This window comes from Callithrix jacchus, chromosome 13 (genome assembly GCF_049354715.1).
Source record: "Callithrix jacchus isolate 240 chromosome 13, calJac240_pri, whole genome shotgun sequence".
Classification (NCBI taxonomy): domain Eukaryota; kingdom Metazoa; phylum Chordata; class Mammalia; order Primates; family Cebidae; genus Callithrix; species Callithrix jacchus.
The window spans coordinates 32,453,656-32,597,834 of record NC_133514.1 but is presented as its reverse complement, the minus strand read 5'-3'; positions in this window follow the sequence as shown (position 1 = coordinate 32,597,834).

The window sequence follows — 144,179 nt, the reverse complement described above, 5'->3', positions numbered from 1 at the left end:
ACCAGGAAGAGTCTCTGGTGTGGAATGAAAGTGTTCTTGCTTCAAGGAGGGAAGGGGCAGGTTGGGTTTGATATGCCTCACAGGGTGCATATACATACAGGGTACATATTACTCAGGAGAATCATACATATTCAGCAGGTTTTGGAAAAAAGCCATACGTATGTCCAAGTGGAGCCGAGCACATGTGCAATGGATAAACATATATGTGATATACAACTCATGTTCACTTTGGGCAGGGTTTTAGTACTAAAATCAGATGGAATTTGGCTGTTTATGTCAAAATGTTGTAGAACTTTTTCCTTAATTCAGCTAAGAGCCAGGTTCTTGTCACACAGCCATCAGAGATTAGGCTTGTAGACACTTTGAAGGGTGAGAAAAAATGAAATTTATTGGGACAAAAAGGAAATAGGGGAAACAGGAACCCTCCCCAAGGCCAGAGTCCTGCTAGCATGCTTCCCACATGCCCCAGATGAAATCCTAGGTTCCACCCAGGAAGAGAGGGGCCAGGCTCCTCCCCGCTGCAAAGGGGCACACTTCCCAAGATTCCACCCTGTGAGCATTCTTCCCAGTGCGCCGGTCCATGGGAAGTTCTGCCGGGGAGCCCTTCCTACCTGGCTGTCTCGAAAAGGTGAATTACAGGACACAAAGACAGTTTGTGCACAACCTCTATATCTGGCTGAAGCTGGCTTAAGGTCTACAGTTGCTTATCAGGAAAGAATGTTTGTAAGGCTGGTCCTCTGTCCAATCAGAGTTGGAGTGGTCTGGGTTGTAAATCAGAGTTAGGAGGAGCCTGATAGCTCCTGTTTTTAGGGAATTTAGCAAGAGTGTGGGTTTTTTCTTGAAGACTTAAGAACTTAGAAATTTGCCATATCAGCCGATCTCTGAACCTTGACCTTTATCAACTAAGATGGACCCTAAGGTTAAGAAAACAAAAGTTACCTTAACCTTAGGGTCCATCTCAGTTGATAAAGGAGCATCTATTAAATAATATTTTGGTCTCTCAGATCACACTGTACAGATCTCTACTACCTGAACAGCCCATCTAAAAGATCCAGGCCTTCCCACCCACCAAACTACTCTCTACTCTTTTTTCCTGCTCCATTCTTAGTAGCATTGATCATTCTCTACAACATTACATAGCTTTTTATTTATTATCAACATCCCATGCTACAATGTGAGCTTCATGAGCACAGAGACTTTTATTTTCTCCTGGAAGACCCCTTAGAAACAAAAACAATATCAGTTAAATAATTTAGTGGATAAACCTTGTGTTTCACCATATTTAAGGGGCACTCTAAACTGCATGTAGTCGGATTATATTTTTTCATCCAATGAAAGAATCTTTATTGACAGCATGTTTAATCAATTGAGATTTGTTGCATTATTGATAAATTCTGATTCATTTCTACCATCTTATTTTATTTTTTAATCATGTAATTCCTTTCCTTTTTTCTGTTTCCTTAACATTTTGCATGTATTAAACTTGAAAACTTTCTTTGTTTTCCCCCACTTCTTTGGATATTTAAAGTCTCTGGTTAATTTTTTTCCTTTTAGATTTTATTCTTTTAAAGTCTTTTTTAATATGACAAAAAAATACATGATTATTTTATTAAATAATATAATGTAGCCTGATTGCAGTGACACACATCTAAAATACAAGCATTTTGGGTGGTCAAGATGAGTAGATCACTTGAGTTCAGGAATTCAAGACCAGTCTGGACAACCTGGCAAAACCCTGTCTCTATGAAACAATAAGAAGAAGAATGTAATACAATACAAAGACATGGTGGGAAGCAGAATTCTGAGATGTCCCCAGATCCCCAACTCCTGATTAATCACTCCCGTGGGCATGGATAGGACCTGTAACCATGAAGGGTTAGTCACTCCCTTGATTAGGTTGTGTAAGTGACAAAGATAGTAGGATATAAAAGTCTGTCTTGGCCAACTGGAGAAAGATCATCCTGCCTGCTCAGAAAAGGAAGCTGCCAAGTTTTGAGAAATCCACACAAAACTTTCTCTAGGATCTGAGAAAAGCCTCAGAGAGCTCAGAGTAAACTTCAGCCCATATCCAGCAAGAAAATGGAAAATTCAATTCTATAAGCACAAGCAATTAAATTCTGCCAATCTGGATGAACTTGGAAGAAAATCCTGAGCTCTGGGTAAGAAAGCAGCAGAATAACACCCTGATTTTGGCCTTCTGAGGCCCTGAGCAGAGAGTCAAGATAGGCCACGTCCAGGCTTCTGAACTACAGAACTGTGAGCTAATAAAGGGGTGTTGTTTTAAGCTACTAAATCTGCAGGAGCTTGTTACACAACTATAATAACTAATACAGCTGTCTACATAGGTTTTGGCCTGAGCAAATGGATGGATGGAGTGAAGATTAGCCAAGTTGGGGAAGAGTGCAGGAGATGGTCTGGTATACATTTTCTCTAACAGAGGAGATAAAAGGGAACTTTAGGAGAGATGACATAAAATCCACATGGAACTGGAGGGGACAATGAAGAACAATCAAGTCTCTATTGTAGAATTCTACCCATAAAAGCTTTCAGAAAGACTGTTGTCTAAGTCTTTCTTCACTGCTTCACTCAAAAATTGATTCCCAACTAAATAATGGATGTATTCTCTCAAGAAAATGGAAATATACTTAAGTGGAATATAGAATTGATGCTGCCTTTTCTGTAATCCTGAAGCAAATATACTTCTCCTTCCACTGAATTCGTTTCCTCTAATATGCTCTCAGGAAGGATCTTTTTGTATTTTAGAAAATCTAAGCTTGTTGTACACAGCTAATACTTGATGCGGCCAACCTAATATTGGCCAAAGGAGAAATGCTTTCTATCAGTGGTCTCAGAATCATCTACAGGTTCAAACAGTGGCTTTCTCATCCTGACAGACACACATCTACGCTCCTATAACCTTCCTGAAATGACAGATCACTACTCCTACCCAAAATATATTGAAAATATCCTTCACTATCCATTTACAGCCATCAAAAGGCAGCTACTCATCTGGTATTGTGTAATATAGAATTTAATCTTGCTCAAAGAAAGGTATGGCCTTTGTCCTTGGATCCTGGGAGACAGTCTCTAAGCCCTTAGAATGTTCTGCCCGATAGGAGTGTCTTAATTCACCCAGGTGTCTTGGGCCATCCCAGATCATCTATCGATGTGATTTATGGTAGAAGTTTTGGGTTACACAGTATCAGCTCTGTCTCCAGAGGGGCTGGAGATTGAGTTAGCCAACCATTCTATGTGTCTGAAACCCAATTGAAAACTCTAGTCACCCAGCTCAGTGTTAAGTAGTGCCGTGTGACAACACACATAGTTGGCAATACTAAGTGAGTATTGTTACACATCATTCCAGGTGGAGTTTACACTGGGTGAGGACAACTGGAAGCTCAGTGTTTTGAATTCTCCTATTCTCTGCCCCATGCATCTCTTCCTTTGGCTGATTTTGATATATATGTATTTTTTGCTGCAATAAACTGTAAACATGAGGATAATCACTATTAGTGAGTTCTGTGAGTGAGTCTAGCCAATTATCAAGCCCAAGAGTGGTCTTATAGACACTCATTCTTGCAGTTGGTGTCAGAAGGGAAGGAGGTCTTGGGAACCCAAAACTTGAAGTTGGTGTCAGAAGTGATTTTGTGGACTATTTTCCTATCTCTGCAAGTATGAAAATATAAACCACAAATTATAAGCAGAGAAAACTTTTTATAAGGAAAAGTAAATGAATAATGTTACCTGAGAATACTCCCTTGGGAGGAGTTCAAAAACTCTCGTTATTTTTATTTAGAACTAATTTTGTAAAGAAGCCAGGCTTTGACTAAGCCTGTAAAAACATTTGACTCAATGTTTGTATACAGTGAATTTTTATAACACTTTTTTATTTCTAAAAACTGAAATGCATACAATAGTAAATAATAGATGAATTAACGAGGATGTAAACAACACCTTCTGAAGCCAGATATGTGACCGGATTGTCTCAATTTCTGAAGTCCAGCTATCTGAGACACAACGCTGTATTTTGACTAGCTTTCTTCTTAACTTTAAGAAGAAAACAACCCGTGACACATCATATATGCAAAAGAACAATTTGCGTGGATCTTTTTGCTCTTCCTGTCAATTTTCCTAGTATGGTCTCCACTTCCAGTCGTTATATACCCAGAGAAGAGCATTTGTTCTGAATATTTTTAAAAAGTAGAATAAAACACCACAAGTAAAGATGCTTTCTGGGGTTTTCTAACTCTGAGGATGATTCTAACGTCACTCAATAACCATCTTCAAAGATTCAAGCAGGGTTGAAATGTTATGGTGAGTAGAGACAAATGGGGAGCGCTGCTGAACTAAACCCACAGGCTTGGTATAAAGGTGAACCTCTCCGTGTTGTCAATGTACAGTGAGATCTCAAACTCACATGATGAAAGTCTTTGATGTTCCTTTTTATGTTTCAAAACAATCAAAGGCCTAGCGCAAGAAAGGGTGCCTTGCATGAGTCAGGAGAAAAGATATGAGAAATGTGAAGAAACAATCTCAAAAGACGGAGGGGGGAAGGCAAAAATCAATGTTAACCTTGTAGTTACTTTCATTTCTGTCAGTTCTACTTCACTCTCCAACTTACTTTCTGACAGCCAAAGAAAAGGTGAAAATACTGTTTTAGCAATCCGTAAATAGTGTGTGGGGAAATTGTAGGTTTAATTAAGAAACAATACTGTGATCACAAGTATTAGTTTTTTTAACTATTCATGGTGCCAACTGAACTCCTGGTATGAAGGAGAAGTCCATACATAACAATGTATCTGTGAAAGCAGAACAAATGTTAGTAAAAATATATAGATCTTATTTAAACCATACTATTATTTTTACTAATGATATAAACTAGATTGGATTTTGCAAATTGTTTTCCTTTATGAATATGTTTAAATTTCACTGTGATATCTAGGTTTTAATAAAATAAAAACAGGAAACTAGGTAATGAGATATGAATGAGTTATCAAATTAAGTGATTCCAACCCAACTTCCTTCTTTTTTTGTTTGTTTTGTTTTGTTTTTTGAGAAAAAGTCTTGCTCTGTTGCCCAGCTTGCAGTGCAGTAGCAAGATCTCAGCTCACTGCAGCCTCAACCTCCCAGCCTCAAGCAATCCTTCTGCCTCACTTTTAGCCTCCTGAGTAGCTGAGACCACAGGCATGTGCCACCACACCCAGCTAACATTTTAGATTTTTAGCAGAGATTAGGTCTCACTACCTTGTCCGGGCTGGTCTTGAACTCTAGAGCTCAAGAGATCTACTCACTTCAGCCTTCCTGAGTGCTGGGATTACAGGCGTGAGCCACTGCACCCAGCCTCCTCTTGACTTTCCAATAGCATTTTCAGCCACCATATACAGGTATTTATTTGACCCTTTAACCCTGTCAAGTGAAAATCTCAGTGAGGTCCCGGGGTCTCAGGAAAAAACATACAGCAAGTTCACAGACTAATTCTTTAAGTCTAGGGAACATGAGGTGTCAGAATACATGGCAAAAATACAGAATTCAAGTAGATACTGCCCAAGAGGAAAAAACAATAAGAACTGATAGCCTTGAGAAATAAAGTGATCAGGAACAGATAAATCTGGGCTAAAAATGAATAGAGAATTTTTGGTTAAAATTTTAATGCTAACCACATTTCTTACTAAATACTGAGATAGATACACTTTTGGTAGAAGTATAGACTAATATTTTCTGGAGGGCAACATTGCATATTCCATCAGAAATTTAAAATAAAATGAAAGGTTCAGAGCAAGAAAGGGAGCCTTGCATAAGTCAGGTTCCAGAGTTTCTGCTTCTAGGAATTTTTCTAAAGAAATATTAGAGTAGCCTGGCACAGTGGTTCAAGCCTGTGATTCCACACTTCAGGAGGCTAAGGTGAGAGGATTGCTTGATCCCAGGAGTTCTGGACCAGCCTAGGCAACACAGGGAAATCCCATCTCTACAATTTTTTTTTAATTAGCCAGGCATAGTGGTGCACACCTGTGGCCCCACCTACTGAGGAGTCTTAGGTGAGAGGATCGCTTGAGCCCAGGAGGTCACAGCCGCAGGGAGTGGTGATTGTACCACTTCACTTCGGTCGGGATGACAGAGAGAGACTGTCTCAAAAAAAGAAAAGAAATAATTACAGTGCTTTTCTAATTATTACCAGAAGGTACTCTGGATCCACTCAAAAGAAACTTACAAACAAATCTAATTCTAAAAAGAATAATATAAGGATGTATATAGCAATGGCATTATTCAAGTGAAATATTAGGAAAACATAATGCCGTAAAAGGAGATATAGGCCAAGTACAATAGGGTACTTAGATGATTGAATACGTTGGAGCAAAATGGTAATACAGTTGTAAGAGGATATTTAAATGCACGCAAACACATTCACAATACAGCCAGTGAACAAAAGCAAGTGTTGGCTGGGCACGGTGGCTCACACCTGTAATCCTAGCACTTGTGGGAGGCCAAGGTAAGCAGATCATGAGGTCAGGAGGTCAAGACCAGCCTGATCAATATGGCAAAACCCCGTCTCTACTAAAAAATACAAAAATTAGCTGGGTGTGGTGGTGCATGCCTGTAATCTCAGCTACTCAGGAGACTGTTCAAGCAGGAAAATTGCTTGAACCTGAGAGGCGGACACTGCAGTGAGCAGAGATCGTGCCACTGTACTCCAACCAGCCTGGGCAACAGAGCGAGACTCTATCTCAAAAAAAACCAGCAAGTGTTTAGTAGAAGAGTGTTGTTCTTGAGAGCTCAGACTTTCCAACCAGACCAGCTAAGTTCAAATCCTCCATGCTTACTGGCAATGTAGCTTTGAGAAAGTTTATAGTTCCATGGTAGTAAAAGGGGATAATAGTAGAACTGACTTCATCGGGTTGTTTGGAAGACTAAATGATACAATGCATGTACAGTGGTTAGGTAAGTATCCAATACATAGTAAGGGCTCAATTAATGTTGACTGCCATTCTTATCAAAAATATCACCAGGCAAGAGTTTTGTTACAAGAGGGATGGGGAATTGGCAGAGGTAAATTACAATGTGAGCGTGCATCCAGTGAAATATTCTGTTTCCGTTAGAATGTCTTTGTTTGCAAGTACAGAAAACTTAACTCAAATGGCTTTAAACAATAAAGATGGAAAAATGACTATGTAACATCAAAAAGCTAAAGGTAGCATACATTTCAGGGTTAGGTAATGCCATGATTTGATTCAATGGAATGGAAGCTTCAGGTATTTTTGTATCTCTAGCTCGTAGAAGAGTGTCTGATGCACAGTAGATATTAAATAAATATTTTTGTATAAATTAACGTAGGATCCCATTTTCTACTTAAACGTCCTTCTACCTACTGTCCTGGTGTCAAACTTGCTGAAGCAATATTAGATGTAACATCTTTGGACTACACTATCCAGAAAGAGAGAAAGGGAGAGTCTTATTTCCTAACTCTCAAAGAAGAGCAATAAATGTATCCTCTGAATGAAAAGATGAAGACCTGTGATTATAGGGCATACAAGGTGTCACAAAGTTTTATAGCAGATTTATTCACAGTGTCAAAGATCTGGACTTGTTGATTGAATTATTTCATGTAGTCAAATTCAGCAATGTTAGCTGACAAACAGGTAATCACTGAGAATTCCACTAAGAATAGGAAGAAATTAATTTTCTGTCTTAACTATATATTTGAAAAAAGGCTCAGTCATCCTCCAAAAGGACAAAGGTGTTACAAAGCATATCATTCACACAGACTCTAAGAAGATAATGAATATAGATAATTTCTTCTTATCTTAAAAAAAATCGAATAGAAAAATGAATTTTAAAATACCTCTTGAAAATAATGCACTAATGACCAAGTGTGATGGCTCATGCCTGTAATCCCAGCACTTTTGGAAGCCAAAGTGGGAGAACTGTTTGAGGCCGAGAGTTAAAGACCAGCTTAGACAACATAATGAGACCCCATCTCTAACAAAACAAAAAAAAATTAATTAGCTGGGCCTGATGGTGAGTGCCTGTAGTCCTAGTACTCAGCAGGCTAGGGAGGAAGGATCACTTAAGCCCAGGAGTTTGAGGTTACAGTGAGTTATGATTGCACCACTGCATTCTAGCCTAGGTGACAGAGTGAAACCCTGACCCTGTCTCAAAAAATAAAAATTAAAAAAGAAAATACTGCAATATGATTTGCTTCTAGTCATGATGATATACTAATACCAGGCTAGGCTTCCTACCATAAACATCTAGAAATCTAGACAAAATATATGTAACAACTATTTTTAGCCATTGAACAACAGGCAATATAGGAGTAATCAGGCAAAGAATGGCTTCTAGGAAAAAACACAGGGAAGCTGGAAGCTGAACAACTTCCTAAGGCAGCACAGGAAGTATCTGAGTTCCGACAACCTAGAATGGAGACGTACCACTGAACATTTGGAACAGTCATAGAGAGACCCTCAAACATCCACACCTTCAGAGTAAGGCTTGATAGCTATGGAGTGAAGGTACTCTGGATCCACTCAAAAGAAACTTACAAACAAATCTCAAAAGTATGAAAATGATCCAGAAAATAAATTAACCTCCTGACACAGAAAAACTCCAAAATCTTTAAAGGAAGGGAGAAAAAAATCCAGATACTCAGAAACGTCCAGCATTCAAATGAAGATTATGCCACATACTAAAGGCAGAAAAATGTCTCTGATATCCAAGAGAAATATCAGTTAATTGGAATGGACAAAGAAAACACGGAAATGATTGAATTCGCAAGCAGGGTCTTTATAACAGTTACTGTAAGTATATACAAGGATATATAGTCACATATAGTTAAACATACACAAGAAGAAAAGGAGGCTGATACATAAATGTTCATGGCAGTTTAATTCATGATGGTTGCAACTAGAAACAACCCAAGAGTCCAATCAACAGGAGAATTGTCTTGGACAGCTCAGACTGATAAAACAAAATATTATAGATTGAGTGACAAAAACATAGACATTTATGGAGGCAGGAAAGTCCAAGATCAGGATGCCAGCATGGTCAGGTTTTTGACAAGGGTCCTCTTCCTGACTTGCAGACAACCACAGTGCATGTTTCGGGGGTATGGGCATTGGAGAGAAAGAGGTTGAAAGTGCTCTGCTCCCTTCCTGCACACTAAACCTCACCATGGAGGCCCCATCCTCTTCATCTCATCTAAACCTAATCACCTCCCAAAGGCCTCCAAACACCATCATAATGGGGATTAGGAATTAAGCTATAAATTTTGTACAGACAAATTTTGTACAGACAAAATTTATAGCTTAATTATTCCATTCAGTCCATACAAGAATGGATACACACAGTATGTTATATTTATACAATGGGATATTACTAAGTGACAAAAAGAAGCAAACTACTGATAAGCATAACAATACTAATGAATTTTAATAATGTTAAGCTTAGAAAAAGAAGCTAGGAAGAAAAGTACATACCAGACGGTTCTGATTTTATGAAGTTGTTGAACAGCCAAAACTAATCTATAATGACAGAAATCATATCCGTAGTTGCATGAGAATGATGTTGGGGCCACTGACTACAAAAAAAGTATAGAAAAGTTTTTGGAAGGTAGAAATATTTCTTATCTTGATTGCGGTGGTGAATATACGGATATATACAAAGATCATTGAAATGTTCATTTAAAATGGGTATATATTAATAAATGTAAATGATACCTCACTAAGGTTGATTTTTAAAATACTGCAATGAAAATAAGGAGAGATCATCTTAAAAATGTACAAGGATAACAAAATCTGAAAACGATTTGCTAAAGAAAGGAGAAATTTCCATTAGTTTGCGATGCTTATTAGAAAGCATGAAGTCTATGAAACAGCAACAGAAAGCCAAGATAGAGAAGAAAGAAAAAAAAAACTAAGAATAAAAGACTAATATGCATAGAAAAGAGAGAAAGAGATTCAAGGTAGGATCATTTTAGGAAAGATAAAATCACAATTGTAGGATTTAAATGCAAATTGATTCAATGAAGCATAAGATTAAATTTAGTAAAATCTAATCAAACAGAAATAACTTGATAAAATTTTCAAAATGCAGTTTAAAAAAATCCCAAAGCAACCAAAATAATGGACGGTGAAGATTACTATTAAGAATAAAGGAGGCCCGGCGCGGTGGCTCACGCCTGTAATCCAAGCACTTTGGGAGGCCGAGGCGGGTGGATCATGAGGTCAAGAGATCGAGACCATCTTGGCTAACATGGTGAAACCCCGTCTCTACTAAAAATACAAAAATTAGCTGGGCGTGGTGGCGCACGCCTGTGGTCCCAGCTACTCGGGAGGCTGAGGCAGGAGAATTGCTTGAACCCAGGAGGCGGAGGTTGCAGTGAGCTGAGATCACGCCACTGCACTCCAGCCTGGCGCCTGGCGACAGAGCGAGACTCTGTCTTAAAAAAAAGAATAAAGGAAACGGATTGAACCTAAGAGTATCAGGTATTCTCAGGAAGGCACTAGAACTAGAGAAGAAGCAAATGTCTAGAGCTTAGTGTAAAGAGTCAAACTGTCAAGAAAGCTTAGTGTAAAGAGTTTATCACAAACACCTCAAAATCACTGAAAGATAACCCACATAAACACATATCCTGGAAAAAATTAAACAGTATTTTCACTAAAAAGCCATTAAACATCCAGGTTTTTTTTTAAGTTTAACAATGAAATAAATAAAAATCAGACTCTTGTCAAACTAAAAATGCTAAAAAAAAAAAAAAAAAGGCAAAAAAAAATACATTTGTGGTTTTAAGGAAAAATATTATGTCCTCCAAATTCTGAAATCAGCTAAATGGCAAATTATGCATGAATAAACAGAAAGATATTTCAAAATATGTACTACACAAAGATTCTTTACCTTCTAGGGAGAATGTATTACTTGTCCAAAGACCAGACCAGGCGCGATGGCTCACGCCTGTAATCCCAACACTTTGGGAGGCCGAGGCGGGCGGATCACGAGGTCAAGCGATCGAGACCATGGCCAACATGATGAAACCTCGTCTCTACTAAAAAAACAGAAAAAAAAAAATTGCTGGGCGTAGTAGTGCACATCTGTAGTCCCAGCTACTCGGGAGGCTGAGGCAAGAGAATTGCTTGAACCCGGGTGGCAGAGGTTGCAGTGAGCTGATATCACGCCACTGCACTCCAGCCTGGCGCCTGACAATGGAGCAAGACTCTGTCTTAAAAAAAAAAAAAAAAAAAGTGCTCCCATCTAGAGCTAGAAAAGTCAGAGGAAATAGAAAAATTTTCTTTTTGAAAAAGACAATTGTTGCTAAGGCAACAAGAACAAAATGGACTAATACTTCATACGGAAAGAAACAGAGAGCAGAACCAGCCTCTGCAGTTGCTTTTCTCTCGGGGATGTTGATGAATTTGAATATGGGCAAGAAGCTAAGAGTCTAGGGCAAAATCCAGGGCAACAGCTGGAAGAGGGCTGCAGCAAGAGTAAAAGGAATCAGAAGAGTTTTAGTGGAGCATTAAAAGGTTTCCAGCACTAGGCAGATTTTTTTCCCCAAAACATGTATTGAAAACTGGAACCCATATGTGGCAAAAGGCAAAACCACAAATGGGAAGACTCTGCAAAACAAAACAGCTCTATTGACAGTCTCACATGACTAAGATTAGACTTTGATACCCATAAAAAAGAGCATTCCCAAAACATACTAACATTCTAGATAAAACTACACAAGGCCAGTCTTCAGCCAGAGGTCATCCCTCATACAGCCATGATTCAGCATAGTTCCTTACTGAAGTAAGCCAACTGACCACCACTCTGCCAAGCGGGGGAAGTGAGCCTTCTCAGGCATCTAGAGTTTCTATATTTTTTAAATAAACTATGTCCGGAATTTATTCAAATATTCCTTCACATGTCAAAAAACAAGAAAAGAAAAAATATGACCAATAGAAACAGACCCATAGGTGACCCCAATTTTAGATGTAACTAACAAACCTGTTAAAGTAACGAACATGTTTAAAAAACATGTTAATAATAATTAATGTTCAATTAATATGAAAATGAAGAATGTGCACAAAAGAGTTGAAAGGCTAGGTAATTTCATCAGTATATTCGAAATGATGAAAACAGGATAAAATAGAAATTCCAGAACTAAAAAACAAACTAAATATAAAATTAAGAACTAGTTGGGTTCAATAACACATTAGACATAGCATCCATCACCTGGAAAATAGGTAGCAGAAAACAATCAAACTAAAGCAGAGAGAGGAAAAAAAATAATTGAAATGACAGAAAAAGTATTAGAGACAGGTAGGATTCAGGGAGAAGATCTAATAAACAAGTAAGTGAAGTTCCAGAAGAAAAAGAGAAGGAAAATGGGCTGAGAGACCGATTTGAACAACTACTGGCAAAGGGTTTCTCAAACTGATAAAAATACTTTTGATCATTCATAACTTCCTGACAAATGGACCTTTTGTCACTATAAAGTCCCTCTCTTTGTCTCTAGTAACTTTTTTTGTTTTAAAGTCTATTTTGTCTGCTATTAGTACAGCTCTTATACTTTCTAATGGTTGCCATTTGTATAATGTTTCCCCTTTTTTTTTGCTTTCATTTGTTTTGTTTTGTTTTGTTTTGTTTTGTTTTGTTTTGTTTTGAGACACAGTCTTACTCCGTCGCCAGGCACCAGGCTGGAGTGCAGTGGCACAATTTCGGCTCACTGCAACCTTGGCCTCCCGGGTTAAAGCAGTTTTCCTGCCTTAGCCTCCCGAGTAGCTGGGACCACAGGCACACACCACCACACCCAGCTAATTTTTGTATTTTTAGTAGAGACAGGGTTTCACCATGTGGGCCAGGATGGTCTCGATCTCTTGACCTCATGATCCGCCCACCTCAGCCTCCCAAAGTGCTGGGATTACAGGCTTGAGCCACTGCGCCCGGCCTTGCTTTCATTCGATTTGTGTTTTTGAATCAAAGGTATTTCCTTTAGATAGCATACAATTGGATCTTATTTTTTATCCAGTCTGATCATTTGTGCATTTCAATTGTATATTCTATTCACATTAACATTATGTATAGATTTACATTCACCATTACACTTATTTTCTATGAATTTTATATATTTGTATTCCTCTAATCCTTTCTTACTGCTTTCTTTTGTATTGAGTAAATATTTTCTATGAATGCATTTAAATTTCTTTGATAATTTTTTACTTTTGAGTCATTTTGTTAATGTCTTTTGTAGGACCTACCGACACATCTTAACTTATCAGAATCAACTTCAGATTGATACCATTTTAATTCCAGTGGAATACAGAAATGTTATTCCTATATAGCTTTATTCCCTTTTCCTGCTTATTACAGTGTTATTGTTGTACACCTGGCAATATTACAAACCCAATAATACTTCCTTACAATTCTTTCTTTATATGATTTTAGGTCTTTTTAAAGAGCAGAGAGAATAAAAGAGAACAAATATATATTTGTAGTTTTTGTTGTATTAATCTTCCTATTTATTATTTCTGGTTTCCTTGATTTGTACTTTGATCAAGTAACCATCTGAAATCATTTTCCTAGCATAGCATTGCTCCCACTCGCCTACTTGTGCTGTTATTGACAAATATAACACATTCCTATATGTTATAGGCTAAGTAATACATTATCCACATTTTTTTTAACAATTGCTCTTTAAGTTAGGTAAGATAAAAAAAGGGAACAATTATACATTTATTCTGTAATTTAACTCATTTTTTTTTTTTTTTTTTTTTACTGATTCTCTTAGTGCATGTGTGTGTGTGTGTACAGATTCAAAATATTTGGAGAATTCTATACCTTCAACCCTCAATTTCCAGTAAGCCTTTCTGCCAGCCAAAAAACCCTGATTCCCAGTGTGATGTAACTCTACATATGTCATTTTATAAATGAAAGAATTCCCTGTATCAGTGTCCCTAAACCTTTAATAAGAAGCATATCTAAACATGCCCCAGGGACGCTATTACAAAATCAAAATCAAGCCCAGGAGGAACTTAACACACACAGGCATGTACACACACAAGCACACATGCACACACACTGCAGGGCCTCCCTTGTTTATGCTGGCAAAACATAGGGTGAATATATATGGGAATGGATTCAGATAGTGTTGGACAAGGAGGGGAAAAGACATCACATAAGACCATATTTACTGATACAGACTTCACTACTGACACTCTGTATTCTTTGTAACAGCTTGAGCAGTTCCCTATGGAACAGGGAGACCAGCAGAACATGATGCAGTGAAATTGTTTCATTGATTTTAAAGAATATGGGAAGATCTGAGGGTGACAGAGGCCACACGGGGCACATAAACACCAGAGGCATGGTCATAACATTAGGACACAAGATCAAAGGAATAACCTGGTGAAGATGTCTGGTATTGAGAGAATTAAAGCAGACTATTGAAACTTAAGGAGTGTTTAACTTCAATTTCCACCTATTCTAGAGGGCCCTCAGAAGGGACCCAAAGGGAGAGAATATTTGTATAAAACATAAATACCCAGTGCAGGATGCTTTTAATAATCAGGTAGACAAAATGACCTTCTCTATTGTCAGCCAAGCCCCTCTTCCCTAGCTAACACATCTGCTGTTTGCTCAAGTTCCCTGTTAAAAGACCAATCTGGAGCCCCCAAAATAATACCATGCCTTTGGGGGATAGCTACCTAGCAGCCAGCTATCTAGCACAAGGTTAATTGCATTGGCAACCTTCCTTCCTGATAAAGGTGCCATTTATCTTTACTTATTATTTGGACTTCAATATGCTTTCCTTTTCAACTATGCTTCTACAAGTGCAATGATTACTGAACACCTTATATATAGTCATGACAGGCATAGTGCCCCCAAAGGAAATTGTTTCTGACCTAGGAACTCACTTTACAGTGATAAGAAAAAAATGAATAAACCAGCTACTAGTTTTATTATGTATCCTATCTTCGAAAAGCAGCTGGAGCTGGACTTATAGAACATGACAATGAGCTGTGGAAAAATGAGTCACTCCAGCAAAGAGATAGGTCAGATTGCCACCCTGAAGGATTCTAGGTATGTTATGTTTTTTCTACAGTCAAGAATATGGGTCCAGAAAACAATGAAGCAGAAGGGGTGTGATACCTCTAAGAATTAAACCTGATAATATATTTATAAAAAAGTTTACATTCTTATAGCTGTCACCCACTAGTTTTGAAGTTTTGTTTGCAAGGAAGGAGGTAACCATCCAAGTGAATTACCACCAGACTCTCTGTATTCCCTTTGCTATTGGGTGAACAGATAAAAAATGCAGTGTTACAGGATTGCCTAGTAATTGACATGAATTATAAAAAAAGGAAATAAGGTTGCTCTTTCTCCAAAAAGAAAAATATGATTGACTCTTTTTTTTTTTTTTTTTTTTTTTTGAGACAGAGTCTCACTCTGTCACCAGGCGCCAGGCTGGAGTGCAGTGGCACAATCTCAGCTCACTGCAACCTCCGCCTCCCAGGTTCAGGCAATTCTCCTGCCTCAGCCTCCTGAGTAGGTGGGACTACAGGAGCACACCACCACGCCCAGCTATTTTTTTCTTTTTTTGTATTTTTAGTAGGGACGGGGTTTCACCATGTTGGTCAGGATGGTCTCGATCTCTTGACCTTGTGATCCACCTGCCTCAGCTTCCCAAAGTGCTGGGATTACAGGCTTGAGACACTGAGCCCGGCCTAGACCCTTTCTTAACATGTTCAATGATGAGTTTTGACTGAATGACTACTGAAGTCCCATAGAGGCAAAATTAGCTATGTTTCAGGGTTGTCCTGAAACTGAGCAAAGAATTAGACTGGGAGAGATCCCAGTTCACTGAAATACGGCTGAAGACAAGGGGGTATCATTCTATTCACAGCTATCTGGTACAACATTGTATCCACCAGCCGTATGTGGCTATTTAAATCCAAATGTAAATTAATTACAATTCAATACAATTAAAATATTAGTTTCTCATTTCACCAGCCACATTTTGAGTGTTTACTGGCCACATGTGGCTTGAACAGTGCAGGTACAAACCATTTGCATCATTACAAGAACTTTCACTGGGCAGCATGGCTCTGCAACCACATAACCTATGGAAGCAATGAGGGCCATGACTTCTCTTCACACTTCCTTCCTTCTATGAAGATATTTTAACCAATTTCCCTCTTTTTCCCTCTCTTTTTAACCCCTGTATTGTATATAGCAGGGGTCCCCAACCCCTGGGCCACAGACTGATACCAGTCCAGGGCCTGTTAGGAACTGGGCTGCAAAGCAGGAGGTGAGTGGTGGACTAGTGAGCCAAGCTTCATCTGTATTTACAGCCTCTCCCCATCACCGACATTACTGCCTGAGCCCTGCCTTCTGTCAGATCAGCAGCAGCATTAGATGCTCATAGGAGAACGAACCCTACTGTGAACTGCACATGCAAGGGATCCAGGTGGAGAGCTCCTTATGAGGATCTAATGCCTGATGATCTGTCACTATTTCTCATCGCCCCCAGATGGGACCATCTAGTTGCAGGAAAACAAGCTCAGGACTCCTACTGTTTCTACATTATGGTGAGTTGTATAATTATTTCATTATATGTTACAACAAAATAATAATAGAAATAAAGCACACAGTAAATGTAATAAACTTGAATCCCCTCCCACCCGCATTCATGGAAAAACTGTCTTCCACAAAACTGGTCCCTGCTACCAAAAAGACTGGGGACCACTGGTATATAACGTTTATGAGAGGTATTTCACTTTCCAGTTTTGTCATCATTTATAAAATGTTGAGAAGAGATTATGATAAAATTAGAGGAGGAATAAATATTGGGCAGAGATCTTGGACTTGGGGAAAGATCCAAGAAAGAACTTGCCACGCTGTCAAGCTGAGAAGCCAGAAGCTGGCCCTCTCAAACCCCTTTCAGCTCTGCCATGGGCTGGAGGCTTAAGCTGAGCCCATCACGTGCTCTTATTTGGGACATTCATGTGAAATAAATGATCTCAGTAGCAGAGACTCTTCAGAAGTCTGGCAGTGGCAGCTGTGGAGGTCGGTGTCCAGAGCAGGAGTGGGGAAGGTGGTTGAGGAAGTGTCTGGTAGCTGCGTCCAGGGAACACAAAGACCACAGAGGAACAGAGGCAATCAGAGACCTGCCGTACCTGGGGTGGCCAAGCCGGCCCTGCCATGCAGCCACCAGTGGCTTCTCCCATGTAAAACCTTCCTTCCTATCAATTCTGTGAACATCTCCTTATCCTTCTGGTGTACCAGTTGGTGCTATCACTTAGTTTTTAGCATGGTGGTACATTTATTTTTAATTATTTATTAAGAAACAAGATTCCTTTTTCCTTAATCTAGCCAGAGCCAGTTTCTATTGTTTGCAAGTAGGAATTTTGATGTACATTTTAATTTTATTTTATTTAATAATAGATGAAGTATCATTTTCCAAAAACCAAAAGACTAAAATTTTAAGAGGAATATTTACCTGTCAGAACACTGGCAAAGGTAAAAGCAAATAAAGCGTCTTACACACAATAAAAGACGTAAATCCAGAAAACTACAAGAAATCATAAAACCTAAAAAAATAAAACAAGATAACAAAGACCAGGCCAAGCGTATTAGCTATGATAATACATTTAAGTTATTTCAACTCCCCATATAAAAGAAGATTTTAAAAATCTAGGCATATGCCATTTAAGCTTAAAGAGACACATTAAAATGAGAAATGTTTTGAAAGAATAAGCAAAGGCCTATCAGACAAATGAAATTTTAAAAACAGAAAAGATGGCCCCTTTGATTTCAAACGAAACTTAATTTAAGGCAAAAAATGGTTTCCTTAGAAAAGAAGGTCATTTTATATTCATGAAAGGTAAAATATACACAAAATTTATAATAGCCATGAACCTTTATGCTTTATGTAAAAGCATGAAATTATGTAAAACAAATAGGATTGCCATGAGAGATTGTAAACCATCTCTTTCCACATTTTATAGATCTATTAGCAGAGAAAGAAAAATGGAGATAGAACTAGGAAATGGAATAAATTTGGTAGTATGATCACAGATGTGTCCATCCATTCCTCTTCAAATCCATGCAAATAACAAGAAAAATAAATAATTAAACATAAAAGTACCACCGTGCTGAAAAGTGATAGCTCCAATCAATGCACCAGAAATTTTAAATAATCTTGGCAAAGGGTACATCACTAAGCGGAGAGTGATGGGGGGAAAATGGAAAGTGAAATTTCAGCCTAAAACAACTAAAAATAAAAATAAAAACAAACATGGAAGTAAAAGCAATTCTAAGTACTTCAAGTTCACTTATTAAGGTTAAGAGATACAAAAGAAGGAAAGGCTATTGGTCAAGCAAGAAGATGATTAATTAAAGAACTGTGTCACAAAGGCTGCATAGGCAGCCCCATTCCTTCCTATCGGCTTATTACGGTGAGCAGCAGATAAAGAAGGCTTCTGCCCTATGATAAACTCCAGAAACTTTTCCTACATTTTCAGGAAAGATCTGTCTGAGACCATTTCCTAGCACTGTAGTTAGAAATCTTGGCTGTAAATTAAAATCAACTAGAAAATGTAGAAAAATGCCAGTGTCCAGGCTGCTCCAAACCAAATAAATTAAGATCTTGGCATAGGGATGGAGGTAAGACCAAGGCTTCAATAGTTTCTCAAGCTTCCCAGGTGATTGCAATGAGCAAACAAAGTTTAGAGTCATAGGCTTTGTAGAAATGTTGGAGCTGAAAACAGTAGAGCAAAGACCGAAGTATTGCTCAACTTCCACGTGGACAACAAAGGAACAAAAATATTGAAAGGGAAGAGAGGCTCTGGCTTTAGTCCCTAAGTAAAAGCAAGAATCACAGCTCTCAGAAGGGGGAGATTTGACCCCTAGAACTCAGGGATAACTAGTGTAAGAAAAGCCTGTCAATGAGAACAATTCCAGCTTCACAATCCCCAAGAGCGATTTACTCCCAGAAGATTATGGTCTCACACAACCTACTTTGCAACCATCCGCACCTCCTGCTAGACCTCCTGAGACAGGGTTCTCAGACCACCAAGAGGCAAAAGGAGAATCTCCAATAAAAATATGGACAACCAAACAAGAATCACACAACATTTGAGGAAAATTAATACCCACAAAAGACAGGAGCCAAACTCAACAAATAGCCTAGAAGACAAAGGAAAAGAAAGTTTTAAAATAAGAACAGTTAATACCCTCAGAGAAAGAAGAAAAGACTTCTATAAAAATATGACAAATGAAGATCTTAGAAATTAGACATATGGTTATATTTAAAAACTCAACTGGTAACTTAAGGGAAAAATGGAGAGGTTAAAATCAAATTAAACTAAAGAATTCTTAATAAAACATTAAAAATCACAAAAGGTGGAAAATATGAGATAAATCTTCAGTTGCACAAAAAATAGATCCACGAGTTCTACAATAGCAGAAAAGAAATATAATACAGATATAAAATTGTATGTGTGTTTATGTCTGCATCTACGTGTGTGTGAGATGTGTATTATATTTACACACAGAGAATTCTATATGTGTGTGTATTATGTTTATAGGGAGTTCTCTGTGCATGTGTGGGTGTTTGGGTAGACACACAGGAGAACTTCCAGAACTGAAAAAAGACCCACATCTTCAGAATTAAATGCTTACTAAGTATCAAATGGTAGGAAAGAACAAGACTGCTCTCTTAAAAAGTTGGTGCAGCTCAGAACTACACAGATAAACAAGAGAACTTAAAAGTTTCTAGGGAGAAATTTCAAGGCTATCTAAAGGAATATTCTTATCTTGATTTGACATTAGCAACACTGAATGTGATGAGGCCGTGGAGCAGTATCTTCAAGTTCTGAAGAAATAATATCCTAATAGGTAATGACATACAATAAACATATATGAGTAAAGTGTATAGTATGTTAATAGATGACAAGTAGCAAAGAAATAAGAAGAAATAGAGCAAGAGAAGGGAAATTTGGAAATGCAAGGAGGTAAAACAGAGGGCCGGTTACAGCATCAGAAAGGGTGGTCAAGGAAGAAATCATTGAGAAGGCAAGGTTTGGGCAGACGTTTGAAGGACGTGTGAATATATACATATATATATATATATATATATATTAATGAGCACTAAAAGAAAAATAATAGCAGAGAACAATGGTGAGTTTGAGAATTTGGAGGCTTATCAAAGGACAAGAAGGCAATATTGCACAATTGCAAGCTTTATTGGGCAGGATAGCAGAAAAAGGAAAGTCCCTCACAGCAGAAGACTTTCCAGACACCCAGAAGAAGCAGCGGGCAAGGGAAATCCCAGGGGAGATGGGGATTGGTGAGGTAGTACATGCATCCAGGTGATATTGCTCAGAAGCAATACAGGGAGTCTCTGGGTCAGAGAGCTCCAAAGGGCTACAGCAGTTTGTAGTCTTTTATAGCTACAAGGTTTATCTTCTCTGTGGCTAGCAGATGTTAAATGCAATTGTGCAGAGGATGCAAAGCCGGTGAGCTGAGTGGCTGAAAATATGCTTATTTGGGCTACCTTTAAGCAACTGGCTGTGAAAGAATTTGTTTGGCTCTGGCCAGTTCTGAGCTAACCGTCCTATCATGCTGTGAATAAGCAAACAATGTAGGAGCCAATATACGGGGGCCATCTTTCGCTCATTTCTGTAACAAATATTCCTTTCAAAGTCTTACATTATGAAACTTGAAGCATATGATACTACCCAGTAATCTAGAACCAAACAAAATGGATCGTACTCATATATGAGATATATAAATCCATGATCATAGAAAAGAAACACTATACCTCAGAAACAGCTTTTTCTTCATATTCCTGTAATAACTTTACACATGTCCATGTATTAGTTTGTATGGCTCTGCATTTTAACTACAGCTTTTGTTTCCGTGTCTCTACTTCCTACAATACAGTTAGCTCTTTAAAAACAGCAACTTTTTCTAACTCTTCTTAGTGCCCCGAGTATCTAGAATGAGTTTCTGGTACATAATGAATACCCAATCAAGATTTCTTAAGGGTGAATAAAGGAAAATAAATAATTATATGATTTCCTCAAGCCCTGACTTGACCGCTACACAATCTATACATGTAACAAAATTGCATTTGTACCCCAACATTTAAACAATTTTTTTAATGAACAGAATTTTAGCATCTCCAACTCCACAAAGAAATCAAGAATAATTCTATTGTAATCCATATTTACTTTGAGGCTATATATCCACTTTTAGCTTTATTGTTCTAACATATCAAAACAATCTTGATTCATACGTCAAACCCATGAATAAACTAGAAATTCAACCATATTTTTAAAACCAAATTTAATTATTGAGAAATATTCATCAATTCCATCCCAGTTATTTTGGTGGATGGCTGAATCCCCATAATATTAGTTTATCATTTAAAATAACCTGGGTTGCAATTTTAAAAGTACTCACTAAAAATGGTTTAAATATTGAAAATTTATGACCTCACACAAGTAAGAGTCTAAAGGCAAGTGGCTCAAGTTTGTCTAACTGCTCAACATACCTGGGCTCCAGTTATGCTTCCCTATGATGCTTTTGCTTTTCTTTCGGGATACAAGATGACAGGCACACTTCTGAGCCTCATGTCCTAATACAATAACACCCAATGGCAGAAAGGGAGGTAGAATTTTTCCACGGGTCTCTCTCTTTGTTAGGGCAAAACTAGTTCTCCCAGAAGGCCCCCTTATGTCTTGTTGGTTAGAACCTGGTGCTGTTTCTACTCAATCACCCATAAGAGAAAACTGACTTCTTCTGTTGAAAAGTTGGTGGGGCCAGACACGGTGGCTCAAATCTGTAATCCCAGCATTTTGGGAGGCCAAAGGGGGAGAATCACTTGAGCCCAGGAGTTCAAGACCAGCCTGCGCAATATAGCAAGATCTTGTCTCTACAAAAAGTAGAAAAAGTTAACCAGGCATGGTGGCTCATTCCTGTAGTCCCAGCAGTTTGGGAAGCCAAAGTGGAAGGATCACTTGAGCCCAGGAGTTTAAGACCAGTCTGGGCAATATAGCAGGATCTCATCTCTACAAAAAGTAGAAAAACTTAGCCAGGCATGGTGGCTTATGCCTGCAGTCCGAGCTACACAGGAGGCCAAATTGGGAGGATCATATGAATCCAGGAAGTGAGGCTTCAGTGAGCTATCACTGTACCACAGCACACCAGCCTGGGTAACAGAGCGGGACTCTGATTCAAAAAAAAAAAAATGGAGAAAAGAATTAGTGGATTCAGTTCTACAAAGATGCTATAAGCGCACTCCACCCTACTGCCCTCACAAATTATAGCAAAAATCCATGGACAGAATTAGTAAATAACAGCAGGCATATTTGGGAGGAAAATCAAATCCTGAAAGTAACCCAGTGGGCAGTGAATTTTCTGACATCTTTTCATTCCATATCTTCCAGCTTAGACTGCAGCGCAATGCAAATCCAGGAACTGCACAGCAATTGTGGGAAGAAAAAGTTCCCAGAGAGATCCACTCTTTCTAATCAGAAAACCTAAAAGAAGGGTCCCTGTGGGATGGAGAATGTGGGGGCAAATCCTCACTTTTTTTCCTGTTTTTATTCTCCCTGCCCCACACTGAAGCAAGTCCCAGTCATGAAGCTGCATTCTCAAGGCAACACAGGCAGACACAGCACTGGGCGCACAGCAATACTGAGCATGAAACTGAAAGAAAGTACTTCTCTCTGACCCAAGTAACTAAGCAAAGAGGTCCCCGGGGTCCTGTTTTCTCCTAAAAGATTTATATTCTTACAGCGACTATTTAGAGCTATGAGTCAATTGAGTTAATTTTTGGCACGAGGAATAAAGTTGAGGTTGCATCTTTCTTTTTGCATGACAGATCGTTCCAACACCATGTGTTGAAAAGATCATCCTCTCTCCATTGAATTACTTTACACTTTTACCAAAAATCAAATTATCGCATTTGTGGAAGTCTATTTCTGGAGAATCTCTTCTGTTCCATTCATCTATGCATCTATCCCATTGCCTTGATTACTGATGCTTTATAGTAAGTCTTAAAATCTAGTAATGAGATTCCTCTAACTGTATTCTTTTTCTAAGTTGTTTTAGCTATTATAGTTCCATTGCTTTTGCATATAAACTTTAAAATCAGCTTGTCTTTGTTTACAAGAAAAAAATTCACTGGGATTTTGATTGCTGTTGCATTAAATCTATAGATGAGTTGAGGGAGAACTGACATCTTCGCTATGTTGAGTCTTCCAATCCATGAATACCATGTGTCGCTTCATTTGTCTTCTTTGATTTCTTTCATCACATTTTGTGGGTTTCAGCATACAGATCTTCTGCATGTTTTCTTATACCTAAGTATTTCATTTTTTGGAGCTGTAGTAAATGATATCCTTTTCAAATTGTGATTTCCTATGGATTGCTACTGGTTTATGAAAAAACATTTGGTTTGGGGTGTTGGCCTGTGTCCTGCAATTTTAATAAACCTACTTTTCATTCTAGGAGCTTTTTTATAAATTCCTAGATTTTATAAATGTTCACATTTTCTGTAAATAGGGGATGTATCTTTTTCTTCTTCCAACCTCTATGCCTTTTATTTCTTCTTATTGCTTCAGTGAACTGATTAAGACATCTTGTACTGTAAATTATAGGAGTTGGGAGAGTGGGATTTCTGCTTTGTTCTTGATTTTAGAGAGTAAGAATTCAGTCTTTCATCACTAAATATGATGTTAGCTGTACAGTTTTTTTTTTTATATGCCATTTATCAGGCCAAGGAAGTTCCTTCTTGTAGTAGTTTGCCGAGACTTTTCATCATGAATGGCTGGTGAATTTTTCAAATGCTTTTTCTGCATCTGTCAATATGATCGAGTGGCTTTTCTTCTTTACATCATTCAGTTACATCGACTGAATTTTTCTTTTTTTTTTTTTGAGATGGAGTCTCGCTCTGTTGGCCAGACTGGCATGCGGTAGCATAATCTCTGCTCACTCCAACCTCCACTTCCTGGGTTCAAGCAATTCTCTTGCCTCAGCCTCCTGAGTAGCTGGGATTACAGCCACATGCCACCATACCTGGCTAATATTTTTGTATTTTAGTAGAGACAGACTTGCACCATGTTGGTCATGCCAGTCTCAAACTCCTGACCTCGTGTCCCACCAGCCTCGGCCTCCCAAAGACTAAATTTTAGTATTGAACCAGAATAAGCCTCACTTCACTGTGCCCAGGATAAGCCTCAACACACGGTGCAGTATTTTACTGTTTTTTGTTTATGTTTTTGTTTTTGTTTTGAGACAGAGTCTCACTCTGTCACTGAAGGGCAGTGGTGCAATCTCAGCTCACAACCTCTGTCTCCCAAGTTCAAGTGATTCTCCTGCCTCAGCTTCCCAGGTAGCTGGGGTTACAGCACACATTACCACACCCAGCTAATTTTTGTATTTTTAGTAAAGACGGGGTTTCACCATGTTGGTCAGACTGGTCTCAACTCCCGGCCTCAAACAATCTGCCCACCTCGGCCTCCCAAAGTGCTGAGATTACAGGCATGAGCCACTGTACCTAGCTTAGTAGTTTTTAACTTTATTACTATATTCAACTTGCCAATATAGTAGTCTCCTCTTATTCGTGGTCTCACTTTCTACAGTTTCAGTTATCTGTGGTCAACCATGGTCTGGAAATATTAAATACAGTATTCCACAAAGAAACAATTCATGTGTTTTAAACTGCACCCCACTCTGGATAGTGTGCTAAAATCTCACACTGCCTGGCTCTGCCCCACTGCGGACGTGAATCCTCCCTTTGTCCAGGGGATCCAGGTGTCTGCACCCCTCACCTGTCAGTCACTTAGGAGTTGTCTTGTTTATCAGACCAACTGTCATAGTATTTGGTACTGTGACACTTGTTTTCAAGTCAGTCTCATTTTATTTTGCAATGGCCCTAGAGCACAAAAGCAGTGATGCTGGCCATTGAGATCTGCCAAGAAAGAAGCCATGAGTGCCTCCTTTAAGTGAAAAGGTGAAAGTGCTTGACTTAACATGGAAAGAAAAGAAAAACTGTACGCTGAAATTACTAAGATCCATGATGAAAACGAATTTTCCATCTGTGACTTTATCTGCTGTGAAGAAGGAAAAAGAAATTCATGTACAGTGTATATAGGGTTTGGTATCATCCGCAGTATCAGGAATCCACTAAGGGTCCTGAAAAATATCCCCCACCAATAAATGTATTTTGATGAGGGTAGATATGTCTATGAGCAATAATGACATAAAAGAAAAATTTTTCTTTTATCATGTCTTTGATTTGGTTTTAAGGTAATTCAGGTTTCATTAAATGAGCTTTATGTGGTTATTTAAATTATTCAATTAAAATCCACCATCTTGCTAGCTGTTTTATATTTGTTCTATCCTTTAGTTTCTGCTCGCCTTTTCAGCCTCCTCTTTTGTTAATTGAGTGTATTTTATTATTCCGATTTATCATCATTATTTTTTATTGGTTGTCCTAGGTTTTAAAATACACATCTTTAATTAACAAGAGTCTACCTTCGAATAACATTGTTTCTTGTGCTATGTCAGGACATCACAATAGGTAGTCCCAATTCCTCCCTCCCATTAATTGTACCATTGCTTTCATACCCTCTACTTTTATATGTGCTGTAAATACACAATACAGTGTTACTGATTTTGCTTTAGATGTTACCTTTTAGAGCAGATTTTCTAAACCTCAATAATGTTAATATTGTGAACTGGAGAATGCTGTTTGATTGAGTCTGGCCCATGTTTAGAAGGATGTTTAGTAGTATCCTAGACCTTTACCCACTAGACATTAGTAACACCACCCTAGCTGTGACAATCAAAAATGTCCCCAGACATTGCCAGTGTTCCTAGGGGGAAGAATGGTCATGGAAAGGGTTTTCCCTGGGTTGAGAACTATTGCTTTAGAGTGATTAAGAATTTTTAGATAATAAATTTAACTTTGGCTTTATTGTTTCATTTTCATCCCTTGTTACACCTATACCTAGGCAACTATAGCTAATATTTATTACAGTGTGAAAGAATTATACAAAGTAAGAGAACTAAATAAGGAAAAACATAGGGGTCTGAAGGTATAGCTTTTGAGGAAGAACTCTTCTCTTGTTATATCCTTGAATTAGAACACAAAACACTAAATAGAAATGGTTGAGGGAGTGCCGGGTACAGTGGCTCACACCTGTAATCCCAGCACTTTGGGAGGCCAAAGCAGGTAGATCACTTGGGGTCAAGAGTTTGAGACTAGCCTGGCCAACATGGTGAAATCCCAACTCTACTAAAAATATAAAAATTAGCCAGGCGTGATGGCATGTGCCTGTAATTCCAGCTATTCAGGATGCTGTGGCACAAGAATTGCTTGAACCCTGGAGGCAGAGGTTGGAGTGAGCTGAGATCACACTACTGTACTCCAGCCTAGGAGACAGAGTGAGACTTTGTCGAAGGAAGGAAGGAAGGAAGGAAGGAAGGAAGGAAGGAAGGAAGGAAGGAAGGAAGGAAGGAGGGAGGGAGGGAGGGAGGGAGGGAGGGAGGGAGGGAGGGAGGGAGGGAGGGAGGGGAGGGAGGGAGGGAGGGAGGGAAAGGGCTCTAGGTGAGACAACTTTAGGGTAGTTCATATCTAAAAGAATGAAATTTATTTCTTCATATATGTCTACATTGCAGTCTGTTATCTTATTTTTCTGCCTGAAGAACATCTTTTAACATTTCTTGTACAGTAGGTCTGCTGCAAATGAATTCTCACAATTTTTGTGTGTCTGAGAAAATCTTTATTTACCTTGAGTTTTTAAAGGTATTTTTCACAAGGTATAGAATTTTTGGTGAACAATATTTTTCTTTTAGCACTTTAGAGTTGTTACGCCATTGTCTTTTGGCTTGTATAGTTTCTGACAAAAAGTTTACTCTAATTCTTTGCACCACTGTACCTTTGTTTCTCTTTACATAACATTTTATTTTCTCTACCATTAAGATTTTATCTTTGTTTTTTGGTTTCAGTAGCTTCAGTATGCTGTGTCACAGCATGTGTATGAAGGGAAAGGAGTGAGTGGTTTTGTTTTTTCATTCTTGCTGTTCTGAGACTCCTGGATCTATGGTTTGGTTTGTGTCATTAATTTTTGAAAATTCCCAGCCATTATTTCTACAAATATTATTTTCTGAACTGTTTCCTTTTCTTCTCCTCCTTGGATTCCAATCACACATATGTTGGGAAGCTTGATATTGTCCAACAGCTCTTGGATCTAACAGGAAGTTATGATGTTGGTAATACAGTTTGAACTCCTCATCCTCACCTACAACTATACGGTAGCAAGTATAGCTAACGTTTATTAAAGCATAAAATAATTATTATACAGAATAAAGAAAGGAATAATGTAGGAGACTGAGGGCATGGTTTTTGAGAAAGGACTCTTCTCTCTTTATGTCCTTGAATGACAAACACAAAACACTAAACAGAAAAGCTTGAGGGAAAGAGCTCCAGGTGAGACCACTTTGGGGTAGTCAATGTCTCACTCCTGATTTCTTAGAAAGCAGAGCCTGAAAAAAAGAATAAAGGGGCTGACCTTTAGTTGCAAAAGGAAAGGCTGGAAGATTGATGGTGAGAGGAGAAAGGAGTAACACAAGGGCCAGGAAGCAACCATCTCTGCTCAGCTATCAGGACATCTCAAGAAAATGTGCGAAGTGAAATCTCACCTCGGAGTAGTCCTCAGAAGGAAGAAGGAAGAGAGGATGCCTGTCTTTCATTTTCTTTTCATCAAGTTTTACATGCAGGGCGCTAATCACTCTCCTCACACTTCTGGGTTGTGTCATTTAATCTCAGGTGCCACTTAAAAAATCAGGTCCTAAACTTCAGAATGTGGCCTTTCACCCACATCCAGAAGGAGACAGGCTACTCAGCATAGCTATTAAACAAACTATAAAGAGAAAGGCAGGTGGAAGGCAATCTGAGAAGGGAGACATGGTTTGTATCCAGTGTTGTCTGCTCAAAGTTTGCCTTGGCTCCACCGCTGATGGCTGCTGTCTTGGCTGACCTGTTTGGTTATTACTGCATCCTCTCAACCCGTTACTGACTCAAGCTGACCTTGTAATATCTCTCCTCTAGACCTAGTGTGATGCTGTCTTGCACCAACCTCCAGTTAGAAGCAACCTATCATCTGCTACTTATTTTTTCAAGGCACTTAAAGTTGTTTATGCTGGCCAGCCAAGTTTTCTAGGAGTAATGTTCCTGTGTCCAGACAAGTAAAAAATATCTAGATTTCTATTCTGAATATTTGGGTTATACACATAATTAGACAAACATTAATTGAGCATCTACTCTCCACCAGGAACCACTCTGCATTGTAAACAATGCAGAAGAAACAGATTTCTTTTATCTCCAAGACCCCTTCTATCTCATTTCTGCTGTTTACATTTGCTCCATTTTATTGCTCCTGAGCAGGTCCAAAAGAAAAGGAGGAAATGGAAGTAAGATTCATTTCAAAGCAACAGACAGCTTTTAGGATAGTTCCAAAGAAAGATGTCAACAATGCAGTTGAAACCGGTCTCTAAATTACTGCTGTTTCATTAACCCTATCTCCCATCACCAAAAGGAAACAGAAAAACAGAAAGTAGACTGCTGCACTTTGATGAAAAAGCACTTGTACAAATAATCTGAATAAACGTTATCTCCACTTTAGTGTAGAAATTATGTTAGATCCAGGACTGAACAAGCAGCTAATCTCTTGATAAATCTTTAGAGAAAATAGGGTTTAAAATGTAGCTGGTTGAGCGCATCAGGAAGAATAGCTAATGGATGCTGGGCTAAATACCTAGGTGATGGGATTATTTGTGCAGCAAACCACCATAGCACATGTTTACCTATGTCACAAACATGCACATCCTGCACATGTATCCCTGAGCTTATAATAAAGGTTGAAGGAAAAAATTAATTAAATAAAATGCATCCGTGTAGAGGGCAGCCATGGAAACTTTTGACTGTGGTTCTGCCCCTCCTTTATCTTGAGCTCTCCAAGGTTCTGACCTGCCTCTCAACCAACAACCATGTGTGTGTGTGGGTGTGGGTGTGTGTGTGGGGGGGTCCTTCTAAAAGAGTTTTTTTTTTAATTGATTTGTAGGATGAAATCAATCAGTCCATTCCCTGGCTTATAGTTAATAAAATCTTCTGACTACTAAAAGAAATTTTAAACTGAATAAAATGTAGCTGGTTATTATTTGATTATTCCCATCACTTGCCTTGGTAGTGAAATGGGGAAAATTCCCTTGGCCCTTCACATGGTGTGCCACAGGGAGAGTAGCTCGCTTCTCTGATGCCCCACTACTCAAACCTCGAGGGGAAGCATGCGGATGGGCAGTTTGTGGGGCTCCGACCCCACAGCAGCATCTAGGGGTGAATGTTTACAGCTCCTGAAGCCCCAACGGGCATGTGTTACAGTGTGCTATTCCAGTTTAGCTGTCTGCAGGCAGCACGTGTTAGTCAGCTCAACTAGACCTTCTGCCTTATCGCAAGGACAGAGGGCTTTCTGAATCCCAGGGTTCTTGCCTTCATGTACCAGGATAATCAGATCACATGTGGGCTTGGAGAATGAGTGTAAAGTTTGTTAGTGAGTGGAAGTAGTTCTCAGCAGATGAGGTGTCAGAAGGGAGATGGAGTAGGAAAGTGGTTTCTCCCTGGAGTTGGCCACTCAGCAGTCGAGCTCTCCTTCCACTGCCTCAGCTGAACTCTACCTCGTTCTGCTGGTCGATGATCTGCTGGCCTGCTGGCATCTGTCAGTGTGCTCTTATGCCAGAGCAATCCTCTTGATTTCCAGCCACTTGTGTCTCCTGCTGTTGTGTTCCTCTCAACATCCAGTTGCTGTGTGTGTGCCTGCTAGGGTATCGGGAGATTTTATAGGCACAGGATGGGGCCTGGTGGGCCAGGGTGGTCTTGGGAAATGCAACATTTGGGCACAAAAACAGAAAATCCTGCCCTCACCTAGGTCCATGGCACAGGTCCAGGGGTAGAGCTGTAGCCAAGGGACCACGTTCTTCCCTTCCCAGCACTTCCCTCCCCCACTCCCATATCAGTAGGTAGTATCAAACCACCTAGATGAATGAGTTATGTAGTTAGTCACCAGATTCTCTAGCTATGGAAATAGAACTTGATGCTGAAAAGGGTTGTTTTTATTTTGTTTTCTGTGAAGTCATAAATATCTAAGATGTCTAGATTGTTTTCAGTCTAGTTGTCTAAATGCCTTTCAAATATCCATTTAACAATAGTGATTCACTTGTAAGAGTATTTTGAAGTGGAGGAGCTTGAAAGTAGTGAGACTACATGTCAAATTAAGATGGCAGGTTGCTTGCAGTTCCTGACGTTCTTGCTCACAAGTTGTCCAAGAAGGTTAAAAATAAAAAGCACTACATCAAAAACTAAGAATATCAATCTGTGATTTCCCACACTCTGAGAAAGAGTTATGTCCAGACTTCTAAGTGAGTAATGAGACCAGCAAAACAGATGGTTATCTATGTGATGATGCATAACGTAAATAGTTAAAAATAAAGACCCCAAAATCTTGCACTGGGTGAATGACATGCTCTTGGAACACACAAAGAGCAAAAATCAATACCAAGAAGACTGTGTAAGTTTGCTGGTCTGGAGACATACAGACATAAAGAGTGTTTAGAGTTAGAATGTACAGGGTCATGATGTGGAGCACTCCACTACTCTCATGGAAGTCAAATCGGTATCCCTAGAAAGAGCCCACAATCAACTGAAAACTGGGAATCAGGGAACACAGAAGTTAACAGTTTGAAAAAGTAAATTGGGAAGTTGTAAATATATGAGGCAGTCAATAAAAGAAGGAAAAGCTCCTCAGAAAGGTTCTTATGCTTGTAGTTCCCTACCATGAACTCTAAGAGAGGAGGCAGCTTGCCTGGTGGGTAAATGTTTTTCCAAAATATGGAAAGTTTAGCATCACCATGAACCTACTGATGGAAGAGTTCTCCCATGCAGGATTTAAAGGTGATGGAACCAGAACAATTGGCATGTATTGACTGGTATGCTAACAAAGCTGAAACCATGAAACATTTTGCTTCTTTCTTTTTTTTTCCTTTTTTTGTTGGCTGTTTTCTCTGCCCATCCCGTTCTACCGACAATAGAAAATATCAGCTATGGTCTCTGACTGGTCACATTTAGAAAGGTTACAGATCGGTATTGTCAACTTTGTTGTTTTGTGGCACATTTTTTGAAGGCTATAATTTTTGGCACTCAAAAAATACTAACGGTCAACAAGCCATGAATAATTATAACACAAATACTATTAGAGAATAGCAGCATCTCATACTCTTTGGAAGCATCTAGTTATTGCACTGTCCATGAGTTCACTCTTCTATACCATGCTACTTTTAAAAATAACCTGTATAGCCAGAACCACATTGTCAGAAGGCAAAGCCCTCACCTGTTCCACTGAATGCTTAATTCTTCTTTGACACCAGTGAATATGGTGCCACCTTTTATGCCCCTTAGTTCCAGTTTGGAGCTCCTACTTTACAGCCTATTGTATGTTCTGCTTAGCTCAGTGTTTCATGCAACAAACTTTCAAGATATATTCACGGTTACAGCAAAAATAAGTCAGATGCTCATGGTACAACAGTGTAATGCAGCACATGGCTTAAGAATGCCTGTTGTAAGTTCATGCATTTTGCTCAAACAGAAACAAGGGTTGGGCCCAGCAAAAAAATTAAAAAGGAGAGAGAGACAAACTTGGGGTGGTTGGTGGGTATGAGGAGCTCTAGGCATTATGCAAAAGTGCTCCTTTTCTAGGGCACTTCCTAAAGGATTCATCTTTCCATAATGTTGGCCAGAAATCAGAACTAAAGAAGACTGGGCTGATATTCTATATGGGTATTTGAATCTAAAGCTTTAGCCTAATAGCAGGGAGAGCTTCTTTGAAAACCTGCAAGAACACTGGGTGCTGATTGAGAATGTGGGGATTCAGGATTCAAGTCAGCAATCCTCTGTATTTCCACGTTGTGAAAATAACTAGTATAATCCAGAAAAACTGCCAACTTAAATCCTTTGTGATGAAAATGCATGGTTTATATTCATAATAATTTTCTATATAGAGGAAAAATATACATAGAAAATTATTCATTTATTTATATTTCAAAAATAATAATCACAACATCTAAAACCCCTCAAACCCAAGGCCTTGACATAAAGGGTTAGTGAGAGGAGAGGTGGGCCGCATACTTCATCTAGCACAGGTAGAACTGAAGAGAGATCATTTCCTTCTTGACTTGATACACAGGAAAAACACAGCTTTTAAAATCCATTTGAAAAATTAAAAGTTAAAAACTAGGGAATTAAGACCAGATATATATTTTCTAAATAATATAAGATACAAATACAGATAATTTATGGTCCAGATAGCCAAAACATTGAAGATGAGGAAGTAAAAAAGTATTTTTTTGGACAAGGGGAAAAGCTTACTATTTAAAGCATGTTGAAAGAAGATTAAAAAAAACCTCTATAGTATGACTCAAATTTCATTTTAAAAATTATGTTGTTTATGGAAGTATATATGCATATATTTATATACACATATGTGTCTGGAAGAAAAGAAACCGTTAGTCTCCAATTGGCGTAATTAAGGATAAGTTTAATTTTTTTCCTATTGTCTAGTAAAAGTATGCATTGCATATATAATTCAAAAAATGACTGTAAAGCTTTTAAATTACAAAGACTAGGGTCAGAAATAGTATTCAAAGGATATTGGGTAAGTGTTCTTCTCTCTGGTGAACTAGAATGAATACAGATTTGGTGTTATGGACTGAAGGTCTGTGTCCTCTCAAAATTCCTATGTTGAAACACTGATCCCCAATGGGATGGCTTCTGGGAGTTAAGTATGGTTAGATGAGTTCATGATGGGATTAGAGCCCTTGTAAGAAGAGATCTCTCCACCGTGTGAGCACACAGCTAGAAGGCAGACACCTGCAAGCCAAGAGGAGGCCCCTCACCAGAACCTGATGATGCTGGCAGCTGAATCCCAGACTTCCCAGTGTCCAGAGCTGGGACAGGTAAATATCTGCTGTTTAAACCACCTGGTCTTTGGTATTCTGTTATGGCAGCCTGTGCTGATGACTAAGATCCTTGACATCAGACATATTGCCACTAACCACCTGTGTGAACTTCAGATTTTACTAACTTCATCTGAAAACTTCAGCAGTAGACACCATGGTCTCTAAGATCAACTCTATTTGAACAGCTGGACTTCTAATTATCCACTGGAAACAGATGTGTCCAATGGTGCCCAGAGTCAAGCTCTAAGGGAAATGAAATTTGCCCCACTGCACTGACATTTGCTAGAACCATGGGTTGTCTACGAGCCTCTCACCTTGGGGCTTGCTATACCTCTCTCTTTGCTACTTTGCCTATAGGTTGGATGAGCTACTCACAGGTAGCAATCAGCAGTGCACTGACTATTTTCCAGAATGTAGCTTATAATGGGGTCAGTATGGTTTCCCTCAGATGAAGATATGGCTCTATTTTAACAAAAACAAATCTATTCTATAGATCAATGTAAACAGAATTTACTTTAAAACCACAGGTCATAGATGAACTGAGATGTCCTGCCATGTGGTTATAAAGCAATGAAAGAGCTTTTGAGTAATTCAGCCACTGGACTGAAGAGGCTCCTCCAGGACCCTCTGCTTTAGAGGACCCCACACAGAACAAATGCCAGGACACCAGGTCACTGTTGTTTTGCTTTATTTTGTGGGTTTAGTCTTATTTTTAAAAAGTGTTTTTGGAAGATTCAGTAATTTATTAAGCAAAAAGAGTTTATAGGAAAGGGACATGGGATACACTTGGACCCGCAGACCAGAGTGTGCTGGACTAAGAGCTGATGAGTGGGTGTGGGGATCAGGGAGACACAGAAGAGCAAGGAATTGCAGCCCGTGCTTTGGGACCAGCCACTCCAGATGGCTCTGAAGTGTGTGTCTGGACAGGACTATTCCCAACATGACCAAGTTTTCTCCCTCCCCTTTACTAAGGAGGCATGCTGTGTGAAAGGTGCTTAAAACTGTCTGGAAGTTCTTAATCAGAAAATTGAGATGAGGAGAAGGGGAACCTACTCAAGGAGCACCCTGGCTCCTCGAGTGCTTGACCGAGTCAGTTTCCAATCCCAGATCTGCGAATGTCCAGTCCTCACCTGCATGGGTGACCATGCAGACTGACAAGCAGCAAGGCTAGTCCAGAGGGAGTCCAAGGACATCTGAGAGGAGTCCCTGCCAGGCCCAGGGTGGGAATACAGTTTGGGGACACAGGCCTTTCTTAGTTAATAACTTTGACACATTTAGACATATGGTATATGAGACTCTACCTACACTCTTGGTTTAGGCTTAGGTCCCACAAATGTTAGGGTGGGCCTGGTTTTATACACAGCTTATAGAAACATCTACTTTCTTTATAATTGTATTATAATGCCTAGTATTATAATGCTTAGTAGCTTGATGATAAGAGCTTGAGCTGTGTAGATCTATAAGCTCCACCTCAAATCACACCCTGGGAAACAGTATTCTTCTATCAATTACAAGATGCAGCTGAGGTAGACAGATCTCTGTGCACACGCTAGAAAAGCTGACCTCCACGATCCATGCCACGTCAGAAGGGCAATCTGAGAAAATTTCTTTCCCTCAATATTTCCTCCAACCTGTGGAAGAGTATTTTCTGTCAATCCATCTTCATATTTCTGTCATAGGTATTATAGCTCCCTTTGGCAAAGTGGCCTTTAAAAGCCACATAAAAGATAATTTGTGAGAGTTTCATGTTTACTTCTTTGATGGGGGAAATTTATAAGGACTCAAACTGGGACAACAAAAATGGTTGTTTTTATATCAAGTCATGCATTATCTGGGCTTCTATGTCATGACTGGTGTGAGGGACCCTGCACGGGGAGACACATGGCCTCAGTCCTAATATTGGCTGTGTGATCTCAGACTGACTAGGTTACCTTTAGTGCCAGTTAGTCAACCCATTTCAGACTCAGTTTCTTCAGCTATAAAGTGGAAATAATAATATACTTTCTATCTACAACACAAGGCAGAAATATGAGTTAAATAATGTTATGAAAGTGAGGGCTTATTTTATCAAAAGTGGTATACAGTGCTTGGACAATTAGAATTATGTGTGCAGATTTATTACTACATATACCAGTGAAGTCCAAAAAAAACTTTCTATGGCAATAGAAATGTTCTATATATGTGCTAACATAGAATCCATTAACCACAGGTTGCTAATGAGCAATTAAAATGTGACTGATACATTTGAGAAACTGAATTTATATTTTCTTTTATATGACCTAATTTTAATAGCTGTATTTAGCTAGTGGCTGCTATATTAGATAGCACAGATGTATACCAGACGACACTTATTGTATGGGTCTGCTTAGCACCTGTCCTATATTTCTCTGATGACAGAACTCAGGTTCCATATGAAGGAATTATCTCTCATTCATTGAGTGAAGACTTTGTAGGAATGTCATTCATTGCTCTAGCCCAGTGAACATGGGTCCTTAATGAGTCTAGAGGCCCTCTGCCAAGATTTTGAATTTTTAGCGATATTTTTCAGAAACAGGAAAAAAATAGATTGGAGATGATTCAACCCAGAAAGGGTTGTACCTCTGAGACTCTTTTTTTTTTTTTTTTTTTTTTGAGAAAGAGTCTCATTCTGTCACCAGGTGCCAGGCTGGAGTGCAGTGGTGCAATCTCAGCTCACTGCAACCTCTGCCACCCAGGTAAAAGCAATTCTCCTGCCTCAGCCTCTTGAGTAGCTGGGACTACAGGCACTCGCCCCACGTCCAGCTAATTTTTGTATTTTTAGTAGAGACGGGGTTTCACCATGTTGGCCAGGATGGTCTCGATCTTTTGACCTCATGATCTGCCCACCTAGGCCTCCCAAAGTGCTGGAATTACAGGCGTGAGCCACCATGCCTGGCCTGAGACTCTTAATTCATATTCCCATTACCTGGATCTCTTGGACTTCCCTAGTTCCCATGCCTCTCAAATCCCAGTTCTTCAATAATTGCTTCTCTGTAGGCCACTCACATTGTGTCTATCAAATTTGTTCCCATTGCTTACAACCAAATAGCCTAATCGATATGTATGACAATATAATAAGAAAATATTGGCAGTTCCAAAGCAGAGGTCACATGAATGCATAGAGCATGTTTCACAGGTCTTCCAAGATTCTTTGAGGGCAAGAAATATCTAGACTTATTCTACTGTGTGTCTAAATGGAACTTTAACATGCTAGTTTATCTTTGAATCTGAAAAATACTCATAGAGAATAAATGTTTAGAGAAGCTGGTGGGAGTGATCCATGCCCAGGTTACTCCAGATCTTCCAGCTGGCCAGGAATTGGTTAGAAATCAAACCCCTGTAAACAATGTTTTCCTCAGGGTGAGATGGAGCAGACACCCTCCATAGGGCCCCTATAGAAGTCAAAAATAGTATTTTAACTCACATCCTTGAGTTGTTTTGCAGAAACCAGACCCCTACCAAGTAACAAATGCTGTCTGCTGGCATGTAGACCTCAGATAAGGGAGAACTGAGGACTAAACGCTGCCATTCTTTGTTCTAATTTCATCCTGAGGGACTGGTGGAAGTCACACCTACAGGCCAGAGCTAGTATTTTTTGCTGATCCCAAACTTTTAGACAAAGCTGTGCCTCCTTAACCAATTGCAAATCAGAAAATCCCTGAATCCATTTATGACTTGTGGAGTGCCACCTTTTCAGGTCAAGCCAATGTATAGTCTCCATGTATTGATTTATGACTTTGCCTGTAACCTCTGCCTCCCTACCTTTAAAAATGCCTGTAAGCCATGGAGGAGTTTGGGTCCTAAGTATGAGCTGCCCAATTCCCCTTGCTTGGCACTTTGCAGTAAATGCCCCACTTTCAAAGTGCTTGGCTTTGCTGTGCTGGGCAAAACCAAGTCCTGTTTGTTAACAATCTCACGTAAAGTAAAAACATAAATTCTTAAAAAGGTACACAAGGCCCTGTAGTTGGGAATCTGGCTTAGTTTACTAATCTGCAATTTTCTCTCTGGATCCAAGCCCTCCTACTCGCACTGGGATTGTGCTGCTCCAGCAACATAAGCCTCCTTTGATGCTTCCCAACTTTGCCAGGCATGTTCCTGCCTCAGGAAACAGAGACCCTCTGTAGATTCCCACATAAATTAAAAATAATATCTTATTTCACGTCCCTGAGTTGTTTTGCAGAAACCCAGACCTCCACCGAATAATAAATGCTGTCTGCTGGCATGTAGACCTCAGATAAGGGAGAACTGAGGACTGAACCCTGCCATTCTTTGTTCTGATTTCATCCTGGGGGTTGCTGGAAGAAGTCACACCCACAGGCCAGAGCCTCAGGGTCTTGTACCTGCTGTTCCTCCACCTTGAGTGCTCCTCCCTAGGTACCCTCAGAGTTCCCACCCACCCTCCCCACTTCAGTCCTCCTTACCTAGAAGGAGTGGCTCTTCCTTGCCCAGCCCACTTACATTTTATTTTTTTTTCGGGAATGAGTCTTACTTTGTCACTCAGGCTGAGTGTGGTGGCGCAATCTCGCTCATTGCAACCTCTGCGTCCTGGGTTCAAGCCATTCTCCTGCCTCAGCCTCCCTAGTAGCTGGGATTACAGGTGCGCGCCATCACACCTAGCTAGTTTTTTGTATTTTTAATAGAGACAGGGTTTCACCATGTTGGCCAGGCTGGTCTCAAACTCCTAGGCTCAAGTGATCCACTTGCCTTGGCCTCCCAAAGTGCTTGGATTACAGGCATGAGCCACAGCACCCAGCCCCACTTAAGATTTTAACACTCTCCCCCAGCCCACACCTCCTAGTCCTGGTTTCTGCTGTTTTTCTTCTTAGCACTCATGATCATCAACCATTCTGTAAACTTACTCATCTCACTAATGATCAGTCTACTTCCAACTGGAATATAAACTTCGTGAGGACACAGAACTTAGTGATTTTTATTCACTGCTCTATTACCTTCAACTTAGAGCAGACTCCTGCACATAAGTCATGCTCAATAATTATACTCTCAATGAGCCAACCTTTTTAAATCTATAGATGTTTATTTTCTGTTCCTATTTTCCTCCTTCTCTATGCTTGTCTCTATATTTTTCTCTTTAGCAGCCTCTGGCCACTTTGGATGGATTGCCTAGTTGTAAACTACTTTAGATTACAATAAATATTTTTATATTTGTTCTTACTGTGTAAAAATAATGCAAAACTATGAATGTTATGTATTAATATCATTTGAGTCCCTTTTAGGTCCTAGGCCCTACTCTAAGTGTAAGGCTATGGCTGTCACTGTTGATACCACAGCCTCCTGTCACTTTGACCCAGATAAGTTTACCTGCTGGCTGGTATAGACAATTCCTGGGCTTTAAATAGCATCCTACCTCTGTGTAGCTCCTGGGTCTCTCTTCTCAGTCACTGGGCTTTATCTGACACCAAGAGAACTCCCTGCTACACTGTTATAACCAGAAGTGTGGGGGTTAATGCCACTTGAGGCACACTTCACCCCATTAGAGAAGAAAATAATTGGACAAATATCCCAGCTTCCATGTCCTTTCATGATATACACAGTTTTCTGAGGGCCCCACAGGGATTGAGCCCAACTGCCCGTGGTGGTAACCCACTGACGAGTAGACCCTTACTGGCTTCTCTCTCTCTTCTGACCCGCATTACCATTTCCTCACTTGTAGTTCTTGGCATCATCTCCCAACTGAAGCACCTACACTGCGTCCTGATCTCACATTTTTCGGTGTAGAGAAGGAGGAAGATAAAACCTGGGAGTTTCCTGCACTTGGTTGGACTGGAAGATCCATAGATCCTAAGAAATTCCTGAGCCTCTGTCACTGAGCAGAGATCTCATATTTCCTGCACAGGAAGCATGAGAAGTTACCTCTCCTGTCCTGAGAGGTAACTGATTGTCAGCACTGGGGAGATTGCCTGGGGCACCTGCAGCAAATTTACCAAGTACTTAATGCAGCTGTACTCTCAACTAAACGGGAATTATGAACAAGGAAGAAAAACCTTAAATGCATCATTGACTTTCAGGTAGCTGTCCTTACATGCAGTGGTACTCAAGGTAACTGTGATGTTCCATGTGGCCTTCCACCCTGTTGTCCTTGACACCAGCAGTCTCGCCTCTACTCCTGTCTCTTGCTTCTCTTCCTTCTCCTCTCATTTTTTTTTTACTTAGCCTCTAGAAAAGTAAAATCAAGGGATGACAGAATTGAGAATCTCTAGCTTTCCACGGCTGCAGAGGATCTGACCCCTAAATGGACTTGACCATGATTCCTGACTGGGGTTAAGTACACGTCAGCTTAGGAGAGGAAAGAACAACCACATCATTCAAAGCACATTTGAGTGGAGTTTGCCAGAAATGACATAATCACTGGGCAACGTTAACTTCAGCACCCATATCCACAGCTGCTACTATCTGCAAAAACGCAGTTAAGACTGATTTATTATCATGTCACAGATCATAAATCCAAATTGCAATTCACATAAAGGGAAGAAGCTATCTTACTTGTCATCTCGATGGAAAGTTGCTTTTGCTTAGGATTTATTCTTTTATCTTTTTTGGTCCCCTGACACTGAATAGGTGAGGACACAGGTTTTGGCATTGCTTTTTTGATTGTTCAGTCTCTTTTGACTTTTTGTTCTTGTTTTTTCCATTTATGCTTTAGGTTAATTCATTGTGAGGTAGCAAAACAGGGGAGAGTTTCAATGTTCGATGCATCAGGTATCTAAGCTCTGATTCAAAGAGGCCTTCTGATGAGTAGTTTTCAAACAATGATCTGAGAGCCCTGAATCTCTGATGGGGCATCTCCTGCCACTGGGAACTGGGAAGGGGCAGTATGAAGCAGCAGAATTCTCGGTGCCCATGGCTGCTTCACTTCACCAATCCTATTGATCTATCAGTTCCACAAAGAAATCTGTCACAGAAAAAAGTAATAATCCCATGGCTAACGTTAAATTTGATTAACAGTGTGTCTTCATATCCTACAAACTCCTGTGTTACATGTATCTAATTGTTTTCATACTTCACAAGGATTGTGTTCGTTACCTAAGGGAAGTGGGCATTTGTTGGTAGTTTTTACTGTTTCAGGTTAGTAGCTTTGCTGTGAAACCATCTCCTCCTTCCATTTTCAGGAAATTCTTTCACTGTCATGCTTCATGATCAAATAAGCTTTGCTTCTGAAATGCAACAGAGGAACAAGATTTTTCTTACGTAGGATTAACTCCCTGGGAGTCAGCTTTGGATGGGAGTTGGGAAGCTGCTTAGTTCTTTCAGTACCACAGCCTTCTCTTAGGAATTTAGAATTACAATATGTGCAAGTGCCCTGAAGCTCATAGTTTAAGCTTCTAAAAGTGACTGTATTACTGCAAAATCTCAAAACACAAATCCTATCTTGAATTTGTTTTAAAAAACACAATGAATGACACATATTTTTAACTAGAGTTAACTCGGTCATGAGGTCTCTAGCACTTAGCTTATTAAAAAAACATAACAGCAGAGACATGAGTGACTGTAGTATAGATGGGTCATGCTGCACTAATGTACCGAACAAAACTCAAAACCTCTGTGGCTTAACACAGCCAAGGTTTATTTCTCACTTATTCAGTTCTGATGCAGGATGAGTGACTCTCCAGGGCAGCTGTCCCTATCTTTCTGTCTGCCCTTCAAGAAACGCTGCTCATTACCACTTGTCAAGTCTTTGCGGCCAAGTGGACCATGTGACCCCAGATTCTTGTAAGTCTCCTCCAAGAAAAAATTTTAAACTCTTTAAATAAGAGTCTGAGCAGCATGAATACCAGCTGCTGCAGTGCTACTGTTTTATATTATTTATGATTGCTATTATTATTATCAGAATTTATAGCAATCATTAGCCAACAGCCACTCTGACACTCTCAGCCAGCAATCTGTCATTCTTCTCCTTGGTTGAAGGGACTGGAAAGGACATGAGGAGTTACGGAGCACCCAAAGCTCTGTGTAGTCTGTGGTTGGGATGATGCAATCCTCCTCCCAGAGAGCTTAGTGAGACCTTGATAATGGAAAAGAGAGAGAGCAAAGAGGAGCAAGAGCGCATGAAGGAGATCCGACACTCTGTCAAAAGTCCAGAAGCAAAAGCATCAGAGATGAAAGGGCAGGTCACATGAGACCCAGGGCCCAAGAATTTGAGAGGTTTATTGCATCCTGAGCAGCATTAAAGAGTGCCTTTATTCACGATAAACAACAAAAATGAATATGCCGAAAAGGTTTCTTTTCCCCAAGGCCAGAAGCAACTCTAGCTCCTTGATCCTGATTAAGTATTCCTAGCACACCATCACACTTGCCCTGTGACTCATAAACTAATAAAAGGAAGACCTCAACTGGTCAAGAACATAACCGCATAAAGTCAAAAGCCATCCATGTCACACACTGTAATTAACTTCCCAGGTTAATTTTAATGATTAATTTATGGGAAATATTCTTTGGGAATATAGATGCTTTGGTCCTTACCTGAATCACTTACAATCTTCCTCTTAGCCCTAATGCCAATGAAATAAAAAATACAGTAAGTTAATTGCCATTCCCAGGTTGTGATGACTGTGATATTAATATGAGTACAACCTCTTACATTTGAAGAGTGAATTTTTATCTTTTTCAAAGTGCTTATAATCCATCATCTCATTTGATTTTTATGAGAACTCTCTACAATGGGACATCATATTTTATTTTCAGGACTATGAGGTGGCTCCCTGAGGAGACGGGTAATGGCTTGGTAAGCTATAAATCTCCAGTGCTAGCAAAACAGCTGACAAAAAGTAAGCACCCAAAAAATGTTTACACACAAGATTAACAAATACATGAATGAATAATTGTTGTTCCTATTTGAAAGATGAGAAATCTGAAATCAAAGAAAGTGTTATTTACTTAGGGACATAATGCTACTTGGGGACAGAACCAGGATAATGTCTCCTAACCTTGTGTTCTTTTCACTCATGCAAATCTCATGTAGAAATACTGCTTTTTATATGTAAGAGGAAAGAAGGAAACATGATAAAAAAAAATGCACACAGCAGAGACAATCTAATCTCCTAATGAAAGACATTATTCTATTATTTTTTTCAGTCTTACTTCCATCAGCCGATATGGTATAAGGGCTAACTACACATCGACTCTACATTTTCATAGTTGTAACTAATGTTTTAATATACTCGTAGGAAACTGGTGAAGAAATTGCCATGACCAGACTCACAGGTAGTGTCCTGAGGCTTCTAAGGAAACTGACTTTGGTTAAAGGAGTATAGAGGAGTCAGGCTGAGAGAGAGAAAGAAAGAGACAAAGACAAAGTCAGGGACAGAGACAGGGAGTGGGGAGATGAAGGGAAGGGTACAGAGGGGAGATAGGGAGGGGAAAGGGGAAAAGAAGGAGAGAGAAGGGGAAGGGGGAGAGGGAGGGGGAAGGAGAGGGAAGGGGGAAAAGGAGAGGGATGGGGAAGGAGAGGGAGAGGGAAGGAGGGGGAGGGAGGGAAAGGAGATGGGAGGAAGAATCCAATAGGCTTGTTCTGGGCTTACACCTCTAGCATTCAGTGGCCAGGGGCATGTGGGACCCCCAGTGCTTACCCTCAGCAAGTTTCAGTGGCATCACCTCTTGATAAACCAGAGCCACCTCCCAGTACATTACCCCATGGGCAGTTTTAGAGTAAGCTCCATAGTTTTAGAGGCATCTCCCTGGGAATGACTTCTCCATGTCCACCAAAGCATAGCTTCCCAGCACAGCACCTCCCTACAGAGAGCATCCCCCAGCTCCATAGAGGGCAGCCTCCCAGTAACTTTTTCCAGAATGTCATCTGAGAAAATGTATCTTTCATCCAACAGGCCACACCCACACCCTCTCCAATGAGGTCTGGATGCAGATGGGAGGTTGAAAGTGGACTTTGATGACTGTGGGGTTTTCCTTTCCTTGGGTGTTCTGCCTCAGTCCTAGGGGTAGTAGCTGTTCATTATATCTGCTATTCCTATATTCCTTGGAGTTCTCTTGGCCTCTTAGTAGGCAATCTCTTATTATAATTAATCTTTTTTCAATTTTTAATTTTTGTGGCTACATAGTGTAAGGCCGGTTGCCTTGCCAGGAGTCAAACGAACACATTCATCACTCTTTGTGCCTGATAACTGTGTCATCACCCGAGCTCATTATCTGGCCTAGCCACATGGCTTCCCCTACACCCACCTCTGCATACCATACCCAAGCCCACACTCAGCACTAAATTATACATCCAACCTCCAGCCTGCTGTTAAAAAACCCTGCAGAAAAATTTTTTAAAGAAGCCCCACCATATTCTGCCTGACAACAACCTGCCCCGTACACCCCTGGCAGGCCCACTTACCCAAGGACCCGCCCACCTACCAATGGCAGCTAGTTTCCTGTACTTCCTACTTTAACTCCATATACTTCCTGCTCCTCAAGAGCCAATAGAAATGCCTTCTCTTTGTTTCACCAATAGCCAATCAATTGCCTGCCCTCCCCATAAAGCCCCACACCCTGAACAGCCAGGCATGACTTCTCTGGCCCCACCCTGGACCACAGAACCTCACCCGGGAGCTGAATAAATTAGCTTCTCACTTCCTTATACTTGCCTCAGTGCAAGCTGCATATCCAGACAGATCTCTGTTGCCCACAGAATGGGGAAATTCCCAGGTGTAGGAAAGACAAGGAATGCCAGCACAGCTGTTTCAGCTGGCGCAGCCATTATGACCGGCGCCACAGCGCAGCAACACTCCGCACAAAACGCACTGGTATGGGTGCCCTGTTAAACCAGCAATCTGAGATTTGGGAGGGCAGATTAGCATATCCATCTGATTAAACAGAACTTGGACAGTGAGCCAGACCAGGAGATTCCCGGGAAGTGAAGTTTGAGCAGGCGCAGTGGGTCGCTGCACAAGAAATCACACAGATCCCAGTGCCCTATCAGCAGGTGACTGAAACACCTGGGAGAGACTCAACTGTTCAACTTAAAAAAAAAAAAAAAAGCTCTGAGGCAGGGAGCCAGGTGATCAAGCTCGGCGGGTCCCACCCCCACAGGGACAAACAGGGTTGAGAGTTTCACCGCGGGCACAGCTGAACCCAGGATGGTGCAGCTCAGTGGGGGAGGGGCATCTGCCATTACTGAGGCATTCTGCCCCTACTGAGGTACACTCCCATTGCTGACATAGCCTGCCATTGCTGAGGCAACAGGCATGGGCGGAGCCCATGACAGCAGGGCAGAGCCCACAGCAACAGGGCAGACCCCATGGCAGCAGGGCTGACCCCACGGCAGCAGGGCAGAGCCTCGGCAGGCAAATAGTGACTAGACTGCCTCCCAGGTGGGCAGGACAGTGCAAAAGATACTCATAAATAAAGCCCTAACTCACCGAGACAAAGCATCTGAGGAAAAAAGGGGGGTTTATGAGTTCTGCTGCAGCAGACTTAAACGTACATGCCTAACAGCCCTGAATGATCAACAGAGCTCACAGCTCAGCACTTGAGCTCCTATAAAGTACAGACCACCTCCTCAAGCAGCTCCCTGACCCCTGTATATCCAAAGAGTCACCACAAAAAGGACTGATCAGACTGACATTTGGTGGGCATCATTCTGGGACAAAGATAGCAGAAGAAGAAACTGGTACCATCCCCCACTGTTCCACAAGTGCTATAGATGTACCCCAGCCAAGCAGGGCCTGGAGTGGACCTCAGGAGTCATACAGCCAAGAAGCTAGACTGTTAGAAGGAAAACTAACTAACATAAATATTTCATCATCAACAATCTGGGCATCCACTCAGAGACCCAATCGAAAAGTCAGCAACTACTCAGACGACAGATGGATAAACCTACAAAGATGGGAAGAAACCAGCACAAAAAGAAGGAAAACAACTGAAACCAAAACACCTTGCCTCCTACAAAAAAACAAAATTCCTCACCAGCAAGGGAACAAAGCTGGAAGGAGAATGAGTGTGATGAAATGACGGAATCAGACTTCAGAAGGTGGGCAATGAGAGACTTCTGTGAGCTAAAAGAACATGTTCTAAATCAATGCAAAGAAACTAAGAACCTTAAAAAACATTTTAAAAAAGATTTGAGGAAATGATAACAAGAATGGACAACTTAGAGCGGAATAATAATGAATGAAAGGAGCTGAAAAACACAACATGAGAACTTCACGAAGCATGCACAAGTTTCAACAGCCGAATTGACCAAGCAGAAGAAAGAATATCAGAAGTCGAAGATCAACTCAATGAAATAAAATGAGAAACCAAGATGAGAGAAAAAAGTGCAAAAGGAATGAACAAAGTCTCCAAAAAATGTGGGACTATGTGAAGAGACCTAATCTATGTTTGATAGGTGTACCTGAATGCAACGAACAGAATGAATCCAAGCTGGAAAATACTCTTCAGGATATTATTCAGGAAAATTTCCCCACCCTAGCAAGGCAGGCCAATATTCAAGTCCATGAAATACAGAGAACACCACAAAGATATTCCCAAAAAAAAAAAAAAAACCCAAGGCTCATAATCGTCAGATTCACCAGGGTTGAAATGAAGGAGAAAATGCTAAGGGCAGCCAGAGAGAAAGGTCGGGTCACCCACAAAAAGCAGCCCATCAGACTAACAGCAGATCTCTCGGCAGAAACTCTACAAGCCAGAAGAGAGTGGGGGCCAATATTCAACATCCTTAAAGAAAAGAGCTTTCAACCCAGAATTTCATATACAGCCAAATTGAGCTTCATAAGTGAAGGGAAAATAAAATCCTTTGCAAACAAGCAAGTACTCAGAGATTTTGTCACCACCAGGCCTGCTTTACAAGAGCTCCTGAAAGAGGCACTACACATAGAAAGGAAAAACCAGTACCAGCCATTCCAAAAACATACCAAATGCTAAAGAGCATCAACAAAATGAAGAGTCTGCATCAACTAATGGGCAAAACAGCCAGCTAGCATCAAAATGATAGTATCAAATTCACACATAACAATATTAACGCTAGATGTAAATGGGCTAAATGCACCAATCAAAAGACACAGACCGGCAAATTGGATAAAAAACCAAAACCCGTCAGTGTGCTGTATCCAGGAAACCCATCTCACATGCAAGGATACACAAAGGCTCAAAATAAAGGGATGGAGGAAGATTTACCAAGCAAATGAAGAGCCAAAAAAAAGCAGGAGTTGCAATTCTCATTTCTGATAAAATAGACTTTAAAGCAACAAAGATCAAAAGAGACAAAGAAGGTCATTACATAATGGTCAAAGGATCGATACAACAAGAAGAGCTAATGATCCTAAATATATATGGACCCAATACAGGAGCACCCAGATATATAAGGCAAGTTCTTAAAGACTTACAAAGAGACTTAGACTCCCACACAATAATAGTGGGAGACTTTAACACTCCACTGTCAATATTAGACAGATCAACCAGACAGAAAATTAACAAGGATATCCAGGGCTTGAACTCAGACCTGGAACAAGCAAACCTGATAGACATTTACAGAACTCTCCATCCCAAATCCACAGAATATACTTTCTTCTCAGCACCACATCACACCTACTCCAAAATCCACCACATAATTGGAAGTAAAGCACTCCTCGGCAAATGCAAAACAACTGAAATCATAACAAACAGTCTCTCAGACCATAGTGCAATCATCTTAGAACTCAGAATTCAGAAACTAACTAAGAACCACACAGCTTCATGGAAACTGAACAACTGACTCTTGAATGTTGACTAGATAAACAATGAAATGAAGGCAGAAATAAAGAAGTTCTTCGAAATCAACAAGAACGAAGACAAAACATACCAGAATCTCTGGGACACTTAAAGCAGTCTCTAGAGGAAAATATATAGCTATAAGTGCTCACATGAGAAGAGTGGAGAGATCCAAAATTGACACCCTATCATCAAAATTGAAAGAGCTAGAGGAGCAAGATCAAAAAAACTCAAAACCTAGCAGAAGACAAGAAATAACTAAGATCAGAGCAGAACTGAAGGAGATTGAGACACGAAAAACCCTTCAAAAAATCAATAAATCGAAGAGCTGGTTTTTTGAAAAGATCAACAACATAGACAGACCACTAGCCAGATTGATAGAAAAGAAAAGAGAGAACAACCAAATAGATGCAATAAAAAACAATAAAGGGGAAATCACCACAGATTCCACAGAAATTCAAACTATCATCAGAGAATACTACAAACAACTCTATGCATATAAACTAGTAAACCTGGAAGAAATGGATCAATTTCTTGACACCTGTGTCCTCCCAAGCCTAAACCAGGAGGAAGCTGAAACTATGAATAGACCAATAACAAGGTCTGAAGTCAAGGCAGCAATTAAGAGCCTACCACACAAAAAAAAGCCCAGGTCCAGATGGGTCCACAGCCAAATTCTACCAGACATACAAAGAGGAGCTGGTACCATTCCTTCTGAAACTATTCTAAATAATCCAAAAAGAGGGAATCCTTCCCAAATCATTTTATGAGACCAACATCATCCTGATACCAAAACCCGGCAGAGACTCAACAAGAAAAGAAAACTTCAGGCCAATATCCATGATGAACATAGATGCAAAATCTTCAATAAAATACTGGCAAACTGATTGCAACAGCACATCAAAAAACTTATCCATCATGATCAAGTAGGATTCATCCCAGGGATGCAAGGCTGGTTCAACATATGCAAGTCTATAAACGTAATTCACCACATAAACAGAACCAAAAACAAAAACCACATGATTATCTCAATTGATGCAGAGAAGGCATTTGACAAAATTCAACAGCCCTTTATGCTAAAAACCCTCAATAAACTCAGTATTGACGGAACATATCTCAAAGTAATAAAAGCTATTTATGACAAACCAACAGGCAATATCATACTGAATGGGTAAAAACTGGAAGCATTCCCTTTGAAATCTGGCACTAGATAAGGATGCCCTCTTTCACCACTCCTATTCAATATAGTACTGGAAGTTCTAGCCAGAGCGATCAGGCAAGAAAAAGAAATAAAGGGTATTCAAATAGGAAAGGTGGAAGCCAAATCGTCTCTATTTGCAGACGACATGATAGGATACCTAGAAGACCCCATCGCCTCAGCCCAAAAACTCCTGAAACTGATAAGCAGCTTCAGCAAAGTCTCAGGATATAAAATCAATGTGCAAAAATTACAAGCATTCCTATACACCAATAACAGACTTAAAGAGAGCCAAATCAAGAACAAACTGCCATTCACAATTGCTACAAAAAGAATAAAATACCTAGAAATACAACTTACAAAAAATATAAGGGACCTCTTCAAGGAATATTACAAACCACTGCTCAACGAAATAAGAGAGGACACAAACAGATGGAGAAACATTTCATGTTCATAGTTAGGAAGAATCAATATCGTGAAAATGGCCCTGTTTAATAAATGGTGTTGGGAAAACTGGCTAGCCATATGCAGAAAGCAGAAACGGGACCCCTTCCTGACACCTTACACTAAAATTAACTCCAGATGGATTAAAGACTTAAACATAAGACCTGGCACCATAAAAACCCTAGAAGAAAATCTAGGCAAAACCATTCAGGACATAGGAGTAGGCAAGTACTTCATGACCAAAACACCAAAAGCATTGGCAACAAAAGCCAAAATAGACAAATGGGACCTAATCAAACTCCACAGCTTCTGCATGGCAAAAGAAAAAGTCACTAGAGTGAATCAGCAACCAACAGAATGGGAAAAAATACTTGCAGTTTATCCATCTGACAAAGGGCTGATATCCAGAATTTACAAAGAACTCAAACAAATTTACAGGTAAAAAACAAACAAGTGCATTCAAAAATGGGCAAAGGATATGAACAGACACTTTACAAAAGAAGACATACATGAGGCCAACAAACATATGAAAAAATGCTCATCATCACTGGTCATTAGAGAGATGCACATCAAAACCACATTGAGATACCATCTCACGCCAGTTAGAATGGTGATCATTAAAAACTCTGGAGACAACAGATGCTGGAGAGGATGTGAAGAAATAGGAACACTTTTACACTGTTGGTGGGAGTGTAAATTAGTTAAACCATTGTGGAAGACAGTGTGGCGATTCCTCAAGGCCTTAGAAATTGAAATTCCATTTGACCCAGCAATCCCATTACTGGGTATATATCCAAAGGACTATAAATCGTTCTACTATAAGAACACATGCACACGAATGTTCATTGCAGGATTGTTTACAATAGCAAAGACCTGGAACCAACCCAAATGTCCATCGATGATAGACTGGACTGGGAAAATGTGGCACATATGCACCATGGAATATTATGCAGCAATCAAAAATGATGAGTTTGTGTCCTTTGCGGGGACATGGATCAATCTGGAGAACATCATTCTCAGCAAACTGACACAAGAACAGAAAATGAAATCCCGCATATTCTCACTCATAGGCGGGTGATGAAAAATGAGAACACATGGACACAGGGAAGGGAGCACTACACACTGGGTTCTTTTGGGGGAATAGGGGAGGGACAGTGGTGCAGGGGAGCAGGGGAGGGATGGCCTGGGGAGAAATGCCAAATGTGGGTGAAGGGGAGGAAGGCAGCAATACACGCTCCCACATGTGTACCTATGCAACTATCTTGCATTCTGCACATGTACCCCAAAACCTAAAATGCAATTAAAAAAATCATCTTGGGGGATCAAGATGGCTGAAATGGAGCTTCTCCGGAGTGCAGCTCCCAGTCAGTGAGATACAGAATCAGAGCAATATCTGGGTCTCTGAACAAGGTACCAGGTTCATTCCAAAGGGAATGGTTAAATAGCAGGATTAACCCAAAAAAGGTGGTGAAAGTAGCCCAAAGGCTACTTCCCTCAGGTGAGCCAAGGCAAGGCAGGGCGCTGCCCCACCCAGAAAGTGTATCTGGCATGGAAGATTGGGACACTTCACCTCCTCAGTACTCCAATTCAGATACAGTGCTTCACTCCATGACTTCAGCAGCCTGTAGTTCAGTAAAATGCCACCTGGCTAAGAACCACCCCAAGTTGCAGACCCAGGTGACAGTCCCAGCTGGCAGCCCCAGCCAGCCCAGTGACATGAATTGTTGGCACAGACCAGGGCAGAGACTTTCACTAACACTGAGAAGGCTTGTGAGGAGGAACTGCCTGTCCTAGAGAAGGGAGAGTTGAAAGCAGGGAGGGGGATACATCTAGACAGGTCCCACCCCCACAAGATCCAGCAAGTAGAAGCCCTCTCGTGGGAGACATTCACAGTTGACACATCAGACTGAGCTCTGTCTGGGATCAGTGGGCTCTGCTAAGGGAAAGATGTCCCCCATTGGGAGGCGGGGCTAAACCCACCAGTATAAGCAGAAACCAGGAGAAAAATAAACAGCAGCCTGGCTGAGATCAAGGTAGCACAGCAGCACCTCTACAGGCAGACAATGGACAGACTCTCTCAAGTGGCACACTAACCCCTGCACTAAAAATAAAAAAAATTAAAAAGACTCATACAAGAGAAGTAACCCCAACTTTAACAGAAAGGACGTCCACTCAGAGATTTCACCCAAACACCAACTTCACAGATCAAAATAGATAAATCCTCAAAGGGAAGAAACCCACACAAAAAGGATGAAATCATCAAAGTCCAGAATGCCTCTCCTCCCCTGAGAGATCACAATGACTCACCGGCAAGGCAACAGAACAGGTTAGAGAATGATTTAGACTAACTGATGGAAGCAGGCTTCAGAAGGCAGGTAATAACAAACTTCTCTGAGCTAAAAGAACATGTTCTAACCCAATATAAAGAAACTAAGCACCTTGAAAAAAAAGGTTAGATGAAATGCTAACCAGAATAACCAGCCTAGAGAAGAACATAAACGACTTAATGGAGCTGAAAAACACAGCATGAGAACTTCACAAAACATACACAAGTTTCAATAGCCAAATGATCAAGCAGAAGAAAGGATATCAGAGATTGAAGATCAACTCAACAAAATAAAAAGAGAAGGCAAGAAAAGAGAAGAAAAGAGTGAAAAGAACAAAGCCTCCAAGAAATATGGGATATGGGAAAAAAATCTAATCTATGCTTGATCGGTGTACCTAAAGAGGACAGGGAGAATGAATCCAAGATGGAAAACAAACTTCAGGTATTAGCCAGGAGAACTTCCCTAACCTAGCAAGGCAGGCCAACATTCAAATACAGGAAATATAAAGAACACCACAAAGATACTTCTCAAGAAGAGCAACCCCACGGTAAATAATTGTCAGTTCGCCAGGACTGAAAAGAACGAAAAAATGCTAAGGGCAGCCAGAGAGAAAGGTAAGGTTACCCACAAAGGGAAGCCAAAAGACTCACAGTGGATCTCTTGGCAGAAACCGTACAAGCCAGAAGATAGTGGAGGCCAATATTCAACATCCTTAAAGAAAAGAACTTTCAAACCAGAATTTCATATCCAGCCAAACTAAGCTTTATAAGTGAAGGAAAAATAAAATCCTTTACAGACAAGCAGTTACTGAGAGATTTCGTTGCCACCAGACCTGCCTTACAAGAGCTCCTGAAGGAATCACTAAACATGGAAAGGAACAACCAGTACAAGCCAAAAACAGACCAAATGGTAAAGACCAATGATGCAATGATGAAACTTCATCGACCAACAGGCAAAACAAACAACCAATAACAAAATGGCAGGATCAAATTCACACATAACAATATTAACATTAAATGTAAACAGCCTAAGTGCCCCGACCAAAAGACACAGAGTGGCAAACTGGATAAAAAGTCAAGACCCATTGGTGTGCTGTATTCAGGAGACCCATCTCACACGGAAAGACACACATAGACTCAAAATAAAGGGATGGAAGAAGATCTACCAAGCAAATGGAGAGCAAAAAAGCAGGGGTTGCAATCCTAGTCTCTGATAAAATGGACTTTAAACCAACAAAGATCAAAAGAGATAAGAAGGGCATTACATAATGGTGAAGGATCAATACAAAAGAATATGATCAATCCTAAATATATATGCACCCAATAGAGAAGCACCCAGATACATGAAGAAGTTCGTAATGACCTGCAAAGAGACTTAGACTCCCACACAATAGTAGTGGGAGACTTTAAGCCACATTGTCAATATTAGATCAATGAGACAGAAAATCAATAAGGATATCCTGGACTTGAACACAGATCTGGAACAAGCAAACCTAATAGACATCTACAGAACTCTTCAGCCCAAAGCCACAGAATATACATTCTTCTCCACACCAAATTGCACCTACTCTAAAATTGACCACATATTTGAAAGTAAATTACTCCTCAACAAATGCAAAAGAAAGGAAATCATAACAAACAGTCTCTCAGACCACAGCACAATCAAAATAGATCTCAGGATTAAGAAACTAACTCAAAACTGTGGAACTTCATGGAAACTGAACAAGTGGCTCCTGAATGTCAACTAAATAAACAATGAAATGAAGGCAGAAATAAAGATGTTCTTTGAAACCAATGAGAACGAGGATACAATGTACCAAAATCTCTGGGACACCTACCAAGCAGTGTCTAGAGGGAAATTTACACCAATAAATGCCCACACGAGAAGCAAGGAAAGATCTAAAATCGACACCCTATCATCAAAACTGAAGGAGCTAGAGGAGCAAGATCAAGAAAACTCAAAAGCTAGCAGAAGACAAGAAATAACTAAGATCAGAGCAGAAATGAAGGAGATAGAGACACACAAAAAAATCAGTAAATCCAGGAGCTGGTTTTTTTTTTGAAAAAATCAACAAAATAGACCACTAGCCAGATTAATAAAAAAGAAAAGAGAAGAATCAAATAGATGCAATAAAAACCAATAAAGGGATATTACTATAAAGCCCACAAAAATACAAACTACCATCAGATATTACTACAAACAACTCTATGCACATAAACCAGTAAACCTGGAAGAAATGAATAAATTCCTGGACACTTACACCCTCCCAAGACTAAACCAGGAAGAGGTTGAAACCCTGAATAGACCAATAACAAGGGCTGAAGTTGAGGCAGCAATTAATAGCTTACCAACCAAAAAACGTCCAAGTCCAGATGTGTTCAAAGCCGAATTCTACCAGATGTACAAAGAGGAGCTGGTACTATTCCTTCTGAAATTATTCCATACAATACAAAAAGAGGGAATCCTCTCCAACTCATTGTATGAAACCAACATCATCCTGATACCAAAACTAGGCAGAGATTCAACAACAACAAAAAAAGACTTCAGTCCAATCTCCATGATAATCAAAGATGCAAAAATCTTCAATTGGAAGATTGAAACCAATTGGAATAGCACATCAAAAAGCTTATCCATCACAATCAAGTAGGCTTCATCCTGGGGATGCAAGGCTAGTTCAACAAACACAAGTCTATAAATGTAATCGATCACATAAATAGAACCAAAAACAAAAGCCACATGGTTATCTCAATAGATGCAGGGAAGGCCTTCAACAAAATTCATCAGCCCTTTATGCTAAAAACTCTCAATAAACTAAGTATGGATTGAATGTATCACAAAATAACAAAAGCTAATTACAACAAATCCACAGCCAATATCATACTGAATGGGCAAAAACTGGAAGCATCCCCTTTGAAATCCAGTACTAGGCAAGGATACCCTCCCTAATCACTGTTATTCAATATAGTACTGGAAGTTTTAGCTAGAGTAATCAGGAAAGAAAAAGAAATAAAGAGTATTCAATTAGGAAAGGAGGAAGTCAAACTATCTCTATTTGCAGATGACATGATTGTATATTTAGAAAATCCCATCATCTCAGACCAAAATCTCCTTGAGATAATAAGCAACTTTAGCAAAGTCTAAGGATACAAAATCAATGTGCAGAAATCACAAGCATTTCTATACACCAATAACAGACAAACAGAGAGCCAAATCAAGAGCAAACTCCCATTCACAATTGCTACAAGGAGACTAAAATACCTAGGAATACAACTAACAAAGGAGGTAAAGGGCCTCTTAAAGGAGAACTACAAACCACTGCTCAAAGAAATAAGAGAAGACACAAACAGTTGGAAAAACATTCTATACTTATGGTTAAGAAGAATCAATATCATGAAAATGGCCATATTGCCCAAAGTAATTTATAGAGTTGATGCTATCCCCATCAAATTACCAATGATCTTCTTCACAGAATTAGAAAAAAAAAAACACTTTAAACTTCATATGGAACCAAAAGAGAGCCCACATGACAAGACAATCCTAAGCAAAAAGAAAAAGCTGGAGGCATCGTGTTGCCAGACTTCAAACTATACTACAAGGCAACAGTAATCAAAACAGCATGGTACTGGTACTGAAACAGAGACATAGACCGATGGAACAGAACAAAGGCCTTGGAAGCAACACCACATATCTACAACCATCTGATCTTTGACAATCCTGACGAAAACAAGCAATGGGGAAAGGATCCCCTGTTTAATAAATGGTACTGGAAAAATTGGCTAGCAATGTGCAGAAAGCAGAAACTGGACCCCTTTCTGACACCTTACACTAAAATTAATTAGTGTAAGGTGGATTAAGATGGATTAATGAATTAAGGACTTAAAAATAGGACCTAACACCATAAAAACCCTAGAAGAAACCTAGGCAAAACCATTCAGGACATAGGCATAGGCAAGGACTTCATGACTAAAACACCAAAAGCAATGGCAACAAAAGCCAAGATAGACAAATGGGATCTAATTAAACTTCAGAACTTCTGCACAGCAAAAGAAACAATCATTAGAGTGAACTGACAACCAACAGAATGGGAAAAAACATACTTCAATCTACTCATCTGACAAAGGGCTAATTTCCAGAATCTACAAAGAACTAAAACAGATTTACAAGAAAAACAAACAAACCCATCCAAAAATGGATGAAGAATATGAACACTTTTCAAAAGAAGACATATATGAAGCCATCAAACATATGAAAAAATGCTCATCATCAATGGTCATTAGAAAAATGCAAATCAAAACCACATTGAGAAACCATCTCATGCCAGTTAGAATGGCGATCACTAAAAAATCTGGAGACAACAGATGCTGGAGAGGATGTGGAGAAATAGAAACAGTTTTACACTGTTGGGAGTGTAAATTAGCTCAATTGTGGAAGACAGTATAGCGATTCCTCAAAGATCTAGAAATAGAAATTCCATTTGACCCAGAAATCCCATTACAGGGTATATACTCAAAGGACTATAAATCATTCTATTGTAAAGACACTTGCACATGTATGTTCATTGCAGCACTGTTTACAATAGCAAAGACCTGGAACCAAGCCAAATGCCCATCAATGATAGACTGGACAAAGAAACTGTGGCACAAATACACTATGGAATGCTATGCAGCCATTAAAAACGATGAGTTCATGTCCTTTGTAGGGACATGGATGAATCTGGAAACCATCATTCTCAGCAAACTGACACAAGAACAGAAAATCAAACACCTCATGTTCTCACTCACAGGCAGGTGTTGAACAATGAGAACACTTGGACACAGAGAGGGGAACATCACACACTGGAGTCTGTTGGGGGGATTAGGGAAGGGACATTGTGAGGGGAGGTTGGGGAGGGATAACGTGGGGAGAAATGCCAGGTATAGCTGACGGGGGAACAGAGGCAGCAAACCACCTTGCCATGTAGGTACCTATGCAAAAATCCTGCATGATCTGAACATGTACCCCAGAACCTAAGCTACAATAAAAAAAATAAAATAAAGAAATCATCTGAAGGTGCAAAGCTTACTGGAAATACCAAGTACACAGAAAAATACAGAATAGTGTAACATCGTACCTGTGAAGTGTAAATTACTCTTAGCTTAAGTAGAAAGACTAAAAAATGATACCCTGATTTTATCCGATAGGTTTTGGCATTTTGTGTATCCCACAGGTTTTGGTATGTGGTGTTTCCATTATCATTTGTTTCAAGAAATTTTAAAATTTCCTTCTTAGTTTCTTCATTGTCCCACTGGTCATTCAGGAGCACATTGTTTAAATTCCATGTGTTTGTATAGTTTCCAACATTTGACTTCTTATTGATTTTTAGTTTTATTCCTTTGTGATCAGAGAAGTTACTTGAGACAATTTCAATTTAGGCTTGTTTTGTGGCCTAAAAAATGGTCTGTCCATGAGAATGACTCATGTTTAGGAGAAGAATGTGTATTCTGTAGTCATTACATAAAATATTCTACAAATACCTGTTAGGTCTATTTGGTCAATAGTACAGATTATGTCCAATGTTTCTTTGTTGATTTTCTGCTTGGAAGATCTGCCTGATTTTGAAAGTGGGGTGTTGAATCTCCATCTATTATTGTGCTGTGGTCTCTCTCCTCTCTCTCTCCTTAGCTCTAAAAATATTTGCTTTACATATCTGGGTGTTTCAGTGTTGGTTACATATATATTTAAACTTTTTATATCTTCTTGCTGAATTGACCCCTTTATCATGATATTATGACCTTCTTTGTCACTTTTTATAGTTGTTGTCTTGCAATTATTTTCTCTGATACAAGTATAGCTACTCCTGCTCTTTTTTGGTTTCCATTTGCATGGAATATCTTCTTCCTTCCTTTATTTTCAGTCTATGTGCATCTTTATAGGTGAAGTGTGTTTCTTGTGGGCAACAGATCATTGGGTCTTTTTAAAAATTCGTTTAGCCACTCTACATCTTTTCACTGGAGAGTTTAGTCCATTTACTTTCATTGTTATTCTTGATAAGTAAGAACTTACTCCTGCCATTTTGTTATTTGTTTCCTGGTTGTTTTGTGGTCTTTTCTTTTTTATTTCCTTCATTTCTGTCTTGCTTTCAATGAAGGTGATTTTCTCTGGTCGTATGTTTTAATTTTTGCATTTATTTGTGTGTATTTGTTGTACATTTTTTTATTTGAGGTTATGAGTAGGCTTGCAAATATCTGATAACCCCTAAGTTTAAAGTCATGATAACCAAACAGCGATTGCACAAACATATAAGATAACAAAGAAGCAAAGAAAAAACTAACAAAAATTCTATACTTTAACATTATCCCCCTGCTTTTTACCTTTTTGTTTTTTCTAGTTATCTTACTCTACTTTCTACATCTTGAAAAGTTGTTAAAGTTATTATACTTGATTGGTTCATTCTTGAGTCTTTCTACTCAAAATAAGAGTACTTTATACTCCACAGGTACAGTGTTATAATAATCTGTGTTTTTTCTGTGTACTCATTATTACCAGTAAGCTTTGCACCTTTACATGATTTCTTATTGCTCATTAACATTCTTTTTTTTTTCAGATTGAGGAACTCTCTTTAGCATTTCTTGTAGGATAGGTCTGGTATTGATCGAAGTCCCTTGTCTTTTATTTGTTTGGGAAAGTCTCCATGTTTCAAGGATATTTGCATTAGATAGACTATTCTAGGATAAAAGGTTTTTGATCTTTATCACTTTACATATGTCATGCCACTCTCTCCTAACCTGTAGATTTCCACTGGAAAGTCTGCTGCCAGGAATATTGGGGCTCCACTGGATGTTATTTGTTTCTTTCTTCTTGCTGCTTTTAGGATCTTTGTGTTATCCTTAACATTTGGGGATTTGATTATTAATGTCTTGAGGTAGTCTTATTTCGGTTAAATCTGCTTGATCTTCTATAACCTTCTTGTACTTGAATATTGATATCTTTCTCTAGTTTTGGGAAGTTCTCTAATATTATCCCTTTGAATAAACTTTCTATCCCTATCTCTCCCTCTGCCTCTCCTTTAAGGCCAATAGCTCTTAGATTTGTCCTTTTGAGGCTATTATCTAGATTCTGTAGGCATGCTTCATTCTTTTTTATTCTCTTTTCTTTTATCTTCTCTGACTATATATTTTCAAATAGGCTGTCTTCAAGGCAACTAATACTTTCTTCTACTTGATCAATTCTGCCAGTAAGAGGTTCTAATGCATTTTTTAGCATTGCAACTGCATTTTTCAATGCCAGAAATTCCACTTGAATCTTTCTCATTATTTTAATCTCTTTGTTAAATTTATCTGACAGGATTCTAAAATCCTTCCTCTGTTATCTTGAATTTTGTTGAGTTTCCTCAAAACAGCTATTTTGAATTTTTCATCTGAAAGGGCTCATATCTCTGTCTCTGGATTGTTCCCTGGTGCCTTATTTAGTTTTGTCAGTGAGGTCATATTTTCCCAGATGGTCTTGATGCTTTTGGATGTTCGTTGGTAATGGGGCATTGAAGAGGTATTTGCTGTAGTCTTCAGTCTGGGTTTGTATATCCATCTTCCTTTGGAAGTGTTTCCAGATATTTGAAGGGACTTGGGTGTTTTGATCTAAGTTTTTAATCACTACACAATATCTGCATTGGGAGGCACCCCAAGCCTCTTGCAGACTCATAGAGGTACTGGCTTGGTGGCCTTGGGTAAGATCTAGAAGAATTCTCTAGATTACCAGGCAGAGACTCTTATTCTCTTCCCTTACTTTCTCCCAAAGAAATGGAGTCTCTATACTGAGCCACCTGGAGCTTGGCAAGGGGTGACACAAGCACCCTTGTGGTCACCACCACTGTGTTGGGTCAGACCTAAAGCCTGCATAGTACTGGGTCTTGCCCAAGGACTGCAGTATTCACCCTCTGGCTATCGCCTATGTTTGCTCAAGGTTCTGGTGTTCTACAATCAGCAGGCAGCAAAGCTAGCCAGGCTTGTCTCTTTCCCTTTAGGGCATCAAGTTTCCTCCCCATGCCCCCGGCCCTGGGCGGGTCTAGAGATGCTGTCCAGGAACAAGAGCCTGGAGAACTTTGGGACTCTACCTGGTCCTCTATTCTACTGTAGCTGAGCTGACACCAAAGCCAGAAGACAAAATCTTTCCCAGTCTTCCCTGCCCTTTCCAAAGTAGAAGAGTCTCTCCTGGCCACCACTGCCCCAGGCCCACAGTGAGTACCTCCTGGCTACTGTTAACATTCACACAGGCCCAACGGCTCTTCAGTCAGCTGTGATGAATACTGCAAGGCCTGGGTCTCTCTCTTCAGGAAAATGAGCTCCCCTCTGGTCCAGGGCAGGTCCAAAAATGCCATCCAATAGACAAAGCCTGGATCAGCCCGGATCTGATTCCAATCAGGACTGGAATCAGACAAAGCCTGGAATCAGGAACAAGGACCGAACCACTTGGTGCTCTACTCCACTGTGGTTGAGCTGGTACCTAAGGTACAAGACAAAGTTCCCTTGACTTGTCCCTCTCTTTTTCTCAAGCAAGAGTCTCTCTCTGTAACCACCACAACTTGGAATGTACTGGGTCACACCTGAAGCTACCATGTCACAGCCAAGGCCCACAACATACACTGCCTGGTTATCATTGCTAACTCTTCAGGGCCCAAGGTCCCTTTAGTAGGCAATTGATGAATGCTGCCAGGACTATATCATTCCCTTTGAGGCAGAAGGTTCCCTTCCGGACTATGGTATGCCTAGAAATGTCTGGGATCTAGTGCCTGGAATAGGGACCTATCTCATGACTCCACCTGGTGCCTTACCCTTCTATGGCTGAGCTTGTATCTATGTTGCAAGACAAAGTCCTCTTTACTCTTCCCTCTTCTCTCCTCAAGCATAGAGAAGGAGTCTCTCCCAGTCCTGCGAGGTGCACTGCCTGGGGTTGAGGGAGGAGCACGAGCACTCCCTTGGTTGTCCTGGCTGGTGTCTCACCAGGTTGCATGCCCCAAAGACCACTGGCTCTGAGCCAGCACAGCACCAGGACTTGCTCAGGAATTGCAGTACTTGTGGCCTAGAGTGTCTTTCATGTTTATTTAGGACCCTAGATCACTTTAGCCTGCAGTGACAAGGCTTGCCAGAAGTCAGATTCTGACCACTGAGATGAGCGATTCACCTCTGGGTAGGGCTGCTCTAAATGCTCTAAAGGCACCAGCCGAGTTCTGCTCAGTGTTGCTTTTCACTATGATAGAGTAGCACTGAGTTCCAATGCAAAGTCCCACAATCACTGCGCCCCTCAAGGTATTTTTGTGTGTGGATAGTTGTTCAATTTTGTGTTCCGGCAGGGAGGATGATCAGTGAAGGCCATTTGACCATTTTGTCCACCTCTCTCTCCAATAATTCTTTATATTAAATTTTCCCTATTCCAATTACTCAGCAGTTTATTTTTCCAGATGGAACCATGAATGACATAATCCCAAGAGACAGACCTTTAAAGATGAGAATTGAATACTGGTTTGGTCATGCCCTTGACCTTAAGCACAGTGCTAAACTACTTGCCAAAGGGAAGTAAGATACTAGGAATTCATAGCACAGAGTGGTACCACAATTACTCAAGTACATCATCTGTTGATTGTGATGAAATGTTAACTGAAGCATGGCCTTGGAAGCCCATGTGGCTCCTGCACGTGATTGCTACTGAATGCTGCAGTAATGATGACTACTATATATTTGATGTGGGATGGATACTCCTGAATAGAATGCCAGAATTTACAGAGGAAAATAATTAGCTTAGTTCCTTTAACTCATTCAAGTCATGGTTTGAGAATGAGAGAACTTCCATCACAACCCTAAATTAACCACTCATTTTCTCTTTTCTTTGTAGCATGAGAGCTGATACTGCTGAAAATCAAACACAAATTGTATGAATTGCTGAATTACAACAGTTTAATTCAGTCTTGAGAGGTTTTTCCATGTGAAAGTTAGGACTTAATTAAGAGTGACATCCTGAAATTTAGAATGGAGACAACTGTGTGACCCCAATGGAGCTGACATTTTGATTCCCCAAGTTACGCTGTCTTTTGACGGTGGAGTGTGACTTCCATTGTTCTCCAAAACCCTCCTTTGGGCTGAGCCAATGTTACCTTCACTGAGACTTTGCATGATACATTCTCTCTCAGTTCTTTCCCTTCTTGATCCAATCTTCCAACTGTCTGCCAGCTTACCCCAGGAACACTTTCCAATTTCTTTTTTACATGCATCCTTAATTTGGATGTGAGTCTAGGGAACCTAGACTTAGATACCACCTATTTTGTGATTTTTAAATGACTCATTAAAGTATATCCTGGTCCAAAGATTAAAAAAAAAAAATCTCTGATTTGGGCAATGGTCCAAAGCCAGAGACCTCTGGATAAAAACAAAAACACTAATAAGAATGTAGTAGTAAACACCAGTAATAATGCCCAGGTAAGCCTCCTTCTTCTATAAACAGAGAGACACAGAAAATAAAGAAAAAATATCAGACCTTGAAATCAATTATCCTTTATTCAAACACTATTAAAGACTCCAGTGGAAGTGTTAAATATGTGGCTGCATATTTTTTTGCCTTAGTCATATCTAAAGGTGCAACAGTTGCATTTAGAGTTTGAAGATTAAAAAAAAAAAGAATGTCAATCAATGCTGTCAAGATAGCAAATGCAATAGGGTAATCAAGTTTAGTCAACCAGTTTATCAGGGGCTGCTTCTTTCCTGGCACAGATTACTTACTCAGTTGGCACTGAGTAAATGTATGTGTTCCTAAGAACATTAGCACTGTGAGGATTTAATATCTTTTTAAGTAAATACATTAAATTGATACTCTGAGTTCTTAGGAAATGTAGAGACCCAAATTATTTTTTACTGTTCAATGTCTGTATAGTTTTTAATTTTTAGCCTTTTTTTCTTTGCAAAAGAAAAAAAATTGAATTATTCACAAACATTTAGAAGCAAGAGACTGCTTTGAGTCAGAAAGTCATTTCCAAAAGAGTTTAAGTCAATTCTTTGAAGTCACAAGATCTTTTTAAGGCTGGCTTCAGTACTTTATAGTCCACCTTTATGGCATAAGCAGTATTTTATGTCTTTGGTCAATTAAATGGACTGGAAGCTTTTATGAAATTGTCAGGAATTCAAATACTGAGGCATAGCTAATAGCACTAAAAGTTTTTATCTTAATTTTTAAATCCATCTGTTACAGTCAATTCCTTTGTTGCTAATTTCACCACTCAATTCAATAACATTCAAGAATAACTTTGCCTGATGTCTACTGACAGGTTTAACATTTATAAGCAAATTTTGAAACCTATGTAATTTGCTTTACATTTACTTACTGTCTTTATAGGAAGCACAATTTAGCACACAATTTAGCAAAGATTATCTCCTTCCTACTAAACCACTTGATGAGATTTCAGAATAAAAGTCCCTATTTTATCAAGTAACATTAAGTGGAAATGACTTGCCCTAGGTAATGTGGAGAAGGCAGGGTGGTCATGTAGAGAAGAAAAATCACAACCAACAAAAAAACAATTTTAAAATAAGATTCAAACTGAATTTAATTTATATCCAACACTAATAAAATGCACTTTCAGATACACTTAATGGAACAAAGAAATTATAAAAACTAAATATCATATAAATTACTTGGTCAGAAAAATTGCCAAGAAGTTCCTAGCTTTTAAAATAGTCATATCATCCACTGGCAAAGACGGTGCCACCTGAACATTCTCTTTGAGTCTCTACTTTTCCATGCAGCTCGTCCTCGTTTACAGCACGTAACCACAGCCACAGGTGTTCCTGCATGCTCAGAAGGGACTGCATTATAAAAGAGGGGAGCAATGCCAAGGTAGCATGCAATACATGTAAAGTAGCATAATTTGGTTAAGTGAATAGTTCTAAACACTTAGCATATTCAAATATACATTTTTCCAAAATTTTCATCAAGGCAGCATATACCTTTTTAACCAAATTAATTGACAAAGGAATCATTTACCCCTGGATAACTGACACAGACTTTAAAATAAATAAAATAAGTTTCATTGTACATTAAATAACTTTAAATTCAAGAAATAAGCATATAAAACATAAATAAAACTTTATATAAAATATCTCATAGACCTATTAGATGTTTTATGCTCTTGAAAAATGTGGTTAAACTTTTTAATCCCCAACTTTGTCTTTTGCTCTTCTCCAACATAATATTGTTATCCTAATATTTTATAACTATATAGATAGGAAAAGCAAATACTCAGTAAGTGATTTGCTAAAAGTCATATAACTAGTGAGTGATTGCTCTGAATATTTACATTCCTCTCCAAATCCATTCTTCACCCTTGTTTTCCATGTTGCGCACCCAGGCAGTTGACCCCCTTAGCTCATATAAATGGATTTTCTTTGTCCTATGGTTTCCAGTTGGATTGAGTCAATGACAGCTAACATGAAAAAAATGCAGGGAGGAGAAGAGGAAAGTAACAGTGTTTATTCCCCAACTTCCTAACTGCTCTGCCACAGATTGACAGTAGCTGGTTTCCTCTACTGGAGTTCAGAAGGAAAGGCCAGAAATGAAAGCCTCAGCTTCCTGTCATGAAGCACTTTCCTGCAGTTATAGCTAGAACCACAGCTCTCTCTGGTTCCTCATAATCATTCCCCTCATCAAAATGTGGTCAGTGGACCAGGAATACCTCGGCCCCTACAGTCCATCAGATTCCTAACCTTGAGGGGCCAGAGAAAAAATGCAGGGGGCCTGTTACCAGTGCCCCCAGAGTAACAGCATGCAGCAAGGGAGTGCTGAGCTCAGACTAGGTCCCCCAAAATCTTCCAGAAATGAAGCCAGTTGACTGAACACCTTACACCATAATCAAACTCCCAAGGGCATCAAAGATAAAAAGCAAAATACCCCATCCAAAGGAAAGTAACTTTTAAGATTAAAGAAACATTAACCCACACAGATGAGAAAGAACCAAGAACTCTGGCAACTCAAAAACTCAGTGTCTTCTTACCTCCAAATGAGATCATGGTTACCTCCCCACTAGTTCCCCAGTAATTGGTTTTAGACAGACTGAAATAACAGATATAGAATCTAGAATGTGGGCAAGAACAAAGATCATCAACATTCAGGAGAAAGTCTAAACCCAGTCCAAAGAATCTAAGGAATACAATAAAGTGATACAGGAGCTGAAAGACAAAAATTGCGATTTTAAGAAAGAACTAAACTGACAAAAATAGAGCTGAAAAACTCACTATAGGAATTTATAACACAATCGCAAGTATTAACAGCAGAATAGACCAAGCTGAGGAAAGAATCTCAGAGCCCAAAGACAGGTTCTTCAAATTAACTCAGTCAGATAAAAATAAAGAAAAAAGAATTAAAAAGAATAAACAAAACATCTGAGAAATGTGGGATTATATAAGGAGACCAAGTCTGTGACCCACTGGTGTCCCTGAAAGAGGGGAAGAATGCAGGCAACTTAGAAAACATATTCAAGGATAACATCCAGGTAGATTTCCCCCACTTCACTGCAGAGACCAACATTCAAATTCAAGAAATACCAAGAACCCTGTGAGATACTATACAAGATGCCTATCACCAAGACACATAGTCATCAGATTATCCAATGAAAGAAATAATACTAAAGGCAGCTAGAGAGATGGGGCAAGTCACCTACACAGGAAACCCCATAAGGCTAATGGCAGAGCTTTCATCAGAAACCCTACAAGCCAGAAGAGATTAGGGACATATAGTCAACATTCTTAAAGAAAGGAAATTCTAAACATAACTTCATATCCAGCCAAATTAAGCTTCGTAAGTGAAGAAGAAATAAGATCGCTTTCAGATAAGCAAATGCTAAGGAAATTCATTACCACCAGACCAACCTTACAAGACATCCTTAAAGCAATGCTAAAGAGGGAAACAAAAGACCATCATGGCTACCAAAAAAACACATGAGTACAAAGACCATTGACTCCATAAAGCAACTACATAATGAAGTCTGCATAATAATCAGCTAAGAGCATGATGACAGTATCAAATTCACAGGTATCAGTATTAACTTTGACTATAAATGGGCTAATTGCTCCAAATAAAAGGCACAGAGTGACACATTGGATAAAGAAGAAAGCCCATCTCACATGTAATGACACCCACTGGCTCAAAGTTAAAAGATACAGAAAAATCTGCCAAGCAAACAGAAAACAGAAAAAAGATAAAAAGCTGGCATTGCTATTTTTATTTCAGACAAAACAAACTTTAAACCAACAATGATCAAAAAAGACAAAGAAGGGCATTAATGACATAACAGTAAAGGGCTCAATGAGACTTAACTATCCTAAATATATATATATACCCAAAATAGGAGCACCCACATTCATAAAGTTCTAAGAGACCCACAAAGAGGACAGATAGCCACAAAATAATAGTGGGAGACTTGCACACCCCACTGACACCATTAGACAGATCATGAAGGCAGAAAACTAATAAATATATTTAGGACTTGAACTCAACATTTGACCAAATGGGCCTTCCAGACATCTATAGTACTCTCCACTGAAAAATAATAAAATATACATTCTTCTCATCTGCACATGGAACATACTCTAAAATTGACCATGGAATTGGCCATAAAACAATCCTTAGCAAATTCAAAATATTCATGCCAACCATAATCTTGGACCACAGCACAATAAAAATATAAATCAATACTAAGAAGATTACTCAAAACCATATAGTTACATGGAAATTACACAACCTGCTCCTGAATGACTTTTGAATAAATAATAAAAGGCAGAAATCAAGAAATTCTTTGAAACCAGTGAGAATAAAGATAAAACATACCAGAATCTCTGAGACAAAACTAAAACAGTTAAGAGGAAAATTTACAATGCTAAACGTCCACATCAAAAAGTTAGAAAAATCTCTAATTAACAACCTAACATTACACCTATAGGAACTAGAAAAATGAAAGCAAATCAACCTCAAGCCTTGCAAAAGGACATGAAATAACTGAAACCAGCTGACCTGAATGATATTGACGTGCAAAAAACCATGCAAAAGATTAATGAATTCAGGAGGTAATTCTTTGAAAGAATGAGATTGAGAGGTCACTAACTACACCAATAAAGAAAAACAAAGAGAGAAGATCCAAATATACTCAATCAGAAATGACAAAGGAGACTTTACCACTGACCCCAAAGAAACACAAAAAGCCCTTAGAGACTATTACAAGCACTTCTATGCACACAAAAGAAAACCTACATGAAAATAACACATTCTGGAAACATATTATTCTGCTTCTATGCTAAAATAGTTCTTTGTCATACGTAAGTGCAATGTTTATTATGACTTGATTTAAAAAAAAATAATAATTAACTGTTCACTCATAATAGAATTTAAGTGAGAACTTAGAAAACAAACTGACCATAAAGGTACAGTGGAATAATAGGGAGACCGTAGAGTTGTACTCATTTCTTATTTAGCATTTGGAAATAAAATTCCTAATGAGCTAAAATTGGTCAATGAAGATTCACCTTTAACTGGTTAATTAGAAGTCTGGTAAGTGGCTGGGCACAGTGGCTCATGCCTGTAATCCCAGCAGTTAGGGAGGCTGAGGTGGGTGGATCACAAGGACAGGAGATCAAAACCATTCTGTCTAACATGGTGAAATCCCGTCTCTACTGAAAATATAAAAATTAGCCGGGCACAGTGGTACGTGATTGTAGTCCCAGCTACTCAGGAGGCTAAGGCAGGAGAATCGCTTGAACCCGGGAGGTAGAGGTTGCAGTGAGCTGAGATTGTGACACTGCACTTCAGCCTGGTGACAGAACGAGATTCTATTACAGAAAAAAAAAATGTGTAGTAAGCATGCTTCATTGTCGAAATGAGAGAGAAGTGTCTCAATTGCCCTACAAGCATCGGAATGAGCCACCATTAGCTAATTATTGAGGATGTTATTTTAGCAATCGATTAGATAGGCAGGCAGTCATTAGGAAATAAAATGTTAGCCTCAAAAATCCAAATCCAGAACTCCTAGAAGTTAACTTCCGTTTTCATGTTTAAGTGAAGAAAAAAATATTGATAGGGGATGGGGGAAAAGAGAGGGAGCATATTTACTATCACCAAGCATACTGTTTCAGAAAAATTTTGTTTCAATTGGGAACAAAAGTCATAGATTTTACAGTTGTCCTTATTTCAAATATTCTGTTCTACTTCATTCACAAACCATCCAAACCTTTCCACATTTTAAATTCTGTCTCCCCAACTTTTTCTAGCATCCAAATGGACACAAACATATAAGCAAAAATGATATCTGAAATATAATTCCTAGGTTTAAAAAAATGGTGTAGATAAGACAAAATAGTTGTAGATTCTGTTAGAAAATCCTTAACAACAATATATTATCTGCTCTTTTTCGGTGTTATGGTGTTCAAAATCTTAATGGTCATTGCCCCCCTGACAATACAAGTTAAATTTGAAATATTGAATTTAGAGGTAATTTGTGACTTTTCCATAGTTAGCCTAGATATGTCTCCCACTGAGCTGCACTGTCACAACAAAGAGAATCTGAGATAACCAATGATATTCTATAAAGGGAACGTTTTAGAATTTGGCATCAGACTGTAAAAGCAAACTAAATATGGCCTAAGAAGGACTCCGTTCTTCTATATCGGAGTCCTCATGGATGAACTTCAACCTAACTTAACATGTAGACAAGATTGAAAACCTAATTTAGGAGTATGCATCTGTAACAGCAGCTGAGTCATGGCCAATCCCAGCACCCATACTTCAACCAGATATACACTGCCAAATGTTTAAACTGTGTTCAAATAAGGCAAACACTGAGTTGTAACCAATCCAGCTGTTTCTGAACCTCACTTCTGATTTCTGTACGTCACTTTCCTCTTTTTCTTGTCTAGAAATTTTTTTTTTTTTTTTTTTTTTTTTTAATGGAGTTTCACTCTTGTGACCAAGGCTGGAGTGCAATGGCGCGATCTCGGCTCACCGCAACCTCCGCCTCCTGGGTTCAGGCAATTCTCCTGCCTCAGCCTCCCAAGTAGCTGGGATTACAGGCATGCGCCACCATGCCCAGCTAATTTTTTGTATCTTTAGTAGAGACGGGGTCTCACCATGTTGACCAAGATGGTCTCGATCTCTTGACCTCATGATCCACCAGCCTTGGCCTCCCAAAGTGCTGGGATTACAGGCTTGAGCCACCGCGCCCGGCCTCTTGTCTAGAAATTTGTCTCAACCATAAGGGCATCCCTGGAGTCTCCCTCAATCTGCTGTGATTCTGGGGGCTGTCCAATTCATGAATTGTTCATTGCTCAATTAAACTCCTTTAAATGTAATTTGACTGAAGTTTTTCTTTTAAAAAGACAAAACAGAAATAAGTTCAAAATTAAGTCCTTTGCTTTTTAAAATACATTTAGTTGTTCAACTCAGAACTACAATTTTCTCATCATAAAAAGTACAAAATAATGCCTGATTTGCAGTGTAAGTATTCAAACTGTACTATATACAGTTGCTGTACAAAAATGAAGATTTACTATATTGAAATTCATGGAAGTTTTGTATGTTTTATGTCCTCCAGTATTTTGGGATCACTTGTTACTTTGTTATTCAAACAAAATGACTCAAGTTTCCATTCCACATAACTATTATAGGCCCAGACCCAAATCAAGTATTTCTGACAATTCCCTAGTGGCAAGGGCTTTCGTTTCCTTTGTAGTCCATTTTCTTGAATGCTAGTGATACAAGAGCTAAAGAGAAATTATCTAGGCAGTTAGTCAGGGCAAGAAAGTTCTGGGCAAGATTTCCCCTTTAATAAAAAGCAGCCCCCAAATCATTGCTTATCTAACAAAAAGAAGCCTGAAAAATCAAGCTGCAGGCATAGACAAGCTAAAAGCTTGCAAAGGTAAAATGTCGGCAGCTGTACCAATAGAATAGGCTACCTGGGGGCCAGGTATGTTCAACATGACAGTTCCATCTTCCCTTTTCTTTATCAACCACAGGTACAGTAAAGAACAGAAATTATGGTGACAGCCAGGTAGAGAATCCATCTGCATAATAAAAGATTATGGTGGGATGGCCAGTTTCTTCCTGCGCTATCATGCCTGGTCCGACCAATCTCTCAGGCCCTATGTAAATTAGACACAGCCTCCTCAAGCTTATCTATAAAACTCCATGCTTTTCACCTTGAAATCTGACAACCCACTCAGGAACCCCTTTCTCTCTGCAGGAGAGAGAGTGATTCTCTTTTCTCTTTCTTTTGCCTTTTAAAACTCCACTCAAACTCACTTTTTGTATGTCCATGTCCTTGACTCCCTTGGCATAAGACAATGAACCTTGGGTCTTTGCCCCAGACAAAGCATGCAGCTTCACTAGCTCCAAGCTTCCTCTTGACCACTTCCCTCTTCTTCACTTTCCATAGTTAATGCTTTTTCCTACAGCCTTCACCCTTCATCCAAGCATGAAAACACCCCCTTCTCTTTCATTGCCACGAAACTCTGCCAACACAAGGCTGCTGAGTATAATAAACTTCTATTCAAGTTTTAAATTAAGAATATTTATGAATATATTCTTTTATTTATTTATTTTTATTGTACTTTAGGTTCTGGGGTACATGTGCAGATCACGCAGGATTATTTCATAGGTACATACATGGCAAGGTGGTTTGCTGCCTTCATTCCCCCCATCACCTATATCTGGTATTTCTCCCTTCATTATCCCTCCCCACCCTGCGGCTGTCCCTCCCCCATAGCCCCCTCTACTGACCATAGTGTGTGATGCTCCCCTCCCTGTGTCCACATGTTCTAATTGTTCAACACCCGCCTATGAGTGCTAACATGCGGTATTTGGTTTTCTATTCTTGTGTCAGTTTTCTGAGAATGTGAACATATTCTTATATGTGTAAAATGTGATGTACAAAATCCCATCACTCTGGTTCAGAGAGCTCTGAAATGGAGCTGGGAAGGACTCCATTCTAAAAAGGACTATATGTATGACCTACAACCATGCAAATAATAAAAAAAGTCATTTGAATTTAAAAACCTTGCAAAAAAAAAATAAAAAGAATCAGAACTTGCCATGAACTTTTTCACTGGGCCAAACTTCCATGATCACACCTTGAGAAACGACTAAACTTTACCAGCGCTGCAATTCCTGAATGACCAGTGAACTATGGACTCATGTACTAAGCCAGCCACCTCCACCAATGATAATTCTTTCAGAACAACTTATGTAATCACCTTTAGCTTCCTTTTAAAAATCCCTACTCCTTTTCCTCTCTTTGAAACATGATCTGGCCTTTAGCTGAATCTGTGTCTCCCAAATTGCAATTCCTAAGACACCAATAAATGCCTTGTCTTAAGCTGGATGCCCAAGCAGCTGTTTGGTAGCATGCCACCAATGCAATGGCTGGGCCACAACATACAGCCCATGACCTCCTTGGACACAGTCATACCGGCACAGCGCTATCAGTGGAAATAGCGGCTTCAGCCAGGACCACCAACACCACTGCTCTTTCAAGCCCCACCAAAGGCCTGGCAGTCACCTCTTTCAAGTCCCAGCAAAAGGCCTGGCTGTTGGGGCTGGGCCCTATAGTGCTGGACTCTCCCAGGCTGCAACAGGGACAGGGCAGGGACAGGGACAGCCCAGCTCACATGTGGGATCAGCAGAGGTACCACAAAGCTACCTTTTGGGATGATTGCTCAATTGTTTGGTTTTTAAATCTGAGAAGCCTAGATAACTAATCTGCTTTTAATCATGATATTTTAATCTTTAAAAAAAAAAGCCTTGTCAGCTGGGCACGGTGGCTCAAGCCTGTAATCTCAGCACTTTGGGAGGCCGAGGCGGGCAGATCACCAGGTCAAGAGATCAAGACCATCCTGGCCAACATGGTGAAACCCTGTGTCTACTAAAAATACAAAAATTACCTGGGTGTGGTGGCGTGTGCCTGTAGTCCCAGCTACTTGGGAGGCTGAGGCAGAACTGCTTGAAGCCAGGAGGCGAAGTTTGCAGTGAGCCGAGATTGTGCCACTGCACTCCAGCCTGGCGCCTGGCAATATAGCAGGACTCCGTCTCAAAAAAAAAAACAAAAACAAAAACCAATAAAAAAAATGCCTTGTCTTGCAGCATTGCAGTCTGGTCTTTTGCCTCTTCTTGGTTAACATGCGCAGACACCAATAACGGCTAATCCCATGGCCGTCATCTGAAAAATACCCCTGATAGTTACTCACCTTGATCTACCATTTTTGCCTAAATAGTCAATTACAATAGACTGATTAATTTTCACCCCATGCCTACTCTGTGGTGTTATGAGGGTACCATTACCTTTTTCTCTTTTGTAAAAGAAAACAAAGAACTCATAAGGCATAAACCCAAGTATTAAAGTCTACTTTGCAACAAAATGATCATCTAATTGATGAGTCCCTTCGTTAGATAGCATTAGTGCAACTACACTATTCAATATTCATGCAATAAATATTTCTCGATAGCCTGCAAAATGCAGAGTACAGTGCTAGATTTTAGAAATAATGGTAAATAGGCCAGGCGCGGTGGCTCAAGCCTGTAATCCCAGCACTTTGGGAGGCCGAGGCGGGTGGATCACAAGGTCAAGAGATCGAGACCATCCTGGTCAACATGGTGAATCCTGTAATCCCAGCTACTCAGGAGGCTGAGGCAGGAGAATTGCTTGAACCCAGGAGGCGGAGGTTGCAGTGAGCCGAGATCGCGCCATTGCACTCCAGCCTGGGTAACAAGAGCGAAACTCTATCTCAAAAAAAAAAAAAAAAAAGAAATAATGGTAAATAAAATTGTCATGATTTTTGCTTTGATAGAGCAGGTAGTCCAGTGAACACAGTCACATAAAATAAAGCTGGAAAGAACTGTGGAAATCATTTACCTGCCATCCAAAAGACCACGAGGATGGCTAGGTAGTAAAAAGGAGAGCTTTATTGGTGATATCAATTTGCAAACCAAGAATTGTCTCCAGTGTATACAGAAGGTACTCTCTCCTCAAAGAGAGAAAGGGTAGGTTAGATTTTATGCCTCTCAGGGCCTGTAATACACAATAGAGTCATACATATTCAGCAGGTTTGGGGAAAAGCTATACATTTTTATGAAAGGGATTGAGCACATGTCCAATGGGCAAACATATGTGTGGTATACATCCCATGTTCACCTGGGCAGGGTTTTACTATTAAAATGAGGTGGAACTTGGCTCTGTATGTCAAAAGGCTTGCTAAAGGACAGAAATACAGTTCCTGGCACAGCCTCTGTAAGCTGGCCAGAACTGGCTTAAGGTCTACAGTTGCTTATTAGGAAAGAATGTTTGTAAGGTCATTCCTCTTTAGTGGTTCTGTGTTGAAAATCAGAGTTAGGAGGGATCTGATAATCGACTGGCCTGATCACTTCTATCGCTAGGTAGTTTAGCAAGAGCACAGTTTTTCTTCCGGCCAAAGGAATTTAGGGAGTTGCCATACAAGTCAATCCCTGAATCGTCTACTTTCCACTCAGAGCTACCTTTTGTTTCTTTAACCTTAGGGTCCATCTTAGTTGATACAAAGGTGTTTGTTTTAGCCTCTGAGATCACATAACAAAAACCCCTCCAGTTACCAATGAAGCCCACAGAAATTAAATTACTTATTAAAGGCCACACAAGTTGGTGACTAAACCCTGATTTGTGTCTTAATCATGAAGAACTATATAATTGTGTTTATACAACCTGCATAGTTTCAGACATCTAATGGGGATCTTGGTACTTATCTCCTTTAGATAAGGGGGGACTACAGTATTTTAACTCTTAGTATATGACTTCTCCTTTTCTACAGCTGATTTGATTCTTATTACAGTTGACACACCTAACACTGTGCTTGTAGTAATTACTCAATAGCTGGGTATATTAACCCATGTATTGCTTTTTGGTTAAGCAGGGGGGAAAGTCATCATCATTGCTACCCCCAGTCACCACTGTGGCTTGCTCTAGTTAAACTGAGGACTCTTCCTAACAATTTGATCCAGGACATGTTTTTATAAAACTCATATTTCATAGTTGCTGGCTGTTCTTTATACTATTAATGGTAACTCAGGGCTAATAGTCAATTTAGTTAAATTTAGCACAGCACATTAGTGAGTTTTTAGATATGCAAATGATGGCTGTTATGAAAAGAGTTCTTACCTAAGGCTGAATTTTAATGAATCTTTGTCACTCAAATATTTCCGTCTTTTACTGTTTAGCAGAGTAAAAAATGTTTCCACTCCTCTAAGGGCTTTTTTATCACCACTTTCTCCAACTCTTTCCTGAACTCAAGAAGATATCTCTGTCTTGCATATCTTCCTAATGACAGCCAGTAACAACCAATTCACACTCCTAATGTACTGCTTTACTACAGGCTCGATAAGCACAAGACTGACTTCACGTTTTCTCAGGTTGATGGTTCTAGCAAAAATATTGTCACTGAATAAGATGGAACTCCAGTTTTTCTGCCTGTGACATCAATTTTCTCACTACCCAACTGCTAAGCCAATGCCATATATTATAGGTTTTTGTTACCAAAGCCTGTCACTTAAATAATATAGGAATTTAACTCAAAATCAACACCAGATGCTCTAATCTATAAATTCCAAATTATTGCTACCAAAGCTTATTTCTCGGTCACATAAAATGTATTTGTTGCCAGGAGGAAACTCCATTCCATAGTCATTCGAGGCCCAGACAGACAAAGGTCCTGCCCTCTTCTACGTATATACAGCTTGCATGGTTTCCAAGATGGTCCTGGTTATTACCATCCGCTAGAATATTGGGAAGAAAACATGGAGGAACATGAAGAAGATTTTATGGATCAGATCTGAAAATTATATGCATAGTTTATCTCTATATAGTCTGTAGGTAAGAACTCCATTACCTGGCCATAATTAACTTCTTGGCAGGTTTAGAAGTATAGTCTGGCCATCGCCCAGAAGGAAAAAGAGCCATATTTAATGAATCTCTCACCTTTGTCAATGATATGGAGACTCATGGACTTGGAATGAACTTTATAACTTCGTGATTGGAGAAGCAATACCTTATAGTGGAAAGAGCTTGGCCTTTTGACATCAGACAGATCTAGACGTAAATCTAGGCTCAGCCACTTACTGTATATGTGACCTGGATCGATTTTATTAACCTCTCTGAAACTTGATTTTCTCATCTGTAAAATGATACTATAGCATCTACTTGTAGAGCTATAGTGAAAAGTAAGTGAAATTCTGTATTTAATAGTTTAAGTACTTGCCACAATGTAAATGCTCCAAAAAAATAAGCTACTGTTTACATTAAAATTACAGGAAGAATTTTTTCAGGAATCAGGAGTACAACCTGATATCAGTTTTACTTTCCTTATTTATACAAAATTTTTAGATTTTTCAACAATGGTGACAAGAATATATTATGGAGAAAGGGCAGTCTTTTCCATAAATAATAATAGGAAAACTGGATATTCATATGCAGAAGAATGAAACTACATCTCTACCTCTCACCACAGACAAAAATCAACTCAAAATGGATTGAAGACTTAAATGTAAAACCTGAAACTAGAAGAAAACGTAGGGGAAAGCTCCATAACATTGGTCTGGGCAGAGATTTCTTGGCTAGGACCCCAAAAGCACAGGCAATGACAAATGACCTTGCATTAAACTAAAAGGCTTCTGCGCAGCACAGGAAACAATTAATAGGAAGAGGAGACAACCCACAGAGGGAGAAACTATTTGCAAATCATACATTGCAAAATGGGCTAATATCCAAAATATATAAGGAAATTCATTTATTCAATAACAAGAAAACAAATTCCCCAGCGAAAAGATGAGCAAATGACTTGAATAAACACTTCTCAAAAGACATTAAAATGGCTGATATATTTTAAAATGCACATTAATCATCAGAGAGACTCAAATTAAAACCACAATGATATACCATTACATACATGTTAAAATAGCTATTATCAAAAAAATGAAAGATAACAAATGTTGGCCACGAGAAGGAGAAAAGGTAACACTTGGTGATGTTGTAAATTAGTACAGGCATTATGGAAAACAGTATGAAGTTTCCTCAAAAAGCTGAAATTAGAATTACCATATGATTCAGCAATCCCACTACTGGGTATAGACTCAAAGGAATTGAAATCAATACACCAAAGACATGCCTGCATTTCCATGTTTATTACAGCATTATTCACAATAGCCAAGATATGGAATCAACCTAGGTATCTATCAGTGGATGAGTGGAGTTTAAAATGTGTTATATATACACAATGGAGTACTATTCAGCCTTGAAAAAAAAAACCGGAAATTCTGTCATTTGCAACAACATGGCTGAACCTAAAGGACATTATTTTAAATGAAATACATCAGGCACAGAGAGATAAATACCATATGATCTCATTTATATGCAGAATCGAAAAAAGTCAGACACATGGAAGTAGAGAATAAAATAGTGTACCAGAGGCTGGGGATGGGGGTGGGACAGGCAAAGAAGAGACACTGGTCAACAATTATGAAGTTACAGTTAAAAGAAAGAAGTTCTGGTGTTCTTTTGCACATCACAGTGCTATAGTTAATAATAATGTATTGTATATTTCAAAGGAGCTAAAAAAGAAGATTTTGTTTTATTTTTTTAAGATAGTCTCACTCTTGTCACCCAGGCTGGAGTGCAGTAGTAATCTGCTTTAAGCTCTTTGAGAAACCTCCATGTTGCCTAGTGGAAGAGAATTTGAAACAGTTTATACAAAGATAAATGTTGGTTTACAGATGTTCTAAGCAGAACAAAACAATCATTTAAAAATACTTGCTTGGCCGGGCGTGGGCGCGGTGGCTCACACCTGTAATCCCAGCACTTTGGGAGGCCGAGGCGGGTGGATCACGAGGTCAAGAGATTGAGACCATCCTGGTCAACATGGTGAAACCCCGTTTCTACTAAAAATATAAAAAATTAGCTGGGCATGGTGGCGCGTGCCTGTAATCCCAGCTACTCAGGAGGCTGAGGCAGGAGAATTGCCTGAACCCAGGAGGCGGAGGTTGCGGTGAGCCAAGATGGCGCCATTGAACTCCAGCTTGGGTAACAAGAGTGAAACTCCGTCTCAAAAAAAAAAAAAATACTTGCTTAAGAGTCAGAATTTTTAACTTTGCAGTGGTGTGTACCTCATAGGTGGCAGAGATATTTCTACTTAGGCAAGGTTAACAGGGTTTGTTATCTTGCTTTTATCTCAAGATAAAATTATCTGGGGGACAAAAATTAAAAGATTTTCTCTCATTCACAAACAAAAAATTATTGCCTGTGAGCAAGAACAGGCCCCAAATGCCGCACTCAAGGTGACCAAAGCTCCAGAAGTCTTCATGAATCACAAGAAACGTTCACGGCACAAAACTTACCTATGATCACATCCTGCCCAGGAATGTGCACTGCCTCTTTGAATCAAAGCAATAGACCAGTATTGTTGCTATGTGTAGATTTTATTCATACTGAGATTTCAGGAAGATCATTCTCCAGCACCTACTGTTTCTCTTTTCTGTCTACAGATGAACATTTAGTTCTTGATTTCCTTAAGAATATTTACTCATTCCCAGATGCTGCTTTCGTTCCATTTGGCAGGAGAGATAGAGGAGGGTGCTTAGGCACAAGAGAGGCAGACGACATGGCAGTGTTTTTTCTTTCTCTATTTTGTTTGGTACAGTAATGAAATTCACAGGGCATAACTAAAATTATGAAGTTGCTATGTTGACCCATGAAAATCGGCCCCAACTCCTGTCTTCCTTCTCATTGCCCTAAGGATCAAAGTTCAAAGTATTTGGGATAATCCACTGACAACAACTGTGTTTGGAATCATCTTAAAATACTAAATGCCTACATGTAAATCTGAAGACTCATATCAAGGCAATGTCCTAGTCACAGTGAGAAATCAGCCCAAGCAGGAAATGAGTATGAATTCATCCTGGTCATATTAAGCAGGAAAATCTGAAAATCTGGGCACAGAGTGAGGAGAGCTTAGCTGGGTACAGCACAGGGTTGGCAAGGATGAATCTGATTTTGGTACTGTGGGTATTAGGCAGGCTAACAGCAGGCTCAAGATCAACCACTCGTTAGTTAGGAAGAGCTTCACTAAGCTTGATTATACCCCAAAAAGCACTTCTATTACAAGACAGCATGTTGAGGAACCGCTACCCAATGAAGACTTTAATGCTGGATAAAAACTCATAAGTAAACCTTTCTTGATACCTTCACTTATACAGTGCCTTACAACTAGTAGGACTTTATATGAGTACACTTTTTGTTTGTGCTTCGCAATAATCCTATAAAATCTCATATTAGAGATCACTAACCCCATTTTCAGGTAGTAGCAACTAGGTCTCTTAAACTATCAAGGTTGGTTTCATATCTTTGCAATTGTTAAAACAAAAGATCAAGAGCTAGAATTCAGTTCTCCTAACTACTGGCCCAGTAATTTCAAGCCGTTGTCTCTCCTTTATAAAGGGAAAGCACCTTCCATTATCCCAGAAAGTGTTGTAACATTAAATCAGGCTTGAGTTCCGATGGAGGGGATATAGTATATATAACCTCCCTGGGACCCTCTACAGAAGAGACTCTGCCCTCCCAGACATACGTCAGCACTAGGGTTCCTGTTTTCCAAGTCCCTTTTATTCCCCAGAGTCTGGATTGGAGCCCAGAGCAACACAAATTATAAAAGAACTGAGGAGCAAAAGATCATGTCATTTTTCTTCACCACAAGCATTTGCTTTGTGCAGGCCCTTTGGGAATCCTACAGATTCAGTTGAATTCATTTCAACAAATACATAAGGAGAATTTAGTCTTTCATCCTAACAGCCAACCTGTCAGTCACACTGAATAGGAATATAAGGAATAGAGGAGATCTCAAGGACTAATACTATTTGTAAGCCACCTGTGGCAAATAGTATTTTCCAAAGATGACCACAACAGTGTCTCCCATCTCATCTCCCTTCTTACCATGTAATCATCACATTAAGTGGTGGGTCTGTTGGTTCCCATTCAGTTGAATATGGATGAAACTTTACAATAGTTTTTACCAATTGGGTACAACAAAAATAAACCTATCTGCTAGATCATTAACATTTACCTTGCTTTCCTGGGGCACTCACTCACAAAATCCAGGCTCCATGCTATGAGGAAGCACACACTACCACACAGCGAGACTCAGTGGAGACACCACATGTACATATTCTGGTCAGACAGCCCAGCTGAGGTCTCAGGTAAACATGAACATCAACCACCAGACACGTGAGTAACATGCTTCAAATGTTTCTAGCCTCCAGCAACTGAGTCACTCCCAACTTCAGAGATGAAAAAGAGACCTCTTCTTCGGGGCCTACAGCTCCCCACTTCAAGCATGGAAATAAAGGGAAATCTTGAGTTCTTTCAAGGAAAATTCCAAGCACCTAGCTAGCCTTGAAAAGTAAATAAGCAACCTGATAAGGAAAGAGGTAATAGGAGCTTAAGTCAGTAGCCAAGGAAGTTAGAGTCACAGGATGTTGGTTCCCACATAGAAACTAACAATCACATCTTAATGTATGTCCCTGAGTGTATTTCAGAAACATGGAACCCCCACCAAATGGATCCATCTGCAGGGAGACCTCAGGAAAGAGAGAATCTGGGGACTGAACTCTGTGATTCTTTGTTCTTCCTGAGGGTACTGGAGAAAGTCACACCTGTGAGCTAGAGCTAATATTCTTTCCTGCTGACTCCAAATATTTAAACAAAGCTTATCGTTCTAAACCAATTGCAAATTGGAAAATTTCTGAATCTAATTATGACCTGTAAACCCCCACTTCAAGGTATCTCCCTTTTTAAGCCAAAACCAATGTGTACCCTCCATGTACTGATTTACAATTTTGCCTGTAATTTCTGCTTTCCTGAAATTTACACATCTTTAAAAACCCTTATCTGTCAGTCACTGGGGAGGTCAGGATTTAACCATTAACTGTCTGGCCCTTCCTTCTTGGAGCTCTGCAAATAAATACCTTGCTTTCTACCAAAGCAAACCTCAGTGTAGACATATGATCTTACTGTACCAGGCAAGCAGACCCCAGTTTGATTCTGCAGCTGTTTTGTTTGTTTGTTGTTTGTGTTTTAGAGAGAGAGTCTCACTCGGTCACCCAAGCTGGAGTGCAGTGGTGCAAACTCAGCTCACTGCAACCTCCAGTTTCTGGATTCAATTCCAGCCTTTTGAGTAGCTGGGATGACAGCTAATTTTTCTATTTTTAGTAGAGATGGGGTTTCACCATATTGGTCAGGCTGGTCTCAAACTCCTGTCCTCAGGTGATCCACCCACCTCAGCCTCCCACAGTACTGCAATTACAGGCTGAGCCACCGCACACAGCCTTGTTCTGTAACATTTTGAATGACTCAGTTTAGGCACCAGAAAATGCAGAGCAGAAGCAAGCTATCCTAACTGCACTCTGTCCAAATTACTGATCCACAGAATCTATGAGCGTAAGGTTTTACCCAACTAAGTTTGGGGGTAGTTGTTACAGCAGTAATAGCTGAAATTCTGTCCCTAATACGTGATTCAAAAAAGGTTTTCTACCAACATAGCCCCAATCTGCAAATAAGTGGGTAAGTGAATTGTGTAAGATCACATTTAAAGCTCCGATGATTACAGGCTTCCATCAGACCTCAGAAACGGGAAAAAAAAAAAAAAGTCCCCTGCGTAATGACATCAGCACACCTTGTTACTGCCTGTAAGTCATACTGAACATTAGTTTAACCATTGTGAGCAGATCCCTCCTTCTCATTTTAATAACAAAACCTTTCCTGAATTAGCCTTTTCCAAATGATCAGCCAAGGAAAATTTTGATCTTCCCCAGAGACACAATCCTGCAGCAGTTTTGAGCAAATGACTGCAGTAGCAGTATTTCTTCTAAGCCCAGGGCAATTTTAATCTCTCACTATTTGCCAAATAACTAATGAATTTTGAGATTCTGGACATCAGGGATAGTAAGGGACAATTTTGAATCTTTTTCCTACAGTAGGAGATAATGAATGCACAGTATTAACACGTGTTACATTGGGTTCCCTGGAAAACAAAAGCTGGGATCAAGACATATGTGTAGTTTTACTGGGAAGTGATTTCAGGAGAGTTAAACCTGTGAGGAAGTCAGGAAGGCAGGAATGGGCAGAGGGAGAGGCTGAACTACAGTGTGAGTGCAGCTAGTGCTGTGGTTGATCTTACATTGAGATCCAGAACTAGCATGGCCTACAGATACGTCCCAAACAGACATGTGATTTTGTAATCCTACAACCACCAGTAATTTGTTTCTGGTCAACATCTGATGGTGTATGATGCATAAACCTACTTGTGGCTGAGTACAATTCCCATCAAGACACGAGCTATGAGTGGTATATCAGCAACTGATATTTCCAGCAGTTGAAGCGTGGATATCTCAGTTCTGAAGAGGGAATCTGGTCAGAGCACCCCAGTATCTATTACAGTGCACACCTTATACCACTATTATTCACTTCTTTTTTACTTTTGTTTTTTAGAAACAGGGCCTCACTCTGTCACCCAGGTTAGAGTGCAGCGGAGCAATCATAGCTCACTGCAACCTTGGACTCCTGAGCTCAAGTGATCCTCCCACCTCAGCCTCCTGAGTAGCTGGCACCATTGGAGCACACCACCATGCCTTTTTGGTTTTATTTTTTGTAGAGCTGGGGTCTCACTATGTTGCCTAGGCTGGTCTTGAACTCCTGGCCTTTACCACCAGATGGATGGTCTGATGACCAGACATATCCTGGAAAATGATGCCCCATCCTCTAAGGAGGTCATCTCCAAGCTGGCATCTCAGCTGTGTCTCTGAGAAATCTTTCTGTCACTCTGTCAAGGCAGCAGACCCAGACCCCTAAAAACTTCACTGGGGTGGTAGGTCCCTGAATTTCCCCAAGTTTATCACTCAACCTTGGGAGCACATGTGTCTTACCAAGTACTTGTCACTTCTTGTCATCTGGCTCAATGACTATGTCATCGACATGGTGAATGAATCTGATGTTCTACAGAATTTATAGATGATTACAGATCCCTTTGCACGACACCATGACTAAAGGTGGAAAGGTTAACATAGACATGGGGAAAAACTATGAAAATATACTCTTCTCTGTCTCATATGAATGAAAACTGCTCCTGAGTCTCCTTTCTAAGAGAGACAAAATGTCATATATAAGCTAGGTACATGTGTGCATAGAGGCTGTGTTAATCTGCTCCAATAAAAGTATCGTGTCAGGCATAGCAGCTGCAACTGAGATTACTACTTGCTTGTTTGCAGCAGTTGAACCATCTGGTTTCTGCAGGGATCGGACTGGTGGACTTCCCCAGTGATTCACTTGGGAAATTTCTATTTCCTGCCTCTGCGATCTCTGTAGGTTTCAGGGTCTTGATTGTCATGCAATCAAGGAGAAATGCAATGTTCCTATGTTTGACAGAGACCACCATCCTTGCATAGTTTAGGTATTTTAAAGAGCGGCATTAATCTTTCCTCGGCATTAAAAATGTCCAAGCTTGCAGGACTTGGTATTTACTTTGATTCATTATCTGGGCCAGGGATAAATTGAGAAGAGGGGTCAGATTCAGAGCCTTTCACTTTGCCTTCATTTCTATGAGATCTCTTACCCCGCAGGTCATGGAACCAGTGTGAGTGTTCTCTAACTACTAAGTCTGACACTTTCAATTATACTTCAGGGGACCAAAGAAATAGCATCTTCATAGGTCCATGGGTTAGATGGACTCACAGTTAGCCAATCCTGAGTCAAGACTCCATCTACCACCCACTGGGGGTCAGGGTGCCACTTTGAGTCTCCAGGTACTAATAAAGTCAGACCCTGTGCCCAGCAGTCCTCACAAATCTGGGTGTTCACCTTTCCCCAGTGCATGTTTTCCTAGTAAATGTCCATAAGTCTATTTGGGGAAAGACATAGAGGATTACATGGTATTACAGGGTGTGTTCTTATAGGGTCCCGACCTCTCCATCAATCAATGGGTGTAGAGTCTGAGAACTAGCTCAAGTTCAAAAATAGATCGTGACTTTTATTGGGGCGATTGCCCTTAGTTTCCCGATCATCCATCCTTGGTTTGTTTTGATTGCATAAATTAAGTAGTGCCCTTTTGGCTGCCTGACTATCCTGCCTCTAGGAATACAGTGTCCCATTCAGTATCTCCAAGCTTTTTGCAGACTAAGACCCCTGGCTGCCACTCTGGTTTTGTCACTTACTGCAATATTGTTTGTATCTTTCTTCCAAGGGTTAAAATGCCACCTGGTCTCTAATGTTTCAGAGTTTTATTAACCGATTGTTTTTAGGAGCCCAGCTCTAGAATAGCATCTGAGCATCTCAGTGCTTCCAGTGCTCTTCCCAGCAACACATTCTTATTACTTGATTAAACTGAGTGCCTTTTGGGTTCTCCCACAGAAAACTGTTGGATTTTCTGGCTCTAAGTGGTGTACTCACTATCCTATTCCCACTTTCCTGAATCTTTTGATTCCTTCTGTATTTAATCTGTTCTTGCAATGCTATAAAGAAATACCTGAGACTGGGTAATTTATAAAGAAAAGAGGTTTAATTGGCTCATGGTTCTGCAGGCTGTATAAGAAGCATAGTGGCTTCTGTTTCTTGGGAGGCCTAAGGAATCTTACAATCATGGCAGAAGATGAAGGGATAGCAGGCACATTTTACATGGCTGGAGCAGAAGAAAGATAGAGAGGTTGTGGAGAGGCTACACACTTAAATAACCAGATCTCACAGAACTCTAACATAAGAACAGCACAGGGGGATGGCAATAAGCATTCATGAGAAACCGCTCCCTCTCTGCACCCTTCCCCTGCCCTGGCATGATCCAGTCACCTGCCACCAGGTCTCACCTCCAGATGAGGGACTGCATTTGAACATGAGATTTTGGTAAGGACAGATCCAAACAAAATCACCTTCCTTCATCACCTGCCAGTAAATCTTAACTTTTATTATCTTAAGTAACTCAACTTTCATATTCTACCTATTCCTAGTTTCCATTAGTAATTCAGATGAAGGACAGAGAAATAATGGCAAACACTTTGGGAGATAAGCTCCTAGAATTCACAGATACCATTAAGACAAATTTAGTTTCTATTTCAACTTATATTGATTATCATGTCTTCAGAGAGCAAGAAAATAGTTGTCTTGGAAAATTTACCAACTGAGTTCTTTTTATTGAGAAATTGTGTCATTATTTATTGAAAGCTCAACAAAAACCTAATAGAACTCCACCAGCCACATAGAAAGTAATTACCTTCCAATGATCTGATGATTTTATAGATATACAGCTAATATTAGAAGTTTGCTGTAGAAACTGAAAAAATTGTGGAATACCACCTTGAACCCTGCAAAAATCAATGAAATAAATGTTTGCTTTTATCCTGGAGCAATATTGAAATAATTTACTTTCTTGTCTCTATTGGATCTGCTGCTAAAACAGGACTCGATTTTACCCTTGTGATTGGCCTGTTCTGTTCTGGTGTTTAGTCAGATATTGCTAAGTGAATTTCATTTCTAATCTTCATGGGCTAGCAACCTCAAATAACACAGAACAATTCTACGACCCTCTAGTCTAAGCAAGGACTATCCAAAATTGTAAATACTCTACTTTATTTTAACCAAGCCAAAGGGCAGATCTCATAGGAATGTGAGAATGCTTAGACCTGTAAATCAGCTTAGAAAATTCACTGATTATTAACTTTTCCTGAAAAACAAAGTTAACTAGTGGAAGATAGGGTGATAGGAACTTTGGGCTAAATGGGCTATATCTTCCATGACCAGATTTGGAAAACTTGTAGGTACTTACATCCATTTCTTAAAAGTAAATTTCACAGAAACAAGCCATTTGCTGATCTGATATCCTTTCTTTAGGGAAATGATCTGTGCATCTAAATGAAAGTACTCCCCCCACACACACACACACACATAAAAGAAACACAGGACAATCTTTGTTAGTGTACATCTAGCTTTCAGGTTAAAAAGATAACTCTAAAGACTATGCATGGTGGTTTATACCTGTAATCCCAGCATGTTGAGAGTCTGAGGCGGGAGGATGGCTTGAGCTCAGGAGGTCAAGGCTGCAATGAGCTATGATTACACTACTGTGCTCCAGCCTGAGTGACAGAGTGAGACTTTGCCTGAAACAAACAAACAAAATAGTTCTACCTGTTCTGCTGGCTCACCAGCCATTAAAGCTGGAATCCAGCTGTCGGAAAGTGAACTGAAAGACACTCTTACTTCATCTCATAGAAGGATTCTGATGTCACTTTGGCTTGATTTTGGCAGGGAATGTTGTGGGAATAGGACCAGACTAAGAAAGAGTACTAATAATTTCCTGCCAGATTCTCCATGTGGGTTAAGAAATGGAGCTAGAAAAAAATGGGAGGAAATCCTTTGGAAAAACACAGAGTAAAATAAACAGATTTCTTTAAATTGCCAGTCAGATTCAGTGAACATATGAATATCAGGAAGGCACAGGAGAACCTTGCAATGTACTGTTGGTTTCCCAAATTACTCTTCTCTCCCCTTAAGCTTCAAGAAAGTGATATTCCTATTTCTGGTAAGGTTCAAATGAATTCTATTTGGGGTTAGTTTGCAGCACTTAAATTGCTTCAGGTCTTGTTATAATTGGAATTCTGTTTCCTCCGTGATACTGCAACAAAATGCCTATTTCCTTAAAGTAGTCATTAGAAAACCAGGACCATACCACTTAGCTAGCACTAGGTAGAGGGCAAAGGGAGATCGTAGTGGTATCTCAGCTCTCTCCACAACAACAAGCTCAAACCACACTTGTTGACACAAGGTAATTTGGAGTCTTTTGGTGCCTGGAAAAAAACACATCATTGAGTAATCTTTTTTATCCCCTATGCTGAGGCATCCAAATGCGTCTTTGAAGAGGGCTTAATCAGCAACTGTGGCCCTCAGCTCCATATGTATCCTGATGACATTCAAATTTATCTTTTTCTCCCTTAAGATATTAGTGAGGAAGATGAAAAATGAAAAGTCCTTGCTAAATGCACAGTCCTTAGAGCTCGCAGGAAATAAATACCCTGTCTCCAAAATAAGAACTATCTAAAGATAAACTTGTTGCTTCCCCTCAGTTCTCCTCATTCTCACTCTACTCCCTCTTTGCTTTTTCCATTGTTTAATGTTTCAGTATTTCTATACCGTACCTATGAATGGGAGATAGCCATAGAATAGATTTAATGTCCTCAAAGGCAGTGAGCTGCATGCCAAAAAGAGAGGTTGATTTCCAAGCCTAAGTCAACCAATTGAATAATCTAAAGCAAGGAAAGAAAATAACTCATTGTGTACATTGGGAATTATGTTAGCTGTAAGTAACAGAAAACTAACCTAAAAGAAACTTAAACCAATAAGGTCGCAATCTGTTCTTGGAGTCATTGACTGCTGGCAAAGGATTAGCAGCTCAATACTTTTAGGACTTTGGTCTCAGAGTGTCAAGGTGACTGTTGCAACTCCAAGTATCATGTCTTACTCAAAAGAGGAAGAAGAGAAGTCAGTATTAAAATATTTGTAAACTTCCCCAGAAACTACTCTCTGACCAAAAGTACGTAGCATGGCCAATCCTAGCTTCAAGGGTGGCTGCAAAGGTATTTTACTTTCCTGGCCTCTGTCATGAAAGGTGACAAAAGACAAGCTGGTTGGGAATGACTCTTTTGCCAACACAGTCAAGAGTCTGCTATGTCCAGGATGTTTTCCTCAGCAGTTCAGCCATAAGAACAGACATTTTTATTTCAGAATGCATTTTAGAATAAGAGGGGACTGTTCAGAATTGTGCCAAAAAACAGAGGCTAACCAGGACTGCCCTGGGGAAATTGGCATATATGGCTACCATAGTAATAGACAAAATAATCTGAGAAATGAGTCCCTCTTTCTTTAACAGCTTGATTGGACAAATGAAAATCTGCTTCTCTAGCGAGGAGTGTCTGTCAAGCTGAACCCAGTATTGTCCAATGTCCTTTTCTGTTTATGCCTCCACCTGCCCTCAGTTTGGGAGAAGGCCAGACCACTTTTCTATGGGAGCCTTTGTTATGACCATGTCTTAGTCCATTTGTGTTCCTATAAAGGAAATACCTGAGGCTGGGTAATTTATAAAGAAAACAGATTGGTCAGGCTCAGGGTTCTGCCAGCTATACAAGAAGCATGGCACCAGCATCCACATCTGGTGAGAGCTTCATGGTGCTTCCACTCTTGGTCGAAGGTGAAGGAAAGCAGCATCACATGGCTGGAAAGAATGAAAGAGAGTGAGGGAAGGGAGGTGCGTGACTCTTAACCAACCATATCTCACAAGAACTAAGAGGGAGAATTCACTGGATTCCATGAGAATGGCAGGAAGCCATTCATGAGGGATCCTCCCTGATGAATGGGAGGCCCCAAATACCTGCCACTAGGCCTCACCTTCAACACTGGAGATCAAATTTCAACATAAGATTTGGAGGGGACACATATCCTAAGGATAATAGACCATCTGGCAAATAATGCTCAGAGGCCTTTTCTCCTCTTGCTTTTATGCAGATGAAGCCTTTAGAGTACATATTGTCCTTGCCTTTCATTTAGCTGCCATCCTGCCTGTGTCAGTGAAGATGACAGTGCTCCACAAGACAAAGAGACTCCAAAAATTAGACATTTGTGTCATTTACAGAGAATGGGGTGGTGTCTCCCCACCTGACTGCCTTCAGAGTGGGTTTCTCCTTAAAGACAAACAAGAAGTTTACCAGTAGCATAAATGGAAACTTACTTGAGCATTTGACTGTTCTATCCCTACTTCATACCCTTATTCATTCATAAGGACAACAAATAATCTTGGAGTGGAATTTTGTCCTGGCACTATGATTCCAAGGTGGTATAAGGTTATTTCTACTCTTGTAGTCAGAAACAGTTTCGGATACCAAAGTGTATCACTGAAATTCTAATAGATGTATGCATCTATCTTGAATTCTAGTTATTTTTATATAACTTATTTTTCTAACTTGATAACGGTTTTTATTTTCCTCTCAAAAAACTTCTGGCTTTTCAAATTTTCAACTATAGGCAAAAAGCAATGTTACTTTTAATTTTTTTTCATGTTTTTTTTTCCTGAATTTTTAAGGAATGCATACTTGGAAGAAATCAAATATCAAAGAAATAAAGAGTAAAAAGTGAAAGTTATCTGTAATTGTATCCTATCATATTTGCTATCAGAGATAACCATGATTAACATTTAGTATAAATATATACTTTTAATGCATTACTGACATATACATGCAGACATAATTTGTTTAAGTGAGAATGCATACAATTTAATTTTTTCATTCTACAAGTATATATTCTACTTTATTCTTTTTAATGACTATAATGTATGCCATTATCACTAATGGTGTCAGAAATTCTTTGGATATTAAGCCACTGTGAACTGTGGCAGTTCTTTTGGATGGGAAAGACAGGAAAATTTTATACAGCTATAGTAGCAAAACTATTAGAAAGCTGTACTTTACAATGGAACAAAGTATACAAATAGGCTATAGTTTTCTCATGTAAAATATTATTATGAAGTAAGATTTCTACAAAACATCTTCTATTTCCAGAGTGAGGATAGAACTAGTTTTGTATGAATGCCACATTCTGTGGTTTTCACAGATCCTTGAAGTGACATTCATCCTATTAAAACTAAATTTAACAGTTTTAATAGGATGAATGTCACTTCAAGGATATTTTATTTTTAAAAACAACAAAAAAATCACCATTTCTGTAGTCTAGATACAATTACATACATTAAAGTAAATCATTCTTTTAAATAAAATGTTAATAGCCACCCACATATTTGACATTTTTCTCTAATGAGTACACTGTTGTACTGGCATTTTCTTACAATGTGTTATTTTAAGGGCTCATTTTCCTAACATTGTAAATTTAGCCAGCATGAGCTAATTAATGAGCTCAAGTTAATCTTCTTTTCCCTCCAAACCTTAACTATCCATTCAGTCTTTTAGAGTTCATTCCTAGGCTTTAAAACCTCTTAGAATTTAGAAAACTTTTTTCTTTTGACTGCACTGTGATTATTTCCCTACTTGTTTAATCATTTGCTTTCTCTAGTAATACTTCCATAGCACAAAAGTCATGTTTTTTTAAATTCTACAGCTCTTTTTCCCCAAACCCCCAAAGTATAAACTACATGAATCTGAAATATGTTTGTTTGTTTGACACTAATTCTTTTCTCTCACTGGCAGGCAATCTTACTCCTAAGTTTATGGGGCTATATTCTCTGTTCATGGAGCACTTGACATGACATTGACTTAAAATTACAGAGTGGTTTAGAAAAGATCAAAACACAATCCTAAGGAAGTCCCTTTAGCCTCTTAGTATCTCTTTTAACTTTTCAGTAATGTGCTTTTGTAAAATCTAGTGTTTGCTTTATTTAATCCAATCATTTATATCATCTAATCTCCAATAATTGAAAGTATGATATAGACACAAAAGCTTAAGGACCAGTGTGCAACAAAACCTATAATTACCCTCTAGGGTAGCTATCCTCAAAGTGTGGCACACAGAGCCCAAGGGTCCCCAGGAAACTTTCAGGGACTCTACAAAAACACTTTCAGGGGGTCCACAGGATCCAATTATTTTCATAATAATAATAAGACATTATTTTCCTTTTCATTGTGTTGATATTTGCATTGATGATGCAAAAGTAATGGTGGACAAACCTGCCAGTACCTTACAAAAGCAAGGCAGCACTAGCGTCATTGCATTCTTCATCAACAGGCATTTGGAAAAAAAATATATGTCTTTGATGAAGCAAGACTTTTAATATTATTAAATCTCAAGCCTTGAGTACACTCTTTAATACTTTGTGTGCCAAAATGCAAAGTACGCACATCTAAGTACAGTGGTAGTCCTGAGGGAAACTGTTGTGCAACTGATTTTTAACCTGAACTACCGATATCTTTGTGGAATACCAATTTTATCAGAAAGAATGATGACAGACAAATAATGATTATTTGGACTTGGATTTTTGCAAAATATTCTCTCAAAAATAAAATGAAAGAAGCCTGTTGCTTTGAGGAAAACCAATTGCATTTGTTGCTAATGAAAATACTTGAACTTTCTATCAAAAATTGCTATTATGGAAAACATTGCCTGCCATAATGAGTTTGATAACTTCCCAAGATTTAGAGATTTTTCTGGTATCAGTGTTATTAATGAAAGTGACTTTTTCCTATTTTAGAATGAATTATGTCAACATTTTGAAGATCTGTATAACCTGTTGAATCAGCATTTTCCAAATAATCAAGACATAATATTACAAAGTCATGTAGGGGTAAAAAGACCAAAGTGTAGTGTAGACTAATGAGTTTTTACATGACAGAATACAAACAGCTCATTGATACGGTTTTAGAGTTTATTTTGTAACTAATCTCTAGGAAACTGTAACTTGTCAAATTTTGGTGTAAAATCAAAGGAAAATATCCACAACTGTCTGAAAAGTCTATTAAAAATTCTCCTTTTTCCCCGCTTTTTTTTTTTTCATTAGCCTGAATTTTCTTCATATACTTCAATCAATAGGACATATTACAACAGACTAAACATGCATTTGAGAATTCTGCTGTCTTTTATCAATTCAAACATTTAAAATATTGGCAAAAATAAAGCAATGCTACCCTATTCACTATGTTTTGCTAGATAAGGTTTTCTTTGCTTAAAGAACACAAGTTATTTTTAAATAAATACAAAAAATATTTTTAATTATCCATTTTAATTTTAATATAGTAAATATGGATAGATATAATGCATATAAACAAAAGTTCTTTGAGACCTTCAATTTTTAAGAGTATAAACAGTTCTTGAGGTTAAAAACTTTGAGAAATTCTGTTCTAGTAAAATGTTCATAAAGGGGAACAAGTGAGTATACAAATTCATTGACTAATGTAGGAACGAAAGGAGAAGAAATCAAATAAAATTTTACTAAGTCTTTCTATTGCTCAGGTTCAGTTGGTTGCAAACAACCAGCTCAAGGAAAGACCATACCAACCAGGACTGTAAGACATTTAGCTTCAGCAACCATCATCAATTAACAATGTCCCTGTGGGCATAGTCATTCAAATCTGTGAGAGATCAAGCCTACTTGTCTCAGCCAACAATTACCATCTCTGGGAAGATTCCTCCATCTGAAAGCCAATCACAGTTCACTGTGTAGCCTATGGTTAGGCCACCCCTGAGTGATTAAATCAGCGGCCACTCTAGAGGAAAGAACATCCACCATTGTTTTGGAGAGCAGAAGACTTTGAGTGAGGCCAGTTAAAGCTGTAAGGAAAAATCAAGTGTAACAGGAAAATGAAGTGACATATTCAAAAACTCTGTTTCATAGTCTATACACCACACACATGACAGTTACTGTGATTTAGACTAGGCTGGCAAAATTAAGGCTAGGACAGACAATAAAATCCAAGTCTCAACTTGCCTTCCAGAACCTTTGCAATTAATTCATGTTTTTAAATCTTTCTCAGTCTTTGATGCATTAGGGGTCATCCTCCAACCACTGCCCACCCTAGTATCCACCAGTCCTGCCATATGTTGACCCTAAACTTCCCACCTTAATCCACTTTGAATTACACTCCTCTTTCTGTAGAAACAAGCCAGCCATTTGTATTCCTCTCTTCATCATCACTAACCATAAAATAAAGGAAATAAGGACAACTCGACTAGCCAAGGATAGAAAATGCTGAGGTTGTACAGAATAAAGCCCAGTATTTCATCCCACCTTGTTTTTTTCTGAGGCCCTTTGATCTACATGTTTTTTCCTCTCTACTTCTCTCCTGTCTCCTTAGAAATAACATGCACTCGCCCTAGGGGACACTGAAGAGCTGACACATGGATCCACTGACAAATCAATAATGGCAATTTCTTAAAATGTATTAGTTAGCAAGATTATTAGTTCCCCCTTTTCAGGAAAAAAAAAAAATCAGGTTGTATCAAATTTTTTCCCAAGAGCTTTACAAGTACCGCTGACTAGCAACACAGAGAAAGAAAGCTATGGTCGAAGCAAAACTTTTCAAAAATTTAATAATTGACAGCCCTTACCACAAAGGGTGGAGAAGCAGAATTGGTGTGATTGACCTTGAAGCATCTCTTTCCCTTCCATTCACTCCTTTCTCAAAACATAAAATTGCTTCACTTTGACACTAAGGCTTACCAAGGCAAAAGCAGACAAAATAAAGGTCTTTTAAGAACTTAAATGACACCAAAATTTTCCCATTCTACTTCAGAATAATACACTAGTCTTGTGACAGCTAGTCCCTCTCAATTCTCACTCACACTTTCTTTTCTCTCTGAAGTAGAAACCACTTTTATTAAGTGTAAATCCATTCTCAGCTTTTGCAGTATTGTCCATTTGAAAGGCATCTCTTCCCTCAACCAGGACCTGGCCCAGTGACTCGCGTGTAGTGAATACAGGAAGTATGTATGAAATGAAAGAATTCAACATAGCATTAATTCTCATTTACTCTACATCTTTACTTTCATTAAGAAAATATTAAGGGTACAAATGTGAGGTAATTATAAGGAGGACAAGGTGAAGGGGTACCAAATAAGTTTTTTTTTAAGTTATTTGTTTAGCTAAAGTTGGTCTAACAAATAACATGAAACTAACAGTTTTTTCTTTTTTTTATTTTGCGACTGAGTCTCGCTCTATCACCCAGACTGGAGTTCAGTGGCGCGATCTCGACTCACTGCAGCCTCTGCCTCTGAGATTCAAATGATTCTTATGCCTTAGCTTCCCAAGTAGCTGGGATTACAGGCACCCGCCACCATGCCTAGCTAATTTTTGCATTTTTAGTAGAGACATGGTTTCACTACGTTGGCCAGGCTGGTCTTGAACTCCTGACCTCAAGCGATCCACCGGCCTCAGCCTCCCAAAGTACTAGGATTACAGGTGTGAGACACCATGTCCAGTGAAAACTGACAGTTTTTAAAATAAAAAGTAAATCTCTTTAATCTGCTAGCACTCAGCATTTCTCCTTGGATAGGCCACCTATGTTTTTGTGCATCATTTTTATTTCATCAGCTGGTATATCAACTGCTTTAAGACAAGAATTGTTTCAATTCACATAACAACCATGTGCCCCAGATTTCCTAGGGCTGTCCAGATTTCACACACTCGCATTATTTTCCATAACATCATTATGCTTAACGCTCTGTTACTTAATTTTTATCTCTCTTAGATCTTTCTTTTAATTTAAAAATCAGGCTAAAAAAAAACTTATCATTCAGATTCTACAACTTTATCCCCTTTTTCTCTTCCAGAGTACACAGCACAGAGACCTGCATAGAACAGTTTTCCATGTTTATTGATTACCTAATTAACCAATTAACCAATTCGTAGATAAATATGTTATGACTTCCCTAAAAACTCATTCCCATCATAAAAAACATAAATCAAATATTATTTATTTATTTTACTTTTAAGTTCTGGAATACATGTGCACAATGTGCAGGTTTGTTACACAGGTATACATACATGTCCCATCGTGGTTTGCTGCACTCATCAACCCATCACTTAGGTTTTACCCCTGCATACATTAGGTATTTGTCCTAATGCTTGCCCTCCCCTTGCCCTCAACCCCCCGACACATCCCTTTGTGTGATATTCCCTTCCTTGTGTCCATGTGTTCTCATTGCTCTACTCCCACTTATGCGTGAGAACATGTGGTGTTTGGTTTTCTGTTCCTGTGTCAGTTTGCCAAGAATGATGGTTTCCAACTAGTTCCATGTCTCTGCAAAGGACATGAACTCATTCTTTTTTATGGCTGCACAGTATTTCATGGTGAGTATGTGCCACATTTTCTTTATTCAGAATATCATTGATGAGCATTTGGGTTGGTTCCAAGTCTTTGCTATTGTAAATAGTCTGCAATAAACATACATGTGCATGTGTCTTTATAATAGAATGATTTATAATTCTTTGGGTATATACCCAGTAATGGGATTTCTGGGTCAAATGGTATTTCTGGTTCTAGATCCTTGAGGAATTGCCACTTTGTCTTGAATAATGGTTGAACTTATTTACACTCCCACCAACAGTGTAAAAGTATTCCTACTTCTCCACATCCTCTCCAGCATGCTGTTTCCTGACTTTTTTTTTTTGAGACGAAGTTTTCACTCTTGTTACCCAGGCTGGAGTGCAATCGCGTGATCTTGGCTCACCGCAACCTCCGCCTCCTAGGTTCAGGCAATTCTCCTGCCTCAGCCTCCTGAGTAGCTGCTATTACAGGCACGTGCCACCATGCCCAGCTAATTTTTTGTATTTTTAGTAGAGATGGGGTTTCACCATGTTGACCAGGATGGTCTCGATCTCTTGACCTCGTGATCTACCCGCCTCGGCCTCCCAAAGTGCTGGGATTACAGGCGTGAGCCACTGTGCCCGGCCGTTTCCTGACTTTTTAATAATCACCATTCTAACTGGCATGAGATGGTATCTCAATATGGTTTTGATTTGCATTTCTCTAATGACCAGTGATGAGATTTTTTTCATGTTTGTTGGCTGCATAAATGTCTTCTTCTGAGAAGTGTCTGTTCATATCCTTTTTGATGGGGTGTTTTTTTCTTATAAATTTGTTTAAGTTTTTTATAGATTTTGGATATTAGACCTTTGTCAGATGGATAGATTGCAAACATTTTCTCCCATTTTGTAGGTTGTCAGTTCACTCTGATTATAGTTTCTTTTGCTCTACAGAAGCTCTTTAATTAGAACCCTCAAATATTCTTTCATTTTAAAATACCCGTAAGGAAGAAAATAATGCTGTAAAATGGCTAAGAAGACAACCTCTGGACTGAAAATTTGGAAAATTTGATGTGATCTTGGCTTACTGAAACTTCCACCTCCCAGGTTCAAGTGACTATCTCAGCCACTTGAGTAGTCCTTCTTTATGCACTCTGCTATTCACCTGCTATGACAAACTCAACACCCATTTTCCTAGATAATATAACTCGACTCCCAAAGGGGCCAAAGTGGAAAGATACATGATTATAAAAGTTTTCCAAAAGATATATACCATTGTTTACAAACTTAAAGAAAGAAGGAAGGAAAGGATAGGAGAAGAAAGGGAGAAGAATATACTAGTCTACTGCTCTGAGTTAGTCAGCTTTCTTCAGAGAGACAGAACCAACAAGATATGTAAGACGGGGATTGTCAGAGAATTGGCTCACACAAACACAGAGGTGGAGAAGGATCATGATAGGCTGTCTGCAAGCTGGAAAACCAGAGAAGCCAGTAGCAAGTCTCAGTTCAAGTCTAGAAGACTCAAAAACAGAGAAGCCAATGGTGAAGCCCTCAGTCTGCGCCTGAAGGCCCAGGAGCCCCTGGGAGGCTGCAAGTGCAAGTCCCAGAGTCCAAAAGCAGAAGAACCTAGAGTCTGATGCCCAAAGGCAGGAGGAGAAAAAGCAGGGAAGGGAGAGGGCGAGAGCAGACAATGGTTATTCCCCTTCTTCCCCATATTTCTTCCAACTAGGGCCCCCAGCCAGTTGGGTGATGCCCCCACATTAAGAGCTGGAATTCCTCTCAGTCTACGGATTCACACAGTCATCTCCCCTGGAAGCACTGTCTGAAACAGACATACCCAGAAACGATGCTTCACCAGCCATCAAGGCATCCCTCAACCTAGACAAGTTGTCCCCTAAAGTCAATCATCACAGTTTCTCAAATGGAGTTATCATTCCTTCACTTAGTATCTTCCAAATTTCCACCAAAGTACCTAAAAAGACACAGAAAAAGATAGAACTTACCAATATCAAATAATGAGGCTGATTGTCAGCATGTTGCCAACTACGGGAGTCGCTTTCACTGTCTAGGAAGCTAGTGGTGTCAGAGCCAACCCTGCAGCTTCAATGGCTCCCCTCTTCTTCAGAGAAAGCCACTGTCTAATACAGTACCCAATAGTCACCTGTGGCATTTTAAATTCTAATTTGAAGTGACTAAAATTAAATAAAATTGAAAGTTAAGTTCTTCAGTACTAGATATCCACAGTGGCTAGTGGAAGTCACATTCAACGGCACAGATATAAAACATGTCCATCATCACCTGAGGCTCTATTACCCAGGCATACTTTCAGAACAGAATCTGGGTGGGTTCTGCCTTTCGATCCCAATCACTCCTTTTTGTATATGCTATATGCAAAACATTTTGTTTTTCCTTTTTTGTTGTTATTTAGTTATTTATTTTGAGATGGTATCTCCTCCTGTCGCCCAGGCTGGAGTGCAGTGGCATGATCTTGGCTCACTGAAACCTCTGCCTCCCAGGTTCAAGTGATTCTCCTACTTCAGCCTTCTGAGTAGCCAGGACTACAGGTGCCTGTCACCACACCAAGCTAATTCTTTTTTTCTTTTTGACATGGATTCTCACTGTTGTCTAGGCTGGAGTGCAGTGGTGTGATCTCAGCTCACTGCAACCTTCCACCTCCCGGGTTGAAGCAGTTTTCCTGCCTCAGCCTCCTAAGTAGCTGGGACTACAGGCACATGCCCAGCTAATCTTTGTATTTTTAGTAGAGACAGGGTTTCACCATATTGGTCAGGCTGGTCTCGAATTCCTGACCCCAGGTGATCTGCCCTCCTCAGCCTCCCAAAGTGCTGAGATTATAGGCGTGAGCCACCATACCCAGCCCATTTTCTTTGGATCTTATTTTGTCTCTACAGTGATTCCTTTCAACCAGCCATTTCAAATCTTCCCTGCTCTTTGATCAGCCTCTACCCAGGAAACTAGCACCATTTTCCGTTTATGCCCCGCCCATTTGTACATAGAGACCAAGTGTCCTTGCCATCACTGTCTGCCTATTATCTGCTGAGTAGAGGAAGGTTAGATAGTAATTCACAGATGACTCAAGGCTAAAGATTTCTACCAGCCTTTGCCTCAGTTTCCTTCTTTGCCCAGGCGGACCTATCCTGATAAGGACACAGGCCTGACTCTCTGAGGTGAAATTTTCTGTCCAAACAAGGAGACATAACTAGGTATCTATAATCCTAGCACACAAGCTTCCAGAAACTATTTGCTAAAAGTGAGAATTAGAGATATCAGAAGGAATTCTAGCCATCCTGTAAGCCAATAACAGTTATTTTTAAAAAGCATGGAGGAAAAACATCTGCAATACAAAGCATATAGATGAAAACAGCCCATCATAGAATAAAAAAGATTAATGAGAAAAGATCCACACCCAGATATTTCATGATTACTAATTGAAAGGAAAAAGTATTTAAAGCATCCAGATCTTTAGAGATAGATAATCTGAAAAGAAATAAAAATCAATCTGGCCTCAGACTTCTCTGAAATAAACACTGGATTTCAACAAAGCAATGTCACCACTATTTTGGCAGAAAAATGATTTAATCTAAGAAGTTTTTCACTAGCTGAGTTATTCCTAAGTGATGAAAATGAAAAGACACAAAGTAAACTGCCTACATGCCTGTATTAAAGTAAATTTCGGTAACTAGAAGTTGAGGAAGATGGGAGAGTGGAAAGCACCAGGAGCCTGACACTGCTCCTAGACAACAATTGTACAGGCAGAATCTGTCTAATGTAACTATTTTTGCAACTCTAGAGTCTACTGTAGGCTTGTAAATTCCAGGAGAAGGCATAAATGATAAAAGCACAACTAAGTTTAATTTCAGCTCTTAGAACAGTAGCAGCTACCCATCCCCTAGTTCTTGGAGCAACTTGCATGAAGCTTACAGTATCCAGGGTGGGCAAAAAGGATGTTGTCTTCCAAATATCGGAGATCTGCATTCAATCACTGATTGCTACTTCTGATCACGGAGGTGCAGACAATGAGGCAGGCAGATTTGTTGTTGTACCTCCCTGAACAGGCTCCTTCCCATCTGGCTGAAGTGACTTCCAGAGGATTAAAAGGACCAACATCCTTTATGTTTCCTCCCTTCATTTTTTCCCCTTTTGAGAACCAGATATTAGGAACTAGGATATCAGAAAAAAAACAGGAAAATATGTAAAATGATCTTACATGCCCATGGAAAGGCACAGGCTCAGAAAAGACTTGAGAAGACCTTAAGTTAAACTGGCACAGAGATAGTCTACAACAATCAAAGAACAAAAACAATAAACAAACAAACAAAAAAATCCAGCAGACCCTGGACAAAGAGGAGAATCTGATTTCCAAAGATACTATATTAGCATATTCAAATATAATTTTAACCAAAAAAATAACAAGATATACAAAAAAACAAGAATGTATGGCACATTCAAAGGAGAAAAAAAAATAATCAGCAGAAATTGGCCTTGAAAAGACCTGGTAACAGATTCATTACACAAAGATGCTCAAAGAACTTAAGGAATATATGGAGAAAGTCCAGAAAATCATGTTATTAACAAGATAGAAATATCAATAAAGATGTAGAAAATCTAAAAAGAAATTCTGGAGCTGAAAAGTACAATTAAAATAAAAACTCACTAAAGCAATGAAAAGGTAGATTTTAGTGGGCGTAAAAAAGAATCAGTGAACTTCAACATAAGACAATGGAAATTATTGAGTGTGAAGAACAGAAAGAAAAATGGTTGCAGAAAGTGAATAGAACCTAAGGGATATATGTGACACCATCAAAAAGACCAACATATGCATTATGAGAATTTCACAAGGAGAAGAGAGAGAAAGAGGTAAAGAAAATATTTGAAGAAACAGTGATTGAAAACTTCTCAAACCTGATGAAAGATACGAATATCAGAGAAGCTCAATGAACTCCAAGAAAGATAAATTCAAACAGAATTACACCAAGGCACATTAAGAGAAACTCTTGAAAGTAGCAAGAGAAAAGCTACTTGTCACATAAAAGAGATACGCAAGAAAATTAACAGCAGATTTCTCACTAGAAATTTTGGAAGCAAGAAGGCAGTGGGCTCATATACTCAAAGTACTGTCAACCAAGAATTCTATCACTATGTCTGGCAAAACTGTCCTTTAAAAGTGAGACAGAAGATAAGATATTCCCAGATAAACAAAAGCTAAGGGAATTTATTAGCAGTAGACTTGCCCTGCAAGAAATTATAAATGAGCCAGGCGCAGTGGCTCATGCCTGTAACCCCAGTACTTTGGGAGACCAAGGCAGGAGAATTAGGAGGTCAGAAGATAGAGACCATCCTGGCCATGGTGAAACCCCATTTCTACTAAAATATAAAAAATCAGCCAGTCATTGTGGCATATGCCTGTAGTCCCAGCTACTGAGAGGCTGAGGCAGGCGAATTGCTTGAACCTAGGAAACGGAGGTTGCAGTGAACCAAGATCACACCACTGCACTCCAGCCTGGTGACAGACCAAGACTCTATCTCAAAAAAAAAATTATAAATGGAGTCCTACAAAATAAAATGAAAGGACAGTGGCTCAAAGCCATATGAAGAAATATAGATCTCAATAAAGATTAATATATGGTCAACTGTAAAGGCTAGTATTATTATAACATTGGTTTGTAACTTCTTTCTGTATTCTACATGATTTAAGAGATTAATACATTTTCAGAACAGCAATTATTAGTCTAAAATCAAGTATTATTGTAACTTTGGTTTGTATTAATAACTCCACATTTTGATTGTTACATAATTTAAGAGATGATACATTTTAAAGAACTATTTTATGGTTTGTGGCATACAATCTATAAGGATATAATTCTGTGACTTCAACAACTGAAAGGGGTAGGCACAGAGCTATAAAGGAGCAGAGTTTTTATATGTTATTGAAGTTAAGATAGTACAAATTCAAAATGGAATGGTATAACATTAGATTATTAAGTGTAATCCCCATGTAGCCACAAAGAAAACAGCAATAGAATATAGACAAAAAAGAAGTGAGGAAGAAATTTAAGCATTTTACTAAAATCAAAAATTACATACAAAAGAAGATAGTTAAATAGAAAATAAGGGACAAAAAAAAACTACAAGGCATATAGAAAGCAAATAGCAAAATGATAGGAGTTCTTTCTATTATTCATTACTTTAAATGTAAATGGACTAAACTATTTCATCAAAAGACAGAAATTAGCAGAATCCCTAAAAACATACATTCAACTAGATGTTGTCTACAAGAGATTCATTTTAGATCTAAAGACACAAATAGATTGAAAGTTAAAGTATACAAAAAGATATCTCATTCAAATAGTAACCAAAAGAGAGCAGGGGTGGCTATACTATTATCAGACAAAGTAGACTTTAAGTCAAAAAAGTCTACAAGAGACAAAGAAGGACATTATATACACTTTTGAAAGTTCGGTACAGCAAGAAGCTGTAACAATTATAAACACTTACATAATGTGTAAATCAAAATACAAACACATAAAGCAAAAACTGACAGAGTTAAGGGAGAAATAGACAGGTCTACGATAATAGTTGAAGAATTCAGTAGCCCTTTCCCAATAATGGATAGAGCAATCAGAGAGAAGATAAGTAAGAAAATAAAGAACTTAAACACAATAAGCCAATAAGATCTAACAGACACATCAGAACACCATACTCAATGATAACAGTATCACATTTTTCTCAAGTACACATGGCTCCTGGATGTGCACATGGATATTTTCCAGGCTATATCACGTTAAGCCACATATTAAGTCTCAATAGATTTTAAAAGATAAATATTATATGAAATATCTTCTCCAACCACAACAGGATGAAGCTAAAAGTGACAAACAGAAGAAAAACTGGGAAATCCACAAATATTTGAAAATTAAACAATATACTCTTAAACAATCAATGGATCAAAGAAGAAAACACAAGAGAAATTGAGAAATTAGAGATGAATGAAAATGAAAATGTAACATACCAAAATATAAAAAATTCCATGAAAGCAGCACTAAGGCAGAAATGTATAGCTATAAATGTTTATATTAAAAAGCAAGAAAAGGGGGGAGAGAGAAGATGGCACTGTAGTACCAACTCAGGATTGCAGCTCCCAGTGAAACCGCAGATGGTGAGTGGACGCCGCATTTCCAGATGGATCTTTACTGCCCACAGACCAGGAGATTCCCAGGTGTAGGAGCCACACAGGCTGCCAGCGTGGCTGTTTGGGATGGCATGGCTGTTTGGGCTGGGGCCACAGTGCAGCGGCACTCCGTACAAAATTCACTGGTTTGGTTGCCCTATTAAACTGGCAACTGGAGATTTCAGAAGGCAGATTAGCACATTCATCTGATTAAACGGGACTTAAATAGAAAGCCAGGCCAGGAGATTCCCGGGCAGCAACGTGGTTCCAGTCAGTGCAGTGGGTCACTGCACGGGAAATCACACAGATCCCAGTGCCCTTTCAGCAGGTGACTGGAACACCTGGGAGACAGTCAACCATTCAACTTAAAAAAAAGGGGGGGCTCTGAGGCAGGGAGCCAGGTGATCAGGCTCGGCAGGTTCCACCCCCACAAAAACAAAAAAAACAGCAATTGGAAACGTTTGGGGTTGAGAGTTTCACAGCAAGCACAGCTGAACCCAGGACAGTGCAGCTCAGAGCAGGAGGGGCGTCTGCCATTACCGAGGCACTCAACTCCTACAGAGGTACACTGCCATTGCTGACACAGCCTGCCGTTGCCAAGGCAATCCACCGTTGCGAAGGCAACCCGCCATAACAGAGAGTCCACCACTACAGAGGCGGGCCATCTTCACCACGGCAGCTCTAACCACACCCATATAAACAGGACTACAGGGAATTACACACAGCAGAAGGGCGGAGCCCACGGCAGCAGGGCAGAGCCCATGGCAACAGGGCAGAGCCCATGGCAGCTCAGCATAACCACTACAGGCAGGCAGTGATTAGACTGCCTCCTTGCTGGGCAGGACAGTGCAACGGATACTCATAAATAAAGCCCTAACTCCCTGGGACAGAGCACCTGAGGAAAAAAAGGGGGGCTATATGAGTTCTGCTGCAGCAGACTTAAACGTACCTGCCTAGTAGCCCTGAATGAACAATGGAGCTCACAGCTCAGCACTTGAGCTCCTATAAAGTACAGACTGTCTCCTAAAGTATAAAGTACAGACAGTCTCCGCAAGCAGCTCCCTGACCCCCACATATCCAAAGAGTCACCTCACAAAGGACTGATCAGACTGACATTTGGGGGGCATCATTCAGGGACAAAGATAGCAGAAGAAGAAACTGGTAGCAACCCTCACTGTTCTGCAGCTGCTACAGGTGCACCCCAGGCAAGCAAGGCCTGGAGTGGACCTCAGTAGTCCTACAGCAGAGGGGCCAGACAGTTAGAAGGAAAACTAAGAAACAGAAATACTTCATCATCAACAATCTGGATGTCCACTCAGAGACCCAATCAGAAAATCAGCAACCACTCAGATGACAGGTGGATAAATCCACAAAGATGGGAAAAAATCAGTGCAAAAAAGGAGGAAAACACCCAAACCAAAACACCTCGCCTCCTATAAGGGACCACAACTTCTCACCAGCAAGGGAACAAAGCTGGACGGAGAATGAGTGTGATGAAATGACAGAATCAGACTTCAGAAGGTGGGTAATGAGAAACTTCCATGAGCTAAAAGAACACCTTCTAAATCAATGCAAAGAAACTAAAAACCTTGAAAAAAGATTTGAGGAAATGATAACAAGAATGGACAACTTAGAGAGGAATATGAGTGAATTGAAGGAGCTGAAAAACACAACACGAGAACTTTGAGAAGCATGCACAAGTTTCAACAGCTGAATTTGACCAAGCAGAAGAAAGGATGTCAGAAGTCAAAGATCAACTCAATGAAATAAAATGAGAAGCCAAGATTAGAGAAAAAAGCGCAAAAAAAAAATGAACAAAGTCTCCAAGAAATGTGGGACTATGTGAAGAGACCTAATCTACATTTGATAGGTGTACCTGAATGCAACGAAGAGAATGAATCCAAGCTGGAAAATACTCTTCAGGATATTATCCAGGAAAATTTCCCCAACCTAGCAAGGCAGGCCAATATTCAAGTCCACGAAATACAGAGAACACCACAAAGATATTCCACAAAAAGAGCAACCCCAAGGCTCATAATCTTCAGATTCACCAGGGCTGAAATGAAGGAGAAAATGCTAAGGGCAGCCAGAGAGAAAGGTCGGGTCACCCACAAAGGGAAGCCCATCAGACTCACAGCAGATCCCTCGGCACAAACCCTACAAGCCAGAAAAGAGTGGGGGCCAATATTCAACACCCTTAAAGAAAAGAACTTTCAACCCAGAATTTCATATACAGCCAAATTGAGCTTCATAAGTGAAGGAAAAATAAAATCCTTTGCAAATAAACGAGTACTCAGAGATTTAGTCACCACCAGGCCTGCTTTACAAGAGCTCCTGAGAGAGGCACTACACATAGAAAGGAACAGCCAGTACCAGCCATTCCAAAAATGTACCAAATGCTCAAGAGGATCAACAAAATGAAGAATCTGCATCAACTAATGGGCAAAACAGTCAGCTTGCATCAAAATGGCAGTATCAAATTCACACATAACAACATTAACCCTAAATGTAAATGGACTAAATGCACCAATCAAAAGTCACAGACTGGCAAATTGGATAAAAAGCCAAAACCCATTGGTGTGCTGTATCCAGGAAACCCATCTCACATGCAAGGATACACAAAGGCTCAAAATAAAGGGATGGAGGAAGATTTACCAAGCAAATGAAGAGCCAAAAAAAAGCAGGAGTTGCAATTCTCATCTCTGATAAAATAGACTTTAAAGCAACAAAGATCAAAAGAGACAAAGAAGGACATTACATAATGGTGAAAGGATCGATACAACAAGAAGAGCTAATGATCCGAAATATATATGGACCCAATACAGGAGCACCCAGATACATAAGGCAAGTTCTTAATGACTTACAAAGAGACTTAGACTCCCACACAATAATAGTGGGAGACTTTAACACTCCACTGTCAATATTAGACAGATCAACCAGACAGAAAATTAACAAGGATATCCAGGACCTAAACTCAGACCTGGAACAAGCAAACCTGATAGACATTTACAGAACTCTCTACCCCAAATCCACAGAATATATATTCCTCTCAGCACCACATCACACCTACTCTAAAATTGACCACAAAATTGGAAGTAAAGCACTTTCAGCAAATGCAAAACAACTAAAATCATAACAAACAGTCTCTCAGACCATACTGCAATCAAGTCACAACTCAGAATTCAGAAACTAACTCAGAACCACACAGCTTCATGGAAACTGAACAACTGGCTCTTAAATGTTGACTGGATAAACAATGAAATGAAGGCAGAAACAAAGAAGTTCTTCAAAACCTACAAGAACGAAGATACAACATACCAGAATCTTTGGGACACATTTAAAGCAGTCTCTAGAGGAAAATATATAGCTATAAGTGCCCACATGAGAAGAGTGGAGAGATCCAAAATTGACACCCTAACATCAAAATTGAAAGAGCTGGAGGAGCAATATCAAAAAAACTCTAAACCTAGCAGAAGACAAGAAATAACTAAGATCAGAGCTGAACTGAAGGAGATTGAGACATAAAAAACCCTTCAAAAGATCAATAAATCCCAGAGCTGGTTTTTTGAAAAGATCAACAACATAGACCACTAGCCAGATTGATAAAAAAGAAAAAAGAGAATAACCAAATAGATGCAATAAAAAATGATAAAGGGGAAATCACCACAGATTCCACAGAAATTCAAACCATCATCAGAGAATATTGCAAACAACTCTATGCACATAAACTAGTAAACCTGGAAGAAATGGATAAATTCCTCGACACTTGTGTCCTCCCAAGCCTAAACCAGGAGGAAGCCAAAACTATGAATAGACCAATAACAAGGTCTGAAGTCAAGGCAACAATTAAGAGCCTACCACACAAAAAAAGCCCAGGTCCAGATGGGTTCACAGCCAAATTCTACCAGACACACAAAGAGGAACTGTTACCATTCCTTCTGAAACTATTCCAAATAATCCAAAAAGAGGGAATCCTTCCCAAATCATTTTATGAGACCAACATCATTCTGATACCAAAACCCAGCAGAAAATTTCTTTCAACAAGAAAAGAAAATTTCAGGCCAATATCCATGATGAACATAGATGCAAAAATCTTCAATAAAATACTGGCAAGCCGATTGCAACAGCACATCAAAAAGCTTATCCATCATGATCAAGTAGGATTCATCCCGGAGATGCAAGGCTGGTTCAACATACGCAAGTCTATAAATGTAATTCACCACATAAACAGAACCAAAAACAAAAACCACATGATTATCTCAATTGACGCAGAGAAGGCCTTTGACAAAATTCAACAGCCCTTTATGCTAAAAACCCTCAATAAACTCAGTATTCATGGAACGTATCTCAAAATGATAAAAGCTATTTATGACAAACCAACAGCACGTATCATACTGAATGGGCAAAAACTGGAAGCATTTCCTTTGAAATTCGGTACTAGACAAGGATGCCCTCTCTCACGACTTCTATTCAATGTAGTACTAGCCAGAGCAATCAGGCAAGAAAAAGAAATAAAAAATATTCAAATAAGAAAGGAGGAAGCCAAATTGTCTCTATTTGCAGACAACATGATAGTGTATCTAGAAGACCCCATCGTCTCAGCCCAAAAACTCCTGAAACTGATAAGCAACTTCAGCAAAGTCTCAGAATATAAAATCAATGTGCAAAAATCACAAGCATTCCTCTACACCAATAACAGACTTAAAGAGAGCCAAATCAAGAACGAACTGCCATTCACAATTGCTACAAAAAAAATAAAATACCTAGGAATACAACTAACAAGGAACATAAGGGACCTCTTCAAGGAGAACTACAAACCAATGTTCAATGAAATAAGAGAGGACACAAACAGATGGAGAAAGATTCCATGTTCATGGTTAGGAAGAATCAATATCGTGAAAATGGCCATACTGCCCAAAGTAATTTACAGACTCAACGCTATCCCCATAAAGCTACCATTGACTTTCTTCACAGATCTGGAAAAAACCACCATGAACTTCATATGGAACCAAAAGAAAGCCCGCATAGCCAAGTCAATTCTAAGCAAAAAGAACACAGCGGGGGGCATCACACTACCAGACTTCAAACTATACTACAAGGCTACAGTAATCAAAACAGCATGGTACTGGTACCAAAACAGAGATATAGACCAATGGAACAAAACAGAGGCATCGGAGGCAACACAACATATCTACAACCATACAATCTTTGATAAACCTGACAAAAACAAGCAATGGGGAAAGGATTCCCTGTTTAATAAATGGTGTTGGGAAAACTGGCTAGCCATGTGCAGAAAGAAGAAACTGGACCCCTTCCTGACACCTTACACTAAAATTAACTCCAGATGGATTAACGACTTAAACATAAGACCTGGCACCATAAAAACCCTAGAAGAAAATCTAGGCAAAACCATTCAGGACATAGGAGTAGACAAGGACTTCATGACCAAAACATTAAAAGCATTGGCAACAAAAGCCAAAATAGACAAATGGGACCTAATCAAACTCCACAGCTTCTGCACGGCAAAAGAAACAGTCACTAGAGTGAATCGGCAACCAACAGAATGGGAAAAAATTTTTGCAGTTTACCTATCTGACAAAGGGCTGATATCCAGAATTTACAAAGAACTCAAACAGATTTACAAGAAAAAAACAAACAAGCTCATTCAAAAGTGGGCAAAGGATATGAACAGACACTTTACAAAAGAAGGCATACATGAGGCCAACAAACATATGAAAAAATGCTCATCATCACTGGTCATCAAAGAAATGCAAATCAAAACTACATTGAGATACCATCTCATGCCAGTTAGAATGGCGATCATTAAAAAATCTGGAGACAGCAGATGCTGGAGAGGATGTGGAGAAATGGGAACACTTTTACACTGCTGGTGGGAGTGTAAATTAGTTCAACCATTGTGGAAGACAGTGTAGCAATTCCTGAAAGACCTAGAAATAGAAATTCCATTTGGCCCAGCAATCTCATTACTGAGTATATATCCAAAGGACTATAAATCATTCTACTATAAGAACACATGCATACAAGTGTTCATTGCAGCACTGTTTACAATAGCAAAGACCTGGAACCAACCCAATGCCCATCGATGATAGACGGGACAAAAAAAATGTGGCACATATACACCATGGAATATTATGCAGCCATCAAAAACGATGAGTTCGTGTCCTTTGTAGGGACATGGATGAATCTGGAGAACATCATTCTCAGCAAACTGACACAGAACAGAAAATGAAATACTGCATATTCTCACTCATAGGTGGGTGATGAACAATGAGAACACATGGACATAGGGAGGGGAGCACTACACACTGGGGTCTATTGGGGGGAAGAGGGCAGAGACAGTGATGGGGGGAGCTGGGGAGGGATAGCATGGGGAGAAATGCCAGATGTAGGTGAAGAGGAGGAGGACAGCGGGTCACACTACCACGTGTGTACCTATGCAATTATCTTGCATGTTCTGCACATCTACCCCAAAACCTAAAATGCAATAAAAATATATATATAAATAAATAAATAAATAAAAAGCAAGAAAGATCTCAAATCATAAACCTAACTTCATAAACTTAAGAAACTAGGAAAAGAAGAACAAACTAAACCTAAATCCAGCAGAAGGAAGTAAATAATTAAGATTCATGGAGAGACAAAATAGTGAAGAGAAAAACAATACATAAACTTTATGACACCAGAAGTTGTTTCTTTGAGAGGAATGACAAAATTGACAAACTTTTAGCCACATGGACTAAGAAAAAGAAAAAAAAGATGCAAATAACTAAAATCAGACATGCAAGTTGGGCACTGGGATTATTATGAACAATTTTACACCAACCAATGGAATAACTTAGATGAAACAGACAAATTCCTAGAAACAAAAAACCTACCAAGACTAAATAAATAAGAGCCCTGTCTTGATGGCTTTACTGTTGAATTCTACCAACCATTTAAAAAATAACTAGCACCAACCCTTCTCAAACTTCCACAAAAAATTGAAGAGTAGAGAACACTTTCTAACTCATCCTATGAGGCCAGCACTACCCTGATACCAATGCCAAAGACACTACACTAAAACTATGAACCAATAGCCCTTATAAACCTTAATGCAAAAATCCTCAACAAAATATTAGCAAACCAAATTCAGCTGCATATCAAAAGGATTATATACCATGACCAGGTGTGATTTATTCCTGGAATGCAGGAGCTTATTCCTGGAAGGAGTTTGTATGCACAACATACAAAAAGAGATCAATGTAATACATCACATTAACAGAATGAAAAGGAAAAAAAAAACACACGACCATCTCAATGAATGCAGAAAAGGCATTTGAGAAAATATCCTTTCATGTCTTAAAAATACACTGGATAAACTAAGAATAGAGGAAACTACCTCAACATAATAAAATTCACATTTGAAAAACCTACAGCAAACACCATACTCAATGATACAAAACTGAAAGCTTTTTCTCAAAGACCAGGATATTAAGGCAGAAATGCCTGCTTTCTTTACTTCTCCATTTCTATTCAACATAGTACTGGAAGTTCTAGGCAGAGCAAATAGGTAAGAAAAAGAAATAAAATGCATCAATATTGGAAAAGATTAAGCAAAATGACCTCTATTCACAGATGCTGTGATCTTATATACAGAAACCCTAAATATTTCATAGAATAACTGTTAAAACTAATAAGTGAATTACAATATGGATGAACCTTGAGGACATTATGCTAAGTGAAATAAGCTAGTGACAAAAAAAAATACTTTGTGATTCCACTTATATATGTGCTTAGAGTAGACAAAATCATAAAGACAAACAGAAGAATGGTGATTCTCAGAGCCTGGGATGAAAGGGAAAGAAGTTATTTAATGGGTAGAATTCAGTTTTACAAAATGAAAAGAGTACTGAGATGGAGGTAATGATGGTTGCCAAACATTACAAATGTATTTAAAACCACTGAGCTGTACACCAAAAAAGGTTAAACTGCTAAAATTTATGTTAGTTGCATTTTTTTTTTTTTTTTGGGAGAGAAGGAAAGAAAAAAAAGGAGTGAAGGAGAGGAAGAAAAAGAGGGAGAGAGAACAGAAATGTTGCTTTGTTCTAAAAAAATAGGTATTAATAATGGCCAATCGATATTTCATTTAAACCTATGAGTAGGCGTGATATGGTGTTGACAAGAATGTATATTTTGTGTATTTAAAGTGGAGAGCTCTTTAAATATTTATTAAGTTTACTTGTTCCGGATCTGAGTTCGAGTCCTTGATATCCTTATTAATTTTCTGTCTCATTGAGTCTAAGTCTCTATGTATCTGGGTGTTAGAATCGTTAGCTCTTGTTGTTGCATTGATCCTTTTACCACTATATCTTTGTTGCTTTAAAATCTATTTTATCAGATACAAGAATTGCAACTCCTGCTATTTATTTATTTATTTATTTATTTATTTTTGCTCTACATTTGGTTGATAAATCTTTCTCCGTCCCTTTGTTTTGAGTCTTTGTGTATCCTTGCATGTGAAATGGGTCTGGATGTAGCATACAGTTGGGTTTTGGCTGTGTCTTTTGATTGGGGGATTTAGTCTATTTAAATTTAGGATTACTGCCATTTGATGTTAACTGGCTGTTTTATCCATTTGTTGATGTAAATTCTTCTTTATGTTGGTGCTCTTTACTTTTTGGTATATTTTTAGAAAGGCTAATACTGGTTGTTTCTTTCTGTGTAATGCTTCTTTCAGAAGCTCTTGTAAAGCAGGCCTGGTGGTAATAAAATCTCTGAGTTCTTGCTTTTTCATAAAAGATTTTATTTTTCCTTCAGTTGTGAAGCTTAGTTTGGCTGGATATGAAATTCTGGGCTGAAAGTTCTGTTCTTTAAGGATGTTGAATATTGGCCCCCACTCTCTTCTGGCTTGTAGAGTTTCTGCTGAGAGATCTGCTGTAAGTCTGATAGGCTTCCCTTTGTAATTAACCTGACCTTTCTCTCTGGCTGCCCTTAGTATTTTCTCCTTCGTTTCAACCCTGGTGAATCTAACTATTATGTGCCTTGGGGTTGTTCTTCTTGAGGAATATCTTTGTGGTGTTCTCTGTATTACCTAGGGTTGAATATTGTCCTGCTTTGCTAGTTTAGGAAAATTTTCCTGAATAATATCCTGAAGAATATTTTCCAGCTTGGATTCATTCTCTCTGATGCATTCAGGTACACCTTTCAAACATAAATTTGGTCTTTTCACATAGTCCCACATTTCTTGGAGACTTTGCTCATTCCTTTTTATCCTTTTTTCTCTAATCTTGTCTTCTCATTTTATTTCATTAAGTTGGACTTCTACCTCTGATATCCTTTCTTCTGCTTGAGCAATTTAAGTGTTTAAACCTGTACATACTTCTCGCGTTCCTGTATTGTATTCTTCAGTTCTATTAATTCACTTATATTCCACTCTAAGTTGTCTATTCTCATTAGGATTTCATCAAACCTTTTTTCAAAGTGCTTAGTTTCTTTACATTGGGCTACAACACGTTCTTTTAATTCACAGAATTTTCTTATTATCCATCTTCTGAAGCCTGATTCTGTTAATGGGATGTGCTCATTCTCCATCAAGCCTTGTTCCCTTGTTGATGAGGAACTGTGATCCTCTTTAGAGGGAGAGGTGTTCTGATTTTGAGTATTCTCAACCTTTTTATGCTGGTTGCTTCCCATCATTGTAAATTTATCCATCTGTCATCTTTGTAATTACCAACTTTCAAATTAGGTCTCTGAGTTGATGTCCAGGGCCAAAATATAAGCACTGCACTGGCCAAAACAGCGGCATTAAGACTGATGGTGCTTTTCTGCCTGGAAATCTCCAGTCTGGCTTCCTTCTTAAGTCTGTAATAGGCGGCTCTGCCTTCCCGGAGCTTCAGACCTCAGTCAAAAGGGGAACCAGTCCCGTTCACTCTGCACCAAGAGCTGCCGCACCAAGGTGCCGGCAAAACCGCTGTGCCAGCCAAAAGAGTTGTGCTGGTGACCCGTGCTGCTCCTGCAAACTTCGGTCAGAAGGGGAACCAGTCCCGTTTACTCTGCACCAAGAGCTGCCTCACTGAGGTGCCGGCAAAACCACTGCACTGGCCACAAGAGTCGCGCTGGCGACCTGTGCAGCTCCTCCACTGGGAATCTTCTGCTCCATGAGCGACCAATTTGTCTGAAAGTGTGGCATCCTCTCGTTCTCTGCACTTTCACTGGGAGCTGCAATCCTGAGATGTTAGCGATCAGCCATCTTGGATCCGTTAGGTGCATTTTAACACAATAAAAACACGGAAAAAATAACTAATGGTCATAAAATTTGTTTGGAAATGAAGATTTTCAATAATGTATACATAGTAAGCATATAAATGTGTAAACATATACATGTTATAAAAATACACATATTAACATATTTTCTGTATCAAAAATGTAAAAAATGATAAAAACTTGATAAATTCTTATGTTATAAAATAAATTCCACATTTGGCTTAAGGAAACAAAAGTAGTATAATTTTCTTGCCTTGACTAGAGAGGTCTCCAAAGATAATATTTTATAGTTTACTGACAAAAAATATGAAGAAAAGTATCCTTTTGAAAGTTAAAAGTAATTATTGAATTTGTCACTATTAATTTCATAAAAGGATACTTTTGAAAGTTAAAGTTAATCATTTCACTTGTAACTAATGAAAATATAAACTTTGTGCATGATGTTAACTATGTGTATTAATCATTAAATTTATCACTAATGAAATTTAGAATTTTCATGAAAATATGCAGAAACATCAAAATAATGGCAAAAGAAAAAAATAAGAAGAAAAAATAAATAAAAAATGGAGAAAATTAAACAATTAAATAGGATAAGATACAAAAAGAAAATAATTGAAACAGAAGACAGAAACAAAGAAAATTACACTAAGAAAAATATTGATTTGAAACATCAACTTTATCATAGACTAAACTTCTATACATAGTAAGATTTATGTGTATTTTCTATTGACATTACATTATTTATATTATTATATCTTTGGTATTTGTTTGAAAAGTCCTTTCTCAATAACAAAAAGAAAACTTTTTTTAAGGTTTTGAAATTAAGTGAAGACAAATATTTTATTCAACATAGTACTGAAAGTCCTAGCCAGAGCAATCAGGCAAGAGAAAGAAATAAAAGTCAAATGGGAATAAAGAAAGTCAAACCATCCCTGTTAGCAAACCCTATGATTCTTTACCTAGAAAATCCCATAGTCTCTGCCGAAAAGCTCTTTGATCTGAAAAACAGTATCAGCAAAATTTTTGGATATAAAATCAATATGCAAACAATCAGGAGCATTCCTGTACACCAATAACATCCAAGCTGAGAGCCAAATCAAGAGCACAATTCCATTCACAATAGAAACAAAAAGAATAAAACAGCTAGAAATATAGCTAACCTGGAAGGTAAAAGATCTCTACAACAAGAATTATAAAACACTACTCAGAGAAATCAGAGAGGGCACAAACAACAAATAGAAAAACACTTCATGCTCATGGACAGGAAAAATTAATAGTGTTAAAATAGCCATATTGCCCAAAGCAATTTACAGATTCAATGTTATTTCTATCTAACTACTGATCACATTTTTCACAAAATTAAAAAATATTATTTTAAAATTCATACGGAAGCCAGCTCACACCTATAATCCCAGCACTTTGGGAGGCCAAGGTAGGAGGATCACTTGAGTCCAGAAGTTCAAGACCAGCCTGGGAAACATGGCAAAAAATACAAAAATTAACTAGGCATGTTGATGTGCACCTTTAGTCCCAGCTACTGGGGAGGCTGAGGTGGGAGGATCACCTGAGCCCAGGGAGGTCAAAGCTGCAGTGTGCTGTGATCATGCTCGCACACTCTAGCCTGAGTGACAGAGTGAGATCCTATCACACATATATACAAAAACAAAATTCATATGGAACTATAGAAGAGCCTGAATAACCAACACAATCCTAAGCAAAAAGAACAAACCTGAAGGCATCACTCTCCCTGACTTCAAACTTTACTACAAGGCTACAGTAATCAAAATATCATGTTACTGGTACAGAAACAGACACATAGACCAAACAGAATAGAGATCTCAGAATTAAGACCACACACCTACAACCATCTGATCTTGGCAAACCTGACAAAAACAAGCAATGAAAAAAGGATTCCCTATTTAATAAATGGTGCTGGGAGAAGTGACTAGCCATGTGCAGAAAATTGAAACTGCATCCCTTCCTCTTACCTTGTTCAAAAATTGACTCAAGATGTATTAAAGACTCAAATGTAAAATCCAAAACTATAAAACCCCTAGAAGAAAATCCAAACAATATCATTCAGGACATAGGTATGAACAAAAATTTCATTAAAGTGTCAAAAATAATTGCATCAAAAGCAAAAATTGACAACCAGGATCTAAATAAACTAAAGAGCTTCTGCACAGCAAAATATACTATCATCAGAGTGAACAGACAACCTACAGATTTTTTTTTGCAATCTATCCATCTGACAAAGGTCTAATATCCAGAATCTACAAGGAACTCAAACAAATTTAAAAGAAAAGAAAAACATTAAAGAGTGGGCAAAGGACGTGAACAGATACTTCTCAAAAGAAGACATTTATGGAGCAACAAACACAGGAAAAAGAGCTCAACATTACTGATCATTGGAGAAATGTAAATCAAAATCACAATGAGCTACCATCTCATAATGGCAATTATTACAATGTATATCAAAACCACAATGAGCTACTATCTCATAATGGCAATTATTAAAAAGTCAAGAAACAATAGATGCTGGCGAGGCTGTGGAGAATAGGAATACTTTTACCCTGTTGATGGGAATGTAAATTAGTTCAACCATTGTGAAAGACAGTGTGGTGATTCCTCAAAGTCCTAGAACCACTTGACCCAGTAATCTCATCACTGGGTATATACCCAAAGAAATATAAATCATTCTATTACAAAGACACATTCACACGTATGTTCGTTGCAGCACTACTCACAAAGGCAAAGACTTGGAACCAACCCAAATGCCTATGAATGATAGATTGGATTTTTAAAATGTTGTACATATACACCATGGAATACTATGCAGCCATAAAAAGGAATGAGATCATGTCCTTTTCAGGGACATGGATGGAGCTGGAAGCTATTATCCTCAGCAAACTAACAAGGGAACAAAAAAACAAACTCTGCATGCTCTTACTTACTAGTGGGAGCTGAACAATAAGAACACATGGACACAGGGAGGGGAACAACATACACCGGGGCCTGTCATGGTGTTGGGAGCAGGGAGAGGAAGAGCATCAGGAACAATAGTTAATGCATGCTGGGCTTAATACCTAGGTGATGGGTTGATAGGTGCAGTAAACCACCACAGCACATGTTTACCTATGTAACAAAGCTGCAAAACCTGCACATGTACACTGGAATATAAAATAAAAATACCAAATGGTTTTAAAAAGAGAGAGAGAGAAAAGCATTTCCAACAAAACAAGAACGTGATTAACACAACATATCACATCCTTAAATGAAATACTGTATTTCGCATCTATTAAAAATACGATTTTCCACAAGCTTAAAAAGTAATGAGAAATTTATCACTACATAGTGTAAGTTAAAAATAAACAGTATATAAACCAGCATACATATAGAATATATGTACATTTTGTACATATTAATATTTATCTCTAGAAATGAGTTTTATAGTCATTTCTGTTGCTATTTTCTACGTGTCTATATTGCTTTTAAAATCAGAAAAAACATACTTTTTATCTGATGTAAAACTAAAATTATGAATTCAGCATCCAAATGGCTGCACCCTGTGACTGAGTCCATGTGAAATTCATTACCCCAATGTGACAGCTAATTTTTCATCAAGCCCACTTGTGAATAAGCCTTCATGACTTCCTCCTTTGTGTTCCACACAATTTAGCACTTGATTATATGCTGCTTGTGTGCTGTTTGAGGCTTTTTACTATCAATGCATGTGTGTTAGTATTACTGAATTCAATAAACGTTTACAAAGCACCATTCTGTTGCAGACTCTGTTATGCTACTATGTTCATTTTTTTTTTATCACAACTTTAATATACTCATAAGATTCGTCAATTTTTAAAGATGTAAAAAGGTAAAGTGACTGGCTCAAACCCAGAGTGGCAGAACTGAAATTTCATCATAGGCCTCCTATTTCCTGGCTCGAATAGTTCTTCCACTAAACAGAGTTTGCACTCTGAGAGAATGAGCGCTACTCCTTTTACTTGGTCCTCTTGCCTAAGGTGACCAGAACACTTCACACAGTGCTCTGTAGGTTATTTAATTTCCTAGTGGATATTACCATATGGAAGTAGTGTCATGATACTCTACTCTCCAATCTGTGCCTAATACTGAGCAGTGCTTCTCAAATCCTAGATTTGTGTTGCTTTGCTGAGACAGCCATTCAGAGGTGTATCGCAAAAATTTGCCAGTGTGCTGAATGCACAGCAGATGCAAATGGAGATGCAACCTGATATATGAAAGCAAACATCACACTGGGCATGGCAGATGGGAAGCTGATTTTATTAGGGAAATTTACAAGCAGGAAGTGTATAAGAGGTACACAGTTCTCCATGTTGTGGGCAACCCATGGAGAGGTATGTGGGGGCTGAGACCTACTGTGGGCTGTGTTCCAGGAGGGGTTCTCCTGCCCCCCTGAAACTCCACCATTTCATATAAGACAAGCAAGGAAGCAATAGAGAAATAATAATGAATTTTCATGCCAGCCATTCACAAGAGTCACATGCCTGTGCTTATATTACCTGGAGGCCTTGAGAAGCAACAGACTATGTGCAGCCCCTCCCAGGCAGAGAGAGGAAGTGTAGCCACTGGTTCCTTCTATAGCTTTGGCTGACTGCCTGACCAGGAATCTGGGATCATCCCCAGGGCAATGCTCTCCCCACAGAAGACTTAAGCCTTGATGTTTTATGTGACATGAAATAATTTAATCTTTCTGATCTTCCACCATAAAATGAGGTTATACAAGCTGAAAGCCCACCATGGCATCCCAGCCTAGATGAATTGGGTGCCCCCATGGTGTGCTTTGACACCCTTTCAGACACTCCTATCATGCAAATTTGCATACCTGTGTATTTGCCTGATTCCTCTTTCAAGAACACAAGACTTCTTTGGGTTGCTCTAATTTTTCACCAAGACATTCCCAGCATCCAACACAGGCCAATTACAGAGAATCAATTAATATTTATTTGTTAAGAATAAATTTTGACATTTAAAATATGTATTTAATAATAAATTTTAAATAATTCATTTTAAAAAATAAATTTATCTAAATTTATTGATTTGTTTAATGAATAAATTATTAAATAAATTTATTTGCATTTATTAAATTATTTAATAAATAAACTTTAACAAATGACTTATTTATTTAAAATGTATAAGTAAATGAATGGATTTCTTCCAGCTTTTAAATTCATACTTCAATCACACTAGCAAAACTGGCTTCTGGTAGTTGCAGGCAGCAGAATCTAAGCCAATTTAAGAAAGACCTTTGGATAACTGTGTCCCTTAATCCTACTTACCTGACTGTACCTTCCTTTGCTCTTCAAAGTTCTTCCCACCTGAAGGCTTATCCAGTACCAGGGTCAAGACTAAATAAACTGTATTTAAACATGGTAGCCTAATATCCTGGTTAGGCTGTTGCACAAGTCTACCCACTTTGCATCCTAAGTCTATACAGCTTCTAGTCATACCCAGTGCCCACAACCCAGTAAAGGCCACTGAGATCCCACATGGTCTCTTGGGTTATCAATTTTCGGCTTCCTTATGCCCATTTGTAGGATCAAACTTCTATTGAGGTACATGATCTCTTCTTGCTCCTGCCTGGTCTGTTTTCAACCCTGCCCAGTACCCTAAGAGCAGCCTTCTTGATGTGACAGCTGTTCACTTGTTATACCTCTCCTCCATATCCATGTCCTCTCACCTGAGCTTCCTCCACACCCACCTGCCAGAACGCTGTTACCTTCTCTTAGAAACTTCTAAGGTTCTGTTGCCTAAATCATCCTGGAGCTTGGGATGTGCCTTTAAGACATTGGAAGCCCTGAGATGCTGACCCAGCTTGTCTGCCTCTCAGTCCCTGCCTGACACTCTTCAGGTTGGCTGCCCTGATTAACGTAGACTCGTCATGCCCACACCCAGGAGAAATTCTCTGGGCTTCCCTGGACTGCCCAAAGTGGTTTTGGGAATCTACCAGTAGCTTTCATTTCCCTCTTTGTTTGTTTAATTCAATTTCAAATATTATCATAATAGAAACTGAATGAATATTGTTTTGTCACAATGAAAATATTAATTTATATGTTTGTTTGAGATTTATTTCAAGATGGCTTAAAAGCTATTGTGTAGTCAAATAGTTTCTTAAATGATTCAAGTTGCACAAAAATTTGAATTTGATTAGCTTTCTGGACTGAAAACTTCTACAATGAGTGGAAAGTTTCCATAAATGTGGCAGCCACTTTACTTTCAACAAGCCATTTTCTGGCTTGTTTTTAATTCTGCAGTGACACCAGCTCCTTTCAACAAATTAGTTGCTGGGTGTAATAGAAACAAATGTGCCATTATTTCTATAGTGAAGGAAAATATTTTGTAGTCCTGTACTTTGCCACGTTTCTTTCTGAGTAATCTCTTTTTCCTTCCCCTAAAGCATTTTGGACACTAACGCTTAGCCATGGAGGTAATTTACCACAGGTAGGGTGATCAACCATCCCAGTCTGCCCAGAACAGAAGCGTTTCCCAGGAGACAGGACTTTGTGTTCTAAAACCAGGATGGTCCAAGACAAACCAGGGTAGTTCGTCATCCTAAGTCTATAGGGCATTCTAAGTCTACAGGGCCTGTACAATAAGAACAAAAACAACAGATGTCGGCTTGAAGAAAAGGAGATGAAGGCAGCCTCTAGCAGGAAAGTAGGAAAAGTAGAAATCCTATCCTCAGGAAGAGGAAGAGATTTAGAAGTGAAAATGAGGTTTAGGACTATGCCAAGGTCTCTCAGGATCTGGTATCCCTAACACTAGAGTCTCTGCTCTAAGACGTGGATTGAGGTGGTATTTAAGAACATAGAAGCCCCAGAGAGTTGAGGCCAATAAAGTAGATGAGCTTGTGCCCTACCTCCCATTTGGTTCCTCGGGAGGAGAGCACCTTTCAAATTAACTCTGGGCTAAGGTGGAGCAGCTGCATCAGAACATAAATAGCAGTGTGGTGGGCACAAGTGAGGCCTGGCGATGGTACCCCATATTGAGACAGTGAGTTAAGGGCCTGGAGAGAGAACCTGGGTTTGGAAGCTCGATACCAACAAAAACCCAGATGAGCTCACATTAGCAGTTGGGGTGGGGCAGAGAGGTTGTCTCTAGCCACGCAGAGAGTATAGAGTTCAAGTAAAAATAGTCACAGTCACCCAGAGACCAGAGATAAACCATGTATCAGCAGGAGCCAGCAGAGGAGAACAGAATTTGTACCAAGGAGTTGTCTCCCTCTCTACAGGCTGTCAGGCTTCTCTATGCACTCAATGCCAAATTGCAAAGAAGACTGTAAGATGAGGGGAGACTTTTTGGAGAAGAGAAATAGCCCTGATAAGGAAACTGGCTATTAAACTGACTTGAAATTGACTGGAAACCATGTTCCCTTCAGGGATAGGTTTTTGGGGGCTTAATATTCCCAGGAGCAACAAACAATAAGGGTTCTGATCACCTTTCCCTGCCACTCCCAATTATAATAAAGGACATTACTTTTGTGCATATTTGAGTTGCAATATAAAAAAAAATATTAAACCCTGCCACATTTTCATGGAGTTCAATTCTACCTTCTTTACTATTTATTGTTCTCTGAATTTGTTCCAAATATAGCCTTCCAATCAAGAAGTAATTTCTGTTTCACAACCGTGAATTACCGAGATTGGAAAGATCATGTCATGAAAACAGTAACACCAAAGATCATAAATATCAGAATCATCATAAAAATTGGAAGCCTTCCCCCTTTCAAAAGGATTCTTGGCATCTGTCTTATAACTGGCATGCCTAACTCATAGTCATATTATAGTTACCGTTCTTTCCTGGCTAAACAATATTTTTCCTATATCGTATCTTCTTGCTTTCCTTTTTCTCTACATCTTTGTTTCACGTATTTATAATATAGTACTTTCAAGACCTCATAATTTTTGAAATTTCAAGCATTTATGTAAATGTTAAAGGAAAAAGATTTTCAATAGGTAGACCATTCCATTGCTCAAATCCTGTAACATGGGAACTTATCAACTTGGCTTATACTTAGGCCAAAGTGTATTAATGCCTTGGCACTAAAATAGAATTTCCTTTTGACTAAGAATGGATTAAATTCTTCTTTCTAGAAAGTATGCTCATAATGGCACTCTGTTCAGAGTCAGGTCTGTGCAAGTGTGACTTGGCAGGATTTGGGAGGCATAATAATAGGAGACACTGTTGTAATTGGAGTCATTTTACTCAGATTGTAGAGGATGCATTTCTAATCTACTCAAGCAATAAAGATTGAATAAAATACATAAAACATCTTTCTCAAGAGGCATGGTTTCTATGAAAAATAGTGACCTTTGAAGCTCGTAAGTTATGCCAGTGTTAATTTCCTCCATCCTGCTGTCTCAGCTTAGCCATACCTTGGGGCTTGCATTCCTTCTCAATTAGACCTAATTTTATGCTCTGACAATTCCCCCAGAAATCTGCTTCCAACGTAGCCAGGGTTGTACACATAATTGCAAGCCCTGATGCCTAAATATTTTTCTTGACAAAGCATCGTCTTTGACTCTAACACAGCCTTCTTCTTTTTGCAGTGTTTACCCCTGGGACCGTGTGTTGTCAAGCAATCTTGGTGAAAGCATCATCGACTCTACAGTGTATCTCCACCAATATCAAAGTGTCTGCGGAAAATATGATGGCATTAGCAGATAGCCAAGAACTCTGACTTGAGTAGGATTTGGTTAATGGTCTACAGAACAGAGGTTGGCACAGTACAGCTCATGGCTAAATCCAGCCTTCTACCTATTTTTGTAAATAAAGCTTTATTGGAACACAGCCACTCATTCTGTTTTCAAATGACAGTATTTTTGTGATGTAGATGGGTGCTTTCACACTACAATGCCCATGCTGAGTAGTTGCAACAATGACTGTATGGCCAGCAAAGCCTAAAATGCTTACTATCTGGCCTTTGACAGAAAAAGTTTGACAACCTTGGTCTAGAATCTGACTGGTGGAACTTTACTCTTGAAATTACTGATCAACCAAGGACTGTCTTTCCACTGAAATTGTCATGAGTTCAGAATCTTTCCCAGCGTAGACAGACACCAATATTCACTCCAAGTTGCCACCCTCCATCTAGAGTTTTAAAACTCGAGGGTAATACAGGGCAACAGAAAGGAAAGCCCATTCCTCTAAATTTAATCTAAAGATTAAATCCAGGTTGTTCTCTCACTATCCATTTCTTTCATCTTTGTATAAAGTTAAGTATACTGTCTACCTAGGTTGGTGTTCTAAACAAGATCACTGGGCTGGGAAAAACCAGAATGGAGCATTTTGTTCTTCCATCTTAATCCATTCAGCCTGCTATAACATAATACCACAGACTGAGAAATGTATAAAGAACAGAAATTTACTTCTCACAGTTCTGGAGGCTGGGAATTCCAAGATCAAGGCACGAGCAGATTCAGCAATTGATGAGGGTTGGTTTCCCAGTTTATAGATGGCTGTATCTTCACATGGTAGAAGGGCCAAGGAGCTTCTCTCAAGCCCCTTTTATAAAGGCACTAATCCCATTCATGAGGGCTCCACCTCTGTGATCTAATAACCTCCCAGAAACCCTATCTCCTAATACTATCACATGAGAGATTAGGTTTCAGTGTATGAATCTGGGGGGAGCCCTCATAAGTAACCACAGCACCAATAAGTGAACCAAACCATTTCAAAAACTTGGTAAGAATTATTGTAATCATTAGGAAAAGAAAAAGTTACCTTCCATAGTAACCTCAGACTATCTAATGAATCTCTGTATTTTTTTTTTTTTACTTTGAAACAATTTCATCCTTCTCTGTCATTGTAGAAAGGTCATCATCCTCAATACTTTCCTTCTTAATCAATTACCTTGCCACAACGCTTTTTTGTTTTTTAAGAATCAGGCTTGTGAGAAAATGTTCATACTGGTGCTTCCTAGCCAAGGAAAGAAAACATAATTGCATTTTTCCTTAACCACCCCCTTTTCTCTGAGCATATGCCCAGAAAAGCTACAGAGGAATAATAATTTATAGTCAGGTCTTAAAATGAGGATTCTTCAGCAGCTACTTTACTCTTCTCTAACTAAATGAGAAAGCACTTAACAAAAGCACTTTAAAGTGTCATAGAATACCCATGATACAAAAAGAATTATTTATCCTCCACTTAAGTACCACATAATGAGATATTATTAATAAATGAAAATTGATCCACCTTGCAAATGACAAAGCTCAAATCTCTTTCCTACCAATGATGAGGTCTCTTTCTCAATGCCAGCCCACAAAGGAAAAGCGATTTCACTTCAGATAGCTCCAGTAATGTAAATCAAAGGTTTGATGGCTTTGCTGCCGGGTTCTCTAGTGATGTATTTTGCTGGTATCAAATTATAAGCATCTGAATCAGTAAGCACTGAAGGTTATAAAGGGTCTCATATTCCCAGCATAGCTGAACAGTAAAATCATCACTGAGGAATAGATATTGCTTCATTAAACTTATTTCCCAAAAATAATATTACCAATAGTTCAATTAGCATGAGTTACTCTTATTTCTTCCTATTCTTTGTATCTTTATTGTGTAATCAGCACTTTCAAACCTCAAGCTTAAGATTGCAAGCCTTACTTCTGCAGTAAATAGCATCAGGAAATGGCTAATTCTCTGAGACTTTGAGATTCCAAAAGTTTAAGATGTTTAAACATAAATAGGTATGGAAATTGAGATTTGGTTTAAACTCCAAAATACCTATTACCAGGGTGTCTCCTACATGCACAGTCACTGAACTGCCACTCTTTCATAGTAGAGTTCTCCACTTTTTTTTTTTCATTTTCCTTATGAGGAGAAGAACAGAAAAGACAGCAAATCCCTATACCCATGCAAAATGCTCTTAAAATATCTGTGAAGCTTATTTTTACATTTTATCAGATGACCCAAACACTAGAGATCCTACACCTAAAATCCTGTCATAATGATAAAGCCATGGTGTCCTAAGGAAAGCAGACAGTCATGCACCATTAATATGGGAAATCAAACAACCGGGATGTGAAAGCTTTCATAACTCAAATCTAAGAGTAAACTTGATAGATCATTCAGCATGAAGGTTAAATGATTTGTTAAAGGTCACAGAAGAGGCTACAAAGCAGAGACTGCATCAAAATCTTTTAGGCATTTCTGCCTCTACTTTTCCACCTTCTGGCATTTCCCATAGACAGTCAATCCTGTCTACAGTGTCTGGTAACTAATGACCACAGAAATCGTCAATATTGGCAGGTGAATTCTACAATACAGCAAATTACTGTTCTACATTTGACCCAGGAAAGTAAACTCTTCCAGGCCCTTCCAAACCTCCCTAGATCATTGGATGAGAAAATAACCTAGTTACTCCCTTGCTTTCTTTCTAGAATTTTATTGTATCAAATAAACTCCCTAAATTTCTAAAACTTGGGCTTTTATGTTTAATCAAAGTTTGATTATTAACATCTGAATTGTTTCATCCAGTACCTGCTGTCAGTTTCCCACAGATTTCTTTTTTTACATTTTGAATCATTTTTGCTCTATTATGAACAGAGACGCTATTGGTAAAGATCCAGTCAAGTGGGCTGAGGAACAAATGCATTTTAAGGACAAATGACCTGAGGAAATAGAGAGTGAAATTCTGAGGCAGAAAAGTAAACTGAAACGGGAATGAAAAACTCTCTCCTGCATCATCAAATTTTTCCTGTCTGTTGGATTATTCCTTTTGCCTGCGCATTTCTCTCCTCTTAATAACAAGCAAACAAAAATAGACCAAAAACCCTTCCCCTGCCAGCCACAGCCGTATTAACTTGCAAAACTCTTCAAAAGAGTTGTCTGACATGCGATTTCACTGTCTCTAAGCCCTCTCCTCCCCTCTCTCTTCAACCTACTTTTTTTATCTTTTCTTTTTTTAGTTTCAGGGGTACATATGCAAGTTTGTTATATGGGTGAACTCATGTCACCAGGTTTGGTGTACAGATAATTTTGTCACCTGGGTAATAAGCTTAGTACCCAATATCTTCTGATCCTCTTCCTCCTCCCAACCTCCACCCTCAAGTAAGCCCCAGTGTCTGTTGTTCCCCTCCACATATCTATGTGTTCTCTTTGTTTAGCTCCCACTTATAAGTGAGAACATGCAGTATTTGGTTTTCTGTTCCTGTGTTAGCTCACTTAGGATAATGGTCTTCAGCTCCATCCATGTTGTTGCAAAGGACATGATCTTGCTCCTATTCATGGCTGCATAATATTCTATGGGGTATATCATACCGCATTTTCTTTATCCAGTCTACTCTTTACAGGCATTTAGGTTGATTTCATGTCTTTGTTATTGTGAACAGTGCTGCAGTGAACATCCACATGCCTGTATCTTTACAGCTTCACCCATCAAGCAAATGAAATTGCTTTTCTGTATAAAATTCACCAGAACCACCCACCCTGCTAAATCCAAAGGCCAATTCTCAGTCCCCCCTTTCTTTTTTTAGCTACCCTATTAACTGATTTTGTACTTGACTTTTCTCAGCAGCATCTAATCCAGGTGAATTCTCCCTCTCAGGTACACTTTCTGCACTAGGCTACCAGATCCCCACCTTCTCTTGGGTTTCATCCTAATTCCTTGGCCTCTCAGTCTCTTTCTCCTCACCTGATCTCCCTTAGCCTGGCACCCCACAGGCCCTTCAAAGCCTCTTTTCTATCTTTAATCACTCCCTATGCCATCTCAACTAGACTCACAACTGTAAGTGCAATCGGTATGTGTCAGCTCTCAAACTGATAACTCCATCATGCACCGCTCTCTTCAGCTCCATATAAATTTCTCATACATATCACAAGTTTAAAATATCCAAAACCAAATTTTGGTCTTCCCCTTCCTCTAAAAGCCTGCTCTGCATACAGTCATCACCATTGCAAACATCACCCCATTTCTCTTATATTCCTTTGCTGTTGGGACCCAAACCCTGGATATCGTGCTTGACTTCCATCTTTCTCTTAAATTTTACATTCAGTCTGTCAAGAAATGCAATCCCTTCCAGGGTTCACACATGGCCAAAGTTAATCATAGCTCTCACCTTTTTGACACAATAGCATCCTACCTGGTCTCTCTTCTTGCTTACTTGCTCCCTAGTAGTCTATCTCACCATAGGTGCCCATTGAACTCAGAGCAAAAAGCTAACGTTATTCTGATGGTCTACTAAGTTCCAAGAGCCTGCCTCTCCCTTACCCTTGGCCTTCCCTTCACTCCTTGCAATTAACTCTCAGAATTCCTGTCCTGTTACTTTTCCCTATGCTCACTTCACTCCAGCCACTCAGGTCTCTCTGCTGTCCCCCAAGTGCCCCAGGAATGCTCCTGCCCTGAGGCCTTTGCATGACTATGCTCTCTTTCTAGAGCTCTTTCCAGAGGTTAGCCTGACATGCTCCCTCCCCTTTCTTAATTTCTGCTCAGATGTTACCATCCTATGGAGGCTTTTCCTAAAAACTACATTCAAGATTACAACCACCCCATGTCAACAATTCAGTGTTCCCATCCTGCTCTGTTCTTTTCCTGGACAATACTTATCAATTCACAACATTCCCTTTAATTCACTTACTGATTACACTTATTATTTATCATCGGTCTTCCTCTTTTACAATGGAAGCTTCATGAAGTCAGAGATTTTTGTTGGTTTTGCTGATACATGCATCACAAACACCTGGGAGAGACTTGGCATGCAAATGATGTTCAATAAATGTGTTGAAAAATGAATGGTGAATCAGAAAAAAAGAGCTAGAAAGAGAACTTGCAAATGGCAGAAATCACATCACATAAGACAAAAGAAAACCAGCCTGTTTTGGTTTTTGACTATAGGTCTTGCATTACAATGTTTTTCTTCTTTCTAGAACTTATCTGTGATCTCATTACTCTTTCTCCTTCAAAATAACTGAACATTCACAGTATTCCCCTAGCATGGAGGTGACAACAGAAACCTTTACTCTGCAGCTAATAAGTAACTCTGGAGGTCAGGGGTTTCCTCTATTCCAGGGGCTTTGAACAAGTAAGGGGAGGCACTCCCGCGAACTTGAACTCTTCCAGTAAGCAAATATGAAAACATTATTTTCTCATTGCTAGGTCAGGATTTTTTTTTTCCCTTGACAATAAAACCGAACTGGCTTTCATGGTGTCAGGTTTGTGTTGAAACTTCAAGTACTTGGGAGAAGTGAACTGGTAACTCACATAGAGAAAATGACAAATGGTGGCACAGAAAACTAGTTTCCTGGAATAATAACATAACTGGGTATATTAACGGCCAGAGGCATGAATCAATTGACTAAGCCAAATAATTCTCTTAACCTAAGTCACTCTTTTTATTGTTAAAAATCAGATAGCTCAAGATATGCAATTACAAACCTGATGATTTTTTAAACAAAGAAAATTGATCAATTTCCTCTTTTTTCTCTGCTGAATGGACAAGCACGACTCATTCAATTGAGAAAAAAGCAGCCATTAGGAAGTTGACCCAAACAGTGTCTGAAGCAGCACTCTACCCTAAGAAAGGCAGCAAACCCACTTGAGTCATTCAAAATTACATTGTACTTACCAGCCTGTCATACTAAGCATTGGATGAGAAAGATGAAGATGGCTAATAAAAAAGAATGAAAGGATGATGCTGTACAGCAGTGAAAAAAAATCAACTTATTTAAGAAAAGGAAGTTTAAGTCTTAAAGTCTTACTTTCTCCTGAGTTCTAACTACTGGTATAACTATCTCAAAAGATTATAATTTTTTCATAGGTCTACATTTATACTTCTGCAATATGTCTATATAGATCTTCTACCCAGCTTTCTATCAGATCATTTATCTTTTCTTATTGAATCATAGATAATATCTATATTTTATAAATAATAACAAAGTTATGTGTGTATCAATTGTCTTCTTCCAATTTATTACTTATATTTTTATCTGCATTAGGTATCTTTTGATGAACAGAGATGCTTTTAAACCCATGTTTTAACATGATTAATTAACATGGTTATAGGAAAATTCTCTATGATCCCAGAGCAGAAAAAGAATTTTTTAAAGTGGTATATAAAATATATATATGCTGTTCTTTTTATATATTGCTTTAAAAAGCCCTTTCCTGCTCTGAGGTCATGGCAACATTCTCCTATATTTTCTTGCAAACATTTTAAGTATTTGTTTTTCACAGTATGTCTTTGCTTTGTCTGGGACTGATCTTTGTATATGGCAGTATATAAGAATTCACATCACTTTTTTCCCACAGTTAAGTGTCCCAGCAACATTTATTGAATAGTTCTGCCATACATCAGGTTTTCTAATACACTTGGATCGTTTTTGGACTTTTATTCTGTCCCATCTATCTGTTCTAAAGCCTATGCCAATACCACACCATTTTCATTAGGTGTAGCTGTCTACTAATTCTTGCTCTCTAGTAGACCAGTTCATCACCTCCACCACCACATGCTTCGTCTTCTCAAGGAGCATCTTGACTATTCATCAATCTTCGCTCTTTCATACAAATTTTAGAGTCAGCTTGTCAAATTCTACAAAATTCCTATTAGGATTCTGACAGTTTCTTTGATCTATTAGGTCAATTAGGGGAGAACTGATATCTTTATGATGCTGACTCTTCCTATTCATGAACATAATATATTGATTTATTCAGGTATTCTATAATTCTTCCAACAAAATTGCGTATCTGTTGTTAAAATTGTTCCTGGCATTTTACATTCTTGTTGCTATTGTAAATGATACCATAATTTTAATTGAATTTTCTAACTGTTAATATTCTACATAAAATTGGATTCCACTTTTAAAATATTGATCATATCTTTAGATAGGCTATTTCTCAGCTTTTCTTGTAGTTAGGTGTAGCCATATGTTTAAGTTCCAGAAAATGAATATGGATGGAAGTGGAAAAAGCCACCTTCACCCTATGTCAGATAAACTCCTCATGTGATCTTTCATGCTTTCTTCCCCTGTCTCCCAGCTAGTGTTTGATACTCAGCATGATCTTGGAAATTGTATACTGAGACCATCTGTCGGCCCGGGCCCCTGAATGACCACAGTGCACAGAAGCCCTACATACCACCTACACACTCTCCTACCAATTACGAACACTTGTGTTAGACTATTCATTTAAACAAGAAATAAACTTAGATTGTTTTAAGCCATTGAAATTTTGAAATCTGTAACAATTATGTTGTTCAAATATATTATTGATGGTCTGCTTATCTTAATATTTACAAAAAGCATATGTGAAAACCTCTGTAAGATTGTGATTTTTTTAAATTTCTCCTTATATTGTGTAAATTTTTATTTTATATATTTCAAAACTATGTTATTAGGAACATTCAAGATTAGAATGTGAAAACTTCCTGTTTGAAACTTTTATCAATGCTGAGTCTCTTTGTCTATAGAAATGCTCTATGCCTTAACATTTTACTTTGTCAGACATTAATATACTCATGCCAGCCTTGGCAAAGGCATAGTATTTAAATGGTATTACTTTTTCCATCTTTGATCTACAATCCATGTTTTCACATTTTGGCTATGTTTTTCATAGATAGTGTATAACCCAATTATCAATGTTTTTATCAAGCTTGAGTTTTTGTCTTTTAAGAGTTTCATTTACATTACTTGTAAGTACAAATAGCTCATCTTATATTTTACTATTTGTCGTGTTTTCCACAACTCCTTCTTGCCTTCTTTTGGATAGACTTTAATACCCTTTATTCTTGTTTTATTTTTTCTCTACTTCTTTTGTAATTAGTTTACCACATGTTTTATTAGTTGCTCTAGAGATCTTAGTATTCTCGATTAGATTTACAAAGTCTAAAGTTAATTAATATTAAACAAAACCAGAACCTTAGAACATTTTTTACTCCACTCACCATCTTCTCACTTGTTGCCCAGGATTTTATTTCTATTTTATTTATTTAACCTCATCAAACCTAATTTTTCTAAGAACTTATTTAAATAATTATCATTTTGTGTAAGCTTTGCATAGATTATCTTAATCACTCATGTGTTAGCATGGTCTCTTAAGTGAACATTTTATAAACCAAAGATGAACAAAAAAGAAAGATAGAAAGGACATGAGAAAATCCAAAAATGATATAGTATCAGATTGACTCCCATTTCAAAAACGGCTTCAAGAAGTAATCATCCTGTGGAATAGTGCATGGAAAAGGGGAAAAAGAGAACATTTATAAACTCATCTGTTTTTCTTTTTTGTGGGGGGGAGGGATTTTTTTCTTTTTTTTTTTTTTTTTTTTTTTGAGACAGAGTCTCGCTCTTGTCACTCAGGCTGGAGTGCAATGGCACAATCTTGGCTCACTGCAACTTCTGCTTCCTGGGTTCAAGTAATTCTCCTCCCTCAGCCTCCCAAGTAGCTGGGATTACAGGTACCTGCCACCACACCCAGCTAATTTTTTTGTTTTTTTAGTAGAGATAGGGTTTCCCCATAATGAGCAGGCTGGTCTTGAACTCCTGACCTCAGGTGATCTACCCACTTCAGCCTCCCAAAGTGCTGGGACTACAGGCATGAGCCACAGCACCCAGCCATAGTCAGCTGTTTTATGTTTCTTGTTTATAGTAGCTTAACTTTACCCTAATGGAAATTAATTCCCCCTGAACTTCCAAGTTTCTCATCTGGCCCTTTGAGTAACACGTTAGGATGCAGATTCCACACCCTGCCATGCAGAATTTTATCCAAGTCTGAAAGTAGTAGAAATAGCCAGAGACACCAGGAATATAGCTGGTTATTCTGGTGGTACAACAGCATCCAAGAAGGGTAAGTCATTAGCTGTCTCCAAACAGTAGAACCACACAAGCCAGAGAGAAGTCCATAGGATACAGCAGCTGTGAAGGTGGAGCAAGTGACTGAGGTGGAGATAAGGGAATCTGAGAAGCTGATACACATCCCTTTCCTTGCATCTCAGAGCTTTCATCTGGAATCATTTTTCTTCTTTCTAAAACGTATCCCTTAGTTCTCCTAGTAAGTCTATTGTTAGTCTTTATTTCTCTCTTCTTCTTGAAAGGTATTTTTGATGGGTATAGAAATCTAAGTCAATGGTTTTTTCTCTCAATATTTTGAAGTTATAATTCTGCTGTCTCAGTCTACTTATTTCTTTGTAAACTAGTATCACTTTCTAGTTGCTTTTTATATTATCCTTGCCTTTGTTATTATACTTCCAATTTATTAAAATATATCCAGATATTATTTTCTTTGTATTTTTACTGCTCAAATTGTTAGGGCTTCCTGAATATAAGGACCTAAGTCTTTGAAAATTCTACCATATTTCTTTTTGTATTACCAGTCTCTTATCTATCTTTTTTCTGCAACTAATTATATTCCATGTTGGACTTTTTTCATGCTATTCATCTTTTTTTTTTTTTTTTTTTTTTTTGTGAAGGAGTTTCACTCTTGTTGCCCAGGCTGGAGTGCTGGAGTGCAATGGCATGATCTCAGCTCACTGCAACCTCTGCCTTCTGGGTTCTAGCTATTTTCCTGCCTCAGCCTCCCAAGTAGCTAGAATTGCAGGCACCCACCACCATGCCAGCTAATTTTTGTATTTTTCATAGAGATAGGGTTTCACCATGTTTGCCAGGCTGATCTCAAACCCCTGACATCAGGTTATCTGCCTACATTGGTCTCCTAAAGTGTAGGGATTACAAGCATGAGACACTGCACCCAGCATTTTTTTTAACATGTCATATTTTCTATCTCTTTGCCACTTTGAACTGCATTCATATAATTTCTTCAGTTCTGTCTTCCAAGTTACTAATACTTTCTTTATATCTAATCCACTATATATTCCAGTCATTGCATTTCAGTTATTATATTTTCTGTATATCTAAGTTTCATTTATTTTCTGATCTACCTGGTCATATTATACTTCATATTATACTTCTGTACAATATTTTAATTTCATAAACCTATTAAACACATTTATTTTATAATTGTAATATCAACAATCATTGCATGCCTGTTTCTTTGGTCTTCTGTTTTGCTGATATGAGGATGTTTCCTATTTTATCTATTATTTTTATCATAAATTTATGTTCCTTTACACACCTTTTGTGTAAATTCTTTGAGGTCTAGGCTGATGATAAATTTATTCAAGCAGGATTTGTGTTTATTTCTTACAAGTGCATTAAACACCAATAACCTGGGGCCACTTTTAACTACATTTTCAATTTAGAGCTTTTGTGATCATACATATAGTGTGAATTCCAGCCTCATGCTCCCAGGGGCTTTTGTTTTCCAGCTTTCCTAGACCCAAATCTAAGATAGACAGATAGATACATAGATACATAGATAGATAGATAGATAGATAGATAGATAGATAGATAGATAGATAGATAGATAGATAGCTATGACCATTATCTCCCTAGATGAGGTGAGTTTTGTTTTTCTGATTTGTCAGCTAACACTGCCACTTCTGGAAACACTCTGCTATGGGGCAAAGAAGGAGTCTCCAATCAGAGTTCATACACTGATCTGAACTTTTTATTTTGTTTTCCACAGATATGATCATTAAACACACATTCTAGATCACCCAGAATGAACAAATAACCTATAGCAAATGCAGGCTTCAATGCTGTCTTAGCCATTTCAATTCGTCTTTCTCCTGATTTGTTGCTTCAGATTAAATCTTTTACATTCCTGAAAGCATATACGTGCAAAAATATTTTTCTTTATATCCATCATAAATTTTTATTAGTAAAGGGTTCTATGGACATCTAATTTGCTGCCATATAAACACAATTTTAACTGATATGCCAGCCAAGATTCAAAGTCTCAGGAAAAAATCTGCTATTGACCTAGTTTGTGTGGTATGCCCACTCATTGTCCAGAAGAAAGTGAGGTCCTTTAATTAACAATTCTACCATATCCAATAAATAAGTGGTAAATGTTCAAAACAATATCAGCAGTTACGGTGAGGAGAAGGGGAAATAAAGCCTATTCAGTCAAAAAAAAAAAATGGAGGTGGATGAAAGGTATTTCCTTGACTGTAATAACATTCATTAGTACAATAATAAAATGAGTACATTTTTTTAGTCAGATAGACCTGGTATAAAATTCTACCTATAACACTGTCTATGTAACTACGTTCATTTTCTATTGCTACCATAACAAATTATCACACTTAATAGCTTAAAGCAACACAAATTTATTATCTTAAAGTTCTGCAAGTCAGAAATGTAATTCATGTGTCACTGAGCTAAATCCAAGGTGTCCATGGGGCTGTATCATCTCTGGAAGCCCTAGAGGAGAAGCTGTTTCCTTGCCTTTTTCAAGCCATATTCATTGGCTTATGGCCCTCTTTCTCTATTTTCAAAGCCAGCAGTGTTGCACATTTCTGACCTTCACATCTTTCTCTATAACCACAGCTGGAAAAGTTTTCACTTTTAAGGACTCATGTGATTAGATTGGGGCCACATGGATAAGCCAAGCTAATCTCCCCATCTTATCCTTAACCTTAATCACCTCATCAAAATCCTTTTTTCCATGTAAGGTAACATATTCACAGGCTCTGGAAATTAAGATGTAGACAATTTAGTAAGAACCTACAAGAGTAACTTTAGGAGAGTTAAATAAATGTTTCCTAGTCTCAGTTTTCTTATCTGTTAAATGGAAGTAATCATACCAGTGTCCATAGTAGTAGGAATATCATGGGTGAACAGTAGTGGGCATTTCATCAATATTTATTAAATGAAAGAATAAATATGTACATCATATGGTTATTGAGACTATTAAATGAGATAATTTAGTAAAATATCTAAATACAGTGCTTAGAACACAGACTCACTTAAAGATTGGCTGTTCCTATTGTATATATGACACTATTCTGGATGCTTTTAAGAAATAATCAGAGTGCATAGTCCATAAAGCTTTAGAATTTAAGAAAAATAATGTAAATATAAAAATTTTAACAAAATTTAACATAATTTGCAATATTAACAAGCAAAATATTATTTTTAAAAGCACCCCAACTACATAAAAACATATATAGACCAATAGAACAGAATAGAAAGCCAAGAAATAAATCTGGATTTATGGTCAACTGATCTTCAATCAGGGTATCAAGAACACACCATGGAGAAAGGGTAGTTTCTTCAATATATGGTGTTGGAGAAACTGGACATTCACATGCCAAAGAATTAAAATGGACCTTTATCTTATTCCACACAGAAAAGTCAGCTCAACATGTATGTAAGACTTAAGTCTAAGACCAGAAACTATAAAACTACTAGAAGAAAAAAATGGGAAGAAAGCTTCTTGACATTGGTCTTGACAAAAATTTTTGGCCATGACACCAAAGCACAGGCAGCAAAGCAAAAACAGACAAGTGGGATTCCATCAAACTAGAAGCTTCTGCACAGCAAAGAAAACAATTAACAGAGTTAAAGGCAATTTAATGGAAAAAAGTACTTGCAAATGATATATCTGATAAGAGTTAATATTCAAAATATGTAAGAAACTCATACAATTCAATAGTACAAAACAAAAAAGAATTTAAATGAGCAAATGATCTAGCTAGACATTTTTCTGAAGAAGACATACAAATAATAGTTACACAAAAAGGTGCTTAAAATCATTAGTCACTAGGAAAATAAAAATGACAGTGAGATAGCATGTCACACCTGTTAGAATGGTTATTAATCAAAAAAAAAAAAAGAAGACAAGAAGTGTTAGTGAGATGTAGAGAAAAGAGAGCCCTTGCATATTGTCGATGGAAATGTAAATCAGTTCAGCCCTTAGAGAAAACTGTATGGAGATTCTTCAAAACTTTAAAAATAGAACTACCATATGATCCAGGAATCCCACTTCTGGGTATATAAGGATTCTTCAAAAAGTTCATGGCAAATGCCTATTTTGGAAAAAATGCGTGGATTTAAAAATTATTTTGCACCCAAATAAACTTGCACTAACTCATTATAAGATATCTGAACAGGCTGGGAGGATCCAAGATGGCCGAGTAGGAAAAGCTCTGGAGTACAGTTCCCAGAGGGAACCACAGGGAGGGTGAGTGATCACAGCATTTCCAAACGAGTTGGTTTTTTTTTGTTTGTTTGTTTGTTTGTTTTTTAAAGACGGGGTTTCACCATGTTGGTCAGGCAGGTCTTGAACTCCCGCCCTCAGGTGATCCACCCACCTTGGCCTCCAAAGTGCTTGGATTACAAGTGTGACCCACTATACCCGGCCCTAAATGAGTTTTTACTGCCCACAGACCAGGATATTCCAGGGCCAAAAGCACCATGAGCTCCCAGCATGGCTGTTTTAGGCTGTGCTGCAGGGTTCCACACAAAAACTCAAACAAATCTGGGTACCCATTTCAACTTGTGCCTGGAACACCTGGGAGACAGAGCCACCCATTCAACTAAAAAAGGGGAGCTGAGACAGGGAGCCAGGTGATCTGGCTCAGGGGGTCCCACCCCCACAAAGACCAGCAATCTGAAACACTCTGGATTGAGAGTTTCGCAGCAAGCACAGCTGGACCCAGGACGGTCCACCTCAGTGGGGGAAAGGGCGTCCCCAACTACCCAAGGCAGTCCACAACTTCCAAGGCAGTCTGCCATTACCAAGGCAGTCTGCCATTACTGAGGCAGATCACCATTACAGAGGAAGTTCAAACTGTACCTCTGTAAACTAAATGGCAAGGAAGTTCACACAGCAGCTGGGCAGAGCCCATGGCAGTTCAGCAATGCCTCTGCCAGCAGACTGTGACTAGACTACCTCCTTGCTAGGCAGGGCATCTCTCAAAAAAGGCAGCAGCATGTGAGGAACTTATAAATAAAACCCCACCTTCCCAGGATAGATCACCTGGGAAAAGAGGTGGTTATGAGTTCTGCTGCAGCAGAACTTAAATGTACCTGCCCAGTAGCTCTGAACAGAACAACAGAGCTCCCAGCACAGCACTTGAGCTCCTATAAGGGACAGACTGTCTCCTCAAGCAGCTCCCCAACCCCCATATATCCAAAGAGACACCTGATAACGGAGAGCTCAGGCTGACATCTGGCGGGTATCCTTCTGGGATGAAGATAACAGAAGAAGAAACCAGCAGCAACTGTTACTGTTCTGCAGCCCCTGCAGGTGATCCCCAGGCAAGCAGGGCCTGCAGTGGACCTCAGCAGTTCTGCAGCAGAGTGGTCTGTTAGAAGGAAAACTAAAAAACAGAAAGAAACACCTTCAACATCAACAAAAAGGATATCCACTCAGAAACCCCATACAAAAGTCACCAACTACAAAGACCACAGGTAGATAAATCCACAAAGATGGGAAGAAACCAGCACAAAAATGATGCAAACACCAAAAACCGGAACACCTCTCCTCCCAAGGGATCACAACTCCTCACCAGCAAGGGAACAAAGCTGGATGGAGAATGAGTCTAATGAATTAACAGAAACAGGCTTCAGAAGGAGGGTAGTAACAAACTTCTCAGAGCTAAAAGAACATGTTTTAACCCAATGCAAAGAAACTAAGAACCTTGAAAAAAGGTTAGACAAAACGTTAACTAGAACAAACAGCTTAGAGAAGAATATAAATAACTTGATGAAGCTGAAAAACACAGCACAGGAACTTCTAGAGCAAAGGTCATAACAACAGTTTTTTGGGATGCCCAAAGCATTTTGCTAGTTGACTTTCTGGGGGGCCAAAGAATGGCAACACTTGCTTATTATGAGAGTGTTTTGAAAAAGCCAAAGTTTTAGCAGTAAAACACCCAGAAAACTCACCAGAGCATCCTTCTCCACTATGACAATGCTCCTGCTCATTCCTCTCATCAAACAAGGACAATTTTATAAGCATTTCTGTCAGAAATATTAGGTAGGCAGCTACATTACAGTCCTGATTTAGCCAAAGTTCTTCAGAATTCTTTTTGTTTCCTAACAAATCTGTAAAGCAAATCTATAAAAGGCATCTATTTTTCTTCAGTTAATAATCTTAAAAACCACATGGACATTGTTAAATTCCCAGGACCCTCAGTTCTTTAGGTATGAACTGAATAGCTGGCATCATCACTTACAAAAATGTTTTGAACTTGATAGTACTTATGTTGAGAAATAAAGTTCATGTTTTTTCTTTATTTTTATCTTCCAATTTCTTTTTTCCAGAAACTTTTTGAAGTCCCCTCATATATCCAAAGGAAATTAAATCAGGATCTCAAAGACATATCTATACCCCATGTTCACTACAGCATTATTCTCAATAGCCAAAATATGGAAACAACCTAAATGCCAGGTGACAGATGAGTGGATAGAGAAAATGTGGTATGTATGTGTGTGTGTGTGTGTACACACACTCACATGCACACAATATTATTCTGCCTTTAAAAAGAATGAAATCATGTGTGACAACATGAACTTGAAGGATGTTATGCTAAGTGAAATAATCCAGACACAGAAAGACACTTCCAGATCTCACTTATATGTGGAATCTAAAATAGTCAAACTCAAAGAATCAGAGAGTAGAACGGTGGTTGCCAGTGACCATGGAATGGGGAGATGTTAATCAACGGGCATACAATTTCAGTTATGCAAGATGAATGAGTTTGGGAGATCTAATGCACAGCATGGTGACTACAATTAACAATACTATATTATATGTTGAAATTTGCAAAGATGGTAGATTTTAAGTGTTTTCAGCACACAAAGACAATGGTAACTGAGGTAATGGATATCTTAATTAACTTGATTGTGGTAATCATTTCACCACGTGTACACATATCAAAACATCAAGTTGTACACCTTAAATATATATAATTCCTATTTGTTCATTATATATAATGGACACTATAAATCTGGGGAAAAAAATTTTAATAAAGCACCCAGTTATGTGTTGAACTCTAGTGTAAACTAAACTAATGGTATTCATGCCTAAATATATTAGCATAGTGCTGGGCATAGTGGCTCTCACCTGTAATCCCAGCACTTTGGGAGGCCCAGATGGGCAGATCAATTGAGGTCAGGGGTTTGAGACTAGACTGGTCAACATGGTGAAACCCCATCTCTACTAAAAATATAAAAATTAGCTGGGCATGCTGGTGGATGCCTTAATCCCAGCTACCTGAGAGCCGGAGGCAGAAGAATCACTTGAACTCCAGAGGTGGAGGTTTCAGTGAGCCAAGATTGCGCAAGGCCACTGCTCTCCAGCTGGGACAACAGAGCAAGACTAGGTCTCAAAAGAAAAAAGAAAAAAAAAAGTTACAATAGAATTTGCTTTGGCTTATCTCACAAGGCAAAACTACTAACAACTGGGCATGTTGCTCAGGCTCACCATCTGCTTAATGTTAATGTTAATGATACAAAGACCCGTGCTCCAGACTAAATATTCTTCTTTCCATTGGGTTAAGCAACTGCCACAGTTGAAAGACAATTATCCTGGTAGGTCCCATTCTGACATCTCTCCAACCCTCATAGCTACTGTATGCCTCTCTGAGCTTAAAAAATCATGCTGTTATACAGAATTGTATTCTCTATGACTACATGAGAGCTTATTCCAAATGATCTCCCAGTGACTATTTTTCTAACTGTGGATTGATGCTATCCCTCAATTTATTCCAGAAAGCAACATTCTTTGTTCCCTGACATGAATTCCAATGCAGTTTTGCCGATCACCATTCACATGGTATGATCGCTATTACTTAACAATTCATTTAATTCTAAACATTCAAATATTCGAAACATTTCACTCTATGGACCAGAAACTCTTTTAAATACATAAGACAGGTTTTTGCTCTCAAAACAATGAAGTCTAATTGAGTGTCCAGGTATATTTATCTATAATAGAAATCACAGTGCAAAAAATTCTTAAACAACATATACTTTAGAGAGAATGTGGTGATTCTTAGTTTGTCTTTTAAAATTCCCACCATAGTCATTTTATACTCTACCCTGAGTTTGGATATTTCTAATCAAATAGCCTGGGAGTTTCAAGATGTATGAGTCAAACACAGGGGGAGGTATGATATTTACAGTCTGTGAATAAATAAATATATCATTAATTATGCTAAGCAATTATTAAATTAATAGAGCTATCTAGTAGAGCAAATTGCAAACCTATTTAATTTTAACTCTTTCCATTCACCTTAATAGGATAAGGTATCCTATAGAATGATAGCTCTGTGATGTTTCATCATCTGGTCCCTCATACACTTTCCCCATGGCCTCCTATAAGGTGGTGACAATTCCAGAGAATCAGATGTACCCTGACATTCTGAATTTTTTTTTCAGCCTAGATAAGGAAGCAGCAGTCTACTCCATTGGTCATGATAGTCTAGTTTATGCTGTTGTCATAGCCCCAGAATCACATGGCCCAAAATGATAGAGGCTTACTTCAACACACCCTCATCATCTTCACAGAGGGATGCAGGCTGATGGGGCCTCCTCCACCTGGAACATCGCCTGTCAGTGCAACATGGATTAAGAGACTCGGAAACTCCCAGTTTCATTCCAACAGCCTTCTGCCAGAAAAGATTCTCATCACTTCAGCTATCTTTCTACTGGCCAAATCAGATCACAGACCCATGTCTAGCTTGAGTGCCTGGAAGACAGGCAGAATGGTTGGTGAACATCCTTAATGACTATGGCCATATTCCAGTTAGAATTAGCTTCCACACAGTTACTTACCCTATCTCTGATGCTATGCTTTTTAAGCTTTCAACTATCTACATCCTCCAGAATCCTCATTTAAAATGCTCCTCTCCAAACACATTGAGACTTGACTTCCTAAGCTACTAACTTCTAGAATGCTTCTGCACCTATTTAGACACTAGAATTTACATATACAGCATAATGTCTTATGCATAAATGCAGACTTGCTGTTTAGGTCAAATAAAATCCAAACAGTGTTGGCCCTTAGTCATAAAGCTCCTATTATATTTAAGGAAAGCATTCATTGACAGTTTGACATGTTATCATATTTCACTTCCTAATAGTATCAGCTAAGAATTCAGAGGACTTAGAAAGCAAGGGCACAGCCCTGTTGGAAACTGAAATTCAAGCTGAGCCAAAATGGACTTCCTGACTTCACAGGGTGAGTTTGCAACACAGTCTCCCAATCACTAAGTGTTAAGATGATTTTAACACATTTTTCTTCTAAAGAGAAGGTCAAAGCACTATCCTAAAGATTAAAATTACATTTCGCCTCTGAAAAGCTAGTTTTTAAAATGATACAGAAATAATTAACATGGAGATAACAGCATAAATAGACTTATTCAACTATGGGATCTAATGCCACACATAGAAAGTGATAACCCCTCAGTAATTTTATGGAAGCTTTCAGGGATGATCAAGAATTTTACACGAGACTGGGTGCAGTAGCTCACTGTCTGTAATCTCAGCACTTTGGAAGGATGAGGCATGCAGATCACTTGAGGCCAGGAGTTCGAGAACACCTTGGCCAACATGAAACCCCATCTCTACTAAAAATACAAAAATTAGTCAGACACAGTGGTGGGTGCCTGTAGTCTCAGCTATTCAGGAGGCTGAGGCACAAGAATGGCTTGAACCCAGGAGGCAGAGGTTGCAGTGAGCTGAGATTACTGCAATGCACTTCAGCCTAGAGACAGAGTGAGATCCTGTCTCAAAAAAAAAGCCAAACACGGTGGCTCCTGCCTGTAATCCTAGCGCTCAGCACTTTGGGAGGCCAAGGTGGGCAGATCACCTGAGGTTGGGAGTTCGAGACCAGCCTGACCGACACAGAGAAACCCCCGCCTCTACTAAAAATACAAAATTAGCTGGGTGTGGTGGCACATGCCTGTAATCCTAGCTACACAAGAGGCTGAGGCAGGATAATCACTTGAACCCGGAAGGCAGAGGTTGCAATGAGCCGAAGATTGTGCCACCGCACTCCAGCCTGGACAACAAGAGAGAAACTCCATCTCAAAAAAAAAAAAAGAATATTACATAAAGTATTCAAGGAGTTTGAACTCTCATATTCTGAACTCTTCCCTCCAAGAGATACATTCTTCTGTTCCCATTTTTTTATTGATTTCATTTCTTTTACTACTAAAGATAGTTTGTGGAGCCTCTATTCTGGTGTAAACTAGCATAATTGTGCTATGAAAAACCCAAACTAAATGAAGATCAATGAATAAGAGAGGAAAATATTGCATTCTGACCGAAAGTCAATGCTAATGGAGCACAACATTTAACAATTGATGAAATATGGATACTCTGCTTCTGATAGCTTTGTTTGTTTGTTTGATTTGGGAGAAGGGAGGTTGTACTTTCTTGGAAACTTAGATAAGCCTCACAAAAATAGCTGGAAATTTAGGACTGCTAGCAACACAACAAAATGGACACTAGAAAGCGAAGACGCAAGTTGGGTCAGTGGGACGGAGAAGCCCACCAGAAAGGTTGGGGACAGGGAAACCAGATGTTTCAGAGAAATTAGCACACGAAAGGTAGCAGAAGTAACAGGATGAGTGAGCACCACATGTACGAGGATCTGAAAGATGCCTGGGAAGGCCAATTGTAGAGAGATAAGAGGTCGGAGAGAGGCGCATGTGTTGAGTTCAGACCTTGCACAGCTTTTTAAACTTTAGTCAAGAACTTAGACTTAATTCAAATTGCAAAATAAAACCATTAGAGGATGTTAAGCAGAGACGTGGCACGATTAGGATTGTTGTTGCTTAATGTAAAACAACATAAATTTAATAGAGTCCTGCCCTAACTTGGTCCGTTTCCATGAGGAGAAACTGATTGTCTGGAGTTGCATGATGCAGCTAACAAAGCCATGACACAGTTAACTTCACAACTGCACCACTTGCCACGTCCTTTCACAGTATTCGTGTTGACCTAGTTTTAGCTGCACAGTTTATAGCACTGATAATTTCATCTGGTCTTCCCTCCACAACGTCAGTTTGTTTGGTGAATGTCATTGTTTGCATTGCTTTTATTTCCTTGGTATTCACCATTTTGTTGGAATTTTTTTAAGTTCAAATTACTAACCATTGAATATCCTGTGTAGGCTCCAGTGGTAAGCATACTCTTAAAAGTAAAGAACATAATCATTATAAAACAATTAGCGGCCAGGCGCAGTGGCTCAAGCCTGTAATCCCAGCACTTTGGGAGGCCGAGGCGGGTGGATCACGAGGTCAAGAGATTGAGACCATCCTGGTCAACATGGTGAAACCCCGTCTCTACTAAAAATACAGAAAATCAGCTGGGCATGGTGGCACGTGCCTGTAATCCCAGCTACTCAGGAAGCTGAGGCAGGAGAATTGCCTGAACCCAGAAGGCGGAGGTTGTGGTGAGCTTAGATCGCGCCATTGCATTCCAGCCTGGGTAACAAGAGCGAAACTCCGTCTCAAAAAAAAAATTAGCAAGAGTAGACACACAACCGTATGACAGTGATTAAGGCAAAGAAAATGATTTACTTGTATACATTAAAGTAACCAATGTTATCCTGATGTTAACTATGAAAAAAATCATCATTAACTGTTGGATTCATTTTTAAGATTTGCCATTCTAGTATATAATGAACGCCCACTTTGAGTTTTTCGGATGCATAGAAATCTCTCTCATTTTTAAATAATGGTAATTATTCTATGTATTTTCTAGAAGATGCACACTGCTTTCGGGACATTTTATCAGGCAGATGGTAAAGGACGTTCCTTTGCCAGGATTTCCCAGCGGCCACACTGTTGACATGATTTGGGCCAGATCATTGTTGTGGGGCTTTCCTGTGCGGTGTAGAATGTTTAGCAGCCTCCCAGGTCTCTATTCATGAGATGCCAGTAACACCTTGCCCTAGTCCTGACAATCAGAAACGTCTTCAGATCTTGCCAAATATTCCCTGGTTTCTGAGAACCACTGCCCTGAACCAGCTCAGTGACTGATGTACGGGTAGCTGCAGTAGGTGGCTTCGCTGCAGGGGCGGATGCAGGAATGGAGCTGAGTCAGGTACACGGAGGAGTATTTGGGAGGGAGGAACATCTGGATCAGTGACTGAAAGGATGTGGGAGACACTGGAGAAAAGGAAGTAAGGTTGGCCGTGAGGTTTATACCATGAGCAACCGCATGGCGCCATCTACTGGGCTGAAAGAATAAGAGGAGGAGTAGGATAGAGGGTAGCAAAATCATGAACGTAATTTATTCATGTTGATTTAAGATATGTAAGGCATATCCAAATCAAGAATTTTGTTAACAGTGCAAACATGTGGGACAATTGTTTTGTTTTTCAACTTTTTATTTTTGTTGTCTGACAGCAAGCACTTTATTCTAGATAGATGGCAATTTTTTTCATTTATATTAGGCAACAGCCATGCCATGAGAAAATGTTTTTTGCCAGGACTCTTTTAAATGTACAAATGGGCCAGGCATGGTGGCTAATGTCTCTAATCCCAGCACTTTGAGAGGCAGAGGTGGGTGGATCACCTGAGGTCAGGAGTTCGAGACAAGCCTGGCCAAAATGAAGAAATCCCATCTCTACTAAAAATAGAAAACAGCTGGGCATGGTGGCAGGTTCCTGTAGTAATCCCAGCTACTTGGGAGGCTAGGCAGGAGAACGGCTTGAACCTGGGAGGCAGAGGTTGCAGTGAGCTGAGATCACGGCACTGCATTTGTTTCCATTCTCTCAACTAATGGCGCCACTTTTTTCTCAGTTGCTTAGACACCAAACCTTTTATGTATCTCTACTACTACCACACCCAATCTGTCAGTTAATCCAACCGGCTCTACACCAGAAACTTTATCTAGAATTTCACCATTTCTTGCCACCACCATCACCAGCTCCCTAACCCAAGCCACCACCATCACTTGCAAGAGTTTTCTCATTGGCCTCACCACTTCCACTCTCTTCTGTGACCAGAGTGACTTTTTTTTTTTTTTTTTTTAGAAGTTTCGCTCTTGTTGCCTGCGCTGGAGTGCAATGGCACAATCTCAGCTCACCATAACCTCTGCTTCCCAGGTTCAAGTGATTCTCTGCTACATTCTCCAGAGTAGCTGGGATTGCAGGCATGTGCCACCACACCTGGCAAATTTTGTATTTTTAGTAGAGACAGGGTTTCTCCATGTTGGTCAGCTGGTCTCAAACTCCCAACCTCAGGTGATCTGCTTGCCTCAGCCTCCCAAAGTGCTGGGATTAGAAGCGTGAGCCACCACACCCAGCCCAGAGTAACTTTTTAAAAATGTAAACCAGAGAATCTCTTTCTCCTGCTTACCACTCTCCAGTGTCTTCCCATGTGCTCAAACTGACTGACTTGCATTGAAAAACCCTACAAGTTGACATCTCTGCTTGTCCCAGTGTGTACGCATCCTCTCCCTCTGTCACCCTCAGGTTTACTGACTGGGGGATTCCTGAACATGTGTGGCTGGCTCCCACCTCACTGCCTTCCCACCTGTCATCTCTGCCTGAAGCTCCTGTGCCTTTTGTGACTGACTGCTTCCCATCACTCAAGTCTCTGTTTGAAAGTCTTCAGAGAGACCTTTCCTGACCATTCTAATTAACAGTTCCCCCACCCCAGTCCCTTTCTTTCCATTCCTATTTTATTTTATATTTGGCACTTGTTAGAATCTGAAATTTGAAATTATCATCTATTTTCTTCCTGGTTCTCCTTTTAGAAAGTAGGTTCTTTGAAAGCTAGGCCTTACCTGTGTTTTTAAGCCTCTTAGTTCATTTTATATTACTACAGAAGAATACCCGAGATTGTATGATTTAAAAGGAAAAGAGGTTTATTTAGCTCATGGTTCTATAGGCTGTGAAGTTCAAGGGCATTGCTCCAGCTTCTGGTGGAAGCTTTCATGCTGTATCACAGCATGGTAGAGAAAGTTAAAGGGGAAACAGATATCTGTGAAGAAGCAAAACCTGAGGGGGCATCTTGGCTTTACAACAACCCAGTATTCTGGGAACTAACTTGTGCCTGAGAGAACTAATCCAGTTTTGCAAGGGCAAGAACTCGCTCACTACTACCCCAAGAACAGCACAGAGCTGTTTATGAGGTATCCACCCCCATAACCCACCCCTCTTACTAAACCCCATAACACCTCTTACTAAACCCACACCCCACACTGAGGATCAAATTTCAATATGAGCTTTGTTGGGAGCAAACAAACCATATCCAAACCATAGCACCTCTGTATTCCCAGCACCTAGAAGAGGGCCTGTCACTTATTCATTTCTTAATAAATGAACAAATAATTTTAAATAAATTAAAATGCCACAGATAGTTCAGGCTCAACAGTTTGAAATTCATCTCATTTTCTTTCTTCACCAAATCTGCTCGTCCACCTAAATTATCTGTTTTAGTTAGGTGGCATAACCATCTACCTTGTGCTAACAAATATGGAATCTTTTAATTCACATTCAATTGCCTACCAAAGCCTTTTCACTCTATCTCTAAAATGTCTAAAATCCACATCTCACTTTCCCCTCTCAGAGTATTCAACATCTAAAGTGGCCCCCAATCAGTCATTTTCCACCTGATGGTATTGATTCTCTAGGCTACCCACAAAATTACCTTTCACAAAATACTAAATCTTGTAATATTCATTTTCTTTTTAAAAAGGGTTCCAATTACCCACACACAAAAAAAATCTAAAACTCCTCATCATGGCTTTTAAAACTATTCCCGGTCTGGTCCTCTACCTTTTTTTTTTTTTTTTTTTTAACGGTGTTCCTATCTCATTTTTAACCTCCATTTCCATGTATTGCCATACACTGTTTGCCTACCTCCTACCATTTCTTTAAAACATCATGCACTTGAGGTTGGGCACAGTGGCTCATGCCTATAATCCCAGCACTCTAAGAGGCTGAGGCAGGTGAATCGCCTGACATCAGGAGTTCAAGACCAGCCTGGCCAACATAGTGGAACCCAGTCTCCACTAAAAATACAAAAAAATTAGCTGGACATGGTGGAGGTTGCTTGTAATCCTAGGAGGCTGAGGCAGGAGAATCACTGGAATCCAGGAGGCAGAGGTTGCAGTGAGCCAAGATCGCACCATTACACTCCAGCCTGGGTGACAAGAGCGAAACTCTGTCTCAAAAAAAAAAAATTGCTAAAACATGCACTTGAAAATCTTTCTGAATTTTCTTCAAGCCATATCCACAAACTAGAATTCCTTTCCTCTTCCACACAGTGAAACCCGTTTATCTTCTTCAGATCTAATTTGAATGCCACATCCCCTGTGGAGTTCACTGTCCTATCTGTGAGAAGTTAATAACACCTTCCACCGCTCTCCGGCAGCCCTGACATAGGCACTGCTATCACAGCACCTTACACCATTGGACCTAGAGTAAAACAACTTTGTATATAGCACGCCTAGTAAATTATAAGCATCTTGAGGGACAGTAACTGACTTGTTCATCTTTGTAAATATCACATGAGGCCTGGAATATTATCTGAATATGTGTGCTTTTAATACATATTTATTCAATTAAAATAAAGGAACAGATAAGCCTCTGGAGTAACCTGAACTGGTGACTTTGAAGCATGTTTGTAACAATAGTTCTTTAGCAAAGAACTAGTGCTAGCTAGTAGAATAAGGGGAGAGCAGGCTTATTAGGTACCCAACCGATTAAATGACTTTTCCCAAAACAGATGATAACTGTAGCATAAGGGTCTATTAGGGTAAATTAACTAGTGGCCTACTTCACTGCTAAGAAGCCCAGAACGACTCCCTTAACTTTTCTCACTGGGTTACTGTATATGACTGAGAAGCTTAAAAACAATGGGCACAGTGGCTCATGCCTGTAATCCCAACAATTTGGGAGGCCAAGGAGGGAGGATCGCTTGATGCCAGGAATTTGAGGCCAGCCTGGGCGACATAACAAAAATGTATCTGGGTAGTGCGCTCTTGTAGTCCCAGTTACTTGCAAGGCTGAGGTGGGAAAATTGCTTGAACCCAGGGGTTCAAGGCTGCAATGAGCCACAATCATGCCACTGACATCCAGCTTGGACAACAGAGTGAGATCCTAATCTCAAAAATAATAAATACGTATATAATAAAAACAAACTAGAGGTTGCAAAGAACTCAAAAAAAAAAGTGCTCCAGCAAAGTTGCTACCTACTCTAGCCTGAATATTTGTGCCCCCAAAATTCAGTTGAAATCCTAACCCACTATGTAATGATAGTACAAAGTGGGGCCTTTGGGAGGTCATGAGGTTGCAGCCTTTATGAATTGGA